Genomic DNA, 144,179 nt, shown 5'->3' with positions numbered 1-144,179 from the left:
CTATCCTCATACACACGTGCACACGCACACATACACACGGAATAATGATCCGGCCTGACAAGATGAGCTGCAAAAATGGAAAAGAGCAACGTTTTCTCAAATCCCCACACATGCTGAGACAGGAAGGACGCTGTAGTGGACACTGTTTCTCAGTGATGGATATGAGCTGGTGGGAAGAGACCTCCCTCTGGGCAACTAATGGCCAAACAGTTTGTTTGTTTGTGCCTTGATGCATTTATGTGTTACATCAAATAGTCTCTACACCCTAGTAATGGTGTTTCTGCACATACTCATTTGCAATGTGACAAGAAGTGGGTGTGGCTAAGATGAAGGTTTGTTGAGAAAAGGATGGGTTTCTATTAGCATTCCTATTTCACTTATGTTCTTCAAATTTATGTGTGTATTTTTCTCTATTCTTTAGTCAGTTTTGTATGGCTTTAATTTTTTTTTCATAATATTCAAATTAGTCTATTTAAGTCTAAGCCCCCAACACTCTCAGCCCTCAAATATCTCTCTCTCTCTCTCGCTCTCTCTCTCTTCTCTCTCTCTCTCTCTCTCTCTCTCTCTCTCTCTCTCTCTCTCTCTCTCTCTCTCTCTCACACACACACACATATCTCTCTCAGAAAATATTTCCCAGTAATACAAGCAAAAAGGCCTTCAGACCTATTTCAATAGTCCAGCCAACAGCTCCTCTAAGTGTTCTCTTTGTAATGGCTGTGATACAATCATTTTAAATGGTCTTCTTGATTTCCTGCTGTTCAAAAATTGCAAGCGAAAGAAAACTAGATGGGCCACTATCTCATACTACCCTGTGCTGCATGACTGAAAGGTTCAACCATCATGTCTAAGCTTATTTACTCTTTCTTTCAAAACCTATTTTAGCTGAGAGACAATTTTGCTACCTTTTCAGAAGCCATTTTGTGCTGTACTGAGTGTAATCAATGAGCCATACTATTACACATTATTTACAGCTTATTTGACATATCCTCATAGAGCAATAGAATTAGCTTGTTCAGAACACTCACTTTTTATTTTATAAAATTTGTTTTTAAATACATTTTACACAAACAAACAAGAGTATATAAACTGTGAGCCAGCAAAGTATGCTGTTAATGCCTGGGCTGGATGTTACCCAGTTCTTAATTCAATACTTATTATCTACTGGTCTAAGAAAAAAGATCTGAGCACAAGAAGTGTCAACGATCATTTGAAGCTTCACTTAATTTTACAAGGTAAATCTTAAAAGCACCATCCTCTTTATTTTATTGCATGAATTGAATTTGCTTATCAACTCTTTCTAAACTGCAGCCTAGAGGTATTTAGCTTAAATCTGGAGAGTGCTAATTCTATCAAAATTGATGCTTGCAACTAACAATAATGAATAGCACCAGCATTCATGAATATTATTAATAAAACATTGATAATTTGTTCATGGCTGTAAATAGAAAAAAACTGAAAAAAGTGATATGTTGTCATGCTTAACTAGTACGATTTTGCACTTATGTGTATGTACTAGTGCTAGTATTTTGCACATTTTGAATTAGTATTGAATATGATGTGATTAGTATTACATTTGAAAAATACATACTTCTCCTGTTAATTTCTTAAGATTTAGCTTTTGATGTTTATTATAAACCAACCAAGTAATCAGACCAAGAGAGAAAATAAAATATTTTAAAAATATCTTTAAAAAAGCGTAACCCTTTCTGATCTTATGTCTTTAGCCCTGTAGCACATACTGTAAGTGGATCTTTTTATTTTTGGGAGCTATAGAGGAAATCAGACAACCCAAAATACCACCTGACACAAACACAAGGATCATGGTAAAAAACACACCGACAGCTACCTGGGTTCAGGACCATCTCCACCCCCCAATAATTGGCTAAAATAATACCTCTAAATGTCCTTTATAATTAGTGTCAGTGCTCTTAAATATTATTTCATCATTATAAGTTATTATTACTGCCACAGGGATAAACAAATCCTCTGAATGCAGGCACAGAATGTGTCTTGCTCAACATGCTCTGAACTATTGTACCTATTTTTTGGCAACAGAAATACATTACAAATAGCAATGATCAAATAACCCAATCTAATAAGAAAAGCCTAAGACACACATGTTCAAATAATTTATAAATTCTTGTTCATCCTTAACCTAATCAGAATTATATTTAGTTATGAATAAATTGTAGGTTAAATGTGTATAAAATAGTTGTATTATTATTATTATTATTATTATAATTAGTATATAAGTCTATGCAGGAAACAGTAGCTATATGTCAGGGATCCACCTGTCATGATCCCCCCCCCCCCACGAGCTGTCACGCTGCCTCGTTCTGCCACTCCGAGCATTAAAGAGAGGTCTCTCTCGTTACAGATTCCCCTATATAAGCCTCCATTTCCATCTCACTCGTGTTGGACCTACTCAATGGCTACGGACACCGACCTTACTCAGGATTGCCAGCATTCCCCACTGGTTCCGTGGATTTCCTTCGTTCGATTCTATTCGCGATTCAGTTTGTATCTCTACATGACTTGCATGCAAGCGCGGCTGTGCCCCTCCGAGAACCCAGGGGAATTCCCGGCTTGCTTATCTGGCGAGATGACCGAGTGGGGGGGATTCCTACGGAGCGTCGGCAGGTATGTGGATGTGCAATCAACCCAATTTCCCACCGAGCCAAGATCGCCTTTTGCATTTCCAAGCATGGCTAAGCTTCCAAGATGGCCCCGCCGTGTTTGGCCTGCCACTTGCTACTCTCTTTTTTCCTGTTTATTTTTGCTACCGTCTCGTCGTTTATTGTGTATGATTGCACCCCGCTGCTGGAACTGCATTTTACAACTAATCACCTCTTAAACACCCAGTCACTTAGACCACCACCGCCACTGTTGACATCATTTCCTCCTTTTCTGAGACACCCTGTCTGTTTGCTACCAGGCAGAAGGCGCCACAGGAGGTGTGGTCGGAGAGGCGGGTTACATGTCAGGCTGAGGACTCATCTGGATTTTCTGTCTCCGAGGTGTAAAGATCGACTAGGATTTGGCAATGCTAGAAGATCGCGGGAATGCTACCGATGGCTTCGGCCGGTTGGCTCCAACACTGGCGTTCCAACACTGGCGTGTCCCCGCCGCGTTGAAACATCCACCCGGGGTTGTGTCCAGGAAAACCTCCATCCAATTCCTCGTGTGACATCGTCGCCTGTCAACTCGTCCACGCTCCGCCTGGCACTTTGTAACACCAGATCACTCAACAACAATACATTTGTCCTCAATGATGTCATCTCCTCTCACAATCTGGATCTGTTTATCCTCACCGAAACCTGGCTTCCCCAGGGTGACATCAGTGCCACTATACACAGACAGTCCCTGAAGTGCCGCCAGCTGTCCAATAGAGGGTATTCCAGCTTCAAGATACAAGTTTTTGTCCTCACTCTACCCTGCACCCATTGGTTAGGTCACACTTTCGACCTTATTATCTCTCATGGTATTATTGTGTCAGCTTGTGAGGTCAAGGATTTTCCCATCTCTGACCATTCTCTTATACGGTTTGACATTTGTGCTGTTTCGCCTGAACCAACGTCTACTGCCCCTCATCGTTGTTGCATTATTACCTCATCTACAGTTGATGATTTTGTTACTGCCTTCTCTGTTTTCACCTCTACTACTGAATTGACATCGCCTCTTTGTCCAGACCATTTCCTCACCTCCTTCCATACCATCTGCTCCCAGATTATGGACTCTGTTGCGCCCTACAAGGTGAAGTCGACCAATGGTCCATTGGACCCCTGGCTCAATGATACAACTTGGGCCCTTAGGCGCCGGTGTAGACAGGCTGAGCGAAGATGGAAGAAGGATAGGCTGCAGGTGTCACTGGAGATGTTTAGAGACAGTCTTGCCACCTACCAGAGTGCACTGAAGGAAGCTAAAGGACAGTACCTTTCTGCTCTCATCAACAGCAATAGCCACCGCCCTGGAATTTTATTCAGCACTATCAATTCTGTCATAAATCCGGTGTCTGTCATCTTGAATGACGTTTCTGAAAACAAATGCAATGCATTCAGACAAAATTTTTTGGACAAGGTTTTGTCTGTTAGGCAAACCATTACACAAGTCCCCACTGTTGCCATGTCTACTCGTGCGGCCCAATGTGTGCTAGAGAACTTTGATGCTGTTACTCTGGTGGACCTCAGGAAAGCTGTCCACGAGTGAAAGCCCACCACCTGCCCTCTAGACGCTGTTCCTGCCAGGATTTTGAAGGAGGCTGTTGACATCATAGGTCCCATTCTTGTCCCCTTCATAAACAGCTGCTTTAGCGTGGGTACTGTTCCTGCTGCTTTCAAACACGCTATTGTTAGACCGTTGCTCAAGAAACCCAACCTTGATCCCTGCATACTATCTAACTTCTGCCCTATATCTAACCTGTCATTTCGGTTTAAGTTGATGGAGAAGCTTGTTTTGGCCCAGCTTCAGTCTCACCTTCAACTGCACGGCATTGGTGATATATTTCAGTTCAGCACTGAATCAGCATTATTGAGGGTCCATAATGACATTCTTGGAGCCTTGGATGGTAAAAGCTCTGTGGTTTTGGTGTTACTGGACCTTACCGCTGCATTTGACACCGTGGATCATGCCATCCTCATCTCTCTTTTTCAACACGTTTTTGGTCTGCAGGGTGCAGTACTAAATTGGTTCTCATCAACTAACAGAACTTTTTTCAGTAATGCTGGATGATCATTCTTCCTCTGTTGCTCCTCTGTCATCTGGTGTGCCTCAAGGATCTATTCTTGGTCCTATTCTGTTCTCACTCTATATGCTCCCACTTGGTCAACTCATCTCCAATCATAATGTTAAATTTAATTTCTATGCTGACGACCTCCAGATCTATCTTCCTGTGATTCAGAGTAATCGTTCTGCATTGGACCCTCTCCATAGTTGCCTTCAGGATATTAAACAGTGGCTTTCCCAGAACTTCCTGCATCTAAATGAAAAAAAGACCGAGTACATCCTGTTTAGCTCGGACTTACCCAGCAGTTCTCTGAGTTTTGGTCCTCTTACACCTCAGTTTGCACCTACAGTGCGTAACCTGGGTGTTATTTTTGACCAAAGTATGCACTTCGTTAAGCAGATCAGTGCAGCAGTGAAGGCGAGCTTTTATCAGCTAAGGCTCTTCAGCAAGGTCAAATCATTCTTGTCCCAAGCTGACCTTGAAAAAGCTATACATGCCTTCATCAGCTCGAGGATTGACTATTGTAATGCCCTTTACACGGCTCCTAATGGTACAAAACGCGGCAGCACATCTTCTCACCAACACCTCCGAATGCTCCTACATCACCCCTGTCCTCCGCTCGCTTCATTGGCTTCCGGTGCAGTTTAGGGTGGAGTATAAGGTCCTGCTGTTTGTGTTCAAGGCAAACAATGATTTGGCCCCACCGTACCTCGCCGAATTATTAAAGTTCTACCAACCAGCCGGAACTCTCCGCTCCTCTGGACAAACCTCTCTGGTTGTTCCACAATGCAACTATAAAAAGTTTGAAGGCCGAACATTTGCTGTCCAGGGACCAACGCAGGAATGCAGTTCTAGCACACATACGATGCGTCACTGAGCTGAGTATTTTAAATCGCAGTTGAAAACTCATTTATTCAGACAAGCTTTTAACACGTAGCCCTGATTCAACTGCTATTTTATGTTCATTGTGTCTTATTTTTATTTTTATTTATTTATTAATTTTTTATTTATTTAAAATGTTTTACTTTTAATTAAAATTTTAATTTTTAATGTTTATTTTTTGCTTTACTGAAAAGCACCTTGTGCTCCTTTTGGTGGTTGTAATGCACTTTATAAATAAAGTTTGATTGATTGATTGATTGATTTCCCTCCTGTCTGGAGATGCTCTCTCTAGAGCCAGCAAACTGTGGAGTGCCAAGGGAGGCGATTTTGGTTCTTATGCGGATTTCATTAGACAACTCCTTGGGATGTTCGGAATGACAACGGCAGATCTCCACGTCTGCACCTTCAGTTCCCCTAAGCGCTCCGCTGCGTTCCAGAGATCCTCCGAACATGCCGCTCTTTTCCAGAGATTTTCCGAGCGCTCCACTCTGTTACGGAGGATTCGGCTCCAGTGTTCCGCTAAGGGCGCCTTTTCGCTCCAGTGTCCCGCCGAGGGTGCCGCTAAGGAGAGGACGATCCTCCAAGCATGCCTCTCCGTTCCAGAAATCGTCCGAGCACGCCGCTCCATTCCAGAGATCCTCCAAGCACGCCGCTCCGTTCCAGAGATCCTCTGAGCACGCTGCTCCATTCCAGGGTTCCGCCGAGGGTGCCGCTCCGCTCAAGTGTCCCGCCGGGGGTGCCGCTGAGGAGAGGACATTAAACTGCCACGAGGCTGCAAAAAAGAACGCGTACTGCCGCTGGGGTTTGACGTGAACAGGACGTTGTTGGCAAACCCCTCCGGATGGCCCGTTTTGCCCCAAGTATCCCAGAAGGCGATGTCTCACCTCCAAGTTCCCCACAAGGTGATGTCTTGCCTCCAAGTGCCTCTGACGGTGATGTATCACCTCCAAGCCTCTCCGACGGTGAGGTCTTGCCTCCAAACCTCTCCGAGGGCGACGTCTCATCTCCAAGCCTCTCCGAGGACGACGATGTAGACCTAGATCTCTCTAAAGGTGACATCACGCCTCCAGGTTCCTCTCAGGGCGACGTCACGCCTCTAAATACCTCTCCAGACAATGTCACACCTCTGAGTTCCTCTCAAGGCGACATCACGCCTCCAAGTGCCTCCGACGGTGACGTATCGCCTTCAAGTGCCTCCGACGGTGATGCATCGCCTCCAAGTCCCCCAGAAGACATTCCTCCCAGTGTGCTGTCGCACTTCAAGGTTTCTCTGTGGGCGACAACAAAAACAAGGATTTCTCCCAGAGTGCTATCATACCTCAAATCCACAGAGGACACCCTCATGCCCCAGAGTCCTACCACAGGCCTCACCACCTTCCTGAGTTCCCTCGTTGATGCCACGGCACTCTGGACCCCCACTGAGGGCGCCTCCTAAAGCCTGTCAAGGGCTCTGACCTTCGCCGAGGGTGTCGCTCGGCCTCTGACCTCAGCCGAGGACGTCGCTTTACCTCTAGACTCCGGCGTGGGCGTTGCTTGACCCCTGGACTCCACTGTGGGCGTTGCTCGGCCCCCGATTTTTCTTTGGAGAACGTCGCTCGGCCTCTGATCTAAACCGAGGACATCGCTCCACCCCTGATCTCCGCCGAGGCTTCTCTCCGCCTCCGATCTCCGCCCAGGGGGTCGTCCATCCTGTAAGCTCCACCATGGACGTCGCTCCACCCCTGATCTCTGCGGAGAGCATCGCTCTGCCTATGATTTCTGCCGAGGATGTTGCTCAGCCTCTGGTCTTCGCCAAGGGCATTGCTTCGTTCTGGACCTCCGTGGTGGAGGTTACTCCACTCCAGGCCTCTGCAGGGTACGTCGCTTCATTCCAGATCTCCATAGTGGGCGTCGCTCGGTTCCAGACCATCGCAGAGGGGGTTGCTCCGCCTCAGATCTCCGTAGGGGTCATCGCTCCACCTCGGGTCCTTCCCGACCTTCCCCGGTTTCTGGGCGGTGCATTCCAGGCCTCCTCCTTTGACCCTGGACGGTTGGAGGGGGCCTTTCTCGGAGTGCCCTGGCACACCTGGTATGGGTGCTTTTGGGGTGTCAGATGTCTCCCGTTAAAGATTTCCTTATATAAGCCTTCATTCCCATCTCACTTGTGTCAGACCTACTCAATGGCTATTAACACCGCCCTTACTCAGGACTGCCAGCATTTCCCGCTGGTTCCGTGGATTTTCTTCATTAAGAGAATTGCCTTAGTTCTGTGGATTACTCTCATCCCATGAATTCTATTTGCGATTCAGTTTGTATCTCTACATGACTTGTATGTATGTGTGTGTGTGTGTGTGTGTGTGTGTGTGTGTGTGTGTTCACAATAAACATAAATATAGTTACTCCCGCTTCCGTGTTCGTGGTCCGAACCCTGACACTATAAAGCAATAATGCATATACTGGGATGCATATACTTGCAAAGGACACCAGTCTTACTGGCATATAACTGATAAAATATATAATTAGCTTGATTCTAATTTAGCCTTTGTTTTTCTTGAATTTTTATTATTTACTTTGCAAATTAATATGCAATTGATGAAAAAAAAAATTCTGGACCTGCAATTTTTCTAGCATGCTGATATTTTTCTGTATTTCTTTTTTTTATCTGCACCAGAGAGTCACGCTTTGTGGTTGATAAGGGAGGAAATGCAGTGCCAGTCAAAACACAGACAGACATTTCGCATCAACAGCAGGCCAAGGTTGTAGGGAAAGTTCAGACAGAGTAATTGGTGTGTAACACTTAGAATTCAGCCACCCCCTGCAGAACACAGAGAGAGCAAGACAAAACAAAACCATAGCTGAATGTAATGAAACCAACATGCTGTGTGCATAGATCAGTGTAATGATTTTCCTCAATTGCCAAATGTCACCATACAAAAGAGTGATAGGCTCATTACAAATAGGATGAAATTATCATTCTGTGAATGCTGCTCAGACCTACTGCCAGTCATGTCTTTTAAACACAGTGAAAAGTGCAATTAGCTTCTGTCTGACTTTTGTCATATGTCACAGTGTTAAATGTGTAAACACAGGATATGCTGCATCTCTGCATTTTAGCTATGTAGCTCATAGAATGTTGTGTCAGTAAACAACGTTTATATTATGCTTCTAATATTATGTGTCAAGCCATGTCTCAGCACCAGCATTCAAAAACTTTTTGGACAAACATATGTTAGTACAAAAACTAAGTGTAAAAAGCAGCTAAACTTTATTTTCAGTACTCCATTACTTTATTAGTACTGTAAAAAATAACAGCTTTACACATTCTTTGCATCCAGACAGCGAGTGACTGGCCTTCTCTCAATCTCTTGATGGCCGCAAGGATGAATTCAACATGACCAGTGGACAACTGCGCCCGCAAAAGGGATGAATTCCATAATACGCCTAAATAGGTGGTACTCAGTGATGGAGAAAGCACACACTTTTTGGCATTTAGCCCGTAACCCCAGCTTCTTCAAGTGAGCAAGAACGACATCTCGATGCTGGACCACCAGCTGCTCCAATTGAGCCAATATCAACCAACCGTTGAGATCATTTAAAATTAAGCATACTCACACTTTATGAAGGTGCAGGGTCAAACAGCACCACGAGAATGACGTGGGAGAAATCGTTAAAACACCGCCGACTGCATTTACAGCGTCACTAAAGTGGCCAGTTGGCACCTGTCCCTGTCATAAAGGTCCAACCTGGTGAGCCATAGGTGTAGAGTAGACATGCTGGCAGCCATGGAACGGCCAATGGTTCTAGCAGACTCTTTAGTTGCCCTGAGAGCTAAATCTGTCACACTTGACTGCCCGAAGTGTCTCCCACTTCCAACTCCCTTAGCAGGTCTGCCTGACCTGCTGAGGCACAAGCCTTGCCCACCAACACTGAGGTTGTACAATGAGGCTTGGTGGGCAGTGCTGGGGTCTTTAGGGACAATGCAGCACCCGGAGAGAGATAGCCAGCCACCATCTCTTCATCTTGGGGCATCGCCCCATAACCGCACTCTTTCAGTCCGAACATATTAGAATATAGGAAGATCTTTGGACTGAAAAGGCAGGCCGAATAAGGCCAGCCAAGGACCTTGACACTCAGTCCCCTGTTAAACTTACTGGATGGGCGAGCTTTCTGCTGATCAGCCGGCCGTTCGATGCCGAGTTTGGCAACGGTTTGGGTCAATAGCTCCTCGAAGAGGACTGGCTAAGGGGGTATGTCTGAGGGCTTGTGGACATCCATCCCCTCCCTGCCCTCAGAGAAAGAGAGGCAGAGCTAGGTGCTCTCATCATAAAGGGAAGAAACCGCAGAATGGAGTGCTTCTGAACCTTGCGACCCAGCAGGTAAGGAAGGAGAAATGGCCAATCCCATATCCAAACCCTCTGCATGGTCCACCTGCGAGCCCCAGGTCCTCGAATGCCACTTTACCGCAGCAAAAGTGGGGATAGAACCATGAGGAGCAGGAGCTCCCTCCTCAATGAGTGCTCTGCTGTATTGAGCATTCGCATACACATGCGAGCGCAATCTGTGCATTTGGCTCCCTTGAAAACCGACCTAGCATGCTCCGCTCCCAAACCAGTGACATAAGAAAACGCCAAAAAGGCCGAAGGAGTGCTTTCTCTTACCAGTCGCTCTAATTTCTTTCTTTCTCCAGATATACACACACAGAGCACTTCCTGAACAAAAAGAAGCTAGCACCGGTTTCACTTCATGTGCTCTTATAGTTTTCCATTAGACTGATTACACATGTGATTTAAAGCGTGGACAACGCGGAAGTCTTCCCAAAGCATTGTTGATGCAGCTCGAGTTCCTGAAAGGTAACCACACTGGTGGATTCTCAAATGGGCTGTTCGTTTTTTGTTCACCCAGAAGGTTTAAAGTCCACATCCACTAGATAGCACGTCAGAGAGAAAACTATTTTTTAGCAATTTCATGCACAGCAATTTTTAAACCTAATTATGAGTGCTCTCTCTTTCAAAGCTTTCAGCCCCAATCATAATTATTGTAATGGGCTGTGCTCAATAGCTATGACCATATGCAACTCACTTTAATAGGAAAACCAACAATTAAAAGTAAAACACAGTGGTCAAGAATAGTGTATAAGTATTTAAATGTATATTATGTCTTATGCCAGGACTGTAAACAGAACAAAAAGCATATATTTAAATGTGGCTTGTCTATTTAATTTGTGAAATAAATGGATGAAACAAATGCACATTGTGAGCTTATTTCACATCTATGTAGAACTTTTGTGCCAAGACAAAATGTGGAAGAAAGCTATAGTCATATTACTTTGAAGAGGCATTTAGCGAAATGATAGGGCTCACTATCTGCGCTAGGCTACTGAGACAATGATCCATTCTCTAAAAATATTACCCAGACAGCAAATCTATTCAGTATTTAATGGTGAATAAATGTCAAGAAATGTCAGATAGTGGTCAGTTGTTTTGTCTGTCTTGTTTAATAATGGATACATTAATTATTATTATTATTATTTTTTGTGAAGAACTATTCCAGGATTTAGTTTTTGTATTGGCTTAAAAAAGACTAAAAATAAACTATAAACTGTCAGACAGTTTGAGAAAATATATACAAGTAAATAAATGAATAAAAATTTAATAAAATGAATACAATGGTACACATGACTAGGTCCTGTTTACATGCTGTTGACATTTGCTGTTGGTTGTTGATGAATATCTAGTTAAACTATATTACTGAATATCATAATATTGAAAAACATATTTAGCTCAAAGTTCTATTATTAAAGATTAATTTAGATAAACTTTCTTATTATAAAGGCTTAGTAATTGAAAATAACTTTTTATAAATGACTCAGAAAAACTGCAAAATTCAGGGTTAGTAAATAACACTGTGGGTGTAAAATTAATAGACATTAATAAACATATTTGTGTATTGTACAGTCATATTTGCATATTCATTACACTAAGTGTATTCACAATGCAAATGGAGGACACAAACATAAAATAGCAAGCATGTTTTGGGGAATTTAATTGCAAATTAATTTTGCAGTTGATTTTACACTGAGAAACCTTCAGTATATATTCAGAGTTTGTATTTTTGTCAGGCGTAAGAACGTACTGGAAACCAAGTGAATTCAACAAAGGCCTTTTAATGTAAAAGCAAAAGGGCAGAAAGCACAAAAAAAGAGCACCAAACTAGGGTAAACTGAACTAATAGAATAACTGTGGCAGATTGAGAACAGATAACACACAGAATCTTGTAAGTCAAGCAAAACCAAACGGAGTAGTTTGGGCAGTCCTGAATGTTTGTAAGCCTAAGCTGTAGAACGGACGATGAGCATGTGGATAAACGGGGTCTTTATAGTGTGGTGACTGATTTGGACCAGGTGTGGATGATTAGTATGTTGGTGAGCTACTTGGAGTGATTGGAGGGTTTGGCGAGGGTGTGGCTGGTGGATCACTGACAATTTTACAATAAATAATGTTGTATTTTATTATAAATTTATTACATTTATTTTATTAAATTTTTTTTTAGATTAAGGGCAACATATTGTACTGAAATATACAGTTCCTAAAATGTTCATTAGATAATTAAGCATTGTTAGCTTTTGAAAAAGGTTCTACTTGTACTGCTAAGAGAACGATAAATCATTAAGAATTCCCCATGAGGAAAAACTAAAGAACTCTTATGCTTCAGTAATCTAAATTCCTAACAAATAAATGTCCTTCAACCCATGACCATTAAAATTACTAGTCTGCAGAAGAATCTTTAAAATTGTACTGAGGCTTCTAAATTCTAAAGGTACTCAGAAGCTTAAGGAATTAAGGAAAACTAAAATATACTCACCAGTAATATTTATTATACACTCCTAATACATGCAGAACTTTTTGCAGAAATGATCACCTTTTTCCTCACACTTAAAACATATGTGAAGAATCCAACAACAAAGGGGATTTAAATTATCTTTATTAAGTTAATACTAGTAATTAACCAATAAACCCTCAAAGAACTAATAAAGCCAATAAAAGCATTTCTGGCCAATCCGTCCACCCCGTGTCTTTACATATCGGGCAATTAATTACAATTTATTAATTTAAAATATTTTACAACTTTGAGCAATGACTAACTGAATTCTTAATCCATCACTGAAGTAAATGCAACTAATGCAATGTACCTACTAAAAAATAGACTTGTAATAAGCAGTTAGTATTAACATTGAACACATTCTTTAAGGAAAATGGATGCTCTCCATTGTGTCACCTGTCACCTAGCTCTATCACCTATGACATCTTTGGTAACTTACTCATCTCAAATGGTTATACTGTCACACACAGTACATTGTGCAGTGAAATGCTTTATATGACTCTTTAGTGATAGATATGCTGTATATATTGAAAGGAATGTTGTTTGTGTGGGCATTTGTATTTATATGTGGATGTATAAATAATCTTAAGTTGTCCTGATTGAGGACCTGAATGGCCTGCAGTAAGAAGCTCTGCCACATTTTCTCTAGGTTGTTCTTCAGGGAATAGAGGTGCTTCCCTGACCACAATAGAAAGAAGAGTCCATTGTTAAGATAGCTTCAGTCTTTTATTATCTTCCTGGCCTTGGTCCAGCACCTTGCTGTAGGACTGTAGGTGAGTTTGGATGGTGTGCTCAGCTATTTTCACCACCCCCTAGAGAGCGAGCCTGCCTGCTTGGTGCTGTTCCCAATATAGGGTGTGATGCTTACTGTCAAAATGCTTTCAGTAGTGCAGGTGTTTACGTTCTTTTGCACCATAGTGAATGAAAACCCCTTAAGCATCTAAGGTGGTAAAAATGCTGGCAGGCCTTTCCCCCAGGGTATTAATTCTAGAGGACAGATCCTGCATGATGTGGACACCAAGGTACTGGAAATTGTCCACTCTCTCTACTGGGGCACTGTTAATCCTAAAAGGTTGGTAACTCCTGCAAAGAACTCCCAGAGGGTCTGTTAGATCAGTTTACAACAGAACAAAACACTGTAAATCCGTTAGGGTGTCAGTAAAAGTTTTAAGGACGTCTCTGGAATGTAATCTCAGCAAGACATTTAAGTGCATGTTGTAAAGTGCAAGAGGCTCTGAAAAGAGAGAGAATCCCAATGATGCCAAGTCATCTGTGTTTGGAAGGCTAAGAGAGTAAAATTCTGCTTTCTGGGATTAAGGGATAGTAATACTCTTTCCCCTGTCAATTACACTCTCTACATGATGTACTGTATATGATGGGAGATGGAGCATTCCTGCAAGTGTGATGCATAGGCTACAACATCATACTTTTAAGAATGTGCATATTATGTGCATGTAGAAGCAAAATGTAGGTATGCAACCTCAATGTCTTGTTTGTGGATGGTTAGAATCACTGTCATAGTTCACAGTAGGGGGTCAAATTACAAGCAGGTACCATCAAATACAAATGTTTATAATTATAAGTTAGAATACAATGTATTGATTAAACCTAAGAAACACAATACATGTAACTAAAACTAAAAAACATAAAAACACAAGGCTTAATAATGCATGCTAACACTGACAAGACTTTGCACGAGGGTATAAACTGACAAACTAATCAAGGTGTAACACAGAGCACTTGGACACAATCAAGAATTATTCCAATGACATGGCTGGGGAGGAGACCAGATTAGAATCAAAGCAAATGCAAATCCAGGCACAAGCACATTACATAAACCTAAAGCAAAAGAGACTTCTGCTTGCAGTGCTGGGAAACCAACTGCACACTGACAAGGGGAATTTATGAAAGTGCATGTGTAGTCATTTTTAACTGATGTTTAGAACACCTTGTTATAATTGCTCATATGCCATTATGCTCAGTGACAGGTGATACAGCTGTAAAACAAGTGGTCAATAAATGATGCAACGTTTAAATAACGCTTCAGGGAGTCTCAAATACATTTGACATTGATTTTTCCTGCCCCTATAATTAAATGGGCACCCTATAGCATACTGTTAGTGAGCATCCTCAGCCATACTTTTTCACATCCTATCAACGTTCATGATTTCTAATCATCATAACTTATCTCTTGTGTTTAATGACCAAAACAACAACCACGGGAACTCAAACCCTCTTGTATAGAGTTGGTAGCGAATCAAAGCCATGGACTGATTTTTCTAGTGTATTTTTAGCATATTCATTTGATTGTTTTGACTTTGCTTGTTGTCTCTGCATGCTGGACACTGCTTGCTTGCTTGCTTTCTCAACTCATATTGCACATATTGCACAGAATCCAATGTTTGTAAAGCTACTATGTTTATCTTGAGTACAAATACAGCCTTATGTGTGGTTATCTATCTACAAAGCTGGCCAGCGATACACAAAGAGACAAAGAAAAAAAATATCAATACCCAATTTCGATTATTTTCAGCATAAAAGGAACTAAATGTGCATCACCCATACACATTTACAATTTTCAACAGCTCATAAGAAATGACTGATGAATAATAACAAAAAAAAATGGAACAATGGAAAGAATTGGATGTGTCTCTATTGTGAAACCATGCACAATTACTACATTGTTTTTGTCTCTGTCTTTAATACAGAGTGGCAGGACAGTGGCAAACCACCCCATTAATGTCAAGATCTTAAAGGCAAGTGCCAGTTGGAACATGAATCTGTCTATCTCACACTTGTTTCTGGTCAACTGGGACATGTAAACTACTGTATATGTCTGTCATCACTATTAGGTATAAAAAATGAAAAGCATCTGTGAAATTCATGAATCCTGGCAAAAAATCCTGATAAAAGCTGCTTACAAAATGTAATGCTTCCAACATACCTTTTCTTCCAATTAGTTAATATTATACATGATCCAGAGACAAACTGAGATTGTTTCTTCGACAGCTTTATTAGTGTATAATCCGAAGAGAGCATGTGTGATTCTCTGCTACGTAAGTACATACAAAATAGGTTTGAGTTACTGACTTAAAATTCCTGAACTCAGTGTGAATACATATATGAATGCTGTCCTTGCCTAAATTACAGCCCATTAGTCTCATTACTTAGCATTAATCAATATAACGCACACAGTCGGAATTGACATGACTTCCTTGGGGAGACTTAGCTATTAAGTGAGTGTAGTTTGTGTGTTTAAACTCTGAACCTGCTGATTGCAAATCAGAACTGAACCACCCAGTCAGAACTCATGGTGATAAGGTGAACCTGTGTTACACAATCTGCTACTGCTGCACATTTTCCCAATTACATTTATGAGGACATTTGAAATGGAAAACTATTGGGTGGTTTTTTTTTTTTTTTTTACAGCTTAATTAAACCTTAAAAGTTAATCTACCTTAGATTTGTATTTTATTTACATAATCATTTTAATTTAACCAAGTTCACAGGGAGGGAAATCCATTAAGTCTTCATTCTGCTTGCAGAGATAAAGTTATTATTCAGGTTGAAGTCTTCCTGCCCTAATTATATCATCAGGTCTGCTATGAATATTTCTATGCAGATGTACGACCCAAACACTATTATGTGTGTTTAAGTCCAGTCCGAATGCTGATAAAATCAGCAATGCAAGAATATATTTACATATAAATAAAAAACAGAACCAATTAAACTGAGGTTATTGCCCTGGCTCTACATCATCGTCTATGGAAATTGGCAGGTAATAACACTGCCAGTTTAGTGACAGATATTCAAATGGTAATCAGAATAAATGCAGGAATTATTTATACTACAATCTTTTAGAGAATGTTACTCAAATAAAGCCATTAAAATCATTTGCAATCAAACCAACTATCAAGCTAGTCTTGACATAGTATACTTTAAAGCACACTGAATGAGTATATATATATATATATATATATATATATATATATATATATATATATATATATATATAAATATATATATAAAATTAGATTTCAAATCAATGTCTTCAATTGTTCTTGCTTCTAGCAGTCTGATACATGATTTGCTGACATTGAAATTTACACCGAGGCCAAAAAAAAAGTGCAGGCAGTTACTATCATCCATTAGGCCTAGCCATTTCACTTATTTTAAAACAAATCTCTTTATGCTCTTTGTTGCTTCTGGAACATATTGAACTGTTTCAAGACTGTGTAGCAAAACTCTGATAAGAGGCATTAAATACTAAAGCAGTGTGCCCAATCAGAGCAGACTGTGCTGCCATCCACAGGACAACAGGATAAAATCAGTCTCACAGAAGGGTTGTACAAAAGACTGTCAAACAGAACTGCTAAAAATGTGGTCTCACAACACAGGATTTATATAATTCTGACATACTGTAACATACATAATTTCCCACAACATCTTTCCCCCTTTTTTCTTCCCATATTTCACCTGCCAGTTCCCAACCACCAGCCAGCTTCTCACCATATCATACAACAACCAACTGGTAGGGGGTGAAGGCAAACACATGCTTTTCTCAAGACACATGCAGCCTTCCAGCAGAATCTTTTCTAACTGCTGTTCATGCTGCGGCATCACAGCACAACCTGTGATAATATTATATTTTAGAAGCAAATAACAACCTGATCAAAAAGTATCTAGAAAGCATTAGATGATGTTAATGATAATGGGAATGGTAACTAATTTGTATATGTGGTGATTCATTTGACCACATATACATCAAGTTACAAAGTAATGAGCATGAACAAGAAAGACTTTTAAAAGAAATTGAGAATAGAAATATCAAAATAGAACAGAAAGTCTTGGGATCATTGACGTTTATTAGTTGTAAATATTACCAGGAAGAAAGAACATAGATAAATAAAGAACAAAGAACGACAGTGGTGGGAAAAACAGTGGTGGTCAATGATTGGTCATTGGGAGCAATGGTGATCAATAATTGGTCATCAGGAAAAATGGTTCTAACTCATATTCATGAAGGTTATGACCTTGCCTGATGATCTGATCCCACTATAAACCATTAACAAAGGCAGATGTTATGTATCACAATGAAATCAGCAAAATCTAATCTCACATAAATGCCCAATCCTGTGTGCAATCAGGATAGCATGTGACATGTGACAACTTATCTATACAGGACTGCATCTTATTACGGTAGAAGCATAGTCACTCTCTGGAGCTTTGTACCAAACTCATGTTTCTCCCTATGAGAACATGCAGCCGTTAAAAAACAAACTGTTTTGGATCTGTGAAAAAGGTTTGCCTGGAAGGTTCAGTCTATTACCCAGCTTTAAGTATACATCATGAATGTGTTTAACAGTCTCCTCTCTCAGCTAAAGCAAGGGCAATGCTTGTGCCTGTCCTTAGGGGACTCTGAAAAGAAGAGGGCTAATCTCACAGGAAACCAAGCCTAGGAGTTTGATTGATTGTGGCTTCTTATTGTCCACAGCTGTTCACAGCCTGAGTGTGCTTGTAGGCTTTTGATTTCTAAAGCACATAAGCTGCTCTGTGATCACAGCTAGCTCTCACATAGCATACATTATTTGTGAACTCTTGAACTATTGTCTACTATGGATTTTTTTATATTAAATGTTTACTTTTGTACAAGTACTTTATTTTTATGAGAGAAGGCTGTAAAATTAAACCATGAGCTCAGTGAGGCAGGTCGGTTGTCATTAATGCAAATGATCAGATCACAATTTTCTAAATGTATTTATCTCTCACTCGAATCGCAACATGTTTTAACGAGTTTGACTCAACAGAAACTATCTTGCGAAATCTCTCAATCCTTGTCACGTATTCTAGGTATTAAAAGCTTAATGCCTGGTTCTAAAGTGTCCTCGATATTCAAGGTAATATTTTTCCCCTACATTTTTATTTTTCTTCCTGATTAAAATAAAATATTACAAACTATACTTTTTACACAATATACTATCTGTGTGTTCATTCATTCATTCATTCATTCATTCATTCATCCATTCATTCATTCATTCATCCATTCATTTATCTATTCATCTTCAATATAATCTTTAAGAATTTTATCATCCTCAGTTTGGCAATGGATACATGTTGTCATGCCCGGCAACACCAGACATGAGGTGGGAATTCATTTAAACAATTAAATTTAATTGAGTTTTAACGATTCTCAAAATGTTTTAATGGGATGACTGTTAAAGGTTAGACAACATTTAGTAATTGTATCGAATGAGGGACATTTCCATATATTATCATTAAGGCCTATTACCATTTACAAAATGTGGTTTTGTCCAGCATTATTTATTGAAACATTTCAGAGTGGGTTTGGTTGTATTGAACAGAGAGCTCTTAATCTGTATTCTGTTTCCTGTTATGAATATGACAGATAAAAATGTACACTGCTAACTTCTGACCTCCTTCATGACATGTTCTAGTCCCTTGTGTGCACATGTGTTGGTCATGCAGTGCTTAAATGAAGGAAATATGCAGCATAGAGTATTGCTGGTACATGTGAATTAGGTACAGCAGCATCTCTAGGGATTTTAAATATTATACTAAATTATGTTGAATATGGATCCGTGGATTATACTGGGAATACATGGTATGAGGTGGGGGAATGTGAGCCAGTCCATCACATGGCAAAATGTTAACACACATTTACACCTACATCACCAATCCACCTACTGGCATGTTTTTGGAAGGTGCGAAGTCATTGGAGAACTGGAGGAGGACTACCTAGAAATGAGAAAAAAAATATACAAAACTCTACACTGACAGTAACCCAAGCTTCAGATCAAACTAGGGACCATAAAACTGTGAGGCAGCAAAGCTATCTGCTGTATCACATGGTTTAACAATATTTCATATATTTACTGTACTGACAAAGTAGGCTTAAGAAAAGATTTCCAGTTAAAATGCTTTAAGCATTAATAATAAATATAATAAACAATGGTTTAAGCACAATCCCTTGTAGCTTGTAATGCTAAATATACATTTTCATGTTATTATTTAAATAACATATACCAGGGTCACTGTTTCAAAAACATTCTGAAGTGGTCAGTTCACATCAGAACACTCTTTATCTGCACTCTGTTTATTTCCTCACATCTTCAAATAAATTCTTTTGCAGTTTTTATTCATGCATTTGTGCTTTTTCATGTCTATTATGAAAGCTTTAGTACACTATCAGTCTCACTTATGTTGGAGAAAGTGCTTCTAAGTAGTATAAAGACATTTTTGACTGAGTGATCTTGTATATAAAGTTCAAACCTTTTTGCTGCTGACCCATGAACTAAAGACGATTTAGTGCGAAAATATTTAAAGTGCTTGAGTTAAAAGAGATCTTTGAAAATACTTAGCCATCTTCAGGTGTGCACAGCAATGCTGGTCTTTTGTGTTTTCCTTTCCTTGTATGTACACATACACAGGCAGGTGACAACATAAAGGAAAACTAATTTACCAAGATTTTGTCCACCACAAGCCACCAGAAACACTTAAATGCTCCTTGGCACAGATCCTAGAAGTCCCTGGAACAGTGCTGCAAGTATGTCATTACCATGAACACTATGATTTTAAAATATGTTTCCTATATTATTGTTTTGATAATGGTGGAGAGTGTTGTCTAACACATTGCTCTAGTGCAACCTCAAGCCCTGTGGATAAGGACATTATCAACTTGGAAGAGACCATTTACTTTAGGATAGAAATGTTTCCCACAGCACATGAGAAGCTGTAGACACTGAATGTTTATACTGAATTTACATATCTGTGTACACATTCTCAAAGATCTAGCACTGTAGATTAGCTAAAATATTAATTTGTATTTGTATTGATAATTGACTGTCCCAATATATTTGATTACATACAATACATCATCAACAAGCAGAAGTGCAGCAAAACTCCTTGTGATTGTGCCTGTGCCATTCTATGTTCTGTGGTTAACTACATTTTGGGACATATAAGTTTAACTCTTTCATTCATTACTCAAAAATATGGCAATTAAGAAAGGTAAGCAACCTGTTGCCAAGTTTCTGTAGAAATCACATTCATCCAAGCATGGACAGCACAGAACTGGCACCGATGCACAAGAAATTGCCATTATCTAATTAACTAGTGTAAACATTTTGTGTATGCATCTGCCATTTGTTTCTCCTCTTAGTTCACCTTTTTGTTCATATCCTGAGCACATCAACATTTTGCAGCACTTCAGCTCTGTCCTTGGATCAGTTCAGGCCTTACAGGGCTCCTTTGGTTAACTTTATGCTGCTGGGTTGATTCAGTTTTAATTGCTTTTTCTTTGTGATTTAGAGAGAGAAATTACTGCATTCTCTCCATAAATTAACCACGGTGAAAAACGAGCAAATGCACCAGAGTTCAATTGTTTAAAAGTAGTTGACAGCTTTCTTAATGACACTATGGTTTGCTGATCATTTATATAATGTCTACTGTAGGCCAAGTAGCATTTAGATGTAAACGGCCATTGTAATAATCCTTTATAGTTATGGATATTAAAAAACAATAACAAAGGTCCTGTGCTACATATTATACAAGTATTATAAACAAATATACAGTTCATGAGTAATTGCAGTCTGGTACAGATTACTAATATACATAAGTGTATTTTGCATTTAAAGTCTTCATTCTGACAGCATCCAAAGGCAAGTTATTCCTAAGCAGCAGGTCAACTGGAAAAATGTCAATGCACAATGGCTTCCTCCTACTGCCATTCATCAACGACCTCCCATTACCATAGGTGGAATTTGATGCATCTGTTAGTGTCACTACTACCTTCTTTCTTCCTCTTTATCAATTCTCCACTAGCCCTCTAAACTCCAGTTCTCCAGCCTGTGACATTTGTGTCATTTTGTGCAGCTGTTGCTAATAACCGAGGTCACACACCTCACTGAGAAAGTCTAGATACTGACATTTTCTCCCCTAGCTGTAATATCCAATCATTATGTTTCCAATAACACATAGGTCACCACCTACATTATTAAGCAGCCACTTGCCTTTTGTTTCAAACACAATGCTCACAGAATCTCATTTTCAATAAAGGGGAGGGTTGCTAAAAAGAAATTACCAAAGATGATATAATCAGGATAAAGAGATGAAGAAAGGGTAAAAAAAAAAAAAAAGAAAAGGAGCGGCTTAATCATTCACAAAGGATGAATAACAACCGAATGATTTGGAGTGGAAATGGCATGCAGTAGACACTATAACACATTCAATTAGTGCTGATTAAGGGAATTGAGTCAAAATGTAATGCTTCATCCAGTGACTATACCGATGTTGCAGTGTATATGGTATAAAAGTATATATGTTTGTGCAAAATTTACTAATATTTGTAGCTTAAGTAACTTTGTATTTTTTAAATAAGCTTCCTTGTTATGGGCTCAGCCAAAAGTTAACAAGAGATTAGAATAGCCAGACATGTATCCCTGGGGGTACATTTGATACCATACATTCTCCGACATACTGTGATTTACATCTATAACACTACATGTGTTGTTCACATGACACTAGAACTGCTAAACATGTATCAATCTACAATCTAAATCACATTGTTCCTCAATTGTTACAAATGATATGAGTATGGCCTCTTTTCATTTTCTTTCCCCTTTAAAAAAAGCATCTATGCCTTTTATAGTCAACCATCTGACCAGCAACTTTTTAAACAAAGCACTATAGTATTGCTTGACAGAACTGCATTACTTTTATATTTTATGGTGTTAAAAAGAGATTGAATTGTAAAAAGCCTCTCCTACATTATCTACTTCTGAGCAGACCCCTAGCCCAACAGAACATTACTTTACTGAATGACAAGCTGTCATTTGCAGGGTTGAAAATGGTTCACCTTGTACTAAAACTGAATTATAGTTTCCATGTGATTAATCAAATTATAGCCCAGTGAAGTGGACAGAGATGACAGACTGTTATGTAACCCACTCCTTTTTCTAAGTCTGATCTTTTTCACTTCCAGTGTGGTGCTGTGTGTGTGTGTGTGTGTGTGTGTGTGTGTGTGTGTGTGTGTGTGTGTGTGTGTGTGTGTGTGTGTGTGTGTGTGCGTGCAACAATCATCTTGACTCTCTATCTATCACAGTAGATTTAATTGTGTTTTAATTGCATGCTTCCATTTTCAGTAATTGGGTCTTTTGATTTGTTTATATGAGTTAATTAATATATTAATTAATTAATTATATTATTTATATATAAATGACAAGTATATATAGAATTTTTAAGAATATGAGAATCTCTCTCTTTTTCTCTCTCTCTCTCTGAGTCTCTGTCCTCCCTCCCCTGCACTGCTAAACCTGTCATTTTGGCCGAAATAGTTCATCTAAGTACTAGGTGAGGCTTGAGTGTTCCTGTAATGGAGAACATTATTATTGATTCTCAATTTGGCATCAAGGCCTGAGACTTTGAGCTGAGTGTACTGAGTTGAGTCCAAAGCCATACCTCTGTATTTAGTGACACACTTTAGATAAGAAATAAGCTTTGGAAATTTCTCATTAAACTTTCAAATATAAATATTAGGCAAAATGCCAGATGCCACTGTATTTTAATATTCTTTGTTATTATAAGTCTATCCTTATATTCAATACATGGTAACCCTTGTTAAGTCTGCCTTAAATATGTTCTTGTTTAAATAATTTTCCACTTCTAGGATTTTTCAAGACTAGATCCATTAGAAGAGTTTGATAAGTTCTAAACCATTCATCTGTGCTGTTGACACTGACAATCCCACTAAGGATTCTGATTCAGAAATGGTTCAGTGCCCGCATTACCATAAAGTAGTTTCACTGAGTAATATATTACCAAGGCACCCAAAGAGTGACATCAGATGTCTTGGTTCAGGGTGACAGGAGCTGTGGAAAGTCACATTCTCCACTGACAGTGAGAGTTATGAGGTCTGAGTTTAAAGTGGCAGCTTTAAAAGCAAATGGAATGCCATAACTTTCACTTAATGCTGTTGTTTAGAATCTAAAGCTGCTTGTTACATTATTTAATTTATGGACAAGTATATTTCTGTAATGGTGTATTTGGCAGATGTACAGAAATTAACTTTTTACAATTTCACATCCATTTTTGACAGAAGTCATATGACTTATATGCATGCACAGGTGGGAAGTAACGAAGTACAATTACTAAGTAGATTTTTCTGGTATTAGTACTTTACTTCACGATTTATTTTTCTGACAAATTTTTATTTACACATTACATTTTCACACAAATATCTGTACTTTCTACTTCTTACCGCTTTTAGTCAATCAACCTATTACCTGTCAATGCTGAGTTGCTTCAATCTATCACTGGTGTATCAATTCTTGGCTCTCACACACCACAGACGTAGGCTAGATTCTGAAGCTAACAGTCAGCACGGCAGAATGCAAGAATGGGGCTAATCTGGATGAGACAGAGGGAGTCAGTGATGTAAACATGACTGAGAACAGCAACATTTCTGATTACCTGACCATCATCATCTTTTCTCTGCTTGTGTTCTATATGGTTAATGGTCAAACTGGATACATTCATTAGGTAACAAAACTTTAAATTAGTTTTGTATTAATATATTAATTAGGGCTGTCAAAATGCACATAAATTTGAACAGAACAAATTGTTTTTAACACGAGATTAATGCAGTGAACAATAATGTTTGACTGTTATTTATTAAAAATATACAAAAATAAATATAAAAGTGGCAAAATTAAAAACTTCAGAGCAACACACATTTTTTTATGACATCCTTTCTTTACCCACATATAAAGAATAAAAATATACATAATATACAAAATAATAAAAATAACTTTTAATTACTAAACACTTGTTTTACTGATGCGGCAAGTCTCGAATCAGGACCAAGATTTGCCATTTTCAACCCTCTGGGGTCTACAAAGGTGCCGGCACAATTTGTGGCCTTTTTTCCCCCTCATAAATCGGAAACAAACTTAAATTACTCATTTTTTTTTTTTTTTTTTTTATCATACAGATAAGAGCAATACATTATTCAAATCTGTAAAAGGGTTGCTTTTATTTGTATACACTCATAATAACAACAAAATGCTGTGTTTGTGTAAAATAAAGAAAAAAGACAGAGTGTGCTTTCTGCTATCTTTGTCATCTCTCTTCACAGACACATAAATAAAACTGAAATCTTAGTGAATACTTGCCTTACAGACATAATAAATATTTAATTAGAAAGCTTAAAATGCCTACATTTAAATACATAAATTGTAAGGAATTGTTTTGTCCTCTGTCGTGTGGACAGGATTTGCCTTCTGTCGCGTGGGCAGGATTTGCCTTCTGTTGCGTGGACAGGATTTGCCCTCGAATTCAGCCTTTTCTCTTTATCTTTGCTTTCCTACATGCACGGGGAAGTCTCAATGAAACACACGAGTCAGCCTTTCAGAGAAAAGTTCCAAAGCTTTATTGTGTCACACATGAATATATACCACAGATAGAAGGAGACGGGAAGGTCTATATATGTGCGAAAAGAAAAATGGTTGACGATAATAACTCCATATCTGGTCATGTTATTTGTTAGGAGAAGCAACAAAATGCAGATTAGCGCATACCAAAAGGCAACAGTTTGGGTGTGTATAAAGAGAAGATAAATACAAGAAATGACTGTTCTGGGTCAACCTAATCTATGACAAGGTTATTATGACTGCTGATCAAATATATATCACACCAATTAAGTGTGATTTGATTTTAATGAAGTTTCGATTAATCGTGAGTTAATTAATGACAATCATGCGATTAATCGCAATTAAATATTTTAATTGATTGACAACTCTAATATTAACATGATGTGAGGTCCAGTTACCAGCGTGACACTAAGACAACTATTAGTAATAGCTTTTGGTCAGAGCCCATACTTCTTTACTTTAACTTAAGTAAAAAAGGATAGTCAGTACCAGAACTTTTACCAGAGTATTTTAAAACATAAATATCTGTACTTCTACTTAAATGAAGGATGTATGTACTTTTGCCACCTCTGTATGGATGGATACATTAACAGCTGCAAATAAACCTGACAAAAAAACAAAACAAAACATAGATTAGATCTATTTGTATGGAAAGAATTACAAAACAGTTCCTCCACCAATGCAGACAAATATTTTGAAAAGTGTAACATAGCTATTCTGCTGGTGCTGGAATGAATATGTTGGTATGTTTGTTGATTAAATTAGCTCTACTTTAATTAAAAAGCCCTTGACTATTATAAGACAGTAAAGGAATAAAAACTATCCTAGCAATGTCAACCAGTTCTGGGTCATTTCTACTTTAAACTAGTTGCTTAGGGTCCAGTAGTGAGAGTCACAGAGAATTGATCTTTACACTTATTGAGTGGAAGTGCCTGTGCAAAACAGTGAAAAAACTGAAACTAGTGGATGATTTAACATGTGTAAGGAACTGTAGGTCTTTAGGTCTAACACAACATCCTGATAAAAAAAAGGTAATGTAGAGAAGCCAATGGGGATATTCAGAAATGTGGGAACATAAGGTCCAAAAACTGGCTTACCTTGATGAATGAGAGCTCAATGCTAATGCTAAAGATATTATATCTAATGTTTTGAGATTGATACAACCTCAGTATCTCAGTGTCACCCAACACGGAGAGAGAAAATTAACTGAGAAGGGATAAGAACGAGGACAAGTGATATAACCCATCGTTATCACACGTCAGAAGTATGAGGTGCAAACACATGCAATGACACTTTGATAAGTGAAGCAGTCTGATTGACTGTGGCATTGCTGAGCATCATATGGCAAGGCCAGTGATGAAAGCTGTGACAGAAGCAGGAGATATGGACTATGCTGACAGAACACATAGGTGGAGACAGAAGATGAAGTGAAAGACACTTCAATAAAAAACCCAGAATCTTCAATCACTAGTATAGAGATCTTAGCAGCAATATAGGAAGTTTGTAGCATGAAAGATAACATTGTGGATAACAATGTGACATGGGGACAAGCTAAAGTTTCACACCAAATCTTTACAGTTGGAATGTTTGCACCTTCACTGCTACCTGTTAATCCTGAGCTTGGGTTAATGTTTTGTGCATCTTTTTTTGTGCATGTTCTCCACAAGTCTAAGTCTATTGCTTCTCTAAATTTCTTTTCACCTCCTAAAACATTAAAACAGCTGAATTTCTATTATTTATTTCCTGGTGTGAAAGTGTGTGATCATGGTGTTTCAAGAATCAAGAAGCTTTTATTGTCATTTCAACCATATATAGCTGACGCAGTGAAATGGAACAAGGTTCCTCCTGAACCCTGGTGCTACATACAACTACAACAATCACAGAAAACACAGGACTAGTGTCCTCACCACATAAATTGCATCGTGTGCAACCTGGTGCAGACAGTGCAGACAACACAAGACAGTGCAAGACACCACAAGACAAATACACAAAACACAAAATAGCGGCGCCAGTAAACCTGTTGTATGTTGCACACTGCGGTGTGTAAAAGACGTAAAGTTAACATTGTAAGTAACAAAAAATTTTAACAAAATGTTGTGCAAAAGAGCAATAGCAGTAATCCAAAAAAAAATGTGCCAAAAACGGCATGTAAACAGTTTATGGAAATGAAGTGATGTAATATGAGTGGTACCAAAGACACGGATGTGTGAAGTGAGTACAAGTGTGTGTTGAGTCCGGGTTGTACAGATTAGTCACACAGTTGTTAACTGCTGTATGACTATATTTAAGCATGAACAAATTCTATTAACAATTAAAAAAAAATTTTTTTGTCAGTTTGATACCAAATTTTACAGTCAAGAAATACTGAAAAGTTAACATTTTAATAAGTAAAATTACACCCTTAAACAGATATACACTACTTGTGGTCATCACCCCAATATGTGGACCTTAATTTCCTTCACTGGAACTAAAAGGTCTAAGAATGTTCCACCATGACAATGCCCCTGCATACATAGTTTTTAGTGAAACATGTTTGGGTTGCTTTGTTTAAATGATTACTACCATGCTTGTTTATGGAAGTGTGCAAAACTACAGTACTAGAGAAAAACCAAATCAATACACCTTTCTTGTACTCAAAATAGAGTTCAAGTTGAAATTTTAATGATTTTGTCACGATTGTCCAATGTTTTAGGGCATATAGATGCCTTTAAAAACCTTTTTAAAACTCTTTTTTGCACTAAAGTCTGTGAAATACCAAAAGCAGATTTTTTTTAAATGATTATATTCCTGGCACATTGTGTAAAGTATTTGTTCTGATGGGTTCTGAGCACCTATTTGGCATGCTTCTCTATTTATGTAACTTTTCATATTTAGAATAAATGAGCTGGAAAACCAGCTCTGTACATACTAGGCATATTTTTGCTCCACTCTCCACCTCCCTAGCATGACTTGTATAGATCTGCTCTGGGTGCCATCCTTACTCCATCTTTTGCTGCATCAGCATGTTTACTATACCTCTATATTTGAACATGCTAAACAGAAAAAGCTTTGGCAGCAACAGCAGGGTAGCAGATCTAGTCCACCAACCCCAAACATATCTATACTAGATTTCTTCTTCATATCAAGAGTTTTCGTGGCTTAATCATGGCTACATATAGTTAGTGCTAAACTTTTTTCTGTTGAATGGCTCAGATGCCACGATGAAGTTTTTCCTACTTCAATAATAAGAGACTGTGAGCGCCATCATTGAAACATTGCCGTTATACAATTTTAGAAATTTTTATCAAAGAGGAGACACTTGCAAAAATGCAACGTTGATCAACCACCAAATACAGACTGCACAACACACTGTGATCAGCAATAGCTAACAAGTGAACAATAGCTTCAGCTAACAATTATTTCACTTCACATTTCACATTGCACACTTTGCAACCAGGCACCCTTTGGAAAATTTCTCAAGGTTCATATGATGGAATCACTGGTATTTTCTAGCTTTCAAGATCAGTAGTACAAGCAGCCAGTGTGTGCTTGGGAAAGTGTTGGACACAATGATTTAACACAGAGGCAGAATGCACAGTATATCCTGACCTGTTTATTGAGTAAGCCTGATTACTATATGCACCTATTTAAGCTTATGTTATGCCAAAATACTTTGTTTCTCTAATACCCAACTATTATTTCTTTCTTTAGTTCCATCCACAGGGTTTTTTTTTTACTTTGTACTAATTACAAATTCACATTCTGCAAACCCAATTCAGCTCCCTTACCCTCAGTGATGGAAATGAAACATTGGTTCTTCATCCCATCTGTCTAGGTATAAACCATTGTTTCGAAAAAAGAGCTATTTGACGGTGGTGCAGGTGTGTCGTTGGTTCCTCACAGCTCATTGGTTCAATTTTGAGCTTGAGTTAATGTCCTTCTCTAATTTTTTTCATTCACTGTATTTTAATGGCTGCTGGCTGAAATTACCTTTAACACCTTAATACCTTTAAGATGAACAATACATATGGACTATAGGGGAAGCACAATATAAGTAACCTGACACATAACATAGCTGTTCTGTTTATATTGTAGTGTAAATATATTGCTTGTCTTTGCTTTCTGTATGGCCTTGCTGTCTCGTACAGGTAATATTGAAGATTGGCAACTCAGGAGGATTTGGCAATATAAGCTATTCATTTACCATGGAAAGCCATTTAGGAAATGAATTAAAAGTTTTTGGGCAGGAGGCCATTGTATGTAGCTCTGTCTTAAAGCAGAGGATGGGAAGCAGTCAGTCAACCAAGAAACAGCAGAGTTCACACAAGGACACACAGAGGGTCCAGCCACAGCGTAAGTCACAGCTGTCCTTGAATAATCTTAGACAATGGGTATAGTTTCTCACTATTTAGCAAGCATCCTACTATACAAAACACACCTGGTGTGACAATACTTTTCAATGTAACAAATAGTGCTAGGGTAATAAATATTGATATCAAAGGGGTTGAAATTTATTGATAATTAATGTTATTGCACACTCTTACTTGAGTACAGATTGTATACCTGTGAACCACACACAGATCAAGAAACATGATTCTGCACTTCTCTTTTGAGTCCCATCTTTTCTGTACAAGTCTGCCAGGAACAGAAAAATAAATAAATAAATAAATAAATAAATAAATAAATAAATAAATAAATAAATAAATAAATAAATAAATAAACACTTAATAAATTAGGCAAATTGTAGCAAAAAATGCTCTTGGTCATTATAATAGTAAATAAATGTTGTGTAAACAACTCACACAGCAGCAGTAAAGGTGCTACACTGTAAATCTAGTTCAGCTGTAAAATTCCACTTGTTAAAGCTGCAAACAGCATTGATGAAAAAAGAACATTGTTACAGTTCTTGACTGCAAGGTTTCTCAATGGTCCTCAAAGGGGTTGAATTTCTCAGTGAATTTTCCAGCACAGATGTTTTGCATATCAATTCCTTCTTTTTTTTCCACAAAGTTCATAAGATGTTTGGAACAATGTGGCAAAATGTCTTGGAGGATTTAAAAAAGATGACAGAATATCTACATTTTGGACACATTTACAAATGTTCAAAATTATCCTTAGACCCTTTTTCAATCAGTGTGCCAAATTTTCCAACATTTTATCAGTTGGTTCTATGGGCTACCAAAGTCACATTACATTTACATTTGTGGCATTTAGCAGACGCCCTTGTCCAGAGCGACATACAAAAGTGCTTTGAGTCTCTAGCAATGAAACTCAAAGTGCTAATTTAATGTTTTAGGAAGAGGGGGGTCTTCAACCATTGATAAAAGATAGCCAGGGATTTTGTGGTTTGGACATCTAGGGGAAGTTCATTCCACCACCTCGGTGCCAGAACAGAGAAGAGCCTTGAAGTATACTTACCTCTTATTCTGAGAGAAGGTGGTACCAGTCCAGCAGTGCTGGGCGATCTCAGACAGCGTGGTGCAGTGCAAGGTGTGATGAGGTCTCTTAGGAAATATGGTGCTGATCCATTTTTGTCCTTGTAGGCAAACATCAATGTTTTGAATCTGATACATGCAGCTACTGGAAGAAAGTTAAGGGAGCGCGGCAGTGGGATGGTGTGGGAAAACTTGGGCAGATTGAACACAAGTCGTGCAGCTGCATTTTGGATCATTTGCAGTGGACAAGTATTCAGAGAGACTGAACAAGCACCTGGGCAGCCTGTGTGGACAGAAATGTTCAAATCCTTCGGATGTTGTAGAGAAGAAATCAACAAGAACGAGCCATATTAGCAACATGTGAGGAGAAGGACAGTTATTTGTCTATATTTACCCCAAGGCTGCCAGCAGTGGCTGAAGGGGAAAGCAGAGAGTCATGAAGAGTTATTCAGAGATCTTGACCTGGAGATGAATCATCTGGGATGACCAGCAGTTCTGTTTTGCTGGGGTTGAGTTTTAATTTATGAGCACTCATCCATCAAGATATGTCCGTCAAGCATGCCGAGATCTGAGCGGAAGCTGTGGTGTCTAAGGGAGGGAAAGAAAAAATGCCAGCAGTGGGTGAAGAAAGAAAAGGTAGGCTAACAATGGAGTGAATCCTATGCATACTAATAATAATAATAATAATAATAATAATAATAATAATAATAATAATAATAATAATAATAATGCATCCCATAATAATAATAATAATAATAATAATAATAATAATAATAATAATAATAATATTAACAATAATAATAATAAATTGTTTGAATCTTGTTTCCATATTGTCAAAAACTATGACACAATTCGATCACCACATTAAATCTTAATATAATCACTAACTAAACATGGACACTGACAGGAGGACAGACTAGACTAGTGAACCTGTCCATTTCTTTTTTCCAGACCGGCCTGATTCATCCTGATGCCCTACCCTTTGATGGAGTTCGGTTCAATTAGAGACCAATCGGGGCACCTGAGGATGTTTCCACATGAACAGCCTAAGAATTCATAAGGTTAATATGCAGGGTTAAACTCAAGAACTATGAAGATGGTTTTGAACTGTAATTAATATATTTATATTAATATTAACAGTCTGCAACAGTGGCTTAAAGGTACAGTTGCCATTAACAGTTTTACATTCATGTGTCCACCAACGAACAGCTGACAACCTCAGCAATGATGAAACAATAATGAATGGACATTCGGTGCCACCCAGATAAGGATGGGTTCTCTTTTGAGTCTGGTTCTCTCAAGGGTTCTTCCTCATACCATCTTAGGGAGTTTTTCATTGTCACAGTAGTACTGGCTTGCTCATAAGGGATACATTTATATGGACTAATTTGTGATGCTAAAATGTATATTCTTAATCTTTTTATTTTCTCTAAAGCTGCTTTGGGACAATGTCTTTTGTTTAAAGTGCTATACAAGTCAAATTTGACTAGTCAATTTCTGTTGTTATTACATATTCTAGCAGCTGTTAATAATTATTTATCTTACTTGAAGTTAAAAAAGAAAACATGCAGTTACTGGAAATGAAAGATTCACAGGCAGCCTTGGTGTTTTTCTTTGTTATATAAAATCACATTTGAAAAAAGTCTAGTTGTAAGTCTAATTTGACTGGTCCATTGAATTAAATAGGATTTAAATTTATGTCAAGCACATTAAAATGTTTTTTTTTTATAGTAAAAACCATTAAAATCCAAGTTTAAAGCCTGGTAAATTAAACATAAGCATAAATAATGTAAACTCTAATTTAACTGTAAGTATATTAAAACTAGTACATGGCAATATTTATTAGTCTTTTACCCAAATTTAAAAAAATATCTAACCTTACCACTAAACTGTGCACGATGAACAAGACATATTTACTTAATGTTCTTATTATTGTAATAATCAAAAAATAAATGTGTGCTGCAAAAACAATAATGGATTTTTGTCTACAAATCTCTGTTTTATATATTTGTATGTTTATGTATACTTGGGTTAAAGTTTGGGTTTAAAAGGAAAAAAATATCTGCAGGGATCAGACTGGCACAACCTAAAATGATCTGTAGTGACATTTTTCTCTGTAAACCTCTAAGTCTCTTGTCAATGCAGTACCTACGCAAAAACAGTACTCCCTCATTCTGAGGCTTTATTAGCTAGAAAAACAGATCTTTCATTTTCTTATACAAATAGACTGCAGAAATAAAATCACATTATTCACAATTCCTTTGAAAATCATAAAAAACTGTAATGGTCTTTTGCATGGGTTTCATTTCCTTATGCAACACTTAATTTGAGCTAATTATATTCCTGTGACTCTGTAGAGCTCACTGAATGGATTTCTGAATGACCAGGGTACAAATTACATTGGATCTGTGCTATTTAAATGCTTTTACTTAGAGTTTGCCCTTGAGTGGAAGGAAAGACTTAATTTTAAGTAAAAAAAAATTTTGTTGAGACATATACATAAAAACAGTAAAAACAAACAGTAAATTTAATGTCAAGAGTTTAACAGTTTAATGTCAACAACTGTGGACTCCAGGACAGCTACTTTTTTTTATTTTTTTTTTATCAATTTGATCATACAGACAACATTGCAAGATAATAATTATAATTAGAGTTACTAATAGTAGCAGACTGAACCCACTAAAACCGTTAATAAAGTAATTTTAGTGACATCATCAGCAAACATGGTTATTGGTAAATAAACGTAATGAATGTATTATGAGTTAGTTAGCAAACACCAGCAGAATACCAGTGAGTGTGGCTCCTAAAATACTAAAATAAAAAATTGGACATATTGAGTTTTACCTGTTAATTGTCCATTGTTGATCTCTTATTTATAAAACTGTTGTATTTCATTCAGAATTGCTATGTTATACTGAATATCAGGGACAGTGCAGCAGTTCAGCCTGAAACATTTTTTTAAGGTCGAGGTCGAGCAGGCGATCCTGAGAGAGAGATAGCTCGCAAGCGTCTCTTCAACCCGCAGCATCGCTCCATACCCGCGTACTTTCCGCCTTGTGATGTGTGAATATAACATTGAAAGGGCCTGAAGGGGCTTCGCCCATGATCATGACACCTCAGTGTGCAGGTCTGGAAAGAACGGGAGATCCCGACATGGAGGTTGCGACCCGGTATCAGAGAGCGCTCGTAGAGCTTACTGGATGGAGGGCCTTTCTGCTCATGAGTCGGGCAAGTTATGCAGCCTGGCTACGGCACAGGTCACAACCCCAAAAAAAGTTTACTGCTTATTATCTTCATTGTTATTATTATTATTATTATTATTATTTATTTTATTTTATTTTATTATTATTATTATTATTATTATTATTTATTATTAGTATTATTATTTATTATTTTTTACAACGAGATAAGAGAGCACCCCCTTCGAGGAGTGCTCTCTGGGAGTGGAGCAATCGCATAGAAATGCGAGCAGAATGTGCGCAGCACAATGAGCGCGGCGCAATATGCGTAGATCATGCACAGAATGTGTAGAGAATCTGCACTGAAAGTGTGCAAAATGCGCGCAGTCAGATCCCTCTGAAACCCGACCTAGCTACCCCCCCCCCCAACTCCATAGCTCCTCGAGCCTACCCTAGCTCGCAAAGCAACCCCCCCCTAAGAAGAAGCGAGGCGGAGCTATATATACACTGGCAATCAAAATTACAGAACAATTTGAACAATTCTGAAATAATGTATATTATAACAATTCAGCGGCACTCTATTGAAGATGGATTCCGTGCACTCTGTGCTCCCAGACAAGCCACACAAAGATTGTGTGTATCCCACCGTGATATAGCAGGCACAGAGAGGAACACACAGTCGGTAGGTGTGCTAAGCTTTCATTTGGACAAACAATTGACAAACAATTGACAAAGAAAACACAAAGTGCTTCATGAACAAACAGAAGCTGGCACTAGCCTCACTCCATGCGCTTTTTTATAGCTTCCTGGTCGTGACGTCACCCCTCTCGTGACGCGACGCTTTCCATTTGACGGATTACACACATGATTCAGAGCATGGACAATGCGGAAGCGTTCCCAAAAAGTTTAAAGTTATTTAGAGCTAACCTCTAAATAAACCAGTTTGCATAGACCAGTATAACATGTTGACATGATAAGAAAGGCAGAGCTCTCCATTATGACCTTAATTCCCTATCCTATTATACACTCGTTGGATCTCTGAAAAATCTCCCAGCATTCCACTGAGGCCTCTGCCCTTGAATATAAATTGGTGACATCTATATTTAAAGCAGTTATATTATTAACGGCTCACTTTTCATGCTTCCATCTCGGACCATTTTCTCCATTCTCTTTTTGCTTCAGACCAGACTGAACAAAAGTCATGCTCTACTGATGGAGCTTTAAAACGGCATCCCTACTCCGGAAAAATAAACTGATATTCAGCCATACCTTAGTAGCTCCAGCTGACTTTAAAGGTAGCCACTGTAAAGCTTGGCCTCAATCTTCCACTCCTAAGAACGAATAGCGGGGCTGGATATTCCCATGGCATGCCTACGATAAATCTGTATCTTTAGTGGGAAGCTGTGATTTCCCACAAGACCCTTTGGCAATGCCATGTTGTGAATGATGTAAGTGAAATAATACATGCACAGAGTCATCCTATATAACACACACACACACACACACACACACACACACACACACATTGTAACTTCATACATCGGGTTCTCTGAGGATAAGTGCATCACCACCAGGTCATTCTTATCATTCAATAATGACGTGGTTTACTGGGAAAATCAAACAGCTTCGTCATGCCAAAGAGAATTCTTACAGAAGTGGAGATAAAATCTTGTATAACCTGGCCAGGAAGAAACTAACAAAATAGATCAGATTGGTTAAAAAACCTACTCTGAAAAGCTGAAAAAACAGTTTTTAGACAATGACCCAGTGTCAGTATGGATTGGTCTGAGGAACATCACTGAGTACAATACACCACACCCTTATTCTGTGGAGACTCAACAACTGGCTGAAAATCTGAATGTGTTTTATTGTAGTATTGAAAAGCCCAGTCTAACACCTGCCAGCCCCTTCCTGCCTCCCTCTCCATTCCACCTGTGCTTCAGATATATGTAGAGGATGTGAAATGAGTCTTCAGAATACAGACAAATAGAAAAGCTTCAGGCCCAGACAGTGTCCTGCCTGTCTAAAAGTCTGTGCCGACCAACTGGCCCCCATCTTTACTCAGATCTATAAGAGATCACTGGAACTGTGTGTAGTTCCCTGCTACTTCAAACACTCTACTATCATTCCAGTCCCCAGAAAACCCCAAATCACTGGTCTTAATGATTACAGACCTGTTGCTCTCACGTCTGTGATCATGGGGTCATTTGAACGACAGGTCCTGGCCTACCTGAAGGACATCGCTAGACCCTTGCTGGATCCTCTTCAATTTGCCCATGTCCACCTTAATCTGTCAGTGGATCACCAGCTTCATGACAGACAGGCAGCAGATAGTGAGGCTTGGCAAACTCCATCCAGGTCTATCACTATCAGCACTGGTGCTCCCCAGGATTGCGTTTTCTCACCACTGCTCTTCTGTTTGTACATAAAAGACTGCACCTCTAAAGAAATGAAGTTTGCGAATGACACTAAAGTCACCTGCCTCATTCAGGACAGAGAAGAGTCTGCATACAGACATGAGGGTAAAGAGCTGGCTGTCTGGTGCAATCACAACAACCTGGAGCTCAACATGCTCAAAACAGTGGAGATGATCGTGGACTTCAGGAGAAATCCCCCAGCACTTCCCCCACTCACCATCATAAACAGCACTGTAATTAGAGTGGAGTCATTCAAGTTTCTGGGTACCATCATCTCTCAGGAACTGAAGTGAGAAATTAATATTGACTTCATTGCTAAAAAGGCCCAGCAGAGGTTGTACCTCCTTCACTAATTGAGGAAATTCAACCTGCCACAAGAGCTGCTAAAACAGTTCTACCCATCCATCATTGAGTCTGTCCTGTGTACACCCATAACTGCATGGTTTGGTTCAGCTACCAAATCAGACATTAAGAGGCTACAGCAGACAGTCAGGACTGCAGAGAGGATTATTGGTGCCCCTCTGCCCAACCTCTAAGATCTTCACTTCTCCAGAGTGGAAAAAAGGGCTAAGAAAATCACTTTGGACCCCACACACCCAGCCCACTCTCTCTTTCTCTCTTCTGGTTGGCGCTACAGAGCACCGTCCACCAGAACCGCCAGGCACAAAAAAAAAATTTTCCCGCAGGCTATACTCAGCATGAACAATTAAAATATTTATAACTACACATTGGCCATCATAATTGACACACTTATACATATAATCCAAATGGTACATTTGTAATATGCACACTTGTAAATAACATATCTTTACATTAATTTAAACAATATTTCTACTTCTGTGTATAGTGCATTATTTAATTGTCTGTTTTACTTAGTTTTGTTATATTATGTCTGTACTTTCTCCTGTACTGGAAGCTCCTGTCACCAAGTCAAATTCCTTGTGGGTGTAAACATACTTGGTAATCAAGCTATTTTTGATTCTGATATGAGCACAATAAAAAACACATAAAAAAAGTTCACAGTGTTGAACATCAGGTAAAAATATAAACATGAAAAAAAGAAAAAGAAAAAACCTAAATGCTCTTTATAAATATTAAGCTAAAACACAGAACACTCAGAAAAACTGAAAGAACCAAATGTAAAATGTATCCTGCCAGCCATAAATTGTTATTTGGCAAACTAGTCTTCAATTGTATTTTATTTTATAGACCCATTCTCAGTTTACACAGCTGCTTGAGTTGAATTTCCATGACTCCCATTTCAATTATTAAAATTATCTGCATGTAATTTACAGCCAGACTTTGCCTCCAACTGTTTTTCAATAGTGTGTAGACCACTGCACTTAAGCCTTAAAAAAAAAAAAAGAAAGAAGAAAGCAAAAACTAAAATAGTATATTGTGTGCTTTTTTTTTCAATTACAATATGCTGTAACATAAAAGCAAGAGACAAATTGAAAACAGAAACATTCAAGTAAACATTTACTAGTATTTTTAGTGTTCAAGAATGATTTATTATTAACTTTATTATTGTGTGACCTATAAAATAGAATTTGATCCAGTATTCTATCACTTGCAACACACAACAGTAATCATATTTTTATATCATGCAACAAATGTGTTAATGTATGAAAATCAAAAAAAAAATTATTGTAATGAAAGTGTAATGCATACACAGCATGTAATCTATTTTATCATGCTTTTAATTTCCTATTGTTTGTTTTGTTTTCTTTATTTTATAAAATTCAAGTGTAAATCTAAATAGAACCTGGTTGAAAGGGCAAGCTGACCAAACACACTATGTTCTATTCTTAAACCAATGTGATTCAAATAAAAATCCATCATTCCACTGTTTGTGGTTATAATGTGTAGTACAAATGATCATTCAGAATTGCAATGTAAATAATGGCTTACATTGCCTTCAGTAGTTAATATGTAGGTCTGAAGTTATGGCTGAGGTTTGAATACTGAGTATATGCACTTTCATTATTTAATTATCTCGGTGCACGGGTAATCCAACTCTGAAAACAAACCACAAGCAACACATTAATGATTTTCTAGCAAAACACTTTACATCCAGTGAGCAAATGAGGTCTGGGAAAATGACAGTAACACAATGTGTCATAACGGTTAATGATGTAGCATTACCTGTGTATTTATCAGCCCTGATTTGTTCTTTGACACTTTATCTTTGACTGGAGTCTAAATTTCAATTAGTTGCCTATTCCCAAAGATGGATTCACCTTTGTGGACTAATAAGGTTTATTGAAAGAGAGCATCACAACCTCTGCTTTGTGGTGTTTCTCATGCATCTGTGTTTCACACACCCACACATGCACATGCTTACTCATATGTTAACTCTGCATACATAGTCTGCAGCTTTATTCTGTGCCTGGAAAGGGCAAAAGGTTAATCACGTCAGCTGATTTGTTCAGAAAATTCAGAATGTTATGAAGGTCACTGCATGCTACAGGGAAAAGGTTTTAAATCAGGCAGACTGATAGAAATTCCCAAAAGGGCTTTCCATGAGCTAACTCAGCATCTATGGCAGCAGTGAGAAGAATATCATATATAATATTAATGCAGACATTTATTCAATATTAAACATAAACCATAACCTGAAGGAATGCAAGTCAGATTGCCTTTTACAGGGTTACGACATGCATATTTTATTAGTACAGCTCTTATTAATATATAATTGGTGATTCAAAGAGATCTCTCTCTATCAAACTCTTTCAATCTCTTTCAATCTCTCTCTCTTTCCCTATGTGTGTGTGTGTGTGTGTGTGTGTGTGTGTGTGTGTGTGTGTGTGTGTGTGTGTGTGTGTGTGTGTGTGTGTGTGTGTGTGTGTGTGTGTGTCTAACTGTATGTGTTAGCACTGAGGTATTTGAAGTTGATTGTAATTTGTTGTGTACTTGTATACACATTTCACTGTGATTCCAGAATGGTAGATTCTTCAGGCTGACTATTCGTATATGAAATATAGATGAGGTCTGTGCACAAACAACCAGGCTCAAATCACAGTCACACAGGTGCAGCAGAACATCCACAGGATAAATATCTTTCAGACAGTAAGATCTGGTGTTACATACTACATACAATATCTGTAGGCACAAAAGCATATCAAAAAAGTAATGGCATGACTGGAAAGACTCAATATGCCTCCAAGATATAAAACAAATGTTCATATGCAATACCTTTTGATAATTTATGCACCAGATTTTTTTTATTAATGTGTACATTATTATTATTATGATTATTAAAATTTTTATTATAAAAAAAATTATAATAAAAGCTCTGTCAACAGCCAAGGTGCAGCCCTCTAATTACAGGGTCAAATCTATTTACAGTGCAACTGAGCTTCACAAAAGCCTTCAAAAACCAACCCTGTTTCGAATGAGATTTTCTTTTGTTAGAAGAAGGGTATAATAAATAATATAACAAAATTACCATTTTAGTCTTGATACCAATTAGTTGGTAATTTCTCTCAGAATTCTCTCTCATCAGCTCAGGCAAATCATTGATAATTACTCTTGTAAAAATTTTTGTTACATTTTCGATTGAATAACAGAAGGTTTTAGTTTTAATTATTATAGTTAAGATAATATACGGTTAATGTGTGTATATATATATATATATATATATATATATATATATATATATATATATATATATTTCAGTTATTATTATAGTTATTATATATTATAGTTATGTTATTAACACTATACAGAGAGTGTAATCAGTAACCATCAGAGGTCACTAGTTATTTGAATGGAGCCTACTTTTGTGCAATTAAAGTATAGAATGAAGTTAAAAGAAATAAACCAGTTCCTGATTTTTCTTTCAGAGGCAGTTAGAGAACATAACAAAGCAAACAGCATTATAAAGTCCATGGAAATGTAAAAACATTATTATGAATATCCCAAACAGCAAAAATTAAACCATTGATAGACTATGGGGCAGCCATGACTATCCACCAAACTCAAAGACCATGTAAGAAGTTTATTTCTCAGAGAAGCAGCCAGGCAGACAATGAAAATTCCGAAGGAGCTGGAGAAGTTATAGTTCAGATGGGAGAATCTGGTTACAGACCACTATAAGGCACTGTACAAAGCTAAGTCTTATAAGTGAGAATAGTCATTGCTGAAAAAATAAATAAATAAAAATCCTGCTTGGATTTTGCTAAAAGACATTTTGCAAACTTATCAAATGTGGAATAAGGCTCTTTGGTCTGAAGAAAATGAAATGCAATTTGCTGTTAAAGTTTTATATTTAATGGAATCCTAATAACGTTTCTCACAGTGAAGTCTGGTCATAGTAACATTAAGTTCTGCACATGTCTTTGGGAAACTGGTTCAGGTTTAATTTGAATGAAGTTGCCAGGAAAAAAAAGTGTGAAGAATCGGGATTCAAATGTGCAAAACCGATATTCCACATATTCATATTCCACACAGTTTTGCAGCTGTAATTGCAGCCAAAGGTGATGTGACCAAGTAATTTACTGTTTAATTGACCTTTGTGGCACAGTAGAAAATAATAATAAATTGCACCATGAAATGTTATATGGATCATGAAAACCAAATTAAAACAATACAAATTGTATCCATTCAAAGAGGCATTATGTTAATTGGCTATGTAGTAATGTTATAATGTTTTCATGTGTGTAGCCTCACCTTAAATTAATTTTTTGTTAAACCTAAAGCCCTTATAGCTGCAAATGTCAGATTTAATATATCACCAAATTTTCCTAGTCCACAATTTCTTTTTTCACTTTTATGAAGAATGATTACCACTTGTGAATTAGCATTTTTAAGTAATAACTGATTTAAGGCTATTAGTATGCAATTACTATTCAACCATTTGAACGTCCATAGGTTGTTTGTAAGAACCTTCACTGAAGTAAGCTTCTTGTCTAATTTTGGACTATAAGCCTAATTATTAAATTTTTTACTACCCCAAACTAACTTGTTTTGCTATGTTAACAGCATTTGAAACCAGTGTGAACAGGTCATGCTCCTAAACTGACAATCTCAGTGTGAAGCTGAATGTTAAAAGCTGATCTTAATAGTATGAAATGTGATGCAAAATATAATTTTTCTTTGTCACAAAATAATCACAGGTGTATGTGATTCAGTAATGTTATGGAACAATAATATTAACCCTGTGGGCTTGATGTTACCCTCAAGCAAAAAACACCTTTTTAGTAATTTCATGGGTTCTTTACATAAACAATTTTTTTAAGAAGCAGGAAAAAAAAACAGAAGAAAAAAGAAGCAGAAAGAGTAAGCTGGTGTGTGACACTTGCAATGTGTGTCATGTGTATACAAGTGACTAAGAAATATTTTGACAATATCTATCACCTTGACCACGTTGAACCTGTAGGAGCATGGTTAAGGTTTCTTTTATGAAAGACAAGAAGTCAACCTGAAGTCAAACTGACGAGGCTGCAGTGTGGGTGGTAAAACACAATTATAATCACTCTGTTGCTATGTAAAGACTGTTAGACCACCTTTACCTTCTATCATTTGGGTCTTGGGCCAGTCTGAGCACAGAACCGATAATAAAATAATATTTTATGTGGCATAGTGTCAGGTGTAACACTGTTTGCAACTTATTAGACATGTCTACAGTGAGTGAATATTGCTTCTAATTAACAGCAACACACACACACACACACACACACACACACACACACACACACACACACACACACACACACACACACACACACACACACACACTTGATTTCCAAAATTGATTCAATGATTCAATTCAATATTTGTTCTTATCAGGGTCTAAATATCTATTGTGTCATCCAACTTTTAGAAACTAACAAAATAACCTCAGTGTGTTTCCAAACCAACATTAAATCTCTAACTTGGTGAAGTATCTTTATAAATCTATTTACAAACTCAAACAGCGACAATTTCAGCAAATGAGTCAAAAAAGTCTGTGCCCTAGAGATAATTTAACCTTGAATCCATTGATGTCCATATGGCTGAGTCAAGGATTTTTGCCCAAGGTCATATCCAATTTTGTAAATTACTCAATTAACCTTGTAGTGTTTCATGAAGGCAAGTCTCCAGTGAGAAGTTTGTTGTGCCAGGCATTCGGCCTATTTAGAATGTACGAAGGCCATCTGATCTTCTGATCAAATATTCATTCAGTTCCTTGTCATTCAGAACTTGTGGTGACCCTGTGAGATCTCAACTGGGAGGTTTGACTGGAGTTATTTGCTGTAAATACTGTATCATATATCAGTACAGGAGATTCTCACCATCACTGGTTATTTACACAACCACAGTAACATATAATTAGTGTTAATTCTATCACACTAAGGGTTCTTCAGTTTGTCCTGAAACAGTAGAGGAAGCTAAGAGCTCTCAACTGTCCAAGAATACTTGTGGAACTCTATTTCTCTAATAGATACATATAATCCGATATGTCCAAACAGATCAAAATGATTATTTTGATATGGACCACATTTCTTTGCAAATGCAAAAACCCCATTAATCCCATCAATGTCTGTGCTAATTAACACTGTAATCAAGCAAACACTATACTGCAATCTACATTTCATTAATGAAGCTTATAATTTGCTGTTAGTAAGGCTAAGAGCTTTGTAAAAGCATTGGGGAAAGACAGGGTTGTGCCGTGTTTACGGATGGGATAATAGCAAACAGCTGCCTCGCTATATTCTCTCCCTATTCAGTCAGGAAGATCAATCCATTTTAGATCACCCAATTCTCTCCACAAATTCATGAAAAGATGTTTTCCTCCTGTTCAATGAGTTGTTGATTTAGTACCCCCAGAAACACTCGAAAAACACTGAGAAAAAACTCTGCAGTACAAATGCCAGCACTGTCATCATGGTGTGTGAATTCTAGCAGTTATTTAAATCATTTCCTTTTCTTTATTCTACTAAATCATCTAACAAATTGTGTTGGTTCTACTTCCCATAAATATATATTTAAAAAAATAGTAGCCTAAAGTAAACCACCAGAACCCAGAATAGGCAGTTATAAAGAATAAATGATAATCAAATGTATTGGGCAGACATTCACATTTATGTTAATGAAAAAGTTTTTCCTTTGTCCCATGATTATCATATATCATCACTTGTAAATGTGTGGGCAAGCTTTGTTAAAAAAAATATGATTGCACCTTTTATTAATGCTGTATTTTTTTGTTGTGTGTTTAGGGCATATAATTTGTTTATTCTGAAAAATGTTTTGTCCATTCCTGCCCATTCATGCAGTTATCCAATCTGCCAATCATGTGACAGCAGCTCAGAATCTTGCTGATACAGGTCAACACTATTAGTTAATGTTCACATCAAAAAATCACAAAGGGGGAAATTTAAAACCAGTGACTTGGACTGCAGCATGGTTGTTGGTTAGACTTTTTCAGAAACTGCAGATCTCCAGGGATTTACACACACAACAGTCTCAAAAGCTCAAAGCTATTTTTATATAGTGTTTTATTATGAATTACTATGACAGGCTTAAGGACATCAAAAGTATTTAAATCTTCAGACTCAATAATCATTTCAAACAACAAAATCTTTATTTTAATTAGTTCTTCTTAACTGATGAAATTTATTTTTTGCTGATCCTGTTTGCAGGGAAGTATGGCTGTGTAGTACCGGTCTCACATCCTTTCATAAAACAATAGAAATTGGAAATCGGGACCAGTGGCAGCTAAAACTCTAAGCATGTACAAGGCTTAATTATCATTTTTATCTTTGAGATTCATTTAGTGAGAACACATTCATACCCAAAGATAATTTGCATTATTGTTTTTGGAGCAGATATTTCCTTCTAACTTTTTTCTTTGTTAATCAGGTTTTTGACATTAGGACCAGAACAATTTCAGATGTCACTAAAATTCTTTTCAAATGCATGTCTTTACTTCATAGATTTGAGGTTTAGCACTTCATGACACATTCAGAAAGCTGCTTTGGCAGAACTCTATAAGACTCTATGGCTATCGGATCATTAACAAACAAAGCATTTCTTTTTCATGCATTACCCGTTCTCACCTTTTATTTTATTCGAATACGGCTTGAAGATTTTCACCCCTTTCTATATTGTCTATTTTGTGGCAGTTATGAATCTTTCATAGCCAGAGAATAAAGTTCCCCAGATGCCCCATAATCCTTCATCATTAATGCTATGTGCACGATCTGAGATTCTATAAAGTGCATATGGAGTTTCATTGCATCTACATGTGGTACACTCTTTGGTTCCCTAAATGAAAAGGTTTTTTTTCTGAAGCACTTCTGCTATATTTATTTGATTAAATTTGAAAATAATACAAATATATTCTAACAAAACCATGCAAATAGTAAAACATAAAAATTAAACATTATAAATCATTATAAGTCATTATAAATCACTAATGAACTAGGTTTTAACATTTATTTGCTCTTGGTTCTGCTTTCTTCAGAACGCTCATTAAGATATAAAATTACCATAGCAGTAGTTTATTGAAAGGCAAATGCCAGACTAGGTTTATTAATCCTAGACAATGAACTAAGTATTCATACATCAACATTACTACAAAAAAATAATCAGAGATGTGAGGTGCACATAAATAGTCTTGTATAGGCTTAAATATCAGACATAAGGCACTAAAAAGAGTACAGATTAAACATAGATAACCAGTTTTAAATGAATTTACCAAATATTTTATTCAAAATCATTGTCTTGCCAGTCTCTGCCCTCTATGCATCCTTTGTATGTGAAAGGGGTATAATTAAATAAAATCTTAACTTGAAAGTAGGTATGCATTCCATCCATATAATGATTTTTACTATTAAATGTGCTTTTATGTCAAAAGATAATTTAATTGTTTTTCTCTCTCAGTATGGTTTTTTTTTTTTTTGCAAAGTTAGATGTTTCCTTCAGTTCATTCCCCTGCACATCTGGCCTCAAGGCATTCTTTTATCTTTCCATCTGTTCTTTTTTCCCTCAAAAATGTCTCATTTGCAAGTTCTCTGACATCATGCCACATGGCTCATTTTTTTGTTTCTGTTACCCTTCCTTTTACAATAGATGAATCTTCTCTGTAAGATGGACCGTTCTTTTTTGTAACTTATTACAAATTGAATAAGCCATCACACATCAAATATTAGTTTCAAACATTAAGTTTTGTTTACAATGTCATATCCAAAAATTTTTTTATCATTTTACGGTGCACAAACCAAAATATTTCAAAATTGCCAATTCCCAAATATCCCACAGAAGTACCATTGTCAGCACCTGTACAATAGCTAAAATCTCAACCTTTTCATAGAATTTGTTTTTTCATTACCACCTTAAGCATTCCTGGCTGTAAACTCATATTAGAGTGCATAAGAGAGGTTCTGCTGCATTAAATGGGACTTTAATGTAGCTGTACAGTGAATAATGTGTACTGTGATGCTTTAGTCTGTACAGTAACTCTCACCATTACCTCACAGCTCTGCAATCACCTTTTTACTGAGACTCTTTAATTTCTCTTAATTAATATATGTATCATGAATCTCAACTTGATCTTGTTGTCAAGTTCACACTTTATCCCAGGCTTATACCATTTCAAGATCAACAGAAGACGTAATTTATTTTGTAAATATTCTATGGTTACCAGTGGCTCCACCCAATCCAGCTTGTTCCATGCCCCCAAATACAAACACATGGAGTTGTTAATCACTGACTATTAAACCCTCACCACATGCAGTTTCTTATACTGAGCTTGTCTTTTTCCTTCCTTGCCTAGCTCTCTGCTCTCTGATTTATTGTTTATAGTATTGCTGTCACTTGTTTCATTGCCTCTTGTTTGTTGTTTTTCTGATATATTTTTCAGTTATATCAAACTTTTTGCATTAGCATTTTGTGTCTTCTGGATGTTGCAGGAGGAAAAGCAACACAATAAACAGGAGTGTTTAGCCTGAAACAAATCCAAACCTCAAACATCACCAATAACTTTAACATCTTCAACAACTCACACCTAATTTTTCATCTAGCCACCCTGCACTGCATCCCACAAATCTTCAGCCTGCCTCAGGGGAGATGGATCAGAGCCTTCACATCATGTACAGGGTATTTGCTATGCCAGAACATTTTGGCAACAAACAACAGAAGTTAGAGATTTTTCTGTACAATGCCTATTATATTATATATCAATCTTAAGTCTTGTAGTTTTTGGTTTTGTTGCTTACCAGGAAAAGCAGAACATGGGCAAATGCCAATAGAAAATGAATAGATATGAAAGAATGGCTCTGAGTTTGCATCCATGCTTTGTTAAGTGTTTGATCATGATATAAACGGTACAAAGATGAACGAATCTCTTCTTTTCTTGGCAACAATAGATTGTGTGATTTTGATTAATACTGTGAATAGTGCAACATGTGCTGTAGGGATGCTGAATTATCTTGGTGTGATAATCGCACAATGACCCTTTGGGAGTTTAAGCGTATGGTATCCAAGTGTTATTTTTATCCACTGAAAAAAAAAGGTGAATGTTAAACTGTAAGGATGTGTAGGTATTAAAGGCATGCAAGTGAGGAGCAGAAGGTTAGTCATAAGATATGCTTAGATCCTGGTAAATTCAGCTTTAGTCCAACCTTTAGCTAAATTTTACTAGCGTTTGGAAGTATTTTATACTCTGTACCATAGAATAACCACATATTAGGAAAAAAAGGAAAAAAAGATGCCTCATCCGTGTTGTTTTTTCTCTCAGCGTTATCTTTCATTAAGTACTAATGCCAGCCTACTATATATAAACATGATGGCCAATAGCAAATAGTTTTACTACAAGCTTGTAGTTTTAGTTTTTTTCTCATATTTATATGCTTTAATTTCAGCGGGTTTAAAAATAATGAATGTTTAAGCAGTGACCTGGACATTAAATAATCAATTAGCCTCCTCTTTGCTTGCAATAGAATAATATATCAAATTTTATACAGGTCTTTCAGATATTTTGTTGTATAAGTTTGTCCTTTTTTCTTATCTTTGCACATATGTAACCTTTTATAATTTGCCGGAGTTTTTAATTTTTACAAATGAGTTCATCAGAGGGTAGGACGTTTTGGAGACAAGGTGAGGGAGGCGAGATTGAGATGGTTTGGACATTGGACTTTTACTCTAAAAATATTAAAATATTTTACTTTTACTCAAGTGCATGCTGTGTGTACTTTGTACATCACTGGGCATATCACTGGTTCATATTGTCTTCTTCTTTTTCTTCTTTTGGCTTCTCCCATTAGAAGTCGCTACAATGGATCACTCCAAACGAAAACCTTAACATCCTCAGCTCTGCTACCTTCAGCTAAACCTCTGTCTTTTAGTCAGTGCCACTGTCTCTAAACCATACAACATTGCAGGTCTCACCACATGTCCTATACACTTTCCCTTTCACTCTTGCAGATACTCTTCTATCACAAATCACTCCTGCCACTCTTCTCCACCCACTCCACCCTGCCTGCACTCTTTTCTTTACTTCTCTAACACACTCTCCATTACTTTGCACCGTTGACCCCAGGTACCTGAACTCCTCCACCTTCTCCACCTCTTCTCCCTGCAACTGCACCACTCCACTGCCCTCCCTCTCATTCACACACATGTACTCTGTCTTACTCCTACTGACTTTCATTCCCCTTCTCTCCAGCGCATATCTCCGCCTCTCCAGGCTCATCTCAACTTGCTCCCTACTCTCACCACAAATAACAATATTATCCACAAACATCATAGTCCATGGAGACTCCTATCTGACCTCGTCCATCAACCTGTCCATCACCACTGCAAACAGGAAAGGGCTCAGGCTGATCCTTGATGCAATTCCTACTGCACACTTTACTGCTGTCACACTGTCCTCATACATGTCCTGCACCACCTGAAACAATCGTCGTGACGTCAGCCGACCTTACCGGTGCCATCTTAATCTTCGCTTAATCACCCCCACATACTTCTCTGACACACCTGACTTCTGTAAGAAAAAATGATGAGGACAACGAAGATCGTAATGAAGAAGTTTATAACAGCGTAGCAGTGACAAAATACACGAAGCACTTTGGATTCCTCGGAGTCAGAAAGAACCCAGAGAAAACTCTGCCCAGATATTTTATATTGTTCTTCCCTTTGAAGTATAGACCGGAGTTATCCTTTAAATGTAAATTAGATATAGGACATGTGTGAGGAAACAAAAGGCTGGGGAAGACCATTCTCGGGGGCAGAGGTCAGCAGGTGGTAATCACCAGCATTCGCACCTTTGCTGGTGCCGGCCCCTCAGCAGGTCAGGAAGGGGTATTGTGTGAATGATAATCATGGTCTCAGATACCTTTTGGTTAGAGATAGTCCTTGGGGCTTGCTGCTTCTCCCAGACTGATTAAATTATGTCTATGATTCTGATTGATACAACTGAAATTCTACATAACTACTTTTGTGAAATGTAAGCCGTTTTGCGGATGAGCTTATTTTGATATAGCGTAGGGTGGAATCTGGGTTGAGGCAGTCTGTAATTCTTACAGTCCCCCCTTTGATGCTTTTGGCCCTGAAGCATCACATCCACTCCCTTTACACAGATTACACCTCCTGTCTTAGGCAGGTGCCCAGTGGCGGTGAAGCCCTGCCTTAGGTTGTCCTCCTTCGGCCCTCAGAGAATCTTACCCGTCATTGGAACATTCACCTCATGCACACCGGTTATCGCTTCATCCCATTCGGCATGCTTACAACGCAGGTTTCTACTAAAATTTTTGTTATATGTCAAATCTTATCCATCATTGGGTCATCAATTTAGGCACACCTGTTTCATCCAATTGATCAAACGTATTAGACATATCTCTATAAAATATTTAGCTATATGTAAAATTTAATCTGGGTTTGGAATAGAGGCCTTTAGGAACCATCATAACCAATAGAGGCATCCTACATTGAATATTGAATCATACGCAATCTGACATCTTAACATAAAACAAATACAATAGAACATAATACACTGTCAAAAATAGGAAAATTACATAGACAAACTTTAAAGTCTTTCATAAACAATGGGAATGTCCTTTAGTGATATCAGAAAATTGGCTGAAATCTGACATCTTAACATGGAACACATACAACATAATATTTGGCCAATAATAAGGAATATAACATTCATACATACATACATGCATACATACAGTGATCTTAAAAGTTACATCCCAAATTAAACCGGAATAGGAAAAATACAATTCTGGGATATTTTTTTATCAAACTAATTGCTCTTCTGGTTCGAATGATGTCTGTTGATATGGTCTCGTCTTCACCGAACCAGCAGGAAGTGCTGGTTGTAGCTCTGCATATTCTTGCATCATTCTCGTCACTGGAAAGGACAATGCTACCATCCGTTCAGCCATCTTTGTTTGGTGATTCTGAAAAACTCAGGGAAACAGAAAGAATTGCCCCCCTCCCCTTTTCACACATAAAAGTTCTCAGTGTATCTGGAGTTTCCTCTGAAAACACTGGGCACATTAACAATAAATAAACATCGAATGGGATGACAGCCCATTACCAAAGCATCACTTAAGTTTAAGGTGTAGCACCTCTAAATGCTTTGGGGAGAGGCATTACATGTTAAAATTCAGCAGTTAACTCTACTCTTTACTGTGGTATTGATGGTGTTACTTATGGTAGAAATAACCCAAACAATTCCACCTTGAGAGATTGGTTCAACATAGTTAACACACATACATTGAATAATCTAATGACTAAATAATTGTTCTATTAGCTCAGCGGTTTCTATGGACATACAATCATAGACCTTTCCTCTTATCTTAGCTTGTCAGCAGTCACTTTAAAACATGGCTAATAGGACAAAACCTAGCTAGATCATTATCAAATTGTAGTTTAAATCTCAAACATAAGATTACTGATTATGGTTAACATTTACAGCTCTGAAAGGACTAAATGCTACAATTCAACCCCAAATCCAGTCTTATGCAACAATTTTTAACTACTTTGGTGTAAATGTATTACAGTGCATTAACAACTACAGCATAACAATTAATCTAAATAAATACACAACAGTAGAAACTTTAGCTACATTAGGCTTAATGCACTTGAGCAAATTAACAACTGTTCAACACCAGCTAAATTAGTCTACATCTATGTTTGTTACATGTGTAACTTATAGCATATGTTTCCATAAGAACAACTGCAAGGACTGTCATTTTAACAATATAAGCTTAATTTCGAAGTTACTTTAAACTAAATACTACTTGGACATCACAGAAATCTTTGTCGGGACCGAAATGCATAAAATGCAGTAAGTCGTTAAACCAAGGCAACATTAGCAAACAGAGTTTTTACTCTTAGGGGACAGCTAACCATTTTACAACAGACCCCATAGCCTTATTGAATACTGCTGTCAGTTCACATAAAGTTTCTTTTAGATGCACAGTTACCTGATCTGGGTTATCAGAATGCATATTTCTGCATCGAAGGAAATAGGGTGGTGGACGTCCCTTTCCTAAAGACCAGCATTTGTGGACTACGTGGCCAATCTTGTGGCAAAAGGAACACAATTTACTTTGCTTATGATGCAGCTTCAATTGCTCACATTCTTCCGTGGTCTTAAAATCTGGATTCTCAACACCTAGTGCCGATACAGGATGAGACGTCTTTGAACTAGAAAACTGTATCATCTTAGTAATAATGTCATTGTATTCAGATAAATGTGTCACATGCATTGCTATAGCAGAGTGGGTGAGGGGATCACATTTCTTAATCAAGGCAGATTTGAATCTGACATCATTCTGAGTAATATCAGGATTGCCACTGAAAGTTTTAAAGGCATCAAATAATCGCTCAGAAAATGCCACTGGGTGCTCCCCTTCTCGCATGTGCATGTCAGCTATTTTATCCCAGTTAACTGACATCAGCCCTAACACTTCAAGCAGTGCCTGTTTCCTCTCAAACTTATTTGCATTTCTGTCCTTTACTTTCTGAGTTAAGGCTCCAGACAAGGTGTCAGGCAAACAAAGGGTTAACAAAATGCATGTGTCACCATCCGTACATTTGTAAATGTCGGCATATCGTTCCAGATTTTTCAGAAAATCTAAGGGATCCTGTTTTACAGGATCAAATTTCCCAATATTCTTAATCACAGTTTCTAGTTCATTTGGGCTAAACCCTCTGACCAGAGTCGAGACCATTGGCTCCTCCCCTCCTTCATTAGCTCTTACAGTCGTAGTTACATGAATTGGTGCTACTGGAAATCTAACTGTATAGTCAGAGCTTTCACTATTGACATCTACCAACCTTTTACTGGGATTTTCCTCAATTCTGCCATTCTTTATCAATAACTGACAGGCAGCATTAGATTCCTCCAAATCATTAAACAAGGATTCAACAGATGATTTGAGCATACTGTTGTTAGTTTTCAGAAATGCGATCTCTTTCTGCATTCTGTCCTTTTCTTCTTTCCATATTGTTTCACTGACTTGGTAATTTTTTGTATAAACGTCTCCGATACTGACTCTAGAATGAAGCTGCTTATTTTTAGCCTCAAGCTCATCTAGCTTCCTCCTGGTTACCTTATAGGAGGCAAAAAATCCCTGAAGGGCATTTGCAATTTTTCCTTGTTTGTTCCTAGGCATCTTAGGATAAGTTTCAAACTTAGAAACAGCCCATTCATAGGGCTTATCAACAACCTTCTCTATTCCATCAAACATCCCTTGTGAGCCGTGTTTAGCGATGTACTTAATAATCAGCTCTTCCATTTCCAAAATACTCCAAAGTTACAACTACCTGTTATGTAGATACTTTAAGATACCGTTTGTCTATTTATTTACAGCAACAATAGTTGTAGTACACAATGAGTCAACTTCAATAATATACCACAAACAGTTATAGATGCAACGCTGTCAAAATACAAAACAAAACCACACTATGTGTTTAAAACAGTGTCACAGTCCGTCGGACAGACTTATTATATACGCGTTTTTTTTTTTTTTTTTACCAACCGTACATTACCTAGTTGCCTATAAATAGCCGTGAGTTCATGTACCGATTGAACTTTTACAATAATACAACAAACTGTTCAAAATATTCCGTTGTCACAAGACCGCGTTATATCCTAAACCAGTACGTAGCCACAGTACTTCGGGCTTAAAACATGAGTTTAAAACAGTGTCACAGTGCGTCGGACAACCACAGTACTTCGGGTTACTGTTAAACTTTATAGAGCCGCTGTGCGTCGCGCTCTTTACACTATTACCAGTTTCACTTACGTCAGAAACTGTAATAGTACTCTCACAGAAAGTTTCAATTACTTTAGAAACTTATAAACTTAAGCACTTTGCTTCAGTTACTTTAGAAACAATAAAATTCCAATACAACTCTGCCGCCACACTACGTCGGGCTGATTCAGTTCCGTTAGAATCTTACACAGAAATGTACAGAATTGGCTTAAGAACTCCTCCTGCTTATACTGAATAAACTAAATATTTTTCTTGCCCTTAAAATCTTTCTTTTCTAGATTTTTTAAAACAAGGGGTTCCCTGAAATAAAATAAAAGCATAGAAGAAAGAAACCGTTTCCTTACCTTTCCCCGCTTTTTATTTATTTATTTTTTATTTTTTTTCGGAAATCCCTCGCTGGGTGGCTCGCCAATGTAAGAAAAAATGATGAGAACAACGAAGATCGTAATGAAGAAGTTTATAACAGCGTAGCAGTGACAAAATACACGAAGCACTTTGGATTCCTCGGAGTCAGAAAGAACCCAGAGAAAACTCTGCCCAGATATTTTATATTGTTCTTCCCTTTGAAGTTTAGACCGGAGTTATCCTTTAAATGTAAATTAGATATAGGACATGTGTGAGGAAACAAAAGGCTGGGGAAGACCATTCTCGGGGGCGGAGGTCAGCAGGTGGTAATCACCAGTATTCGCACCTTTGCTGGTGCCGGCCCCTCAGGAGGTCAGGAAGGGGTATTGTGTGAATGATAATCATGGTCTCAGATACCTTTTGGTTAGAGATAGTCCTTGGGGCTTGCTGCTTCTCCCAGACTGATTAAATTATGTCTATGATTCTGATTGATACAACTGAAATTCTACATAACTACTTTTGTGAAATGTAAGCCGTTTTGCGGATGAGCTTATTTTGATATAGCGTAGGGTGGAATCTGGGTTGAGGCAGTCTGTAATTCTTACACTTCCTTATACAATAACACACCTCCTCTCTTGGCTCCCTGTCGTACAATTTCTTCAAATCCACAAACACACAATGCAACTCCTTCTGACCTTCTCTATACTTCCACATTCTTAAAGCAAATAATGCGTCTGTGGTGCTCTTCCTCGGCATAAAACCATACTGTTGCTCACAGATGGTCACCTCTTCTCTCAGCCTGGTTTCCACTACTCTTTCCCATAACTTCATAGTGTGACTGTGAGTGCAACTTAACTCCCCTGTAGTTACTGCAGGTCTGCACAGCTCCCTTATTGTTAAAGATTGGTACAGCACACTCATTCTCCATTCTTCAGGAGCAAATTTATCCAGCAAGTTTGACAAACCCTTTCTGCAGCCTGCTTCACAACCTCCACGTCAGGGTCTGCCATTCTTTCCGTACCTGCACACTGAGGTGTCCAGGTCCTGGGTGAAGCCATTTTCGGCCCACTTCTTTAGCACCAAGGCAGTGTTTTACTCCAACCTCACATTGCTGAAAGAACGTGGTTATGGTTCTATGCCCCGGGTTCAGCAGACCATGTATTTTCATGTATTTCTCCTCTGGGGTGGAATCATCCCTCAAGACCCCGACAATGCCACCAAGCCACTGCATAGCACGTTGGCACTGGTGGGCAAGGCTTACACCTCAGCCGGTCAAGCTGCTGCATGCCTGCACACCACAGCAGTGCTGCAGGTGTATCAGGCTGACCTGTTGCCGGAGTTGGATGTGGGAGACATCTCGAGTGGCCAGGAGGTACAGGAGCTCCACCATATGGTGGATTTAGCTCTCAGGGCCACTAATGAGACCGCTATGGCCATTGGCCAGTCTATGGCCGCCCTAGCCTCCACAGAGAGGCATTTATGGCTTAGATCCGTACAGCCATACTGCTGCGTAAGGCTAAGAAACAGTCAGCAGCATTCCAGCGGATTCTCCCACGTTGCTCTTATGGGGCTGCTCGGTGGGCTGTCGAGCAGCTGACTGTCATTTTCAATAAGAGGGTTTCAGCCAGAAAGTCCTGACATAGGACATTCCATGGGACCCTGCTGGGAAAGGCCATACGGCACCTCATTATACGTCTGTTAACCCTGCCACACACAGTGCTTCAAGGCATGGCCAGCTGCAGAGAACACACTCCTCAATTTCCGCTTGGAGTCGTAGCAGACTTGGAGAATTTGCATTCTCCTTTGAGGCTCCTGGAACTGCACCAGGGTGTAGCCCTGGCTCCAGGCGTACCAAAGGTCAGTCTTAAGAAAATTATATCCTTAAGGGACTACCTGGGAGCCTGGGAAGAGACTACACAATTCAATTCTAGTCTCGTCTGCCCAGGTTTGACTAGGTCTGTCCCACCCTGGTGGGACCCGAGCAGGCTCTGGTCATGGAACAAGAAGTAGACATTTTCCTGAGAAAGGAGGCCATCAGATACAAAGACTGGTTTGTCATGATAGATCTAAAAGATGCATACTTTCATAAATCCATACTCCCTTCTTACAGGAAGTTCCTGAGGCTCGCTTTCAGGGCCGAAGTGTACCAATATCAGGTCCTTCTGTTGGTCTTGTCCTCTCACCCCACACTTTCACGAAGTGTGTGGATGTGGCTCTGGTTCCCCTGAGACTTAATATTGAAGATTGGTTGATATTAGCTTGTTTAGAGCATCCCCTCCGAGGAGCACAAGCTAACGCCGGCTTCACTCAATGTGCTTTTTATAGCTTCCTAGTTGTAACGTCACCCCGCCGGTGATGCCGCGCTTTCCATTGGATGGATTTCACATTTGATTTAGAGCGGAGACAACACGGAAAGCGTTGTTGATGCAGTGTCTCCTTCTCTCAGGGAAACAGGGTTACATACGTCAAAGTAAATGTCTCCTAAAATGGAAATACTTGAGTATAGTACAGATAAACTACTTAAGTACAGTAACTAATTACATTTACTTCGTTACTGTCCACCACTGGATATGCCTTTCCTCTGCCTTGTGTCCTAAGGATTAACTCTGTGAACGCATACACACACACACAAATATTACATACATTACTATTTGGCCACCTATACAGAACAAATTATTTTATAATGGTGTTTTTGAGATGGGTAAAAATTGGTGTCTCATAAATTGAGGGTCCCCAGATCAATCCTAACCACTAGTTACCCTCAGTTTCTATGTATGTTCTCCCACTGTTTGTGTGGGATTTTTCCAGGGTTCACCAATTTTCCCCTACCTCCCAAAAACTCAATTGGGTAAATTAAATTGAATGTGGGAATGAAAGTGTGTAAGTGTGTGTGTCTTTTTGTGTGTGTGTGTGTGTGTGTGTGTGTGTGTGTGTGTGTGTGTGTGTGTGTGTGTGTGTGTGTGTGTGTGTGTGCATGACGCTTGGTAAAATTAGTAACTCTTGATGTCACCCAAATGAGGATGGGTTCCCCTATTGAGTCAGGTTCCTCTCAAGGTTTCTTCCTCATAACATCTAAGGGAGTTTTTCCTTGCCACAGTCGCCATGGCTGCTCATCAGGGATAAATGCACACCATTCACCTTGACTGTTGATTTTTGTAAAGCTGCTTTGAGACAATGTCTGTTGTGAAAAGCGCTATACAAATAAACTTGACTTGACTTGACTTGACTTGGTAAAAGACTTCCACCTTGCTCGTTTTCTTGTACTTAAAGTGCAGGTTAAAGAAGTTATCTAAGATGAGTAAATTTGCATCAGACAGAGTTGCTGTCTAGTGTGGATTCTCTTGAACTTAATATATCTATTATCTCTCACATGTGGCTCATCACAGGTTGGCAAGTGTCCTTTACAGAAACCCAGTGGTTTTAAAAGGTTTGGTGAGAGTTCAAAGTTAATTTTAACAATAAAGAAGCACTTCTCTCAATTGGCATTCAGGCTAATGCCCATTTCTTTTTCTCTTATTGACCGCATTTTATGTCTAGGTTAAAAGAGGTGTGAGGTGTGAGATGTGTAGAGCAGCCGATGCTAATTTTAAAATGGGTCAGTTATGCTCCCTAGTTTTATCCAAAAATACTTCTCATGTTTCTTAGGAAACACTAAAAGTACACTGAAAAAAAGTTACTTGCTATAAGCTGTTGTGTTTTTTTTTTTTTTTTTTGATCCAAGGTCTAATTTTTTTATAGAATCTTAATTAATAAAAAGTTTTTTTTGTAAAAACCAAATTTTATTTTGAACATAGAATACATATAAAATGTTTAAACTGTAGAAATGTACGATTTTATAAGGTACATAAAAATAAGGTCATTTTGAACTTTTTAATTTGGCTGCAATTAAGCTGCAACAAGGTCCAGGTTTACCACTGTTTAGCATTGACTCTTCTTTTAATAACGGTTCATATACAGCTGGGAAGTTAGGAGCCCAATTGCTGATATTTTGCAGTATAATGTTATCCCATTTGTGTCTTATACAGGATTATAGCTGCTCAAAATTCCTGAGTTTTCTTTGTCTTATTTTTCATTTTACAATGCAACAAATGTTTTCAGTTGAACGGTCTGGATTGCCGGCAGTTCACGTCAACATTCATAGTGCATCTATTACAACAGCTTTGTACTATAAGAGTCTGTCATTTAAAACTCTCTTGCTGTAATATGGTGCCTTTCCTTATGTACAAGGCACTAATGTACCCCATACCATCAGAAATGTGGCTGGTACCTCTCCTCTTTCAATTCATTTGACCACAGGACCATTTTGTCTTAGTCTATTTTAAATGTTCTATGACCCAAAGAGAATGGTGGCATTTTATATACACATATGGATTCTTCTTTCCACAATAGAGCTATAACCTGTATTTGTGCATAAAACAGCAAACTGTGTTCACAAATAATTTTTTTCTGATCACATGTAGTGTTTTCCATTGCAGAAATATCCATGTTTATAATGCAGTGCTGCCTGAGGGCCCAAAGTGCGTTCAATATTAATTTTCACCATTGTTCCATGTGCACAGTGATTTCTACAGACTCTCTGAATCTTTTAATAATGTTATGCACACTAGATGAAATTTTTAACATCTCTGCAATCTTATGTTAAGGAAAATTATTCTAATATTGTTCCACAATTTTTTACATGCAGATTGTTGAACCTTTGCCCACTTTTACACCTGAGAGACCCTGCCTCTTTAAGGTACACTTTTTATACCAAATCATGTTACTGACCTCTTGAACATCAACCCAATTAGCTTAAAAATGTTTCTTCAACTGTTTCTTTATAGGATTTATTTTATTTTTTTTATGAATTATTTCTTAAATATAAATCTACTGGGTGAAAGGAAACTATGCAAAGCCTTGCATTGTGATTTCTCCCTCTCTGTGGTATACATACTTTGAAAGTTACAAGCTAAAATTCTAGAGACATCTTGACAGTTAGCAGTAACAATGGTACACATGCCATCAGTCTGAATCATAATTTGCAGGCATGTACTTTAAAGTTCAATGTACTCCACAGGCCAAGAACTAAATTGCCAAGACCAACTAAATTGTCTATGGTTTATATGAAATCCAGTCTCCCTTAGCCACATGTTTCAGCTGTGTCTGAAAGTTCTCAGTGTGGGGCAAAATTATGAACCTCAACCCCTGACTGTATTACTTGGAGCTGTCCTAGGGGAGGTGCTGGTGAAATGGTGATATGGGCAGGCTTTATTGCGTTCTCCAAAGTGTTAGCTCTCTCTCTCTCTCTCTCTCTCTCTCTCTCTCTCTCTCTCTATATATATATATATATATATATATATATATATATATATATATATATATATATATATATATATATATATATATATATATATATATATATATATACAGTGAGGAAAATAAGTATTTGAACACCCTGCTATTTTGCAAGTTCTCCCACTTAGAAATCATGGAGGGGTCTGAAATTGTCATCGTAGGTGCATGTCCACTGTGAGAGACATAATCTAAAAAAAATTAATCCAGAAAGCACAATGTATGATTTTTAAACTATTTATTTGTATGATACAGCTGCAAATAAGTATTTGTACACCTGTCTATTAGCAAGAATTCTGACCCTCAACGACCTGTTAGTCTGCCTTTAAAATGTCCACCTCCAGTACATATATTATCCTAAATTAGATGCACCTGTTTGAGGTCGTTAGCTGCATAAAGACACCTGTCCACCCCATACAATCAGTAAGAATCCAACTACTAACATGGCCAAGACCAAAGAGCTGTACAAAGATACTAGAGACAAAATTGTACACCTTCACAAGGCTGGAAAGGGCTACAGGGAAATTGCCAAACAGCTTGGTGAAAAAAGGTCCACTGTTGGAGCAATCATTAGAAAATGGAAGAAGCTAAACATGACTGTCAATCTCCCTTGGACTGGGGCTCCATGCAAGATCTCACCTCGTGGGGTCTCAATGATCCTAAGGAAGGTGAGAAATCAGCCCAGAACTACACGGGAGGAGCTGGTCAATGACCTGAAAAGAGCTGGGACCACCATTTCCAAGGTTACTGTTGGTAATACACTAAGACGTCATGGTTTGAAATCATGCATGGCACGGAAGGTTCCCCTGCTTAAACCAGCACATGTCAGGCACGTCTTAAGTTTGCCATTGACCATTTGGATGATCCAGAGGAGTCATGGGAGAAAGTCATGTGGTCAGATAAGACCAAAATAGAACTTTTGGGTCATAATTCCACTAAACGTGTTTGGAAGAAGAAGATTGATGAGTACTATCCCAAGAACACCATCCCTACTGTGAAGCATGGGGGTGGTAGCATCATGCTTTGGGAGTGTTTTTCTGCACATGGGACAGGGCGACTGCACTGTATTAAGGAGAGGATGACCGGGGCCATGTATTGCGAGATTTTGGAAAACAACCTCCTTCCCTCAGTTAGAGCATTGAAGATGGGTCGAGGCTGGGTCTTCCAACATGACAATGACCCAAAGCACACAGCCAGGATAACCAAGGAGTGGCTCTGTAAGAAGCATATCAAGGTTCTGGCGTGGCCTAGCCAGTCTCCAGAACTAAACCCAATAGAGAATCTTTGGAGGGAGCTCAGACTCCATGTTTCTCAGCGACAGGCCAGAAACCTGACTGATCTAGAGAAGATCTGTGTGGAGGAGTGGGCCAAAATCCCTCCTGCAGTGTGTGCAAACCTGGTGAAAAACTACAGGAAACGTTTGACCTCTGTAATTGCAAACAAAGGCTACTGTACCAAATATTAACACTGACTTTCTCAGGTGTTCAAATACTTATTTGCAGCTGTATCATACAAGTAAATAGTTATAAAATCATACATTGTGTTTTCTGGATTTTTTTTTTTTAGATTATGTCTCTCACAGTGGACATGCACATACGATGACAATTTCAGACCCCTCCATGATTTCTAAGTGGGAGAACTTGCAAAATAGCAGGGTGTTCAAATACTTATTTTCTTTACTGTATATATATATATATATATATATATATATATATATATATATATATATATATATATATATATATATATATATATCTAAAAAAATCCCTAAAAAAAAACATAACTTCACAGCCCCCTATTTGTACCCTATGTACTGTATACCTATACTTCACTCTATAAATCTAAAATTGTAATCTATTATCACACTTTTGTCAAATCTTTTGCACTTTGCCTGAAGCTAGCCGACACAGTACTCCTAATTTCTGCTTCTTTTTTTTAAATATAGCGTTCTGTGCTCTCATTCACCCCATAAAAGGTGGCCAACAGCAGCAAAACTCTTGCCACTGCAAAGCATATCCGTAAAGACATGGTTCTTGAAGAGTCATTGTTCTTCCTCCTCTGCCACTTGGTTTCGTTACCAAAAGCTGTTGATGGTGCACGTTTTGGGGCCATTTTACTCTCCAGTACAAATACTGTATAAATTAATTACGATAATACAGTAAAGTTTCAATAAACAACACGTTATATACAGGCTTACTATATATATATATATATATATATATATATATATATATATATATATATATATATATATATATATATATATATATATATATATATATATATATATATTTATATTTATTTATTTATTTTATTTTATTTTATTTTATTTTTTATTAGATTAATAGATTACCCTTTAGTAAAGTGCTTGTTTCCACTTCTGTTTGGGTAATAAGAGGGTAATTGATTAATGATGTCGATAAACAAACATATTAAATGGTATAATGCAAATTTTGACATTTAAATTAACTAGCAGGTATATAAAATTAACCTTCATGCTTTCATTTTAATTAAATTAAATTATGACAATTTTTATCTGTGATACTGAGATTAACCTGCTGTTTACTGCTATCTACACTCAAAACTTTTAAGAAAAATGACAACCATTATTTTTTTGGGCATTTAATAGATTAATAAAGATATATCAAATCTTTTGCAAAGATACAGATTTTCTCCTGTTCCTAAGATACTCAATTCAATAGCTGAGGACTCATTAAATGACAAAACCTTTGTATAGAATTCTACATTTCATGTATTACATATAACCAAAACATGAATAAAAAATGTTTTCAGTTGCAGGATAATAAGGACAACATTCTAGTTATTTTTTTATTAGCCTTATATTGCTACAGAAGTAATTGTGAATGAGTTTTTACTATGGAAACAGTTATATAATAGAACAGGAACAACCTATCATATGTAATCCAGGCAAAACTATTGCAATAATTAACCTTATTTAATCATCAAACCTAATATATATTGCATAATGATAGTTTAATATCACAGTTAACCTGGCATTTATATAATAAAAACCTTTTAATAAATTCTATATGATTATTATTTAATAATAAATAACCCCATCACTTGTAATGATCTATCATAATGTAATGTATCATACAGTTTAATTTGCATTTAGATTTTAATTGCTGTACTTTAAACCAAACCACAGATTTGTGTTAGACCATTTAGAATTATTTTGTATTTTTCTACTGACTTTTAGGCAATTTTGTATCAAAACAACCACACAAGCATTTCTCAAGAAACATATGAAGTAAAATAAATCTTTAAATTAACAAATTTCATTTCTGTAATCCATAACAGAAGTAATTTTCTCTTTTCTATTCCATAATCATGTATAACTTGTGCATGAGTGTGCAGAATGCTCTGCCTTTCTTGTATTGGCTCTTTACTCATTTTCACAGGTGCAGTAGCCGATAACCAGTGATGTGTGATAAAAGTGAGTGGTTGAAAGTCAGGCATCCTTTCTGTACAAGCAAATGCTTTTGTTCCTCTAAAGAGTTTGAATTTGTTGTAATTCAGTAGAGCAGACAGGCAATTTAATAGCATAAAGTACTTATTTCATTATGCCCTTCCACCCAGGCCAGTGCACTACATGTAGCACTGACATTTGTAAAGGTCAAAAACCTTTTTATCAGTGGGTGTGCATAAAAAAAACTTTCACATCTGTTGCTCACAGCCGAGTGGAGAAAATCTCAATGGAGGTTAAATGCTATGAAAGTATTGAGTGTGATGAAAACGTGGAATTTTAAACTACTTCAAATTATTTTATGTTTGCTGCAGAATTTTTAGAAGTGTTGGTCAGTTCATAAAGATGGTCCTTTAAAACATGAAATCACATTCATATTTTAAAATGTTCATATTCTCGTAGCTATAAGAAAGAAGAATTAAGTGTTGAATCCATCTGTGCATTCTTATTCTGTTTTAGAACAGAAAACTTTGTCATAGGACAAAATCACAAAACCCTCAGGAACTTTTTTGTTAATTAGTCATGCTTCGTGGCTCCAGCGTACGAAGGCACTTTTTTACTCTCCCAAAACCTGAAGCTTTTTCTATTCAACTTTCAGCAACAAATTATCAGAACTTTCACTAGTGTGGAGCTTTCAGACTGTAGCCATCCTCCATCTATTTGCTGTCCTCTCTGGGGAGAATGGCTGACGCTGAATTTAAACAGCCAAGAGGCAGCTGGTCACATAGCCAAACTCGTGTGAATAATTCACAGAGTTGACAGACTCAGAAAGGGATTGACGTACTAATACAATCAGCCAACACATTTCACATTTTACATGAAAACCCTGTAATTAATTGGGGAGTTGGAGCTGAGACACTGCTGCGCCAGTCCAGAAATGGTCTCCTGCAAAGTTAGAGTGATAAAGCCATAGTGTGGGGTTTAATTGAGCATCCAGCATCCTCTACCTGCCTGAGAAACAAAAGCGCTGCCATCATCGGAATGAGAGCTTTTTATGTGTTTCTGCTCAGTTGAAGGACTTTTCAGAATTCACTTAAAAAGCTCTCAGTACTAGTCAAAATAACAAGATGTTTAAGGCTGTGAAAGGAAGAGGTCAAGTGATTGTTTTCAGGTTTAGAATGAGGCGCTCAATACAACCTAAAATTGATGAAACACAAACAACGATTTTATCACTTCGCTCACCCAAGAAGAAAACTAATTCGGAAAGAAGATGATCTTTACTGTTGCAGTCCAGGTTTTTTAATCACCACCAAGTAGAGTAACTCACGTAAGTAAGCAAACCCCTCATAGTTCAGCACAGTTCTATTTTATTATATGTTCTCAAGGGACAATACTATAGAAATAAAACTTGGATATATTTTAGAGTAGTCAGTGTGCAGGTTGTATAGCAGTACAGATTTACTGTCCTCTAAAAATATCTCAACCGTTATTGTCTAAATACCTGCCAACAAAAGTAAGTACACCCTAAGTGAACATGTCCAAAGTGTCAATATTTTGTGTGAGCACCATTGTTATCTAGCACTGCCTTAATCCTCCTGCACATGGAATTCACAAGAACTGCACATGTTGTTGCTGGGATCCTCTTCCACTCCTTCATAATGACTTCACTGAGATGCTGGATTTTAGTCACATGGTGCTACTCTGCCTTCTGCTTGAGGATACCCCACAGGTGCTAAATAGGGTTCAGGTCTGGAGAAATACTTGGCCACACCATCACATACACCTTCAGCATCCTCAATGAGGCAGTTGTAATCTTGGTGTTGTGATTAAGGTTATTATAATGTTGGAAAACTGCTCTTCAACACGGTTTCTAATGCATCATGCTTTGCTTCAGAAAGTTTTGTTTTTTTTATACATGTAGAAAAAAAATTATTACTTAATTAATTAACTCAATCATACAATTACAGTCAGTTTTCTTTATAACATCTTGAAAATGTAAGAGTAAAAGCATCTTTCCTGTCCTATACATTTTCAGCCCTTTCTTGAGATAAAGTAAGGGCTACCTATAAAGTGGAGCCACTATCAGTGTGGCTCATATAGGAAACTGGTAACCGTTAAATAAAAATAGCCAGGATGCCACTAAAATGTACTGTATATGCAATTTTTCTGTCACCCATTAGTGTTCAGTCGATATAATATATGGCAACTGATGACACACAAAGGAGAATAATCTTGAATCTTGAAACAGTCACACAACATCAAAATAAGTTAAAATAAATGTTTAATATGTAAAATAATTCATCAACATCAGCACATGGAAACAAAATATTGTCCCTTAGTTATGAATAAGAATGATAATACTGATTATAAATACTAAACTTTTTTTTATAAAAGTAACTTTTCCAATGTAAATACTGACATAGCTTTTGAAATTAAGCCCCTTAAGACCATAATTCTGAATATGATCCAATATTATAACTGCATTTTATTAATATAAGCAATTTACAATTGCCTAGCTACTTATGTTCAATGTGTCAGGCATAAATTACTTTGAAAATAATATACCTTTCTGTATTCCAGGTGAAATCTGATATTTATTTCACTTTGCTCCTCACTTAGAGCAGTGTGGAAAGGCTTTAATTAACACAACTATAAATATTCAGGCCAGTACCCTCAACATTCAGCCCAGACCTACACATTTCAAGCAGGTCGTATAAGTGAGTACAGATAAAGCTACACATGAATAACACATACACATTGCGTTCTTTTTAAATAAAAGACACTTAATGTAGGTCACAGAGGTAAATACCGAGGTGCACATATATTGCTGTATTTTGACATATACCTGAATATATATATACTTTTCATGAAAGGCCACTTATAATCCTGATCTCCTCCTAGGTCTGAGCAGTGGATCATTAGTTCCAAGTAAGCTAAAGTGCAAAAGCTTGCAACTCACCAAGACGATTAGGGACTTATCCAATTCTGACCTACTACTGACTCAGCACTGTGGGCAGAGGGATGAAAAATAGAGGAACCAGAAATGATATAATAAGAAAAGCAGTTATATGAGTTTAATTTGAACATTACTGGTGGATACAAGGAGTGGATGTTTGGAGAAATTTAACGTCATCTTGACCTCTGAATGCAACTCAATATCTTTTTGTACTGTTATAGTTATACTCATCATGGGCACTGGTTGCTGACCTGTTTTAAAAATTACCTAGACCAAGGTGACCCTGAACTATATTACACGTGTCGGCTTGTCTCTATGGAGCCCTTATTTTTTCCCTCACTGTTTGCAGCTTGCAGGTTATTCCACAAGCTGAAAATATTTCAGCACAAAATATGAGCATATTATTTATGGGCAGTTAATCTTGAAGCATCTGAATAATCAATTATTATAAACGATCTGCATAATTGAGAAAGCTGTAATTGTGCTCCAGTTGCATATTTTCTGTTCCTGGGGACTAAGGAAGGGAGATGCTTGGAAACCATACATGGTAACCTTGGAAACATCTGTTTAGGCAAGGTGGTATTTTTGAGACTCTTATTATAACATAGTATTTCTAAAAGATGATCATTCATAGTTAACAGTTGTACATTGTAACAAATGATTTGCATACTGACCAAAAAATAAATACCATTTCTAATGGCTTTGGAGTTAATATGTGCAATCCCTGCTTCAAATACTTAAAGAAAAACTTAAAGCATCACTTACGTATATACAATATTTAAATTAGTTGAAATAAAATACAATTATTAATACTGACAGTGCATAATAGGTAGTGTAACTCTATCTGACCCCTAAACAAGGCCATTAAACCTTTCTGCTCCATGGGCTCTGTATCATAGCTGAGCCTGCGAAAGATATGCGAAAAAGAATTTCACTGTGCTGTAATTTATAAGTGAAAAGTAAAACCTTTATCTCTTTATTATGTATACATTTACATTATTAAAACTAGTATTTTGTGTGTGGGAATCTCATCCAAAAACAATTCAAATAAAAAACATCAATGGCGGGCCGTGCATTTGGTACCTGGGCCTTTAGTGAGGACTTACCCGACTTAATCCACCTCTTAATACTACCACTATCGCGTCACAATTATAGAAACGATCAATACTATACAAAAACGCAATATAACAACGTGTGGCATTACAGAGAGAGGCAATTCACATATTTTGTCCCTCTGACCAACCAATCAGAGAACGGAAAAATGTTGACGCTATTCTGGGCAAGCTAGCTGGCCCTGTGAGCTGAATTTGAAATTTGATTGGTTAAAAAAACAGACCCATTGCTAATATTCTACATTCTACATTCTACATTGCTAAGGCCAGCAGTACAGATTTTGAAGGCCCTGGGCAGATTAGATGGACATGACAGCACGTGTTAGGCGGCAGAGATGGAGGCAGAAGCTGAAGCACCAGCAAACAGAGCTTTAATGAAATATTAAGCAGTGAAACACACAAATACCCTCGGCGTGTAGGGAAATCTGGGGCGCGCTTAGGGAGCACGTTTGGTAAAGTCCCAAGCTGACGAGAGCGAGTCCGTGAAGGAATGTCCAGGGAGCGTGACTTGGAAAGCTAAGACGAAATGTAGCGAGCGATAGAGCCTACATAACGTCCAGTAGCAACAATAACGTACGCCGGAGAGGAGTGAGTGAGGTGTTTATGTGCGCATGAAATGAGTGACAGGTGTGCGCAATCAGTATGATGCTGAGGAGCGCCGTGCGGGCGGGGCGGGGCGCGCACGGGAGGAGAAGCAGAGTGCTCCCTGACAGCACATAGAGGCTGAAATCAGATTGGACAAAAAAAAATCTAACATCCACATACTATACATGTACTGAAAGCAGTGCAGCCAAGAGAAATGCTACAAAATGAAAAGTTGGGAAATAAATTAATACAATTTCATGTAACAAACATTAGAATTTAGGTTGTAAATGTAGGTCAGTGCTTCTGATAGTGTTTAGGTGACAGGCTTTGCTGGCCCTGACCGCCCACCACTGAAAAACATACAGTATCTGCTCCATGATCCAAGAACTGTAGCTTTTAATGACCCCTTCAGGCATGCATAATATAAGATTCCAACAAAACCTGAAGACTGTTACTCCAAGCAGTGAAAAGATATAAAGAAAACAGCAGTGTTTACTGTTAATAAACTAGAATCAATTACTCAAATCAATATCAATTTTGAACCAAATTAATACTCTGCATCTGTTTGCCTTTCACTTAAAGCATTGTGATTATATGTAAATGGTAATAACTGAGTCTTAATTAGTTAAAGCACCTTAAGTGACATTCAATCGATGATGCATAAAGTATACTGATGAAATTCCACTTCCTTTATTTTGTAAAGTACAAATGTAAATGGTCTGTCTTACCACTGAAAGTAGGTATTAAGTTAGGATTCACAGGGTAAAAGTGTCCAGTTATTGTTGATGTGTTTTCCTGCCAAGAAAACAGATATTGCCATAAACAATATACTTATCTAGGGATTATATAGTTAAGATTTAATTAATGCTCTAAACAGAATAATAGCATGAGGTATTAGGAAGAATAATATTACAATTCTGACAATAGACATCAGTGCCTATTGTAAGAATTACAGACTCCACCCCACGCTATATCAAATTCAGCTGATCCTCAAAACGGCTTAAATTTGATAAAAAAAAGTAGTTATGTAGTTTGATGAAGAATTTCAGTTGTATCAATCTAATCATAGTCTTAACTGAATCAGTCTGGGAGAGACAGTAAGCCGTCAAGGACCATCTTTAACCAAAAGTTGTCCGACACCATGATTATCATTTAAACAATACCCTATCCTGACCTGCTGGGTGGCCGGCACCAGCAAAGGTGTAAATCATCATCATTTTCCGTCTCGATCACCCAGCCAGTTGTTCCTTCATGCATGTCCTACATCTAATTTACATTTAAAGGATAACTCCGGCCTATGGGAAGAACAATATAAAATATCTGGGCAGAGTTTGCTCTGTGTTCTTTCTGACTCCGATGAACTGAAGTGCTTTATGTATTTTGTCACTGCTACACTGTTATAAACTTCTTTATTAAGATTTTCGTTGTCCTCATCATTTTTTCTTAAACTATCCACAGATTTTCTATCTGATTTAAGTCAGGGCTCTGACTTAGCCAGTCAGGGACATTCACCTTCCTCTCCTTAAGCCATTGCATTGTTTTTTTGGCAGTATGTTTAGATTCATTGTCATGTTGAAAGATGAATGACCTGCCCATCTTCAGCTTTCTAGCAGAGGGATGCAGGTTTTCCTTAAGAATGTTCTTGGGGCATAATTTTTTTTTCAATCCTAAAAAAAATCACCCAGTCCCTGCTTAAGAGAAACACCCCCCAGAAGATAATGCTGCCACCACCATGCTTTACAGTAGTTATAGGTATGTATATTGGGTGGTGTTGCTTTTTGCTTGGAGATCTGTCCAAAAACATCAGTTTAGGTCTCTTCAAATTATAGACCATTTTGCTAGATAAAATCTAGAATAAAATCTTTCAAGTATATTTTGCTTTTTTGAGAAAAGGCCTCTTTTGTGCCACCATACCACACAGGCCATCTTTGTGTAAAGTGTTATGCTTTTTTGAGCAATATCTCGGTCATCCAGTTCAGATGGACAGCCTGAACTAGGCAATATGTTGGTTGTACCATACGCTTTCCACTTTTTATTGATGCTCTGAACAATTCCCAGAAGGATAGCTAAAGCCTTCCAAATCTTTTTGTAGCCTACTCCTAATTTGTGTCTTTCTGGCTTTATCCCAAAGGCATTTTGAAAGCACATTCCCGACCATGGTGATTTTTTTGCAGTACTATGCATAACAGTGGAATCTTTTATTTGTAACAAATCAAAACCACTGCAATTAATGTCAGGTGGGGAAATTAGCCTTCTTTTTTGATCAGAAATGTCCTATATTTTAATTTCTTTTAAAATGTCGGACTTTATAGCCAAAGGTTGTGATTTCAGATCCCAGTCACACCAAGCCACCACTCCTGGGCACCTGAGCAAGGCCCTTAACACTGTAGCTGTTCAGTTGTGTGAATGAGATAAATTGTAAGATGTTCTTGATAAGGGCGTCTGGCAAATTTTATAAATATAAAAAGCAAGGAATTTATGTTTAAAAAACTATAAAAAAAATATTGTTGATGTTGACTTAATGTGTAACATAGTAAGTCAAATTTGCACTGCATAATCTCTATCCTATAAATAAAAAAGATTAAACTGTAATATTTTTCACATATCATCAGATAATTTTTTTCTTCAAAATATTTTAACCCAATATTTTGTGTTTGTTAAAACAGGCACTGTTGACATGTTTCCCAGTTTTGTTTTCTTTTTCAATCTCAAGTCACTGATACCAAGCAACCATGAGCACCCCAGCACCTATTTGAGGGTGAGCTGATATAGGTAATTGAACCTGAACTGTTTTAGAGAAATCCTGATTTAGCCTAATAAAACATACCCTACTACACTATCCTATTAAGAACTAGTCCCATGCATTCAGTTCATTAACATTATTATTATTATTTGTTTTTATTATTTAAGAATCACCTAGTCGTAATGAGTTTTTACATTAGTCTTTATGTCTGTTACATGTGATATGTAATGCCAAGCCACTATTTTTTTTATTAGTTTATTACTCATATTATCTGTAGCAGAAGTAGAATTGTCAGCATTGTCAGTATGTTCTGTGAGTTCTGGCTCAAGTAGTTCCTTAACATCAGCTACATCACACAGTTCATAATTAAAATGCTTCTTTAATTCTGCTCATGCATTTATTTGTTTAATTTGTACGTGTCTGTAATATATTCTCATGGATTTAGTTTTAATTTTCAAATGTTGTCTTGCAAACTGTTTATCAATGCCCGGCAGTTTACTAAAGCCGATAACAAAGCAAAAATTTGCCACTTGCAACTCCTGCACCGTTAGTCTCAGCCTGATATCCTATGAACTTTTCTAACAAGCTTTCTGTTCATCCCATATTGTATATGTCAGTCTGATACACACAGAGCAAAGCTTCAAGTGCATTTTTAGGTTTTATGATAAAACACTGTTTGTAAAAAAATAAAAAATAATCCTGAAAAACATCCATAAACAGGCTTGTAAAACAGGCAAGGGTCAACATAACAAAATAAATGAATAAATAAATAAATATCAATGTCAGAACAAAGGGTCTAGGCAAAAGCAAGAATACAAATGATCTGTCCAAAAATACACAGCATAGACTTCACTTGTCAAAAAAAAAAAAAAAAAAAGATTTCAGAACGTCTCAAGCTATTGTTCTTTTTTCAGTGGTTCAAGAGGAAGTAGTGCGTGCAATCGAGGAGTAGGGTAAGAATTCATTGGAGGGTGTCATCTGGTGGTCTGGAAGAGGAAAGTCCAGAAGAAATGTTTGGTTTTACTGTACCCCTCTGTGCTCTGGATTGGATTGAACTGAAGTTGATAAAGTCTAAGATTAGACTGCTCAGAGATAGCTTGAACTGAACAAAATAAATAAATAAATAAATAAATAAAACTCAAAGGATTTTGACTTTTATAACAATTTAATGTAATCTCTTGAGTGGCATACTACATCGTCATTATCATTTGCTACACCTCTAAAATGGTTGCATGCAATGATGCATACATTCTTTCAAATTTAGAATATATACACTACATATAAATTTTTGACAATATTGAGTGGGGCAGTTTGACCAACAGCTAAAGATGTTCTGCACTAACATAGGATAACATGGTTATTAAACAAATTATATGATTATCCGCTGGATAAGTCCATGGGAGTGTTGGATAATGACTGCCTTTTAGATTGTATCCCCTAGGGATATTACATATTATCCATATGTTTTTTTTATGTATGTTCAGACACTCTTACATAGTGGGCTACTTTATGTCTAGCAGTCAATAAATAAAGTTGAAATGCCCAACTTGCTCATACTGCCGACAGTCATCTCTCGGTCGAGCTGCTTCATATATCATCTGTTTTCTTTTTAAAGCTGACTGCAGACTTTAAGAACCCTACAGTGTTATCATGATGTCTTAACAGCCTCTGACAGAGAACAGCACAGTGCAGAAGTAAGCTGACAACAGGACAGATGTTACATGTAAGGCAACATACTGTGTTAGGAACAAGATGCAGCCATCCAACTCTCTCACGAAGATGAGCACTGTAGTCAAATTTGCTGGCAACCAATAATGTGCATCTGTTCTTGTGTTTATACCTCCCCCTCTCTCTAGTATCCTCTCTCTCTCTCTCTCTCTGTCTGTATGACTCTTTCTCTCTTTCTGTTTGCCTGCCTTCTTCCCCAGGGTAGAACATTGTGCTCTATGCAAAGTGAGACTGACAGATGCTCAAGTTCACCTTATATTCACTTTAATTGAATTAGAAGCCAAAGCACATAGACATGCACGTTTCAGGCGTCAAAAGAAAATTAGAAACTTTTAAATTTTACTTACCAAGTCATCCAGATAGGTTTGCATGATGAATTTTAGAAGAAGGGAATATTTGACATGGATGACTTCTTGAATTCTTCTGGATGCCACTGTGAAGGAAAAAAAAATCTGAAAGACTAAAAAACGATGATTTAATAATGGACACACAACAGAAGAGTTGAATTATGTTACAATGAATTGCATTGGACTGTAACGAAGTAAACATAATTCGTTACTGTACTTAAGTAGTTTTTTTCTGCGTATCTGTACTTTACTGAAGTATTTCCATTTGTGGAGACTTTAACTTTATTTTTAACTACACTGAGCAAAATCAGTCATTTTATTTATGAGTAAATGAAAATATAACTGGACAAGCCACCAATCAGGGTAGAGCGCACGCTCTGTTTTGAGTTTGTTTTATTGCCGCTTGACAGTGGCGGATTTAGGCAACATAGGCAAACGCCAAGAGTGGCACCTTTCTGGGGGGAGGCACCAGGCATCCACACAAAAATAAATTGGTGCTTTTTATTCATAAAATTTTAACAGCCCATTTGCACGGTCGCACAGTGACTCTATCTTATGCAGTTGTTGAAAAGGTTTTGGACTCAGGATAATTAATTGGATATCAATCAGTGTTTGACTCATTAATAACATTCTATTAATAGATTGGTGTACTAATAGTAACATTAGAGTACTTGGATTCTTAAGTACATTTTAAGGCAAATTCTTTTGTACTTTTACTCAAGTGAAAGTTTAAATGAAGCACTTTCACTGTAGTAATATATTACCTACTGTATCTATATTTTACTTAAGTGCATGCTTTGTGTACTTTGTTCACCATTGCTCATAAGTTATCATAAGCAAATTTTACCAAAACACCTTGGAAATCTTCAAAAGAAATTTCATTGTTCCATTTTATCTATCTTGTAGTAGAGATATACACCAATGGAAAACAGATTTTAGTTCACAATGGCCTGTAGGTTTCAGAAATAAAGTAGAAAAATGACTAAATTCGATCGAAGTTTTCTCTGGCAACCATATACATGTTAGCCACCTAACTCCTTGTAACTTAATTCTAGGCCCTTAAGGAACACATCATCTTAAGTCAAATATGTAATCATTTATACATCTATGTAAACATGTAAACATCCCTACTTGTGTCTTACAGTGATGACAAAATAAGCTCTGATGTAAAAGTTTCAGGTATGAATACTGCAGAAACCCCTTCCCCATCATATATCTTGATGTTCGATGCACAATTTGGAACACTACAATGATTTTTGAGAGGATGGGTGATTGATGGGGTGATTTAAGGCAGAATGGGGTTGTTGCTCACTAGATAATGGCTTATTCAGGGAATTGAGATAAGTAACTCACTCCTGCAAAATAAAAATAATCACTTGCTTTAAAAGTCAATTATTGCGCTGGAGCAACTGGAATATTCAAAGCATCAAAACAACTTAAAAGATGGGGAGGGGGTTACTGGTACACAGTGACATCCAACTATACCTATTTGAGCCACACTATACAGACAGACTGCAGCAGTGTGAAGAACAACAGGGGGCAAGCAGAAAGCAATTACAGTAATCTCGTAGCTGAAGTAACCTAAGTATCTACCATAATGTTAGCCAGCAGTTTTATCTTTGTGTAAACAACCTTACTAGCCATCATACTAGTTGTTACATTGATGAAGACAAAGATTTGCTAGCAGGTTCTCATTATCAGTCTCTCCTTTCTAAGATCAGTCCTTTTTGCTCTGGGCATGGAGATTCTTAGCTATCGTTTTTTATTAAATACAGACAGAATAATTTCTTTAGTATCTTCTTTAGTGGAGAACCCATAACTCTGGTTTCAAAGCCCTTTTTTGTCCCCAGTTTGAAGTGCTGGCTGCACACAAAGATGTTTGCTTAACATGGTTAAAGAAAGACTTTAGTAGCAAATAAGTTTGGTTATAATCGGAGTGAAGTATTTATCAAGAATTTTCTTTTGAAATTTGTCTGACATTAGATACAATTATTTTATTATTTATTCTAATATGTAATATTGTGACTTACCACTAAACCACAGAGAATGCTATTTGGCTATAATAGCACTTTGAAATTGTGTAAATGTAGATTCTTATGGATTGTTGTCCTGTCAGAAGTTAAATTATGCTAATCAGTGGTCTAACCTGCAATGAGACACACTGTAAATGTCTTGATGCTTATGACTTTTGTTATTTGGGTCTGCTTGTGACCTTTCTTTTAGCAATGATAAATTGTTCACATTGTTACCCCAAAAGCCAATTGTATAAATTATTTTGTGAGCTGAGTAAAATAAAGTGTGTGTCCATAACAGGGCAACTGATCAGTAAGGACTTATAACTGATGCAGAGCAACATTGGTTTGTTAAATCAATTTATATCACATAGCAGTTAAATTCTTAAATCTGATTGATCACAAAGTGTGCAAAAATTTCATATAACAGCTCTCGAGTAGTTCTGGCTGTAACATAAATGATAGGTTAATATTAGTTTGCTCGTTGTGAAAAATGTTTGTTTCTATAGTGACAACACATACAGGATTGTGTATTGTGTATGGAAAATGTGCATTATTTGAAGCTGCAATTTGTGTGTGTGTGTGTGTGTGTGTGTGTGTGTGTGTGTGTGTGTGTGTGTGTGTGTGTGTGTGTGTGTGTGTGTGTGTGTGAGAGAGAGAGAGAGAGAGAGAGAGAGAGAGAGAGAGAGAGAGAGAGAGAGAGAGACAGAACCTTGTGAAGGAGAAAGTTTATTGTAGCTATAATAATATATATAATTATATAATTAAAATGTGCAATGTGTCATTCATTAATAAAATACAATGTTAAATTGCTGGCAAATTGTTGTGGTATAAGTGAGATAGTGGAATAGCACTTTCCATACTGCTATAATTAAACTGCTATTACATACTTGTGATTGTACACACAAAACAACATTTTAGAAAGCTAAATCTGGTTTCCACTTCAAAATCAATATTGCTTTTTTGTTTTGTTTTGTTTTATTTTGTTTCGAGAGTATTACAATGCCGCTGTGGTTGGTTTTCTGCACCATGTCTCACTCACTGCTCCAGAATGATTAATCAGTGGGAATTTGTTTTATGTTTCCAAAACTCCAATAATATTGTATTGCAAACTGGTTATTGTAGAGTTTACTACTTTGATGTATTTTAATTGGTAAAACAAAATCTTAAATCTACTAAAATGCACACAGTAACCAATACAATCTCCTGCATTACAATACAACATTGCATAACATATAAAATATTACATTCTATTTTTCTGCTAGAAATATTTTTTAAACAGTTTGAAAATCTGTGAGGCAGGGTGAATTTATAAAATGGCATTGGAATATTTCAGTTTAGTGGAAGGACTGAAAATTAAATAAAAGGTGGACCTTTTGCAACCCTTTTGCCTCTCCTTTTCTGTATCTATATTTGGCTTTTTATTTTTCTTATTTCATCATTGTTTCCTCATGCTTTTACCCCATATTTGCAAAGCTTTTTTATGTTTATCAGTAATTCTATGCAGTGCGTTTTAATCCCTAGTTTGCTTTGTATAGTTTTCTGGCTTTACCACTGTTGAGCTGTCTGTATTCATGCTGGCTTTTTGGGCTGTCAATGTGAAAAAAAAAAAAAAACATGTAAAGAAAAGGTTTGCAGCATTGTGCTGTAAAAATGCAGCACTGTGTTAAAATGTAATAGGCTGCTGGTGATTGTGATGACGTAGAGAATAGGAGAATGAAGCAGATACTCAGTGGCTTAGCCCTGTAAAATAAATAAGGTGAAGAAACAATAAACATTCTTATATATAAGCCTTTATTAAGAATTTATTTGTGCTGTGCTCAAAACACAGAGTTATTGTTTAGTCTCTCAAAATCTTTACTGAGCTTCTCAACAAGATATGTCTAAGGCTCCTTTAAAGCAAATTCACAGGCTGATTTTTGCTCCCAATCTGTCCTTGCCCGCTATAAACATTAACAATTATTCTGATAAAGAACACTTAAAAAACATTTAAGCAGATGAAGTGTGCTTGCCTGAGTCCTCTAGGTTATATTTAGTGAGACAATACCTCCATAGTGCAAAAATTATTCTAAATACCCTCTACAAACTATATAAATTGCAAAAGAAAGGCCCTCAAGGCCAATCAACTATGTCAAGCACCACTGACAGCACATATGGCATCTACAAAAATACCTTAATGTCTTTGGTAAGACTTTTTCTGACAACACAAGTTTAGTGTGTGCTGAGTCTGTAACTCTAAATGAGATGTTATTTCATGCTTTTGACTTTGGATGTGCATCAGGGCAATTTCTGAAGCACATAAGTCAGCCCTGTCTCTGCAAAAGAAGACAACAAAGGCTTTCTGTAAGGGCTCCTAGACTAAGGCAATAGAAAAATAACTGTGGCCCTCAACATAGTGCTACTCAAATGATTAGGGCACAAAGGCCAAAAATGTTACTAATGCTATGCTGTGCATGTGGTCTATACACAATACTTTGAATGCTTTTTTAAATTATGTTTGATATGAATTAGTTCAGTTCTAAACCAACAAAGGCCAAGGCAATGTTGACATCAGTTTTAAGGGACATTGCAAGGGTTTTTAAATTGAAAAACACTTGTATTGAATGAAAACGGTCATCTCTGCCCTGTGTTCAACATTTTTGGATCTGTATTTTCACATTTCACAACATAGAAATGGCCTTGTTTTCATCAAATGCAGCAAGTTGCCCCACAGGCAACAGAGCTACTACTTTACTTTTACTGTTGGAATTTATCTTTTTCACTCTGTGCAATCACACCAGACGACACTTTTCTGATTCTATAATTTCATCCACAATGCTTTAATTTCAGTGTAGCTGTTGATTGCTTTTATAGATTTCTATAGACCCTCAAGAATTCAACTCGCCGGGTTCTAACAGAATTATGAATATTAAGATGTCTACTCTAGGCCTTTCCCTGGAGGCCAGTCTTCTTAAAGTCATCATAAAAAGTAATCTTGAAAAATTTGTTAAAAAAACAAACAATTTACTTATATGTTCACATAAAATAATACATATGTATGTCTATCTATCTATCTATCTATCTATCTATCTATCTATCTATCTATCTATCTATACACGGATATATACATATATATATATATATATATATATATATATATATATATATATATATATATATATATATATATATATATATATATATATGTGTGTATGTAGATAGATAGATAGATAGATAGATAGATAGATAGATAGATAGATAGATAGATAGATAGATAGATAGATAGATAGATAGATAGATAGATAGATAGATAGATAGATAGATAGATAGATAGATTGATTTTCCATAAAATTCAAAATTGAGCTCAGGTGCCTCCTGGTTCCACTGATCATCCTTGAGATGTTTCTACAACTTTAACTGTGGTAAATTCAGTTGATTGGACATGATTTAGAAAGCCACACACCTGTCTATATAAGGTCCCACAGTTAACAGTTCATGTCAGAGCACAAACCAAGCCATGAAGTCCAAGGAATTGTCTGTAAACATCTGAGAAGGGTTTGTATCGAGGCACAGATCTGGAAAAGGGTACAGAAAAACTTCTGCAGCATTAAAGGTCCAAATTATCACAGTGGCCGCCATCATCCGACATAGGGCGGGCTGCCTGGCCAAACTGAGCTGAAGAATGGCCTTAGCCAGGGAGGTGACCAAGAACCCAATAGTTACTCCGAAAGAGCTTCAGCATTTTTCTGTGGAGAGAGGAGAACCTTCCAGAAGATCAACCATCTCTGCAGCACTCTACCAATCATGCCTGTATGGTAGAGTGGGCAGACAGAAGCCACTCCTCAGTAAGAAGGACGTGACAGCCAATCTGGAGATTGCCGAAAAGCACCTGAAGAACTTTTAGACCAAGAAAAACAAAGATCGAACCCTTTGGCCTGAATGCCAGGTGGCATGTCTGTAGGTAACCTGGCACCGCTCATCACCTTTCCAATACTATCCCTACAGTGAAGCATGGTGGTGGAAATTAATACATTTTGGAATACTGCAACGTAACAAAATGCGGGGAAAAAAGTACATCGCTGTGAACACTTTCCAGATGCACTGTATATTTTCAATAAAATAAATCAAATTAATATTTGCTCTGATTTACCTATGGCTTTTAATATTTACACTTACAGCCTTTGTGCACTTGCACAAAGTCAGATAATTTGAAGTATCAGAGTCAGGTATATGATTAACCAGTTATACCAAGTAGGTGCTAATGATCTTCGATTTTATATGTAGGTTGAAACACAGTCATTAAGTAAAACAGAAACAGCTATGTAGAAGTTGAGGTCATACACATTGGCAAGACTGAGCACAGCAACAACACACAAAATAGTAATATTGCATTAGCAAGGTCACTCCCAGGCAAATATTTAAAAGCAGACAGGGGTTTCAAGATTGATACAATTTGGAGTGATACCATAATGAGTGTCTGCAGGCATAATGGAGCATGGTGGAGGTTCAGGGCAAGTCGTGTATTTGGATTGCATTTCTGCAAATGTATTTGGACATTTGGTCAGGATTTTTGGTCAGGATTCCATTCTGAGGAATTCCATCAGGGAGGCATTGGATTGGCCCCAAATATATTCTGCAAAAGGACAGCGACCCCAAACAAATGTCATTGAGAACTATCTTCACCCTAGAGGAGAACAAAGATTGTCTTGGATGTGGTTGTTTGGCCCAAAGTTTGAGTTTGGATATATATGTGGTTATTTCTCCAAGATGTTTGGAACAACCTACCTCTGAAGTTCTTTCAAAAAATGTGTGCAGGTGTATCTAGATTCATTTATGCTGTTTGGAAATGTGGATTTCCCATCTGTTCAGATATTTTCCTTTTTGTTAATTAAATAAAAATAAACTCTTTACATATTTTCACACCTACCTGATACTTTTGCACAGTACTGTAGGCCTTTGCTCAGGACAAAAACAATGGATGCTTTAAGAAGGGAAGAAATTACATAAATTAACTCTTGTCAAGCTACACCTGTGAACTAAAAACCTCATGAAGCTGACTGAGAGACTGCCAAGAGTGTGCAAATTTGTCATTAATGCAAAAGGTGGCTACTTTAAATAATCCAAAACATTCCAGTTTATTATGAACACATATGCATAGGTAACTTGTGTTGTTATGTGTAGCTTGCTGTTGCACATGGCATCTCTCCTATGTCTTCAGTATATATATATATATATATATATATATATATATATATATATATATATATATATATATATATATATATATATATATATACACAGTAAAACCCCGTTGTACGAGCAACCTATTGTACGAGCAAACGGAGATACGAGCAAACTCGCTCGCAAGATTTTACCCTATTTCACGAGCAAATTTCGAAGGCACGAGCAAACCTACGCTACCGGTGCCTTGTTTTCTGCGGAGGGTCGCATCAGTCGCTTAGTTAATGACTTATCACTCGGTCGCTCTCGTTGTTCAGTGCAGCAAAAACTTAACTTTTTTTAGTTTTATATTTTTATTTAACTAGAAATCTTGAAACATGTCCCAAGAAAATCAGTGATGGTGCTGTGAAAACGAAAGTAAATAGAATTACCATGGAAACCGAGGAGGTTACGAGCGTGGTGCGCGTCTCACACTCGCAATCAACCACTACCACATGAGTAAGTGTTAAATTATGTTTACATTACGGTAATTTGCGGTGTATTTGTTTGTTAAAATAAGCTACAAATACTTTATAAGTGCAGAAATAAGTGATCGAATGAGGTCTCGGAACGGATTAAATCCCTTTTACATTCATTCCTATGGGGAAAATTAGTTCGAACGTGCGAGCAAATGGACCCTCGAGCAATTTCCAAGAACGAATTCTGCTCGTACAACGGAATTTTACTGAATATATTTATTAATTTTTTAATTTTTTTATCTTTATCTATGATTTACAGTCATGGTAGTGTTGCACCACTGGTTTATCTGTGGTGATTTAGGAAATCTTTTGGACAGTTCTCCATTCAGCCAGGGAAAAACTTTTCTTAGCTGCCCATTTGAGGGAGAAATCATCGGCTCTGAGCCTTACGACCGGTGTGGCATTTGGGTTAGCAGTCCAACTAATTACTGTGTGATGCCTTGATCAGGTTTAATTTCTTTATTATAATTGTACTGATTAGTTTATAATGACTTATTTTTCTTTTTCTAGAGACAGTCAGCTGCTTTTTTTTTTTTTTTTTCCTTTTGTACTTGCTTAACTGCTTCAGACACATTTGCTTTGTTGCTTCAGGCGTGATCATTTTGCTGTTTTGGCTGTGGCCTTTTAACCATTTTGGCAGTGGGTGTTTTGCTGCTTTGAATGTAATTGCATTCACCACTCCTGTTTCCTACTGGCTACATCCATTGGTGACTGCATTCTTGGCACTAGACCTGCAGCTTTACTTATCCTTCTATGCCAGCCTGCTGGGCTGGATTTGGGTACGTTTCTGTCCTTTTTTTTTTTTTTTTTTGTTGGCTCATCATAATGTTGCTAATATATTAAATGTGTGCAAATTTCCCCTTTTCTTTCAGATATGGAAAAAATAATTGTTTGTGAGTCTTTCAAGGAAAACAGTCAATTGTAGTTTTGGTTTGTGTTTGTGTTTTTTTTATTTTTGTTGTTGTTGTTGATGTTGTATTTCTCCTGCTCTTATTTTCCTGTGCTCTACCTAGCCAGTATTTGCACTGACATAGAGGGATCCAGTCTGCAATGCACAAGGTCTACAACAACTTGGTTTCAAGCAATGCCACTGATTGCTGGAGTATTGCTGGTTGCTGTTAATTATCTGGCTGATTTATACTAGCATTGCATTTCATGGCAAACAAGAGTTTAAATGGTTTTATATGATTTTTCTTTTTGCTTCAGAGCAATTTAAGCGATTTTGCTTTAAGCGATTGTGTATTATTGATTCACATCTATGTTTGTTTTCTTTCATTCAGTTGAAAGGCTTATGAATGTGGAGCCACAAGGCTATTGGTTATGTAATGGTTCTAGCCTTTCCAGGTCAATCAAATTAATTGTCTAAGTGAGATTTTCTTTGGGTGGCATAGTAACCAGTGAGATTTTTATTCATCTTTGTTCTGGCCAGTGGTACATTTCTTCGAACTGTACTTCTCCCAGTGGAAAGTAACTTTGTTCCAGACTCACCTAGGCAGCTCAGATAGGGACACAGGTAGATCAATACCTACTCTGTAAAGGTGACCTCTTCCTACAGACCAAACTCTCCAGAGATATGTGCTGTGCAAGTAAGTTAAGTGTATGCTCTATCTAACAGCTAATGATTTGAGAGTCATGGAGCTGCACTGCTGTTACAATCTGTCTCTCTGTTTGGTGGTTTATTTGTGTTCTCGCTCACACACGCCAGTGTCCATGTGAGTGGCACCAGGTATTCAGCTTAGCTATCAATCACAAGACTGCACAGAGACCTGAACATCTGTCAACTCAGATCTCAAAATGCTTTCATTAATGACCACAAGCAACGATAAGCACTGAATTCAAAAGAAGCATGGCTAAAGATAAACGTTCATTCACACTAAGACAATGAGACTGCTGAGACTGTTTACAAGATAGCTTGCAGTGTATCCATAAATTTTTATATTCTCTCCCTGTCTCTCTTTCTCGTTCTTGTTCTCTCTAGCTATCTATTTATCTACATATAAAAAGATATCACTGGTTAAGGTTGTGGCAAAGGGTAGGGTAAGGCAGTAATCACATTTTCTGATTCAAAACATCAGTGTTGCTCATTACAATTCGTATGAATTTTTCATGAGAGTGAGTTGCAAGGCGCATTTACTCATTTAATGACAAGGGAGGATATCTAACTACATCTAGTTCCCTTGTGACTTTTTAAAATAGAAATGTGTTAGTACATACCCCACCTAATCTGTTATATCAACAGGATAACATCTATAAGATAAATAACACTGTCTGTTCTTTTTTTTTTTTTGCAGTATTCTTTCATCCAGTAACTGATTCACATTTTTTTCCTGCATATTTCCTACAACATGGGGCATCATCAGCCAGCAACAGCAGAGACTGCCTTCTCATGCGTTTGCTGTGCTGCTGCATGTACAGAATGAACTCAAGTTACCCCTTGTACCCAGCGGCTTTTAGCTGATAGCCTGCTTAGTCTATCGTAGTGTTGTGAATTAAAAAAACATGAACGATGTAAGTTTGTTTTATTAAATCCAATAAAGAATGCATCCGATGCCATTTTGTTCCAATAATGTAAAGCCCGCCAGGTTTTAGACATTTACCTGAGAGTTGTACAGTGAAAAATAATTCATTATTAACCAGAATTCATCATTCGTTTTTTTCACTCTACATGTGACAGTTTTAAATAAATTAACCAATTAAAGAAGTAGTTGACCCAAGAATAAAAATATGCTTTCAGATGTAACATATTGACTACTGTTTTTGTTTTATTATTATTATTATTATTATTATTATTATTATTATTATTATTATTATTATTACAGAATGACCACAGCATGACTAAGTGAGAAAACTCCAAAAAAACTATATTTAAGCTCTGACTAGAGCTATGAGCAATTTCTGAGAGTGTCAGACTGATGTAGATGTTCATTAGTCATGCACTAAAAGCTGCATTACTGATGAGTTTATTAACAACGGCGCTTGTTTTAATCAAACTCTTTTTCTCGACCATTTTCGATAGCGTTCAGGCTCAGAAGATTTCACATATTGGGTTTCTTAAGGTTTTTTCATTGCCTAAAATGTACTGATTGTACGAATTATATAAATATGCATCTTAGCTAGAAGAAGCTGTCTTATAATCCCTGGATAGGTCACTGAACTATGACAGCCTTTAATTGTTTTAATTATTCCGCTTTACCTCTTTTGCACTCTGTAGGGTTGGTGTAATTTCTGTAAACCATATATAGGGTCTTATGGGAGTAAAATAGCTGCATCTGCTGGGTATAAAATTTTATAAACATTACTAATAGTGCTTTATTAAAATCAAAGCAACTGAGCATTCCAGTGATGTAAAAAAACAGAAATCTCAAATTAATGCATGCACTTTTGGTTCAGCATAATACAGTGAAGCTCCACCATAAACATAAATCAGGAACCCAGCTGACATAAAAAACTTTTGTACTTCAGACCTGCTAAACAGATTGGTCAGTCATCACATGGACTAGCAACACACATGCATGCATGCTGATGAATTCTCTGAAAGGCAGCATTTTCCACTTTGAAAGCATGAGATTGGTTTTCAACTACAGTCTGTGCTATTATTCTGTATCCAAATAAGACTGAAAACACTATCTCCATAACTCTAGATAGCATTAGAGAAATACATTGTATCCTTTTCTTTTCAATGGTATTTTTAAGAACATCAATATTCGCACAGGAGAAAAGGAGATGAGGAGAACAAGGACAAATAATAGAAAAAATAGAATAGATAGGGAGAGTTTTTTTTTTTTTATATGACGAACAAGGGTTTTAAAGAAAAGTTCGCTGAAATGTGACTTGTGTGGTGCAACATGAACCCAAAGCACAGCAACTCAGAGCTTTTATGCGTGATCCATTTAGGGCTAAATATAGGACTATATGCCAGGAAGCACATTTGCATTTAGTGTACCATTTCAACCAAAATGAGTCTCTTAGACATGTAGAAGATAAGGGAATGATCAGTAGAGGATAAATCATCAGGAAAACATTGTGTTCATTTTTTTTTATAAAACCAGAATCTGACTCATTTCATTTACAGGAGTTACTACTTCTGATGCATTACCTTTTATAGTGTATGATTTAATTATTTATTTCGATTGGGCACACAAACTCAGTGAACACTTTATTTTGTTTGTTTCATATCTTGGTGGAAATAAAAAACAATCATACCACTAGCTATTCACTATTCACTACAAAAGGAACAACATTTGTTGTGCATTTCTGGTAGCCAACATGCTGCAATGTCTGAGCTAGATTACAGGAAAATGTTGTACAAGCCTTGTTTGCTTTTGTTCACCATTTTGTGTTCTCTATGTGAGCTTTTATAGTGTTTGTAGGCATCACATAATTTAGTAATTTACACTGGGTATTTATCAATATAAGTACATGAAAAGAAAATTTGAATTACTTATTCACTTAAGAAATTAGTATTTCTTATGCATAGTTTTACATAAAGAACATACAGCACTTGCCCACTGAGGCAGGTGCTGTAAAAATAAACACCTTGTCTTGCATAGGACCAAATTGGTTGCTTAGTTATTATTCACTAAGACTTTGTTTTCTCCTCCATCCTTGAATACTAATGAATACTACTGCTAACACGTTAGCAGTCTTCAGTAATTGAAAAATGCATTTTTTTATACTTGCCAAGAAAAATCAATTTTCAATATTTTGTCTAATTTACTTGCCTTCTTGATATTTATGCTGGTTTTTGTAATTCTTGAAATTCTTGATATTTCTTGAACAGTGAAGGCAGACAAGATCGTGTTACTTAAGCCAAAAATAAACTAGTGAGGACCCACACCACATGCGAGCAATACATTTACTTAAATTGTAATATAATGTCTTATACAACCTGCTGTTCGGTTTTGATGGTGTCATGTTGATCTATTATGTTCAGAAGATATGTAATTGTAAACAAGGCTTTACTGGCGATGTATGGTTAAGGAAAGATTCTGCCTGCTGTGGAGAAAAAAGTGAATTGGAGAAAGAAAAAACAATAGAACATATAAAGCTTTCAGCTTTCCTTGAAGTTCTCAGCTTTGGTGTGGTTCGGAGTGTGGTTCACAGTACACTGTGTTACACAATTTGTGGTAAAACGGTATGTGAACAACTGACCGTAACACTAAAAAATAAAAGATTTACATGTAAATAAGAAAAAATTCACACGTACATAAGCATTCACAACCTTTGCTCAATACTTTGTTGAAGCACTTTTGGCACCAATTACAGCCTCAAGTCTTTTTAAATATGATGTTATGAGCTTGGCACACCTATTTTTATTTATTTTTTTTTCATTCTTCTTTGCAGAACCTCTCAAGATTCATAAGGTTGGATAGAGAGCATTAGTGCACAGCAATTTTCAGATCTCTCCAGGGATTTCCAATTGGGTTCAAGTCTGGGCTCTGGCTGGGCCACTAAAGGACATTCACAGAGCGCTCTGGAGTAGGTTTTCTCTGTACATTGCTGCATCTTTTCCTTGATCGTGACTAGTCTCCCACTTCCTGCCACTGAAAAACATCCCCACAGCATGATGCCGCCACCACCATGCTTCACTGTAGGAATGTTATTGGCCAGGCAATGAGTGGTGCCTTGTTTCCTCCAGACATGATGGTTAGCATCCTGGCCAAATCTTTGTTTCCCATAGTCTGAAAGTCCTTAAGACACATTTTTGGTAATCTCCAGGAGGGCTGACATGTGCCTTTTACTAAAGAGTGGCTTTCGTCTGGCCACTCTACCATACAGGCATGACTCTGGAGTGCTGCAGAGATGGTTGTTCTTCTGGAAGGTTCTCCTCTCCAAAAAGAAACGCTGGAGCTCAGTCAGAGTGACCATCAGGTTCTTGGTCACCTCCCTGATTAAGGCCCTTTGTAGATGATGGAGGCCACTGAAGAGATTTTTCAGTACCCTTCCCCAGATCTGTGCCTTAATACAATTCTGTTTAGTAGGTCTACAGACAATTCTCTGACATGCATTGTTAACTGTGGGACCTTATATAGACAAGTGTGTGTCTTTCAAATCATGTCCAATTAGCTGAATTTACCACAGGTAGACTCCAATAAAATTGTAGAAACATCTGAAGTATGATCAGTGGAAACAGGATGACCCTGAGCTTGATTTTGTGTGTCCTTGCTGTGAATACTTATGTACATTAGATTTCTTTCTTTTTTTTTTTTTTTTTTTTTTTTTTTTTTTTTTTTTTATAAATTTGCAAAGATTTCAAACAAACATCTTTCATGTTGTAATTAAGGTGTATTATAATAATAAAAATATATAATAATGAATTAATTTAATCCATTTTGGAATAAGGCTGTAACATCAGCACTGTGAATACTTTTCAGATGCACTGTAGTGTAGTAAGGTGCACAATAACCATAAACAAAACTCACATGTGTAAAAACTGCCCAATTGAACAACATAATTAAAGATCAAGAATTGGGGATAAAGATAAAAAAGAATAGGATGATCACTACATGAGGGAAATACATCATTTTCTTTCATCAGCATATTTGTGCTAGTTTTGATTTGAAGATGCACCATAATGCCATATGAATGCCAATGAATTCTGAATTGATCATAACAGAGGTGGTTATTGCCACAGGCGCTTGGGTACACATGATGTTTTTAATTTCTAATTCCATATGTACTGTAGATATTAACTCAGTTAGCCTGCAGGATTTACTACACAGTTCATATTACCTTAAATATCACACCATATCAATTTAGCTTTTTTAAACATCACAAGAAAGGTTAAAATGATATGACGGATATTGGCACACAGAAGATGCAGTAACTGAAGAAACTAGGATAAAAATCTAATCAATGGGGAAAATGGATTAATCTGCCAAACTACCAGAGATTCATAGCCACTTTGTGTCATTTTTTTCATCAATCCATGCCATCTTCATATTGTATCTTTGTATAACGGTGAACTATTAGCTCATTATGCATGCTGTCTGTGGCTTGCCAATATGCCCTCTTTGTACTTACATTAAGCAAATTATTTATTATTACAAGCCTCCTCTGTCACATTTTCTGTGACTTCATCTATTCCTTGGATGTTTATGCAGTTCAACTGAGTGTCTCCAATTAGCTAATGAGAAAAAATGACGTCTTTCATCAATGGAAACACAATTATCAACTAAATATGCTGTGCCAGTAATTTTGATAAACACTGTCAAATCAGTAGGTGCATATGATAATTAGGAGGTGCATAAACGTGATTATGTTCATAAATTTAAATCACTTTTAGTTTCTGTGTGTGATACTCAAATGTTCTGATTGTTTGTTTTTGTTTTTGGTAATGTGTTGACTTTGCTGGTAAGGATGCAGTCTGTCACATTCTGAACTAGCTGTAGTTCACATAGTTAATATAGATTGTGATTATAGGTCATTTATCTTAGTTAAATCTAGATGTCTTGAAAGAGTACATGTTTTCACTGTTTGGTAAAGTTAGTATATACTATATGTTATTTTGACTATGTTTTTAAAACAATTAGGGTTTTCATAGGAGGCAGAAGACTACCAAACAGGAAGCTCATTACCTCTTACTAGTGGTAACATATTTTTGGAACACAAAAGCAAATGCAAATTGTGAGCTAGCTACATTTCTTTAAGATCACTAGTAAAGGAGGCAAGTGGTAAAAATGGCAACAGAACATTAATTAGATGGATATGGCTCCATTTACGAGGATGTTATTAGGCCCTTTGATTGGCTGCATGAGCAAAATGTGTGGCAGATAAGCAAAATAATGACTAATCTTTTAAGGGGAAAAAAACATACCAGAATATATTATTTGAAAATGTCGTATTTCCCGACATGTGTTTTTATGTGTTCATTTGGCATCAAACATCTTAATAATGATCATAATTTCACCACTGTATACAAGATGACTGGATAAGTGAATTTCCCTGTCTCTAGCTTTTGCCCAAACAGTTCACTGCAGCAAACATGAACAAGCAAATGCTAGTACAGGAGGTCTCAGGAGAGCATTTGTTTAATTCTTGCCAGTTTTCTGACCAGTGATTTGTTGTTAAGATCATTAAAAGCTTAATATTTGTCACTTTGAGCTTGGCCCATTTTTTGGCCCAGGAGTGTACATGTTAGTGTTATAAATAGCCAGCTGGATGACAGGGTTAAAGTAAATTTTGTTTTAGTCTCTGCCTTTAGATTTTGTGTTAATATATTAGTGTTACTTCCCGTGGGCTCACCACCTGCAGGAGGGACCGTAAGGGACGGTGCTCTGTGAGGATTGGGCAGCAGTCGAAGGCGGGGGCCTGCTTAGACTGCTGCCCCCGCGACCCGAATTACGGATAAGCAGGAGAAAATGAATGAATGAATGAATATTAGTGTTAGTGTTACCCATGAGAGAATGTGAAAATGCAGCAAAAAATCAGGAGTCACAATCTGCCCTGATGTTAAGTATCCATAATGATGTTCATATTCTAATAGCAGTGCTACTCTGACTTTTATGTAAATACAAAAATGTTATCTTAGATTTGTAATAGCTTTATTAATATGGGCTTAAAAAAACACTGATGAAATGTAAAATGCATCAGAATATATGGTTCCATATTTATATTGATGCCTAAGAGTAAAACACAAGTTTTCGGTATGAACTGACCTTTAGTAGGAACAAATTCTCACTTTTCTTCTTTTTTTGATTGTTGTATTTAGTTATCAGTTGGATAAAATAAAATATATTTATGTTGAAGTAGGGGGATATAAATAGTGAATATTGAAGTGAGAAATGACTCAGGGTTTTATAATGCAGACCATAAAGTCAGGTAAATATCATTCTATCCATGCTAATGCTAGTTTCACTTTAAATTCTCCAATGGTGTTGCAATATAGTCAGCTGGGACTCAAGTATCATTAGCAAACTAAAACTAAAAAGCTTTAGTACATTCTTCAGTTTTGTGTAGCTGTGCTGCTGAATGTGGATGAACTGCATATCAACAGCATAGAAGAGAAAGCTAACATTTTGCAAACAGAATGTCCAAAAGACAAAAGCTAAGAATAGCTATTCATTAAATAAACAACTTTTTAAATAATTGGTGTAAACACACAAACATGCACACACATGCACAAACACATATACACAACCTACATAATTTAAGCAATTAGCAAATGTTTCACCACCAAGGATTTGGTTGTCAGGAGGCCAGCAGTAATGAACATAAATCAGATTGGATCAAATACTTTTCAGCTGTTTACCCCAATTCAGTTTGCTTATTACTCTGGACAAAGAGTTTATTAATCAATTCAGCAGGATTCAATTACTCCTGAGTGATGAGATATTTTGGTTTGGCTTCACTAGATCTATGCCTAACTTTTGGCACCTGTACACCAACATATATATATATATATATATAGTCCATGTGCTCAAAACTGCATTTTCAGGTTATATATATATATATATATATATATATATATATATATATATATATATATATATATATATATATATATATATATATATATATATATATATATATATATATATATACCTTCCCATGGGCTCACCACCTGCAGGAGGGACCGTAAGGGACGGTGCTGTGAGGATTGGGCAGCAGTCGAAGGCGCGGTATGCCTGCTTCGACTGCTGCCCCCGCGACCCGAATTACGGATAAGCGGGAGAAAATGAATGAATAAATGAATATATATATATATATATATATATATATATATATATATATATATATATATATATAAGTTAGGCATAGATCTATTGAAGTCAAACCAAAATCCTTAAAAGAATATGAAAAAAAGTTAACTTTAATTTTATATATGAGCTTTAAATTACCACAGTTTTATTGATTGTTGTAATGATAATCATCTTTAATAATATAGCACATGTATAGCACAATTTACTCATCATTTAGCACATAACAAATGTAGTTCAAACTGCATTACAAAATGGCACAAATTAAACATTGAATAAATAGACTGAATGTCAAAAGATTATAGAATTTTATCAAATAAATGCTCACATAAAATATTAAATATATATACTTTAAAATAATATTGAAAATATTACTTAAACTCACACCTTAATGGGTATCCTTAAATTATTATTATTATTATTATTATTATTATTATTATTATTATTATTATTATTATTTAAATATTACTATAATAAAAAATTTATTCATTTTCAGAAACATCAGATACCATATTATATGTGATAGTAACACCTCCATAGTGTGCATGTGCAAGGATAACATTTTATTCAACTGGAGTACAAAGTACTACAACACTACAACCCATTATATACTTGATAATGTGGTTTCAGTAATATTTCTGTAAAACTGGGTAAAATCAAACCTTCTATTCATCATTCATAATCCTTGGAGTGAGAGATGAACCCTCTGTAAGTTAACAATAATGATAACGTGGGCACTTCAGATATTACAGTTTTTAAGGTTAATGCTGCATTTCAGGCTTTTTTTTCATAGTTTGGATGGAAAAAGGTTTCTGTGGAGTGTCACCACACAACATGACATTAACATTTCTATGATCAACTGTAGCCTTAGTATAATAAGCTTATCTGCTATCAGAGTTTTTGAAATCTTGATCTTGTCATATAAAATAAAAAAGTGTCAATCATTTTCTAGTCAGTTGCACCCAGTTTTAACCAGACTTGCTAGAAAACAAACTTCAATTCATGTTACATTCCCTGCTGACCAACACTGTCCATCTGTTGTTGTTGTATTTTTATTATTAAACACTGAAGAGCCCCAAAAGCCAAGATTATATATAAGCCCTTGTTAAAACATGTCCCATTTCATTACAGGAATACTGTTATTAATCTGATTAATGTGTATTCATAGCACATCAGAGCCTTCACACACTGAGACCCACATAAAAGCAATAACAAATATTAAAAGGTCCCTAATTATTCTATTCCACAGTGTCTAAACATGACAGGGACATGTTTGTTGGCAAATAAATAATACAAAACAAGAAATAAAATAATGAAAACTTCAAGCATGCAAGATAAAACAAACAAACAAACAATAATCCCCCTGAGATATAAATGTTTTTATTATTATTTTCTGATATTGGGATAAAAGTTATTTACCTTTATGTTTCCAACATAATTTCCCTATAAGCTCTCAGGCTTGACCATGGTCTTGTGTAATAGTATGCAGTTATGTTTTTAATGTTTATAATTTTCCAATGTGTGGGCTCGAGAATAGACCCCCATCAATGTTTCTCAAACCCTAAACAGTCAGGGGGTGAAAGTACTGCTATTTTTCCACATGAATAAATGATTGCCCTAATTACACATTTAACTGCACTAGAAATGTCAAAATACAAAGTGAAAAATAAAATGAAATTGTTTGAATAATTATTCATTTTAGTTGGGTTCGTTTTAATGCCGAGTATGCGAGCAGGAATGGAATGTGGGCTGAGGTGCCCTGAGCTGTGTCCTCCAAGCTTTTGAAGTAAATGAATGTGAGTATCCACACCAGCGAGCTGTCTACCGCGATTACCTGAACAATCTCCATCTCACTGTTCTGCACTCGTTCTGTACACCCAAAGGTTATTCCATTTTAAGCCATATATAAAGAATGTCTGACTAAAATCTGTCTTTCTTTGTTATCTTAATGACTGCAGGCGGATGGAGGTGGCTGAATGGAGGTGGAGGTAAAAAAAAAACAGGAGCCTATTTGACACTGTTGATAATGTCTGCAATCGCACATATTTGTTACTCCTAATACTCATGGATTGTTAAAAAAAAAAAACTTTTTTGCACTGCTAACAAAAAAACAAAATTAAAATAACATTTTCCCTTTTCTTTTTTAAATGGATGTACATTTCTTTGTTGTTTATCATGAGGATTTTCATTAAATAATCTGTTTGATAAAAGATTTTGGGGGGACTAGTAAACACGCTCAGTAAAGCATAAATTAATTGTAAGTACACAACCACTTACAATTGTTTGTTTATCTGATTCAAAAACAAAAAAAAAAAACATACTGTGCAAAACTAAACAATCTGTATGTGCAGTAGGTATCTAATGCAGTAAAGACCAATAAGAGCTTGAACTCGAGAATGACAAAACAACCTGAAGCACTTTACACGGCTATTTCTGCTAATGATGTAACACAACACTGCTGTCAATCTACATATAACTTGAAATCTCCCACATTAAAAGCAGAAAGGAATAATAGCATTCAATACAATTTAATGGCCTTGATGTCACTTTTAATTTGGGCTCTGATTGTCTGAAGTGGTCTTTCCGTTGCACTGATTAGTAATAACACACTGTTCACCTCTCAACCTTCTGCCAGAGACCACACCACCTCTCTTCTTACATGGTCTAATTGCAGCTTCCCTTATGTGGACTGGGTAACTCAATCTAATGCGGCACTCCCGTTTACAACCTGTCTGGATTAAATGTCTGTCAAACTGCTGCAGTTATAACAAACCATGTTTTGTGCCCTCAGATGTACTAGTGTTACCCTAAATAAGCGTTCCATCTAACTTCAAGTGATTTAGAAGGGGTTGTGTAGCCTACGGCAACTATTTGGCCACATGAAGTGCAGTATATTTCAGGAGTAAACAAGACAGAAGTGGATCTCTTGCATTGTACAGAAAATGCACTCCCAGGCTTGCTACTACACACTATGTCATTCTGTTTGCTCAAATAAAAGAAGATTATAGCTATTTAATCATCCTTACTAATGCAAATTTACAGGAAATAAAAGCTTTGAATAAGTTGTCACTGTAATTGAAAGATGGTCATCGTCATTTGTTAGCATTTGGGTTCTGTGAGGACTAATAAATGCTAATGCAATGTTGTCAAGGAGACTTTATGGGTTTTAGATCACAATTTATCATGGGTGAAGTAGGAAACATAAAAGACTTTACACTGTCATGTCATCACTCTTTATAAACATTAATGTTGCTTATAAGATTGTTTGAAATCTAAAATGAATATAGAGCTAATTATTTAGGAGATAAATATCTATTTAAATATTGATCTAAAAATAACAATATAAATATGGGTTAAATATGGGTTTCTGGTTAGTGGTTATTTAACATGCATGGTTTGAGGACAGCAACAGCAGACTCCCGGTGCATGTTGCAGAACATCCAGGCGATCACGAACTACAAGACAACTTCACCTGCTTGTGACCTTGACGCCTCCCAGCGACCAGGTGCTCTGACTAACCACAGCTGAAGTGAGAAAAACTTTATGCAGAGTTAACCCACGGAAGTCTGCTGGACCAGACAACATTACTGGCAGAGTGCTCAGGAAATGTGCAGAACAGCTAGCAGATTTCTTCACCAACATATTCAACATCTCTCTGAGCAGCGCAGTTATTCCTACGTGCCTCAAGACGACGACCATGGTCCCTGTGCTGAAAAGATCTACAGTCTCCTGCCTCAATGACTATCGTCCCGTCGCACTCACACCCATCACGAAGAAAGTGCTTCAAGAGGCTGGTCATGAGGTACATCAAGACCCAGCTTTCACCCTCACTGTACCCCATGTAGTTTGCGTATTGTCCAAACCGCTCCACAAATAATCTCCACAACCCTTCATCTGGCCCTCAACCCACCTGGACAATAAGGACTCATATGTACGAATGCTGTTCATAGACTTCAGTTCAGCATTCAACACTATCATCCATCAGCACCTGATTGAGAAGCTGAGCCTACTGGATCCTGGACTTTCTGACTGGGAGACCTCAGTCAGTCCGAATCGGGAACAGCATTCTCAGAGGAGATCGGCAAGAGCACTAAATTCCTTGGTGTTCATCTGGCAGAGAACTTTACTTGGTCACTCAACACCAGCTCCATCACCAAGAAAGCCCAGAAAAGCCAAGAAAGTTGTATCACTGCCTGGTTTGGGAACTGCACCATCTCAGATCGCAAGACCCTACAGAGGATAGTGAGGACAGCTGAGAAGATCATCTGAGCCTCTCTACAGCCCATCACAGACATTTACACCACATGCTGCATTCGCAAAGCCAACAGCATTGTGGACAACCCCACACACCCCTCACACCCCTTACACACACTTTTACTCTTCTACCATCGGGAAAGGGTTTCCGAAGCATTCGGGCCTTAAATCCAGACTGTGCAACAGTTTTTTCCCCCAAGCCATTAAGGTCCTTAACAACACAGACATGAACTGAACTCACACACACACACTCACTCAACTGTGTCTACTGAACTGCTACAAACTGAACTCAAACACGCACTCATTTCATGCATCCATGTCTTCAGCACCACCCATATTATATTATTTATTAGTACACAACTGTTTACATGCTGTTTTTGAACATCCATTGACTGCTGCTATTGATGTTTTGCAAAACCTATGTTTACATTTTGTGTTTTTTTATTTTTACACCCCAGTATCTATTTCTGTCTTGCACACTGCACTGTATAATACACAGTAGGTATACTGGCGGTGCTATTTTGTGTTTTGTGTATTGTCCTACAATGTTTTGTGTTGTCTTTTGTACTGTCTAGTCTTGCACTGTTTGCACCAGGTTGCACACGATGCACTTTACAGTCGAACCCACTTATCTTGACCTCGGTTAACCCTATTCGACGTTTTAAAGTGGAACCGCCAAATTCTCTATTTGTCTTAGCATTTTCTCATCGGTTATGTCTTATGATTCTTTTATGTCGCCAAACCCTAATACCTCGAGCACAAAAGAGGGTCAAATTTTCCACTTAACATCGGTTATCTCGATCCCCATGACCAATCGGCAGCTTTTGAAAATGTTAGTTATCAATGCTATCACCATCTCACTACCGTATTCTCGCGTATATAAGACGCGTCTTATACAAAGTTCTACGTACCCCTCACCCAGGGTGCGTCTTATATTAGTGGGCGTCTTATCTAAGTATTTTTTAACACGAACGAACGGTAACGTGAGTGATATTGAAGGACGAATATTTCGGTCGATATTCACGTTTCACGATTTTCAATCATAGTTGTAAAAACAATTGGGTAAGTGTTTAGTAATTACCACAATGATCATACTTGGTTCACTGCGCATGTGCTGAGTTCACGTAGCACGTGATCACGATCCGTATGGTCGTTCAATCCAATGACAGTTTATTTACTCTTGTTGATGTGTCTGAGCTGTGAGCTGTGTGTCAGAGTGAAATGACTCTCGAATTTAATGTTGACACTGGTTAGCTTTTTGTAAAAACTAACTACACCCTGCACTTTTTTGCGATTTTGTGAGCGATCTTTGTGTTTGCAATGTTGGAGAATATAATAAAGGTTTGTTTTGAGAATCGACGGTGGTTTGTATTGTATACTGGTAAATCTCTGCATATGGTGCACATATGCCTTTTGTTGTTAGTAAACATGTATGTACATTTTTATAGCATGCTGATCGCTTTATCAAACAAATCGCGGCAATGCTGTTGTGTAAAAAACCTCCAAAAACACGTGCATGTACATTCTCATTTATTAACGCACATCATGTACATAAAGAAATTTTAAGCACATGTTAATATATTGCCGCCATATTGGTTTTCGTTTATCTCGATCATTGGTTATCTCGACGCTTTTTGGCAAGCCCCTAGGCCAGCGACATAACCGGGTTCAACTGTATGTGGCGAGGACACTTACTAGTCCTTAGCTTGTCGTTTTAGCCTTTAGCTTGAGGTTTTAGCCTTAGCTCTGTGTTTTTCTGTTATGTAGCTTTTTGTTGTTTATGTATTACCAGGGTTCTGGAGGAACGTTGCCTCATTTGACTGTGTACTGCGTCAGCTATATATGGTTGAAATGACAATAAAAGCTTCTTGACTTGACTTGAGTGTGCATAACTTAATGGGCACTGATCAGGCATAACCACAGTTATGAATCAGTTATGACCACATGCCTAATATTGTGTTGGTCTCCCATTGGCTGCCAAAACAGTCGTGACCCACCATCAAACTCGCTCAAATCCTTAACCTTGCCTATTTTTCCTGTTTTTAACACATTAACTTTGAGGACAAAATGTTCACTTGTTGCCTTATATATCCCATCCACTAACATAATAAAGAGATTATCAGTGTTATTCACTCACCTGCTATAATGTTATAATGTCATAATGTTATGACTGGTCAGAGTAGGTTGGAATGTGAATTGTCTATTTCATTTGGAAGCACACAATCTGTAAGTGCATGCATGCTGTTGTCAGACCTGTGCCTGATGGCAGTTGACCGGCCAAATTAATGTTGGTTTCTGGTCTCCATGAGTTAGAAACTCAATTTCTAGACATGCCGTCTTCTACCTACACTTAAGCAAAGCCTACTAGAGTGCAGATAATTCAATTTAGTCAAACATGGCGTAATAGTGTTAAAGAGCTGAAGTGCTTTCATATAATACACCATGTAGCCTATTTGTTACCTCAGTATAGTGTAAACAACAAAAACAACAACATGTAAGATGTAATGTATTTTTCCCCCTCCGGGCTTTCCGTAGCTAGGCAAGGGTCATGCGCACTGTCATACTAGAGTGTTACAGGTTTTTGGACTTATCCCTCTCTTGTGTGATAAATTTAAGAAGTTTGAATGTCCTCATTTATTTATTTAACTAAGAGACTAGGCAAACCATGCATAAATTATCGGTCACAATAATAATAATAATTTATGCAGAAATTAATATAAGAGCAGTTGCATTAAAGATATATAGTTTATCCAGTGTTAGCTCACTTAAACGTTCCTAAAATTGAAACTACTGAAAAATGTGATACTATTTGCTTGTTCACTGAGCCTCTTCTTGGATAATCAATAAGCGTCTTAAAGGTTTATTATATATAAATATTTAAAAACAAAACTGAATTATTTAGATTATCCTCGAATGCTCCAAAAGGTCAAAAGTGCAGAGAACAACGTGTACTGAGAGCACTGAGAGCACAGAGCAGCTTCATTATTAAAACAAAACTATGATCTCACACTGCCCCCAGCTGGATACCATTTCATATGTCGTTTTCTGCGGATTTTTTGACTCTATCAATGATTAATTTCTGTACTTTTTCTGTACTTTTTTTTATTTTTTATTACAACATCCAAATAAAACCAGTGTTTTGGAAAACTGCCATATGAAAAACACTGAAATATTAACTGTTTTTTGCCTTGACTCATTGATAATTATATAAGATTTATGAATAGAGTTTGTTGTCTTAAATACTATCTATGAAGCTTTTTTTTTTTTTGGTAGCACTGACTAATTCACATATGCACCTTGCAAATAATGCATCCTTAATGACCATTACTTTTTTTATTTATTTTTTTGCTATTTCCAGTTTAATCTAAAACTTGGCACCAGCAGTGGTTAAAGTAAAATTAAACAGCTCCAAACAATACAGATCTGTCCTGTCCATAATTAAATATCCAGATGGCATAATACACCGGCCAAAGGTAAACATAGACACTGTTGTCATTAGTCCAAAATACTGTTGACAATGCACTGAGCAAAGAAATGCAACATCCAGAGACTATACCCCAGCCTTAAGTAAATGGGTTTTGGAAAAACCTTTAGAATTATAAAACACGCCAGACTACCTGTTTTATGTCATTAAACATAAAACATCCATAGGTACATTAATGCAGGGTTTGCCATGCTTAAAGTGTTATTTGCTTAAACAGAAACATGAGGATCATGTTGACACAGATATGTCATAGCAACAGAAGCCCCTCCACTGAATATACAACCAACAACATATCCAGCAAATGATTGGAAAAGAACATTTAGAAGTTCCTTTTTAATTCAGAACATTGTATCAAGATTCTGAGTGCAGGCATTAGCATACATTTACAGACACAATCAAGTGGCAAGGTATTGCATACAGGACTATTTTCAAGGAGAGAAGTAGAAAACAAACAAAAAAAGCTAAGATTATGTGAGACCTCCAGACCCAGACATATAATAAACCATCCAGACACAGTAATAGCAGGAGAGAATAAAAGTAGGACAAAATATCAGCAGTGATAGAGGTGACAATTCAAAATAAACAATAAAAGCAGCTGGAGAAAGAGCATGGATCAAAAACAAAACTTGACAATAGTTAAAGGTTAACATCAATGCTATCTAATTCAAGACAGAAGAACCCAGTGTTGTGACCCCTAGACCAAAAAAGTCACAGTCTGATAGACTACAATTTCAGAACACTGCACCAGGGTTACAGAATGGTTTACAGTAGAAAAGGGCTCTACTTCTTTCATAGTCACCATCTTTATTCTGCCTAGACCTCTTGATCTGTACACACTGTACACTTGCACTTTAGATGGTAGTTTCAAGTTAATTTACCATAAACAATATTTCATGGGCAGTTACAAGCTTTTCTAGCTTTCATAGCTACAGTAGCTATTTAAACAGCTAACTAGCTAGCTAGCTGGCTGGCTGGATGGATGGATGGACAGACGGACGGACGGACGGACGGACGGACATAGATAGATAGATAGATAGATAGATAGATAGATAGATAGATAGATAGATAGATAGATAGATAGATAGATAGATAGATAGATAGATAGATAGATAGATAGATAGATAGATAGATAGATAGATACCGTATTTTTCGGACTATAAGCTGCTACTGTTTTCCTACGTTTTGAACCCAACGCTTAAACAACAAAGCGGCTAATTTATAAATTTTTCCTGGGTTTTTCCCAGTTTCACAAACTTCAAGCCAAAAAACTGCACGACGATGCCAAAAGATAAACTCTCGAGAAAAATAGTTGTGAAAGGAAGGAGGAAGACAGTGAACAATGACTTTCTTGGTCGGCTACTGTTTAGATACAAGCTGTTGTAGCACGTTGAGTCTGGGTGAAGGGAGAGTTTACTAACTCCAGTTGCAACAGAAATCATATAAGCACAGACAGGTTTTCTAAACTCGTGCTTTTTTTTTATTTTTCTTGGCAACAGCGTTACGGGTTAGTCAAAGAAACTTAGAAATGAGCATTAGAAAATAATAAGGACATATTCCTCGTCTTGAACACATGCAGTAATACCGGAAAAATGCTGTGCCAGGCTATTCCCAAAATACCGCTATGCTCCTAAAGCAAGCGCAACATATTTCACCCGTTACACCGTGTGTAATGTGTCTTTTATTAAAGCATGTGTAAAGTACATTAGTGTAGACACCTGCGGCTTATAGACAGGTGCGGTTTATTTATGTTAAAAATTTAAATATTTGTAAAATTCAGCGGCTTATATATGGGTGCGCTTTATAGTCTATATATAAATTACGGTAGATAGATAGATAGATAGATAGATAGATAGATAGATAGATAGATAGATAGATAGATAGATAGATAGATAGATAGATAGATAGATAGATAGATAGATAGATAGATAGATAGATAGATAGATAGATAGATAGATAGATAGATAGATAGATATGCGGGTGGGTGTCTGTATTTACCATTTCAACTGCCTTTCATGTAAGAAAGTGACGTCTTTGCTCCATGGGCTTTTTCGGTTAGCTAAAGTGCACAGTCAAAACATTGGTGGGAGACGCATTATACACAGCAATATTTTGACGGTTTATTTATCCTTGCGATTAAAAATGTCAAAATTTAAACTAGGACCATGTTGCTCATGCTCTATATGACCAGGAACAAACTTGCTGTTGGAAATTAAAGTTTTTTTCTGAAAAAACAAAACACAACGACTTGGATTGCAGCAGTGAAGACAGAAGGCTGACACTAAATTAAAACTTGAGGATATTTACTGTTATCTAAAAAAGAACAACACATGAATTAGAATTTAATATGAATTACATTTTAAAAAAAAGACACGTTAGCCAGCACTTTATTGCGCCTTCTTGTTTATTCGTGACCACACAAAGGGCTCAGATGAAGAACAAACACATTGTTCCACCGAAACTTTGATGTGTCGATCGGTTTCTCACCACTTCCGTTCGAACACCAACAAGTAGTTTGGGAGATCACAAAACTTGGTTTATTGAACATCTGGAGATGAAGCTCATCCATCAACCAAAGCGGATTAAACAATGCATCTCATCTCTCACTAGACTCTCACAGCTCCCGCACATATTCTTCTTTCTCCCGATTCCAAATCACTGTTCTCACAGTATTATCTCCAGATCTTATTTAAAGTTGTAGTGCATCATTGATAACCTTAGATTTTACTCCCTAAAATTTAATAGAATTCAGTTAGCAATTTGATCAACCCAGTCGTTTGGGTTGCACAAGCCAGTGCACTCTCAGTGCTGATCCCAAGATCGGATTAATGGGGAAGGTTGCACTAGGAAGGGCATCCAGCATAAAACGTGCTAAATTTCATGTGTTAAATCAAAAATGTCATCAGTGCTTATGCTCCACAAGTGGGTTGTGAGATGGAGAAAAAGAAAAAATTATATAGTTAGTTAGATGAAGTGGTAGATGGTGTACCTAGGAATGAACGATTGGTGATTGGGGCAGACTTTAATGGGCATGTAGGTAAAGGGAACAGTGGTAATGAGGAGGTGATGGATAGGTATTGTCTTAAGGAGAGGAATGTGGAAAGGCAGATGGTGGTGGATTTTGCTAAAAGGATGAAAATGGCAGTGGTGTATATGTATTTTAAGATGAGAAAGGAGCATAGGGTGATGTATAAGAGGGGAGGAAGAAGCACACAGGTGGACTATGTTCTATGCAGGAGATGCAACCTGAAGGAGATTGGAGACTGTAAGTTGTTGGCAGGGGACAGTGTAGCTAGAGAGCAGATGGTGGTCTGTAGGATGGTTTTGGAGGTGAAGAAAAAGATGAGGATTGTGAGGACTGAAAAAGATGGTAGAAACTGAACGAGAAAGACTGTAGTGTGAGATTCAGGGAAGAGGTCAGACAGGGTCTCGGAAGTGCTGAAGAGGTGCTGGATGATTGGGCAACTACTGCAGGAGTGATAAGGGAGAAAGCTAGAAGGGTACTTGGTGTGACATCTGGAAATAGAAAGGAAGACAAAGAGACGTGGTGGTGGAATGAGGAAGTGCAGGAAAGCATAAGGAGAAAGAGGTTGGCGAAACAGAGTTGGAATTGGCAAAGAGATGAGAAAAGTAGGCAGGAGTACAAGGACATGTGGCAAAGGAAAAGGTATATGAGGAGCTGTATAAGAAGTTGAACGCTAAGGAAGGAGAAAAGGATTTGTACTGATTAGCCAGGCAGAGGGACCGAGCTGGGAAGGGTGTGCTGCAAGTCAGAGCAATAAAGTATGCAGATGGAAATGAGAAGATGGAGGGAGTATTTAGAGAGCTGATGAATGAGGAAAATTAGGGAGAGAGAGAAGGTTGGATGATGTTGAGACGGTGAAGCAGGAAGTGGATAGGATTAGTAGGGTGGAAGTGAAAGCAGAGATTAAGAGGATGAAGAGTGGAAAATCTGACATACCAGTGGTGTGAGGAGATGTTAAGGAGAGATGGCAGTATTTCAAGATTTTGGAAGGTGAGAGGATGTTTGTGTGTTTGTGGATTTAGAGAAAGCGTACAACAGAGTGCCGAGAGAGGAGTTGGGTTTTTTTTTATGAGGAAGTCATGTTTGTCTGAGAAGTATGTGAAGGTGGTGCAGGACATGTATGATGACGGTGTGACTGCAGTGAAGTGTGCAGTAGGAATGACAAACTGGTTCAAGGTGGAGGTTGGACTGCATCAAGGATTGGCTCTGAACCTTTTCCTGTTTGCAGTGGTGATGAACAGGTTGACGGACGAGTTCATACTTATCCATACTAGGTACCGTGAAGTATGATATTGTGATTTGTGGTGAGAGTAGGGAGAAATTTAAGAAGAGCCTGGAGAGGTGGAGGTACGCGCTGGAGAGAAGGAAATGAAAGTCAGTAGGAGAAAGACAGAGTACATGTGTGTAAATATGACGGAGGGCAGTGGAGTGGTGCCAGTTGCAAGGAGAAGAGGTGGTGAGGGTGGATGAGTTTAGGTACCTGGGGCCAACAGTGCAAATTATTCCAGAGTGTTAGAGAAGTGAAGAAAAGAGTTCAGGCAGGGTGGAGTGGGTGGAGAAGAGTGGCAGGAGTGATTTGTGATAGAAGGAAATCTGCAAGAGTGAAAAGAAAAGTTTATAGGACTGTGGTGAGACCTGCTATGTTGTATGGTTTAGAGACAGTGGCATTGACTAAAAGACAGGTGGTGGAGCTGGAGGTAGCAGACCTAAAGATGTTGAGATTTTTATTGGGAATGACGAGGATTAATAAACAAGTTTATTATAGGGACATCACCCCTCTTTTAATCAGTCTACACTGGCTCCCAATTAAATCTCACATTGATTATAAAATACTACTAATGGCGTATAAAGCACTTAACAGGCAACACAGTATCTGAGTGAACTTCTGTACCAATATAATCGTCTATGCCTACTTAGATCAAAAGGTGCAGGCTATTTGTTGGTACCTCAAATAATAAAGACTAAAGCAGGGGGGCAGGTCTTTTTCTTATAAAGCCTCACAGTTATGAAACAGCCTTCCAACCAGTGTTCGGGACTCAGACACAGTCTCAGTGTTTAAGTCAAGGCTGAAAACTTATTTATTTAGTTAAGTATTTTATCAGTAGATTTTTCTTAGGTAAAGGAGCAGATCTGGAGGGATCATGGATATAGAGTGTTTGTTAAACTGGGATATTTGTATGCTGTCATCCCCTCACTCTCACACGTTCACTCAGGTTTGTTGACGGTGTTTTGGTGGGTCGTCTCTTATACCAGAGCGCCCTCATGTCTGTGTTTCCTTCTGGTTCTTCCTTTTATGCTGCCATAGCGAGTCATAACGAGTCCCAACTGCACAGTTACCTTAACTTACTTTCATACAACAATAAGGACACATAATAATACATATCATTGTCTTCCAGTCACCCCTCCTCTCTCTCTCTCTCTCTCTCTCTCTCTCTCTCTCTCTCTCTCTCTCTCTTTCTCTTGGTCGAGTTAAACATGCTCCTGAGGTTCCAGTGACCACTGTTCCTGCCCCTCTTTCCTCCGCTGATCTTCCAACTTCCTCCAGGCCTGCCTCTGGATAGTGTCCTTTTCGTTTGGATGCCACTCTGTGCAGCTGGGTACGGTTTCTTATCAATGCCTTGGGTGGTTCCATGAAATTCCTGAGTAAGAACGGGAGCTCTGAGGATGGATTTGGACTGTAGTTAATGTCAAAAGTCTGCTACACTGACTCAGGACTACAGTTTGCTATTGATCACCATCACTGTACCACGCAACATCGTATATCTGCAACAAATGGACATTTGGTGCAACCCAGATGAGGATGGGTTCCCTCTTGAGTCTGGTTCCTCTCAAGGTTTCTTCCTTATGCCATCTCGGAGAGTTTTTCCTTGCCACAGATGCCACTACAGAGTAGTATGGAGACGGATGATCTGCTCTGCCGACCCCTAATGGGAGCAGCCGAAAGAAGAAGAGGTCACTGTTTAATGATTTAATATTAAGTAATTAGTTTTAATTAATTAATTACACCATGCATACCGCAAAAACAAATACAATGGAAATAAAATAGAAGTTTAAAAAGTTTTTATACTTTATGTGTACAAATGATCCACGATCCGACACTGGTAGGTGGCCCAGTGGTTGGATGGATTAATAGTAAATCGGTGAACGGTCACTGGGTGGCGCTGCATGTGTGTGTGGGAGGTGAGCGGAGAGCACGTGCTTGTGGGATATTGGAGGATTTACCCGCCGCACAATGTCATGGCGACCATCACCGAGACACTTTACTGTGCTTTCGTAACACGGGAGAAATCCGGAAATCAGAGCTAAAGGTGAGGACGTTTATTCCAGGTTTACACGCGTTGTTCGCTCCCTTTACGCCGCTGTAGAAAGTGCATTGTGTGCAGAGCGGCGGTTTCAGCGCAGCTCAGGAAGAATTGCGCGGATATCGAGGGCGCTAACGAGGTCTTAGCTGGCCTGCTAGGAGGCCGGTGAGGAACCCTGCCCCTATTGTTAGCGCCGCATGCATTCACTGAGAGAGGAGAGGATTCCTGCATCCTTAGCTGGCTTTATCATTTATACTCCAAAATCGCGGTATATAACCACCAGCTTTTCAGTGCGTCGCGTCAGACTGACTTTGTTCAAAAGACAGTTTCCTACACACGTTTGTTCGCCTGTTAGCTCTTTACCGAGCCACTGCGCTAGCGGTGCTCCCGGGCCTAGCCAGATGTTCGTGCTTTACGAAACGACAAAATATTGCAAATCTGGTCGAAGCTGATGTGCACAAATAACCAATTTACAGTTCAACCATATTTTCTTTACCACAGTATTTGAATGGTCTACGATTCTGTACCGCTCTATGGATAAAGTCGGTTAGCTAATGCGAGCGGAACACAAGCTAGCACGCGTTGTTCATGCTGCAGCAGGTCGCCCCAGTTCCACACCGTCCACAAACACGACCCCCAGCCTTAAACGAGTGTGTTTAGCTTTAGGCGCGGTAAGCGGGTTTTTTAATCCTATTATTTAGAGTTTAAAGCTATTTAGGTGATCGCTGGCATCCATTCTAGAAAAGTATGTGCGCTAGATGAGGTTTCCGTTAGCATGCCGCCTACACCATCACGGCTAAGGCACCTGCTCCAGACCGCAGAGGTACACAGCGGCTACCAGCAGTTTACGATATATATTTATTTTCCGTGGTTATGTTTTAGTCAGCGGTCAGTTATTGTGTATAGAGTAGGTATTTATTCCCAAATTTTATTTATATCATTTGCAACTCTTCTGAGGTTCGTGTCTGTCTCGTTTTCTGACTGAAAGTTTTGGCGCTATTTAGCCGCCGCTAATACAGTAGCCACAGCACTGCTATACAATCACTCGATTTACACTAAACTGGTTTACTTCATATTTGTTTGTCTATGATTAATGTCTAGATTATTTTAGATGATCCTATTCCACGTTTAAAACTGGATTTATTGTGTGTGTGTGTGTGTTACTCAACAGCTCAAAGTGTATTGTTAGCTACTCTGTTGTATAGGAGAAATGCGTCTCGTGGCTGTCGTGTGTTATAGCTAATTATTTACTATTAAAGGTTTGAAGAAAATGAATATTTAGATTGCAAGACAGATGCTGGGGGGGGGGGGGTTACAACTACACATTCTGTGCGCCTCTATAGTTCCTGTTAAAAGTTTGGAAACACCTAGTCTTCTCTCTTTTGAGGGAAATACACATGTTCTTTTGTTACAATCAAACCTGTGTGAAGATTTCTGTGACCAAACAAATATATAAATGTGCAATTGTTAAACTTTTTTATTTTCAGTGAAAAGTCCTCCCTTAACATAAACAGCTTTACAAACTCTTGGCATCCCGACTGTTAGTTTCTCTAAACATTCAGCTGAAATACTTATGTCTCAATTTAATCTGCATTTTTACAGTTATTGGCTCAGTAGCTCCTAGTTTTATAACCACAAGTGACTGTAAAAGACTGTAGAAAGGACATTACTCATAATTTTACACTCCAGTGCTCATGTTAGTTCTCTCACTCCAGTGTTCTGTATCGTTTAAAGATTTATAATTACATTCTTGATGTCACACAAATGAGGATGGGTTCCCCTTTTGAGTCAGGTTCCTCTCAAGGTTTCTTCCTCATAACATCTAAGGGAGTTTTTCCTTGCCACAGTCTTTAGGCTGCTCATTAAAGATAAATGCACACCAGTCACCTTAACTCTTACAATTCTGTAAAGCTGCTTTGAGACAATGTCTGTTGTGAAAAGCGCTATAGAAATAAACTTGACTTGACTTGACTTAACCATGCCTTTTGTAAAATTTGGCAAAGTTGTTCTTCGCTAGTTGGATGTTTCTTTCTGATCTTGTTCATCCCAGAGCAGTTCAATCAAATTGAGGTGCACTGATTGGGTAGATAATTAGGTGACAGATACTCCAGCTGACTGATTGCTCTGTAAATAATGCTTACAGAGCTCAAATGTATGCTTTAGGTCATTGTCTTGTTGTGTGGTGTAGTCCAGACAGACATGGCATTGAAGTATGGATCAGTGGTTGTTCAAGTATTCCTTACAACCTTCCCTGCTCCAAAACAACCACACACTATCAAGCTTCTATTTCCATGTTTGTGGGTGCGAGGCAGTATGCTAATATCCTTTCTCCTGTACTTTCTTGCATGAGGTATTCTCTTAGAGCCACACTTTTTCCCTGATTGTCCTCACTGATAAGTGGTTTTCTTAAGACTAGACAGCTTGTTCTCTTAATGTTGTGCATGAGAAAATGAACTTCCTTTTTTGCTATGAACATTCAAGTGAACTTTCCTTACTAGCGTCTATAATTAAAATAAAACAATGATTGTTCACAACAATCCTTACAGGTTTTTACTGATGCATTGGATGGTTCTTAACCCAGTTACTTAAATAGTTTCAGTAAACTTCTTAGTTGTTTATTTTGTTCGATGCCAAAACGTAACACCTTTTTTATGATCAAAAGAGGTCATCCATCAAGTTTAAGAAATAAGAAACTCATAATGATGTTGCACATTTCAATGGGTTGTAGTAAGATGTAATGTTGTAAAACACTCAAGACAACTACGTTCACGTTCTCACTTTATTGCAGTGACACATTATTAGCCTTAGATTACGTAGATTGTCTGCCAAACAAGTTTCTGTCAATTAGTAGCCATAAACATCTCATAACATCATCAGCATTTATGTCATGCATATTCATACCCCCTCAGCATTCACTGACTAAAGGGTCAAATTGTTTTTGATTAAATATAGGTTAAAAAGAAACCGTTATGTTTTCAGTTTAGCTTGAAATGGGGGAAAAATGTGCTTGATGATTTCAATGAATTAATTGAACATGTAATATACATTGTATTTGCGGTATTCAGGATTATTGTTAATTGTATTAATTAATTGTATTGTATCTAACAGTTATCTTTTTCAACAGAGTAAACAGTGAGAGCAACATTTTTCAGATCCACTTCATAAGAAACCCCTTTTTGAAACTGACCTCAACAGAGGACAGCTGCAGGGGTGCAGAAATGGAATGTGATGTGAACACCGGTGTTGGTAAATTTTATTTCATATTTTCTCTGTTTTGTGGTTTGAAAAGTCCTAAAAATGTCCTGTGGTTTACTTTTAAGATCTCTTTGGTAAGCAAGTCAATTGGAAGCCTTTTTGTATATTTCAGTGCCTTTGGTGGTCAAAAATGAATGGGATATGTTACTGTTGCATTGAAATGACATCAGTGGTTTAGTTTCAGGATGAGTAAAATTTATTGGTGAATGCAAATGTGACTTTTTTCCTTTTCTTTTTGTTTATCCCTTCAATCACAGAGAGTGTTGATCCAACTGAGATTATTCAGTGTGAAGATAAAGCTCTCAGGGATGGCAGTGAAACACCACGAAAGAAAAACAAGAAGCACAAAAAGCACAAAAGTAAGAAGAAGCGTAAGAAGAAGAAGGACGAAAAAGATAGCAGCTCTGAATCTGGAGTGGAATCAGACCAGGAGTCTCAAACAAAATCAGGGTAAGAAAGTTTGCTTAATGTACGTTTAAAATAAACATATATTTGCTATTAGACCTTAAAATTAATTGATATTCTACTGCAGTGTGAAAAAAGAAGATACCTCCAATTTTGAGTCTGGTAATCATGATGAAGATAAAGAATCGGCAAAAAATTCAGTTGCGGGTAAGTATTTGTTTTTGCTGAACTATTGTTAGTGTCAAAATTCCCATTCTGATTATTTTTTTTTACTCCTTTACAAATGCATGACATTTTCCTTATGTATTATTAATTTTGTTGTTTATTTATTTTTGGACAGAACCACATGATGATGAATACAAAGCTAGAAAATCAAAGCGTCATACAGGGAAAAAGAAGAAGAAAAAGAAACGAAAGGAAGAAGAAAAGCAACAGAGACATTCTTCTCGTTCACACTCAGCGAGTACGTCTGAATCAGAGTCTGAATCGGAATCTGAGTCAAAGCATTCACAAGCATTGGACCCCCTTGGCTTGGACAAGAAGTCACCAGCAACTTCAATGAAGCCTTCAAATGATAGCTGCAAAGATAAGATCTTGCTATCAGATGACAAAAAGACAGAAGTCACTAGCAAACCTGAACATAGCAAAGAGGAAAGCATAAAACCAGTGTGGCGGGAAGATGAGCCTCTACTGGATGCATGTGTTAATGTAGAACAGCTAGATGAAAATAAAACAGAAATTGCGAACATTGAAAAGAATGGAAGTTTTAGCAAAGCTCAGGAGCTTCCTGATATAATTCCCAAGCAGGAGAACGTCCACAAAGAGCAACTAATGCAGAAGAAAATAGCCAAGGAACCACATGAGAATCAGAGAGGAAGGGGAGATAAGGAGTCAAGAGTAAGGTCTCGATCACATTCTGATGATAAATCAAGCCACAGTCGTTCAAGGACTCCAAAGAAATCTTCTGGTTTATCAGCACGCAGGAAAGATAAATCGCAATCATTGGAACGGTCTGTTTCTAGTTCACGAAGGAACAGTAGCACCCAAAAAAGGCTTTCACGGTCACCATCAGAAAGTCGCAGGTCTCGGTCAAGATCTGTTCGAGGACGAAAGCGCAAATCAAAGTCGTTGTCGCAAAAGCGAAGACATCGGTCTGACTCCAGGTCCAACACCAGAACTAAAAGATCCCGGACGAAGTCCCCACGACGCAGCCGGCGAACAAGATCTCGATCTGCTGTAAAGCTACGCCGCTCACGGTCAAGGTCGAAACGATCGATTTCTCGCCGAAAGAACCGTTCAAGGTCACGCTCAAGATCTGTTCGGAGAGGCAGGCGCTCGCCGTCGCGCTCTCGAAGGAAGACGCCACCCTCCCGTACACGAAAGTCTAGATCCAGGTCGATCAGGAGAAGGAGACGAACCCGTTCAAGGTCCGTTGTGGTCCTCAGACGATCTAGATCCCGAATGAGGAGAAACAGACGATCAAGATCAAGGTCCAGAAACCCAAGAAGAAGAAGCAGGTCTTGCTCTCCTCTGCGATCTAGGCGCTCCAAATCTAAATCCCCTGTTCGACAAAGGAGGTCAAAATCTCCACGTAGAGCTAGGTCAGAGTCAAGATCTCCAAAGCGCAGAAAGCAGTCAAAATCACGTTCTCGCCATTCAAAGACCCCTTCACCTAAATTTATTAGAGGAGCAAAATTAAGTAAGAGTAAGCGATCGAGATCACTGTCCCAAAAAGATACCTCCAGGTCTAGATCTAATTCGATTGGAAGACTTTCATCAGATAGAAGTCAGTCTCCAGCTAAGAGCAGGTCAAGCTCTTTGTCTCCAGTCAAAGACCATGACTTGTCAGATAAAAGTGATCATAAGGAGATATCGGACTCCAAAATAGAAGAAACTACCAGTGGCGTAGACCAAACTGCTCCTATAGAAAGGTGGAAGCCACTGACACACACAAGTCCATCTCCAAAAAGCTCCTCAAATGAAAACCTGGAACAAACAGAACTTGAATCAAAAAATAAAAACTCCAGTGAAGAGTCTAAGAGCACCTTAGATGGCACCGGGAGGCAAAATGCATCTAGATCAAGGTCCTCTTCATCAGAGCCATTAGCTCAGGATGGGAGTTCTGGGTCAGATGATAACGAGCAGTCTGATAACTCACAATCACGAACACCAAGTCCAGCCCTAAAAAAATCAGGGTTAAAGCTTAGCAGGGTGTCTAAGTCACCTGTTAGAAGAAAGCGTTCTAGGTCTGCTTCCTCAACCCACAAGTCACGGTCCAAATCAAAGTCTGTTAGCGGTAGAGAAAAGTCTAAATCTCCTACAAGGAAACGAAGATCAAGATCCTCCTCACAAAGCCCAAGAAAGAGATCAACATCTAGGTCCCCTGCCCGGCGAAGGAAATCGCGTTCAAGATCAGTCACGCACCGAGGGAAATCAAGGTCTAAATCTCGTCCCAGGGCCAAGCGCTCAAAATCTAAATCTCCCAAAAGAAAACGTTCAAAGTCTAGATCGCCAGTACGAAAACGGTGGTCTAAATCACGCTCCCCTGCTCGGAGGAAGAGGTCAAAAAGTCAAGAGAAAAGCAAACGTTCAAAATCCCGTTCCCCTACCAGGAAGAGGAGGTCACGCTCTCGCTCACGGGCACGTCACTCACGATCTAAAAGATCTCGCTCAGCATCTCGTCGGAGGAGACCCGTTTTTAGAGGTCATTCTTTTGACAGGCGAGATCGATGGAAGCGTGAGCCAAGCCATTCTCCAATCCTCATCCTCCGTAAAAGAAGGTCCACATCAAGAACACGTCGTAGCGCAAGCAAGACACCACCACGCCTCACTGAGCTAGGTAAGTGCACACACCGAGATGTAGTTATATGCAGCTGAATATGAATAGGCATGTTTGCAGCTTGTTAATGTTATCCTCCTTCTTCACAGACAAGGATCAGCTATTGGAGATTGCCAAGGCTAATGCTGCAGCAATGTGTGCTAAAGCAGGGATGCCCATCCCAGAGAGCCTTAGGCCCAAGGCTATCCTCCAGTTGCCTTTGCCAACTCCTGCTCCAGCACCTCTGTCTTTGCCGCTGCCCTTGCCAGTTCCCAACTTGCCCATGAATATCCCAATGGGAATACCTGGTATGCCTCCAATACCAAACATGCCTATGAATGCTGCTATGGCCAGTATGACAGCAGCCACTATGACTGCGGCATTGTCTAACATGGGAGCCTTGGCAGCCATGCCCCCTATGCCTCCACTGCCCACCATCACCAACAAGCCTCCCCCAGCTCCTACTCCTAATCTGGCAAACATTGAAGAAGTAAAGAGAAAAGTGGCACAGCAGGCTAACAGCATTAGTATTAAGGAGCTCACAGAGGTGAGAAAAAAATTCCTTACTGTACTTGTTTACAACAGATTTCCTGGGTTTTTTTTTTTATTTTATTTTATTAATTTCTTTTTTTTCCCCCCAAATGTATTTAGGCAAAGAATAAAACACTATAGGACGTGGTGATATAGGAAAATAATCTACATCACAGTGGTGATTCTGGCCAACATTAATTAGTTGTTAGTGTTTTCTTATTACATCAAGCCTCAGTGTTTTATTCTTCTACTCAGTAATTAATAAATAAATGATGCTTTGGTAATTTAGTAATAATTTACACAGTTACTGGTCAGCAGCACAATACATTAAATTATGCAGGTATAGTACAAGCAGTTCAGTTGGTCTTCAGTTAAGTTTGGTGTGACTTTGGCCATGGCATGGATGTTGGCACATGCAGGGCTAGTTTGAATATTTCATAATCTGATGATCTTCGGGGAATTTTACACAAGTCTTTAGAGTTTACAAAGAATGATGTCAAAAGAATAAAACATTGTCCGTTCTATTGGCAGAGTTTATAAGAGAGGTCAGATGTTATTACTTTCTGCTCTAACCATCACTGTAGCTTTTTCTTTATTCTTATGTTTGATGTGAATATAAACTGAAGCTCCTGTCTTATATCTGCATGCTTTTATGCATTGATCTGCTGCCACATGAGTGACTGGTTAGGTCAGTGCATGAATGTAGTGTCCACCTAGTCTAGTTGTCAATGAGGGTATTGTAGTTTCATCAAAGGAATCTTGTACTTCAGCAGTTTAACTGGTGTCTCTTCTGTTTTTTAGAAATGTAAGCAGATTGCAGAAAGCAAGGAGGAGATGGGGCTCTAACAAAGCCTAATGGTAAGGTGATAAACAAGGTGTTTTTTATAAAAAAAAATTTTATAGATATGACTAGTTTGGTACTAATTGTTATAGTTGTATATATCTTTCCTTTTAAAAAATGCTTGTTTTTCTTATTTACAAATTAATTGAGAACTGACTGAACATGTTTTATCAGCTGGATTATACCAGATTTCATTTGAATTATTTTATAAAATCCAAAGTACAGTGGGGCAAAAAAGTATTTAGTCAGCCACCAATTGTGCAAGTTCTCCCACTTAAAAAGATGAGAGGCCTGTAATTTTCATCATAGGTACACTTCTACTATGAGAGACAAAATGAGAGAGAAAAATACAGAAAATTTTTATATATATATTGTATATATTATATACTTTGTTATATACTCTTTGTTGGCAATGACGGCGATCAAATGTTTTCTGTAAGTCTCCACAAGGTTTTTACACACTGTTGCTGGTAGTTTGGCCCATTCCTCCATGCAGTTCTCCTCTAGAGCAGTGATGTTTTGGGGCTGGATTTTCAACTCCCTCCAAAGATTTTCTATAGGGTTGAGATATGGAGACTGGCTAGGCCACTCCATGACCTTGAAATGCTTCTTATGAAGCCACTTCTTTGTTTCCCAGGCAGTGTGTTTGAGATCAATGTCATGCTGGAAGACCCAGCCACGTTTCATCTCCAATGCCCTTGCTGATGGTTTTCACTCAAAATCTCATGATACATGGCCCCGTTCATCCTTTCCTTTACACGGATCAATAACAAAATAAATAAAAACGGATTAGTCGTCCTGGTCCCTTTGCAGAAAAACAAGTATATTTTAATGACCCAATTGTAATGTGAAAGTCTTTTACTTGCCTGAACTTGCTCTGACACTTTTTTTCTTTTTTTTTTTTCTTTTTTTTTTGCAGGAGCAGCAAATGACTGATTTTTGATTAATGGTAATATCCCTTGATGGTAACCTGGTAAAGCTGAATAAGAAAATTAAATAAAGACCACTGGATTTTAAATTGTAAATCTAAGAAAGAGTACTGATTCCCACGGATGGTTCAACGATCAAATAATCTGATGCCACTGTATGTGGGAGAGTTAATCTCGTCACAGAACCTAATCTGTTGGATGAGATCATTTTGTGTGTCTTCAGGAAGATTAAGGGCCTTATTGTATATCAAAGCAAACACACTGCTTGGTCAGATTCACAGTTAAGTATTGTTTGAATTTCAATGTGGTTTTTCTTGACTGTTGAAAGAATCAAATATCTTCAGGTGGCACCTGTGTGGATTTATTTGACCAACAGTATGAATTTTAGACCACCAAGCTCCATGACTCACATCATATGTAAATCTCATATAAAATGTAAATCTCATTTATAAAGTACTTTTGTGACCAGGATTCCATTATTTGTTCTTAACTATTTTGTGAAGTTTTTTTTTTATTATTATTATTATTATTATTATTATTAAGAAACTAAAATTTGAGGATAAATTGTCACTAAATGCTATGCTTCATAGATGATATTTTACTTGCACAGGTTTTCAGTTGTATGTGATCTGGGAATTAAAAAAGTCACACTGTACTGTATTTTAGAGCCTGACAAGTGTACAGTGCCATTTTATCTCATCATTTGAATTGGATGGAAATGTATATGGCCAGTAGAGGTTTGTGACGGGGTGCATTGTTTATTGCTGTTCATCATTTATAAATTGTCAGATTAAAAACAAGAGTGCATAATATGTACTTGGATGGACTGCTCTTGCTGAGAGACTTATACTTTATACTATTTGTTCAGTGATTTGTCTAGGTGTTCATTTTGGTGCATTTAGCTAATTCTTTTTTTTTTTTGTTTTGTTTGTTTGTTTCAGTATTTTGAGGAGAGAAATCATTCCCAATTATCTGAAGGTTACACATTAGGAAATATTTCAGCTTAATGTCCTTTTTTTTTTTTTAACCCAATAAGTAAAATTACTAGTTATAAGTATATATAGACAAAATACACAAACTTAATAAAGACTGATTTTAAACTAGAAGGTATGAAGCACTTGAAACATTGCTTCTCATGATAGAATTGCACAGTATATGCAGCTCCATGCTTTTTACCAGTCCCCTAAATACTGACACACTATCACAGTTGTGACTTGACCCAGGGAGTACAGCTGGGTTTCTGGTTTTGATAAAAAAAAAAAAAAAAAAAAGAAAAGCTTGACAATAAATGTAAAATAGTTAAATTATGCCGTTTAAATAGAAGGTTTTTTTTAAAGCCCAATTCATAGGCCACTGTAATAGGAATGTAATACACTTTTATTTAAAGTAATGTCTCAGAGGAGTGGTACTCAACCTATACGAGGCAGTGTGTATTCTCGTACCTTTTGTGTAAGTACTATGTTCCTTTCATAGTGTATCCACAATTTTGATTACACAGTATGGTTTGGATTTTGCTCTGCTGTAAGACAAGCCTGCTTTGTACATAATGCACCATATGATTAGTAAAATAAATGCCCATGACCACTGATTTTCTTTCTTTTTTTTTTATGCTTGGCATCATATTTAACTGCTTATTCTAACCATGAATAAAAATGGTGACACATTGCAGATATATGGAACATTACAGCACTTCAGAATGTGAAGTGTGTAGTAAGGCTTCTCTGGTCTTTTGGATACATAGTGTACATATACACAATACTATACATATAATAGTACATATAAAAAATCATGTTATAGCTTACACTATTCTTTGTAAACCTTAGCGACTGTGTCAACAGTTTATGAAATATTTAAACCAGTCTATCTGGTACTAACAACCATTTCATGGTTAAAGACACAAAGGTGATATTTTGCCCTATTCTGATGTTTAATGTGAACATTAAACTAAGATCTTGACCTGCATCTGCATGATTTTATGCAGTGTTATCGCCCCATGATTGACTGACTAGATTAATGCATGAATAAACACGTATAAGGATGTTCCTTTATAGTAACCACTGATTAAATAAGCCTGTTATTGGATGTCACCGAAGTCAACTTTTGGGGTGCAAAATGTTAAAACACTATTTAAAATAGAATTATAAATGACTCAGTTGACAGAGACTATAGTGGCAAACGGAAGTGGTATAACCTCTTTGCAGGTTTAACGTTTCACATAAGACCAGTGAAGTGAACCGAGTGTACAAGGAGAGAAAAGTGAGTCATCTGGAAGACTGATGATGTGGTGAACTTAAATCTTACAAATATGCATGTTTTATTTTGGGTTAATTCACCTATAAATTTCAGACTGCATTCTTGACATTAAAACAGTACAATAGCAGGAATCCCAGAACTCATTATTTAAAAGTGTTGCCTTAGTCTGTCGTGTCCCCTAAACACAACCCAATATACCAAGAATAATTAATGGAAACTGACTGTCAATGGAATTAAATTGTATCAGGACCTGGAATAATAAACAATGCAGAGCATTAATTGTGAGGCAGGTTACAGATGCAGTTTGATAAGATCATTTTCTTAATCTAGGGTCTCTGTTTTGATCCTAACTTGGTCTTAGTGTCTGTGTGCAGTTTAATTTAACCTTTCAGACACATGCCAGTAGCCTGGATGGCTTTACTAAATTCTACCCTGCAGGATGGAGCTTGTATCTAATGTTCATTTATATTTATGGACCAAGCTATTAAACCATATTATACACACTAGCAAACTGATTACAGCAGCTGTAGCCCTTGCAGGTTTAAACATTTAAGATTGGGAATTTTTAGACATACCTTATCACCTTATTAAATAAAAATCATAGTGAGCAGAGAGTTCAGTAAACTCATCAGAGAATAAAGAAAGGATGTCATGAATAAGTGTGTTGCATTGATTTAAATTTTGCCTATTATATATTTAGTTATACTTTTAATAAAAATTGTCAAACAGAAATGCACACTGCATCAATCACACGTTAATAAAATTGGTGCCGCCTAATTTAATTTGCGTTAACGCGTTAACTTTGACAGCCCCAATAAATAAATGTATTGAACACATGTTGAAACTTCAGATTTATATATGCTTGGCATTTTGGTTGACTGTTTATTTGAGTTATATGAGAATTTATTGGATGAAGTAGACAAAATACTTTTGATACACTTTTTTTATTTTTTACATTGACTTTCTAGAAATATTGACAATTATTCAGAAGAAATTAATCAGAAAGCATTACTTTACCCAGATAGTACCAGAGAAGACTATTTAAATTTGAACATATGAATTCAAAATGCTTGACAAGTAACTTTACTTTTAATGCAATGCCTCTGTGTGTGTGTGTGTGTGTGTGTGTGTGTGTGTGTGTGTGTGTGTGTGTGTGTGTGTGTGTGTGTGTGTGTGGGTGTCAAAGTGTAGTCCATACAAATAATAAAACACTTATTTTTTAAACATGCTTTTATTGTATTAAAGTCTGGGTTACACAGATTCTGCATGTTGCATTACTATATTACTGTGCTCCTTACATATGTTTCCCACATGTGCTTCACCTATTTGTCCCAAACATCCCTAATGGAGCAAGCTTGTCATTCAATTTAATTCAACTGAGTTAAATTCATTTTTATTTGTATAGCGCTTTTAACAATAAACATTGTCTGAAAGCAGCTTTACACAGATAATGTGGTGATTAAAAGTGAATATGTTCTTTATAAGTGTAAGTTTGTCCCTGTTGAGCAAGCCAGTGGCGACTGTGGCAAGGAAAAACTCCCCAAAATGGCATAAGAAAGAAACCTTGAGAGGAACCATGCAGACTCAAGAGGGAACCCATCCTCATCTGGGTTGCACCGAATGCCCATTTAAACAGATATACAATGTTGCGGGGTACAGTGATAATGATCAGAAGCGAAAAGTAGTCCTGAGACAATGTAGCAGTCTGTTGACATTAACTACAGTCCAATCCATCCTCAAAGCTCCCGTTCTTACTCCGGAATTTCATGGAACCACCCAAGGCGTTGAAGAGAAACCGTCCCAAGCTGCACAGAGTGGCCTCCAATCAAAGAGAACACTATCCAGAGGCAGTAATGACATTCACACGGCGAGCAGCTCTCATCTCTCGATTGTCAAAGAGGATAACTCTTGACAACACATGAAAGGTCTAAAAATACTCCGGGGTGACTCAAATGCCAAAAGCTGGCTGTAGCCTTAATACAGGATCTGTACACCAAAGCAAGAACCAACAGCCCTATGTAAGCTTCCAGGTGTGTTTTGTAGATTGATGCCCAGCTGTTGCCAAACACCCTTTTCTCTTCAGTGTTTTTCATCTCAAACAGGACCTTCTAACCAGATGGTGGTATGAACAACTCAAATGCTGTCTTGATAACTTGAAAAGTGACACAGCATATCTAGTAGGCCCCAGGGTCATTCTGATGATGTTCTCAGTCAGTGCTCTGCCTTGTTTGTCAGAAGGGATTGATGACCATGAAATGTTACTTTTTTGAAGATTTCTCTTTGAGCATCTATGCCATATGGGCTGTCCTCTTCATCAGATGTGTCTTCTTGTTGATCAGGATCGTACTTCCCATCATCCTCATCCTCAGAAACCATCCTTCACTTTGTCACTTTGCTCTGTCTTTAATATTACATTAATGGCCAAAGATATGGTCAATAACCTCACATACACTGAATCTATGAGCTGTTTATGATGTAAAATTCCATACATAGTATGGAAGCTCGTTTCTGCTACATTAATTATTATTATTATTATTATTATTATTATTATTATTATTATTATTATTAGCCTAAATAGGCTTTTTTTATGTGGAGGAAATGGGCTTCTATAGGAATTGGAATTAGCCCAATTCGGAAAAATATTTATAAAAAATAAAGTTTTTCCACTAATCCACTATCGTTTTCTGTATGATCATATTTAAACCCAGGACAAAGTGTCTGATGCGGGTGTTAATGCACACTGTGATCTCGATAGATTATCAGACACAGACATGATCATAACCTTGATATTTGTTGTAGACGAGGCGTTTCCGCTTCGCAAAAACTTCCTAGTCATACCAAGCAGATGGTAATGTCTTCGTCTTTATATCTGTATACATTTTATGATATCAAAAACGAGGGGAACTAATCAGGCCTGAGTTTTTAGGAAACAATAATCCAGTTTGATCATCCATCCAAACAAAAGTTTTATAATGTGACAATGTGAGCTGTAACAGGTTTTCTCTCAAATGCACAGAAAACAAGCTAACATCCGGACGACCGTATAAAAGTCTATACTGCATAAAGGTTTGCAAATGATTCTCTTTACAGCACAATATATCGATATCCCGAAAAAAAAAACGACCTGACTCAGCTCCTACTGATAAAAAAATATTACATATTGCTATGTATAAAATATTGTATATATATATGAAAGAATGTCCGTGGCTTTGATTTTGAAATCGGATGTGCCGGTAGTTACCTGAAAAACACAATACCAACACACAGTGAATTATGAGCAGATTTTATGGTGTAATTCCATATTTTGTTGATCTGTAAACGATTATTTTGTACAAAACAGTGCTTATACATTCAACCAAATTTTTTTTTACCGATATCGGTTTCCAATTGTCCGAAATGTGCTAAAACACCAGCTGGCTAACACCAGGCCGGGGAGGCTGCTAAACGCGAACACGCTGACATTAGCTCGCTGTACGGGGAGTTTGGAGACGTGCAGCAGGCGGACATGGCGGAGGAAGAGGAGCTGCTCAATGTGCACTTCACGGCTCTTCCTGATTCTCTAATCGCCTATAAAGTGGATGAAGATGTTCTCCGACACGCACATCTCCGAGTGAGTAAATGACTTCCTGGCACCTTTAGTCTGTTGTGAAGGCAGAAGAACCTGGAATGACACTTTCTGGAGATTTTACACACACACACACAGACACACACAATTCGCTAGGCTCGTTGTTAATTTGTGTTAGGTTGACTTGACAGGGCAACTAACAATTGCTTTGGTTCATAAAAAAATATATTTTTTTAAATTCAAGTGGGGTTTGTATTGTCATTTCTCTATATACAGCTTGGGAAATAAATAGATCTCTGCCATTTACTCCTAAACCAGCATGTCTCTGAATATGAGTATGACAAGCATTCCATGACAGTGTTTGATTAATTTCTACCCTAAGCACACCTCATTCTGCTTAATGATGTACTGATTTGGTGATCACTTGAATCCAATTCTATTTAATAGGGAAAGTCTAAATATATATATATTAAAAAAAAAAGCACTGCTGTAATCAACACCCTCTTCTTGCAATGTGACCAATTGGATGGTAAAAAATAAGTGCTAGAAATCTTTCAAAGGTAATTGGAAATGTAGAAATGACCATTGAACATGCCAAAAACAGTTGAAAAGAGGTTTTGAGTGAAGGGGGGAGGCTCAATCTTAGCGTTTTTCTGGTTTAAGGATTCGGTGAGCGTGAAGTTGCTTTTATCCTTAATATTTCAAAGACAGCAGTTCAAACAAGTGAGATCAAGCACTAGATACTATGGACAACAAAGCTACGGAAAACCGGTCGGTAACAAGCGAGATGACCACCAACATATTCAAATGTCAATCAAGAACCGTAGACTGACCTCAAATGACCTTCAACAACAGTGGCAAACTGAGACTGGGGTGAAGTGCACAGCGAAAACGGTTCGAAACATGCTTCTACACGCAGGGCTGAAGTCATACACAGCCAGAAAAAAGCCCTTCATCAGTGAAAAGCAAAGAAGAGCCAGCCTGAAGTTTTCAAAAGACCACAGGAATTGGACTGTAGAGGAAGGTCATCTTTTCTGATGAATCCAATTTTCAGCTTTGTCGACACTCTGTGGTTTTCTGGTTAGACGGAGACCTGGAGGGGCCTACAACCCTCAGTGTCTTGCACCAACTGTAAAATATGGAGGAGGGTCAGTGATAATGTGGGGGTGCTTCAGCAAGGCTGAAATTGGACAGATTTGTCTTTATGAAGGATGCATGAATCCAGCCATTGTTCTAGAAGAACATTTGCTGCTTTCTGCTAAGACAGTGTTCCTCAACTCGGAGGATTGGATTTTCCAACAGGACAATGCACCATGCCGAAAGGCCAGAGCAATCAGAGTCTGGATAGAGGATCACCAGATCAAGACCCTGTCATGGCCAGCCCAATCTCCAGATTTAAACCCCATTGAAAACCTTTGGAATGTCATCAAGAGGAAAGAGTGCCAGCAAAGGTGAAAAACTGGTGGAGAGCATGACAAAACGCATGAAAGCTGTAATTGCAAATCGGTGATGCAATACATATACACACTTCCATACAAGCACACCAGTATGGGAGGAGTACAAGGGTTTAGATAAGATCTGCTACCTTTTATGTTTAATTTTTCATCTGTTTTCATTTTATTATTTGGTTTTCACCATGAATGAATGTTAAACAGAGGAGCCCAATTGTTTACCTATGAACTTGATTAAGGGCTGAAAGTAAATGCTGGTTTATATCAAACTGTATTATATACAGTGCAATGGTTCCGCTTATTTATTTATTTATAATATTTTGAAATAAAGAAATAAATGGCAAACATTACAGTGCAACCTCGATAGTCACGGGGGTTTCTATGACCTCTTTGCGAGTAACAAAAATGGAGAGTCAAAAAAACCTTGTAAGGTTTTGACTCCTATTGATTGTTGCTTTTTCAAGGGGAATTGTACATGTTCTGTGCGGTAAACTCAACAAAAATTGTGAATTTCTTGTCATAAATGTTTTATTTACTACTTTAAATTAATAATACAATAATAAAATAGTTTTTTTTAAATGCTATTTATGGAATTTATTAGTACAAACTCTGTTTTGAAATGTTACTCCGCACATTCGAGCCACTCGCGGCTTCTCGCAAACCATCAGATTTCTTGCGAGTTACTCTTCTAGTCCAGTTCCAAATGAAAAATCGTGAACTATTGAGCTCGCGAGTGTCGAGGTTCCACTGTATTCTGTAATCGGCTTAAATTATGCAGTTCTTTTTCCCATGTTTTCTTTTACAATGAAACTTAAAATCAGAACAGTATAAACGTCAAAACAATCACATTGACAGTGCAGTAGAGTTTAATGTCTAATACAGATATTCAGGCTATAAACCATACAGAACCATATGCCTGTGACCACTAATTAGAGACTGTTTTTTTTCCCCTAAATTAATAGATATTCACTTTTTGTTTCAGTTTACATTTATTTTGCAGAATACAAATTAAACACAATGTTATATTAGACATTAGATTTTAAATGATTGTCTGTATCATGTGTTATGGCTTTCTTTGTCCTCTTGTCATATATGGCATGGCTGCTCAAATCACAAGTCACTACGAGCCAGCTTTGACCCACGGGCCCTTGTTTGGGCATCTCGGTTTTATACTGTGAAGAATATTGTGTTGCTTATTTGCAACACAACACATTATTCTTTTTTGATGTATATGTATTTGCGTGTTACACACAAAATAATTCTGTAAATTGTATCTGGTAATTGTACTTTGCCTTGTTTTCAATAAAACCCATTTGACAAATAGACGAGTGCAGGGTAATTAATACAAAGATCACAGGCTGTAAAGTAATTTGTAAGAATAAGTATTATAGCTCAATACTGGATTCAAATGAGAAAAAAAACAAGGTCCACCAAGTTATTTTGGGCAGATGCTTTCATGAGTGCTAGGGTTTTAAACTTCTAATCATAGGTATAAAGTTAAAAGTTGTCGTTATGTCAGAAGCCGTGTACCAGCTCGACTGTGCTGACTTTGCATTAGCTAAGACATGCTCAAAGAGTCACAAGTAAAAGAGTGATCTCACAGACTCATTTCTATGTTTATTAAAGCTTCTTGGTCATTTGGATGTCAAACCCTGCTGCAAGAAGAAGGAAGGTTTTTTGTAAACACAGACTTGAATAGTTTTTCCAGAATACAAAATAAAAGATTTAATGTTGAAAGAATGTATCTTTTTTGGTCAGAAACTATTAACACGTATACAAACCGCTACGTTATAATCCAGAACACAGGCAAAATGGTAGTGAGGGATGTAATTAAAGAACAAGAAAGTGTGCAAAAAAGCAACAAGACCACATGGGTATCAGTGATTGGTTGTTGTCGAAAAACAAATCTTTGATTAGTTGTTTGGAACAATAGTGTTTAAGTGATTCATTATTGCGAGCAATGATAATCTTATAACCAGCGTCTACGATGAGAGAGAGAAAGCTACGTTGAGTTCAGGGAAGTTACTAATGTCAACTCAAAATTGTTAGAATCACAACAATGTCATTAAAAGGGACTATATAGTATCCAAATCTAGCGAAGCAAAGTGATTATTTTGGCAACACGGTTCTTCACTATTGTGTACAAGATAAATGTTATGGTGTATGTCTATGCGACATTGTTGCGGTGTTCTATAGAATAGTGGTTCTAAAACCCTGTTACAGGAAAGAATCTCTTTAACTGTAAAAAAGGAAATCTAAATCATTTCCATCAATACAGATGTATTTTACAAATTACACCTATACTCTTGAGATATATATATATATATATATATATATATATATATATATATATATATATATATATATATATATATATATATATTTTTTTTTTTTTTTTTTTTGAAGCCTCTATCAAATGGTTGATTGTGTTTATTTCTACAAAATAAAATTGTCAAAGGTTTGTGTCCAGGTTATAAAATGAGATACTCAAATGCTCTGACATGGCAGTCATGTTTGTTTCCAGGTGGGAGAACATAAACAGTTAGGGGGAAACCGAAAGTATTTGTGTGGAATGGAAATTTAATATAGTATTCAAATTTCTTATACCATTGATGTGATTAGATGTGCAACTCTGCTAAAGGCTGCCATAATGTTTTTATCTTTACATCATACAGTATATAAAAGCTCTGTTGTAATGTCTTTATCAGCAGTGACTGTGTCTAAAGAAAAACACTGTGAAATGTCGTATATAGTCTTTTGTATTTTCACATGCAGCCATTTGCATTATTACTAAATGTGTACCTTTCTACATATTTTAAAAGGGAGGTCTTAACTTTCCTGAGCCTGTTTAGTATATAACAGTGCTCAATGATATGATTATTTTATTCGTAAATATTTATTCAACTTTCATATTTTGTGGTTATAATTATTAATAATTATCCTAATATATTAAATCTGAAGACTGCTAATGACATTAAATTCTGTCTTTTCTGATTAATCCGTATGGATTGTGTTTTTAATTAAGGATTAAATGCAAGGAATAGTTTCATATTGTGTTATAGGAAGTCACTGATTTTAATATCAGGGCATCTCAAGATAAAAAAAAAATAAAATATGGAAATTTACTCTGTTGTAAGAGTCAGTCTCCAGCTGGCTTTGGTCAGCTGATAGTCGTGTGATGGAAGATTCCGCTGGGTTTAGTGTCTCTGGAAAGTCTGGAAATGCACAATCAGATCCTAAAAGCTCATAAACAGTTCAGTCAGTGGAAAGTGCAAGTTGTTCCTGTTCTGAATCAGGAAAGTCCTATGAAGGACATTGGGACTCAGACCAGAGTGATCATAGCAAAGCTTGACACAAGCTTTGTGTACCAGTTCAACCAGTTAACATTGCTTTCACTGTGGGAAATGTATACAAGTTGACGAGGCTAATGTGGCTTAGCTTTTTTTACAATACTAGTCTTTACCAAAGGTCTTATTACTGCTGAGTTAAAGCTGTCATTATTTGTTGCCTGAGAACAATAAGGTTTTTCTGTTGGATATCAATGTCTAATAATATAGATCCGAGTGGCAGATAAATTACAGTTTCTTTTATGATGGTTGGTGCTCGATCTGTCAGCTGGTCAAAAAAACTTACTGCCTCCATCTAGAGAAATGTCTACATCTGTTAAAGCTGTTGAGGCGGTTGTGAATGAGAAGTTTCAGTTCCCTGGGTCATTTGTTAAATGCCATTCTTGTTGGAAGTTTCATAGCCTTGTCTCACAGTACCTTCATTCTTTCCCTTTGTTTTATGTTGGTTTCATATTTGCACCTTTCCACTGCACAAGTGGTCTGGAATTATTTACTCTAATAATGGTCTTGTTCAGCAAACACACACCCACACACACTAATGGGTGTTTAGATATAGTCACACTAATCTCAGCGACTGTAAAACACTGGTTTGACTATTTCACCTGAGAGACTTTTGGGCTGGAGAAAAGAAAGAGCTGTATTTGTTTGGCTTGCCAGGCACGGAGAGAAAGACGTCATGTAGTATAAAAATAAGTCTGACGTCTTTGTGCTGAATGCCACTAAAATGATGGACTGACTGAGCCGCAATAAAGGGACAAATCCGCTGGCTCTGGAGTCAGAGAGAGAGGCTGGGGGAAGCAAATGGATAGAGCAAAAAAAAAAAAAAAAAACCAGCATGAGCGAGATGAAGGGAATTAACACCCATGGAAAGTATGCTGCAGGGAGCTCTTCATAACACAGCTGCCTCATTGCGCAGCTCAGCTGATTTAGATTTTCCATCCCGCTCATGTTCTGGTGGGGGAGAGGATGGTAGTTATGTGTTATAGATTATACATGCCCAAAAGCAATGTGTCAGAAAGGAGCAGGCTGAGGTCGGTAAAACCGAGTTTAGGCTCTAGTCGGCAGTGACACACATTTTCCAGCCCTTGTGCTCGTGGTTAGAGTGGAGATGAGTCAGCAGAGACAACAAGGAAGGAGGACTGTAGTTTCACTCCCTCCCTTCCTGAAAGGGCTGGGCCTGTCACTGTGCTGCTGAGTCTCTTACATAAAGAGCAGAAAACACGCATGTGTGCAGTCTTGCTGAGCCTCAAAGACGTTTCATTAGTTGTGCAGAAACACGATCTCTACCAGAAGACTTATTTGGACAACACAGCTTTTTTTTTTTGTGTGTGTGCTCGATTAACATATCAGCAATTATCACAGATTTTTATCTCTCTTTCTGCTGGTTGTGACTGCTGCTAATTTGTTTTGCCTGTGACTTATTTCTGTCATCGAACACTTCGTATCAACCACAGCCTTGACTTCAACAAACGGCGAAAAGAGGAAGATCGAAGAGAAAGAACATTTCCCCCTAACAAGAAACTTGAAGACTAGGATTTATTTCTGATCCAGATCTCATTCCGCTCTCACGCTGGGGAAGGCAAAACGGACCCCTTTCCGATTCCTCACTTCTCAAGTCCGTTGCAGGATTCGGCGAGCATCCATCATGCACCTTAAAACCATGAAGTGCAACCCCTTCTGCCTTATCGCATCCCTAGAGGATCTGGATATGTTTAACAGACCTGAGGCCAGGGTACTCTTTTTAAAAAGTTTTAATGTTTTTAGCATGAGATCTCTTTTTCTGGGAATGTAACTGTGATGTAGTAAGAGTAGAATGTTTTTGTTTAGAACTTTAGTATAAACATTTTAGATAAATGATTATGGATGCTACATTGTGCTTCAACCTGACCTTTTAACCTCACAACAATGAAATAACGTAAGATTTGCCAGAATTACTTACTAGGCTGTATAAATGTACGTGGAAACATCTGAGAAACCATACAGCTGTTAAACTGTAACAGCACCCCGTTCTGCTATGACGATACATGACAGGGTCTAGTAAAGCAATAAGAATAAAAAAATTGAGTTCAACATTTCAGTAGTCAGATTTCGGAATCGTCAGGATTGTTGACTTCTGAGTTCTAAGGGACATAAAAACATGCACAATGCTAATATGTAATATAGTGCTGCTCTGCTTTTTCAGGATACTTTTGTCCAGTCACTTTTGAGTTAATCAGTTAGTCATGCCAGACAAAAGAGCAAGAAAAGATTGGAAAAATGGAAAATAATGGAAAATAATGGAAATGAGCAGGGGTGGAATGACGAAAGAGGAGCGATTCAGAGTCTGACGCGAGTGATGACATAGTGCTCAAACATGCACACGGTTGGTAAATTACTGTGGTTTAGGCAGTTGGCTCATAATGCAATCTTGGCACTGTTTTGCATGGTGGTCTGATCGAGTTTTCCACCATCATTTGTCTGAGCTCCTGCATCGCTCAGTGATTCTCCCGTGTTACCCTGGAAACCAGGCTCATGTGGCGTGTTTCTAAAGCAGCCAGTCATTTACAGGGCCTGTAATCTGTAGCAATAGCTTATATTTTTGTGCATCACTGAGGATTATTATAGACATATTCAGAAACGTCAATCTGTCACAGCCTGATAAAAAACTGCCAGGTGCAGGTTGGACTCATTCAGCTGTATCTCTGTACAAAATGTGTTTTCTGGTGTGTGTGAATTTATTCTGGTGTTCGCTTCCTCCCTCAGGCTAGTTTCGAAGAGCTCTTCCGTGCCTTTGATGCCGAAGTTACCTTTCAGTTCTTCAAGAGCTTCAGGCGAGTGAGAATTAACTTCAGCAATGCTCTGGCAGCCGCAGAGGCAAGAGCAAGACTTCACAAGAGCGACTTCAACGGCTCAGAGATCCGACTTTATTTTGCCCAGGTATGTTTATGTTGTTTGGATTTTTTTTTTCTAAATGGCAACATTTTCTTGAATCTTTCAGTGGGTTTAATAATTGCCGTGATTTTCATTTTTCCATCTTTAGTCGGTACATATAGGAAGTGCACGACTGGAGCCTCCCAAACCAGACAAACAGTTCCTTCTCTCTCCACCTCCATCTCCTCCGGTGGGATGGGAACAAGCTCAGGATCCCACACCTGTCATCAACTATGACCTTCTCTGTGCCATCGCCAGGCTTGGCCCAGGTATCTACATACATAAACTCGATATAACTGCTTTGTTTCATTCCTTTACAAAAAGATGTTTGAATGTTTTCTTTCTTTATGAATACCTCTAGGGGAAAAATACGAGCTACATTCGGGAACCCCAACTACCCCCAGTGTGGTGGTGCACGTGTGCGAGAGTGATCAAGACAGCTCTGGTGCGGAGGACGATATGGACAGCTTCAGACGGCCACGACCCAAAATCATCCAGACCCGGCGTCCAGATTACAGCTCCTCCGTCACCCAGTGAGCACGAGGAGTATATTCTTGTGCTGTAAAGTTTGTTTTTCTGTTCCGGACTGTCAGGCGTGCAGGTGGTCTGTCCCCTTAAAGGAAGCGTTCAGTCAGAGCTCCCCCCTCCAGAGAATGACACATTACATCTGCACTGTCTTTCAAGGGGAAAGCGAGTTTATTGCATGCGTTTGTTGATAAAGTGGCTCATTTCTCCACATTTAAAGGTCAAGAGGGTTTCACAGAGGGTTTCCATTGATGTCTATGGCTACCAAGAACAAAAGCCTCCTGTTGTGGCTTTATTTATTTCCTTTAATTTTGCGAAGCATGTTTTAGGGCAGTGCACGCTGCATTTTTATGACTGTTGTCGTGGTTTTTGTTTTTGTTTGATCAATAGCCTCGATCCTACACATGATGTTTTCTTTAATACTGACATCAGTGGAAACGTGAGGCATTAATACAAAGCTTTTGTATAAACGTTTGTTAATCTTATGTTGATTTTGAACATTTGTGGTAATAGGGTTTTTTTTTTTTTACTCCATATGTTGGAATGACAAAGTGAAAAATACAGATTTAATTTAGGAAGTCTCAAAAACGTTATTAAGCATTAACCACTCGTTTACCGCTAAATTGACAAAACGTTTTTGGTCAGTAGGAATGAAATGTTTATCGGTTATCCTGACATGCTATCTTGATGATGATATTTGTATGGAAATACCATGTCATGGCTGAAATTTGCATTAATTTCCTTCGACCATAACACTGTAATACAATCCGTTTTAATAAGGGACAATATTTCTGCCCTTTATAAGGATTTGCACAGGTAACATTTGGTACATGGTAAAAGTCATTGTAGTAATGTCTGCTTGGTACAGCCTGTTCATGTTGTTCACTGTGTATGTACGTTTACCTCATTGTAACGTCTTAACTGTCTGACTGTTTAAAAATCTGAAAGAATCTGCTCAGTTTTCACAAAGATGTTGACTCAGTACTGGATGTATGTATTGTGATTTGTACCTTAACAACCAAAATAATAAATCATAACTTTTGACTTGTACAGTTATCCTTGAAGTGCTTATTTAAAAAAAAATAACAATATATACGTGTGTGTGTGTGTGTGTGTGTGTGTGTGTGTGTGTGTGTATATATATATATATATATGTGTGTGTATATGTATGTGTGTGTGTGTATGTATATATATATATATATATGTATGTGTGTGTGTGTGTGTGTGTGTGTGTGTGTGTGTGTATATATATATATATATATATATATATATATATATATATATATATATATATATATATATATATATATATATATATATATATATATATATATACACATACATACATACATACAGTACAGACCAAAAGTTTGGACACACCTTCTCATTCAAAGAGTTTTCTTTATTTTCATAACTATGAAAATTGTAGATTCACACTGAAGGCATTAAAACTATGAATTAACACATGTGGAATTATATATGGAATTATATACATATAAAAAAAAGTGAGAAACAACTGAAAAATGTCATATTGTAGGTTCTTCAAAGTAGCCACCTTTTGCTTTGATTACTGCTTTGCACACTCTTGGAATTCTCTTGATGAGCTTCAAGAGGTAGTCACCTGAAATGGTCTTCCAACAGTCTTGAAGGAGTTCCCCGAGAGATGCTTGGCACTTGTTGGCCCTTTTGCCTTCACTCTGCGGTCCAGCTCCCCCCTAAACCATCTCAATTGGGTTCAGGTCCGGTGACTGTGGAGGCCAGGTCATCTGGCGCAGCACCCCATCACTCTCCTTCTTGGTCAAATAGCCCTTGATGCCTTCAGTGTGACTCTACAATTTTCATAGTCATGAAAATAAAGAAAACTCTTTGAATGAGAAGGTGTGTCCAAACTTTTGGTCTGTACTGTATATATACAGTGAGGAAAATCAGTATTTGAACACCCTGCTATTTTGCAAGTTCTCCCACTTAGAAATCATAGAGGGGTCTGAAATTGTCATCGTAGGTGCATGTCCACTGTGAGAGACATAATCTAAAAAAAAAAAAATCCAGAAATCACAATGTATGATTTTCTAACTATTTATTTGTATGATACAGCTGCAAATAAGTATTTGAACACCTGAGAAAGTCAGTGTTAATATTTGGTACAGTAGCCTTTGTTTGCAATTACAAACAAAGGTCAAACGTTTCCTGTAGTTTTTCACCAGGTCTGCACACACTGCAGGAGGGATTTTGGCCCACTCCTCCACACAGATCTTCTCTAGATCAGTCAGGTTTCTGGCCTGTCGCTGAGAAACATGGAGTCTGAGCTCCCTCCAAAGATTCTCTATTGGGTTTAGGTCTGGAGACTGGCTAGGCCACGCCAGAACCTTGATATGCTTCTTACAGAGCCACTCCTTGGTTATCCTGGCTGTGTGCTTCGGGTCATTGTCATGTAGGAAGACCCAGCCTCGACCCATCTTCAATGCTCTAACTGAGGAAAGAAGGTTGTTCCCCAAAATCTCGCAATACATGGCCCCGGTCATCCTCTCCTTAATACAGTGCAGTCACCCTGTCCCATGTGCAGAATAACACCCCCAAAGCATGATGCTACCATCCCCATGCTTCACAGTAGGGATGGTGTTCTTGGGATGGTACTCATCATTCTTCTTCCTCCAAACACGTTTGGTGAAATTATGACCCAAAAGTTCTATTTTGGTCTCATCTGACCACATGACTTTCTCCCATGACTCCTCTGGATCATCCAAATGGTCATTGGCAAACTTAAGATGTGCCTGGACATGTGCTGGTTTAAGCAGGGGAACCTTCCGTGCCATGCATGATTTCAAACCATGACGTCTTAGTGTATTACCAACAGTAACCTTGGAAACGGTGGTCCCAGCTCTTTTTAGGTCATTGACCAGCTCCTCCCGTGTAGTTCTGGGCTGATTTATCACCTACCTTAGGATCATTGAGACCCCACGAGGTGAGATCTTGCATGGAGCCCCCGTCCGAGGGAGATTGACAGTCATGTTTAGCTTCTTCCATTTTCTAATGATTGCTCCAACAGTGGACCTTTTTTCACCAAGCTGCTTGGCAATTTCCCCGTAGCCCTTTCCAGCCTTGTGGAGGTGTACGATTTTGTCTCTAGTGTCTTTGGACAGCTCTTTGGTCTTGGCCATGTTAGTAGTTGGATTCTTACTGATTGTATGGGGTGGACAGGTGTCTTTATGCAGCTAACAACCTCAAACAGGTGCATCTAATTTAGGATAATAAATGTAGTGGAGGTGGACATTTTAAAGGCAGACTAACAGGTCTTTGAGGGTCAGAATTCTAGCTGATAGACAGGTGTTCAAATACTTATTTGCAGCTGTATCATACAAATAAATAGTTTAAAAATCATACATTGTAATTTCTGGATTTTTTTTTTTTTTTTAGATTATGTCTCTTACAGTGGACATGCACCTACGATGACAATTTCAGACCCCTCCATGATTTCTAAGTGGGAGAACTTGCAAAATACCAGGGTGTTCAAATACTTATTTTCCTCACTGTATATATATATATATATATATATATATATATATATATGTCACAAGTATAGGAATTTGTCCTTGCAAACAAAAAATGATTATTATTTAATGTGATTCTTTTTATTTTGTGAATAAATGAGCCCACATGTACTGCTATGTATTGACGTATTTAGAGGTCTTTTCAAGGTGAACTGTGGATTACTCTACAAATAGAAGCCATGAGGCTCAAAAAACCTTGCATGTCATCACCAATGCCTACTTCAATGTGCAGCTTTGTTCCCTGTGCTGTAGAGATATTAATTTGCAAGGTCAAACAGATGTCTGTACACTCAACATTCGGTCTCATGTCACTAAATAAGACCTGCCTACAGACAGGACCTTTGATTTCTTATTGCCTTATAATTACTTTTTTTTTCTTCATTAAAAAAGACAAAAAGATTTATTAATATTAAATGTATTACTTAAATAAATAAATTGCAATACATTCTTGTTTATTTTTTTTTACACATTTTATTTTTAAAGGTCATTTATATAATTTCATCTGAGTGTGTAGTGAAAAGAGGACACTGCCCTCCACTGCCCTTCACTCTTGTTAAACTCATTAAACATGCTGATGAAGTGTGTGCGTGTGCGTGTGAGTGTGAGAGAGACCGTTTCATATATGTGGGTGGATCCATAGTCTCCAAGAGTCTCCTCGTGCCTGTAATTTATAAGACCCAGAGAGGTTACTATACACCACAGCTTGCGCTTCATTCAATCTTTTTATAAATCAGCTCACTGGAGATTTAAAGGTATGTTGTTTTTAGTAGTTTTCCTATTGAATTTTTTTAATCATAGTATTTAAATCTGTAAAGTTTTTTCATTTGATGAAAAAACTTCTCCTGACATTGAACTGTAATGAACTAAGAACCCAAGAAGAAATATTAACATATATATATATATATATATATATATATATATATATATATATATATATATATATATATATATATATATATATTTTTTTTACTAGGAACGGAAAATATGCTAGCAGAAAATCGTTCAGATGTGCAAGCTCTCCTGCTCTCCTTTCTACAGCACTATCTTAATAAAACCTGGAACTTTCCAGCAGCAGCTCCCACTCCTGTGGCTCACCAGCCTTTAGGTGCAGTGCCAGTTAAGGTGCAGAGCCAAGGATTCGTCTACATTTTAATAATGGTTGGTCTTTTTAGCTTTTTCACCTTTGGCATCATGTTCAGTTACATCCGCTCAAAAAAGCTGGAGAACTCACAGGATCCATATCACCAATATATAGCCAGAGACTGGGAGAGTGCATTGGTTCCATCTGCAGCCATAATGAAGTCTCTGAAAAACGAGTCCTTTGTTATTGGTAACCCTGCAGCCGTGGAGCAGCTGCCATGAGAAAGACGGAATAAACTGGGGCAAAGATTGAACATGGATAACTGATGATGACTGTTTGCTTTTAGATTGATTGCAAGGTCAAATGATTTCTCAAAAAGCGCAATATTTACTATATGACAATTTGTATCTGAAATAAATTGCTTACTTAGAAAAAATATAACTGTATTGTTTTACATAAGATTTGCATTTGCTTGCTCTATTACTCTATTTCTATATATACTAATAATAAATGACAAATCATTGTGCAAAGGCTTGTGTAGTCTTGTCAATTTGGTGCTAGTATACAACAGCGCTTTTAAATATAATATTATACAGAATGAGTTTTATTTAAGCAGACTCTGCATCCACATAATAAGTGCTTGTCTAGAATTCTGCTGAGAGGCGACCGCATTCTCCTTTTCTTCCAGGAGCTTCCTCTCTTTCTCTAATGCCTTCTCCTCTCTATGTTGTTCATCAGCTTTCAGTACTTTCTCAATCTCTCTGTTTATATTAAAATGAACCATCTGCCAACTCATCAGAGGCACAATCAAGTTAAAATCGTCCACTTTTTTGTTGAGCTTGGCCAGTTCCTCAGAGAAATTAGCACAGTGTTCTTTCCACTGAATCTGCTCGGAGTGTTTCATTGGGCATCCTAATCGAGCCCGGACTTCCTGTAGCTTCTTGCGCATCTTCTCAACTGTGTCTCTAATCTCCTTCTTGGCCACTATCCACTCAGGTTGGTAGCCGTTATCAATGAGGATGCGGTTGAGGTTGTGGGTCATGGGATCAGCATAGGGGTTGTGCTCAAACTTGCTTAGTGGTTTGCCGGCACCACTTAGGTTGCGGAAGTCACCACGGGCCATCGACTCCTGAATAAGATCCTCAACCAGCCTCTCCACAGCCTGTGTTATCAGGATCTTCTTGCTACGCAAACGTGCATCTTTCAAAACCATGGCTCCTTCTTCTGCTGCTGTTTTCTCCATGACTTTGTAGCGATACTCCAGCACTTGATCTGTGGCTTTGTCCACCCGAAACTGCCGATACTGTCGTTCACGTTGACTGGGTGTTCCAGAGCCTACACCTTCGTAGCTGAGGTAGTGTCTGTGCTGTGGTGTATGACCTTTAACCTTCTCCTCCTCATCCTCTTCCTGTGTGCTCTGAGATATAGAGTTTTGCTGTGCCAGGTGGGTGAGTACAATTCTGTAAGCTTCCTTAATTTGAGAGAATAAAGCAGCATCAGCAGTGGGGGCTCCAGAGTCTGGGTGGTACAGTTTAGCCATGCGCAAGTAGGCTTCTTTGACCACTACATTGCTGCTGACTTTATCCTCAGGCAGCTGCAGCAGGCGCAGACTTTCTCTTAAGCCACGGCCAGGTCGTGGCCTAGAACTCAGCAGTCGAAGAGTGATGGTGTTGTATACAAACAGGAGTCTGTGATGGTCTCCAGGGTACAATCGTAGCAATGCAAAGCAGCTCATTGTGCTAAAATGGAGAGCACATGCAAACAAATAATTAGACATATATATGAAAATAGCCTGACACATACTTACATTTATGGAACTTGTCGGGTGCTCTTTTTTTTTTAGAGCAGCTTACAATTATCTTATTTATTTAATAAGGGCTCAAGAGCAACAGCTTGGCAGTGCTGGGATCTGAACTCATGAACTTCACCTTAATATGTAAGTTAGCATTTCCAACTGCTGAGTCAAAAGATTGTATCTATCATGGAAAACTCAAAGTCTGTAATGTGTTAGGGTGTCTTGTTTCTCCCCCTGGGAAATGTTCTACAGGGAAATGTTCTATTTTAAACAGTAAGAAAACCTAATCGCTTTAGTTAGTTCTGGTTCCAACAACTATCTTAAAAAACCCTGGACCCTTCAAAAACCTTATTTTGTGTATAAAGTGCAAATATCACATTAAGCATCACACACAGAGGAAAAGGTGTTCACACTTCTATACTAATTTGTAAGACAGAAAATGGCAAAATCATCCCAAATGATCTATCTTTCTTTCTTTGCATTAAAACTAATTGGATAGTTAAACTCTGTGGCATGCACTATTAAATATATATTAATTTGTAAGATCCTACCAAAAGCAATTTATAATCTAGATCTTGTGTAAATCATTTTATAATCAGTAAAGTATGGTATTTTAACCAGATGAAACTTCTATTATAACCTAGTCAGAAACATTTGCATTTACCAACACCTAAATGACTGTGCCATGTGATAGAGTATACCTAATCCCTAATAGATGCAACTACTTGTAAGATTTGTGTACTTGAAGAACTGTAAAAGGCCAAGCGCAGCAGGATTGTGAGCACCCTGTAAGAACTCTATGCTTTCTTTTTCTTCTTATTTGATATACAAGTCTGCAGAAGTCACACACATTAGTGCCACATGTTAGCAAAATGACTTGAGGTTAAGAAGCATTCCATGAGTTCATTGGAAACATGGGAGAGCTGCTGAAAAAGAGGAAGTGGCCCAATTCCTCACTAACAATGAGACATCTGGTGACTTCCTCATTCACTAAAAGCGTTTTTCCATCTTGTTTGCTGCTTGCCCACACTGTTTCTGTCAGGGAGCACATGTACATGGAGGTGATGGAATAATAAACTACAGACAGACTACATTATGTCAGCCAAGTGTAGGAAGCTTTTTTAGGTAGCGCAAAATGGCATCAAACTGACATCAACCTCCTCCCTGAATCTTAGTCACGGACAGTCTTTAGTTTATGATGCGAGTGAGCTCGTATATTTGAATGGCTGGCGATGGTTAATGACGTCACTCTGTGCGACAGTTCTGTTTTTTTTTTTTTTTTCCCCCATTCAAGATCAAGATTCAAGTTAGTTTACTATTAACATTAAGTGTCCATGATGCAAAAAAAAAAAATAATATTTACACCTTGTTCGTTAAAAATTGTATATAGTTAGACGGTACCCTGGTTCAGATGGGGCACCTGGTTCCTGATTAGAGACAACCTACTAAAAGACAAGTCGTTGGTTAAGCTATAGGATTACGACAGAAAAGAGATGATGTGCCATACCTCCGTTTATTCTACAAATGTATATAAAAAAATCCTTATATTTTTAATTGAAATCGGATCGTAACGTCCTTCTGCCGAGAACGCGGTGGTTTGTTGTCATCCGATAAGAGGAATTGCTTCCTGGGATTTGTAGTTAAAGGGGTTATAGTCATGAAATATGTCTGCAGTGAAGGGATGTAACCGCAAGATGGCGTCAAAACGCCACGCACTGCACTTCTCTATGTGCCCGCAGTAAACTGCTGTGGTAATTTCCCCCTTTATCATTTTAACCTCAAATAAATGATCATGTGCGGATAGTAATTTAGGAGTTAATTTGCAACGGATTCAGTGGTAATATTTCAACCATTTACTAACACCGACCAATTCGATTAGCCATAAAACTGATAAATCTTGCAGCAGCCTATTTTATTTCCTATAAAATAGCTGAGCATAGTTAAGCTGTAGGCAATGTAGTCATATACTCTACATGATGGCTGTAATTATATTATATATAATTTACGTTATATGTAATAACATATGGAGGTAATTGAAGATTATTTAAACATTACTGAGCACACTGCAGACATTTAAAATGCGCCAAGGGTTCCAATAACAAGGACAGGGATGCCAGTATTAATACTGAACCCCCTGACAGGAAACTCTAAGCTTCCTGCTTAGACAACTTTTTTATGCGCATACACAATTTCCTGCTGTTTTCCAGGGTTCAACTGGATTTTCTGTCTTCCCAGAGCCCTTAGATTTAACTCCTTACCTTCTCTGCTTTTTGGTACTGTTAAACAGCGATATTCAGAAATGTTCAGGATTGTTTGTATTCAGTAAATTAAACATATTTGAAATACAATATTAAGAACACAGCTGAATGGGTCCCTGTCAATAGATTTTTATTACAGGTCAGTAAAAAACACAATACTTATAAAGACAAGTGCACTCACACACACACACACACACACACACACACACACACACACACACACACACACACACACACACACACACACACTGGAGTTAATGCACACAGTTTAGTGAAATGGTGTCAATACAACAGGCAAAAAAGAGTAGTGTTTGCCCATAATCAGGTCATCAGTGACCCAGTGAGTCCTAAATATATACAGTATATATTTTTTTACTTTGAAATAACCAGTTTAATAATATGGAAACCTACAGAATTCAGTCACAAATTTTTTTGCTGGTTTTTTTGTAATGTAAGGGTTTATGTAGCACATTTGTAGCACAAATTTACATTGACACATTTGTAGATTATTTGTCTGTTCTCACATGCCCATGCAGTCTAATGTAGGCTGTGTGTGTGGATCAGAGTTCATTTGGCTGCCCTAAAAAGACCATGGGACTATTTTACGATCTAAAAAAGATCGATTCAATGAGATCAATCTGCTGGAGTGCTTTTCCATCAGTTCTGCCTATGTTACATGGGTTCGGCTACAAGAGAAAGTTTCACAGACTGCGACACGGACCTCTCAAGCTCCCAGAGGCACAAAGAAACATAAGAACAGGGACAAAGCCACTGTAAAATGACGGCCTTTACAGAGGAAGACCTGGACCATTATTTGCTGAATCAGGTCATACAAATAATAACATGTGGATGTGCATTGATTTATAAAATTGAATTATGTACTCTATAATGGTTTGCAATTAGTTTTTGTTTTATTCTTTGTAGCAAATAAATTGATATTCATGTTTTTTTTTACTATGTAATTATGTAATATATAATGTATATATAATTATATATAATATATAATTATGTAACATAAACTTTGTGGCATAGTGATGACAATAATGCCTTCTCTGCAGGTGGATCTCAGGCACCGGCAGGTCTCTAAATCTGTAGAGGAGGTGCAAAAAATAATCAAAGTCCTAACAGCTGAGATCAGCTTAAAGGATACCCGCTTCAATTCCACCGCTAACACAGGAGTTCAAAATAACACCTTCAAAGTATTTTTTTCTTAAATGTAATGATTATTCACTATAATTAATAAGTCAAAAAATATATAGTAGCTTGTTTTTGTTACCTCTAGGATCAGCCTGCTCTAGCATCAAAATGGGCTGCATTACTCCAGGGAAGGGGTATTTTTAATTCTTCTATTCAGGTAAAACCATTAAATTAAACGCTATTAATCATTAACACTACATACTTACGACTTACACTATCATTTGCTGTCAATTCATTCAAACTTTACATGTTATGTTTTAAAATGAGTATAATAAATATAAGTCTCTTTGTCTTTGAGTAAAATCACAAGCTGGTTTAACCTTGATACTGGTGTGTACCCGCAGGTGCTGACTCCCACTCTGTTCCTGATCTCTGTGCCAGTACGAGGTCTTACAGGTTATAAGGAGAGACGGGCACATCAGTGGCGATATTACACACTGAGTGGTTCACAGCTTCTTTCGCCAGTCCGAGAACCAGAGAAGCTGCACCAGTGGCTAGAACTGGAAAGCTTTACAAATCCTATTCAGGAGTGGCATGATGAACTTGTGGCCATTGAAGGTGATCTTGTGCCTTCTAAAGTAGTCAATGTCTTCAAGGAACAGGTAGAGGCAGCTATTAAGACCTGTGGGTTGGCAGGTGAGTTTATATCCTGCTATTTTTTATGTTTTCAAACAAAATGGATTGTGGAAGCAGGCAAACTTACAATATATACAAATTATAACACATATAGTAGCTTTGCTAAGGTTTGCATCATTGTTTTGATATGTAGATCCTCTGTTGTTTTAATTATTGTGTATGTATGTATCTATCTATCTGTCTGTCTGTCTGTCTGTCTGTCTGTCTGTCTGTCTGTCTGTCTGTCTGTCGGTCTGTCGGTCTGTCTGTCTGTCTGTCTGTCGGTCGGTCGGTCGGTCGGTCGGTCGGTCGGTCGGTCTGTCTGTCTGTCGGTCGGTCTGTCTGTCTGTCTGTCTGTCTGTCTGTCTGTCTGTCTGTCTGTCTGTCTGTGTGCGTGCGTGCGTGTGTGTGCAGTGCTGCATTCAGTGATGTCTTATGAGCTAAAATGCTTTTTTCTGAATAGATATGGTTCACAGTCTGTGCTAATTTTAGACTTTCATGAATAAAATCTATAGTAGAGACGCCATTTGAGGTCCTTGTACAATTAGCACTGCTGCCTACGCTTGCCTCAGGCACACACACACACACACACACACACACACACACACACACACACACACACACACACACACACACACAGAGAGAGAGAGAGAGAGAGAGAGAGAGAGAGAGAGAGAGAGAGAGAGAGAAATTGTGTGTGTGTGTGTTTGTGTGTGTGTGTGTGTGTGTGTGTGTGTGTGTGTAACAAACACATTCAGATATTCACTATTGTGCTACACAAGTCCAGCATCAACACTTCACATCACTTCATGACCTTTCCATACAGCGTTGCCACGCAATCCTGTAACTTTCATGTTGATTGTATTTGCTTGTGCTTTTATGAACTCTGTTCTGTACTGTGGTAGACAAATTGAGCATGCAAGAGTCCTTGGGCTCAGTGGTGCGTGTGGCAGTGGAGACATCACAAGTACAGATAGAAGTGGAGTTGGTGCCCACAGTAGAGGTGATGAACTGCTGGCCTAAGAGAGCCCACTGGCCCCGTCTCTTACAGAGGTGGCCTTCTACAGAGTGCACTCGCTGTATCAAGGTGAGGAGTTGGAAGGGGGATGTTATACATTAAGAAAATTATTTCCTATGTAGTATGTCACTGGTTTCGATAGTTTCATGTAGGGTTTCAGTCATCCAGGTCTTGAAGGTCATCGAAGAATACAGTAAAAACAACTGTATGATAATACTAGAATCAGTGGTGGACAAAGTACACAAACCATGCAAATGAGTAGTAGTAAAAAGTAGAGATACAGCAAGGAAAAAATATTACTCCAGTAAAAGTAAAAGTGCTTACTTTAAACTTTCACTTGAGTAAAAGTACAATAATCCAAAGTACGTATGTATCCAAAGTACTATGATTTATTATGGCTATAATGATTCTATTATAATTTTTTTTACTATAACTTTGAGTAATTAACTCTGTTTATGTAAAACGACTTTAATGTTACTTTCAGCACACCGACCTATGAATAGAATGAAATTAATAATTTAAACACTGATGCCTTAAAATGTTTTGTTGAACTGACAATGAATTGTATGTTCGTGCTAATTAAATAACACCAAGCGCCAATCAAAACAAGTTTAAAAGGGAGTGTGCGAACTTTCCTGATTGGTGGTTTGCTGTGTGTTTGACCAGTTAAGTTTTTATCCATTATAAATAAAAAGGAACGATTAATTTCACAAAATGTGGTTGAGACAAAGTCAAATATTCTTACTTTGAAGTAAAAGTCTCCCCAAATGGAAATACTTCAGTAAAGTACAGATACATGAAAAGGCTACTTAAGTACAAATTACATTTGCTTTGTGACTGCCCACCACTTACTAGAATGAATTTCACTATTAGTACTGGTATTAGTACTGGTAAGACTATGGTATTGAAATACATGATATAGCTAAAAAAAATATGTAGACACTGGATCAAAAAGGACAATAATTCAAAAACGAATGACGTGATTCTAATATACAAACACCAAGGACAACTCAGAGTGAATAACCTGTCTCGAGAAAAACTTGACAAGCACTTTTAGCATAACAGTCAGCTAATATTTGTTGGATAATATTACAAACTGAAATAACCCCACAACTGAGGTTACAGCTATAAATCCCATAATACTGGCTTTCTAATATAATGTCACAGCTATAAAGGTTACAGCTATAAATCCCATAATACTGGCTTTCTAATATAATGTCACAGTATTTGCAAAACTAATACTCAGATGGCATGTGAAATATTTCCCCAAATTAACACTAGATGTATTTATACTTCCTAACAAATAGACCTTTCCGGGAAAAAAAAATCTTGGGTCAACAGAGCTAATTAGTGAACAACTAAAATATCTTGGATGTTCAGCAGGAAAAAAGAGAAATCAGCATAAGCTGTCTCTACCTCTAAAAAACTCTAATGTACTCTCTAATAGTGTTTCAGCTCTACTGAATTCTATTTGTTTATTTGCTTATTTTTTATTTGCCTTTTCTTATGAGGATGCCACAAAGAATAATAGTGTTTTACATTTGAGGGGATCCTCCATTTTCACACACAATCACTGTCACTAATAAGAACTGGATTGACTTTTGTGCCCATGGTTTTGACAGGATGATGTATGACATATTTGTGATTATGTGCTACTGTATGTGTGTTGGGAAATCTGACACTAAATCTTACTTGACAGCTCTAAATTTACTATAACAACTTTATGCTTTCCATTTTGAATAACATAATTTAACATTATACAGTAACATGTAATGGTGGCATTGTTATGTTCTTTTACATTGTCTTTTTGTTCCTTGCAGTCTTTTGGTTTCAACCTCATGGCTACTTCTAATTACCACTGGCTGCTGTCGTTCTCACGGGCTGAGCAGGTGCTGCTGGCTGGTATAGATGAGGATGGTGGCTGTCGAAGGAAGTGTTACAGGGTGGTGCGACAGCTGAAGGAGGATGTATGGTGCCCAGGGAGCAAACCTGTCATCACTACCCACCATTTACAAGTATCAAATTATGTGAATTATTGCTCTGTCCATCTCAGCTGTGTGCAACCTACCCTTTTAATTGGCACTCTGACTGCATGAAAAATAGTATTGAAAATGTACTGAAAACCCCCGCTGAGACAGTACCAGTGTAATCCACTAGAGGTTCCCCTAGCTCTAAATAACATCCTCATGACTCTGAACTTAGTTATATGATTTACTTTAATTACTTAATTTAAAGAAATATTTTTGATGTTTTCTGTCTTATGTTATATATAAGTAATATATGCTATAGTATTAATATACGTATGTATAGTAGATTTTCAATTCTGTATACCTGCAGTATAAACATGTTTGTGTTCCCCATTTCTTTCTGATTCTGCTTTAGACTCTACTTTTCTGGACATGTGAGAAGTATCCGAGCACAAGGGATTGGTGCAATTTACAAGAGTGTGTGCTGCGCCTGGTGCAGAAGCTGCATAAATGTGTGTCTCAGCGTTACCTAAGGCACTACTTTGTGTCCACCTACAATTTGCTGAAGTACACCAACACAAACGAGCTAGATGATATGGCAAAAAAACTCTCAGAGTTCCTTAACAATCCAAGCACCTATATTCATTAGTAGTTTTTTGTACTTCTTGCACCACTGAGTGTTGTGTATTGTGTATTTAATAGCTTGCAACATAATAGAAATACATAGTTAACCAGTGGTGACTAGATTTAAGATGTGTACATGATACTGTAGTAGAGAGAGGACAGAGGAAACTCAACAAAATTACATTTTGTAGACATTAGATGTAAATGACTGTTGAATAAAGAAGACTAAAGTTATGTTAAGTTAATGTAGATTTATTATTGTTCCAGTTACTTAACAATTACAAAAATTAATAGAATTTGAAATAATTACAACAATGATGCAGTGAGTGTTTGGGCAAGACACATGTTAATGTTAGCATAGTATTCCAAAAATTGTTTTTTAAACATGCAGTATTAATAAGGGAAAAGATAATATGGACAACACAGTCAATTATTAATCCACCATATTGATATAAAGTCAAGTCAAGTAGGCTTTTATTATCAGTCCTCTATATAGCTTGTATACACTAAATATACAATTAATAAAATGTTTATAATTTCCTGGAATCAAAAACACAATTGACTTGAAATTGATTGATTTTACATAAATCTAAACTGATCATTAACAAGGTAGTAGAACAAAAATGCAAACTCTTAACATTCAGGTGACAGTTACACTAATATCATTTGGCTGATGCCCCTATTCAGGGCAACATACAATGATCTCATTTATACAATGAAGCAGGTGAAGTTTAAGGGCTTTTCTCACGAGCCAATGAGTGGGAGCTTAGTGTTGCTGGAATTCCTTATCCAACAGCTAACAATGTAATTTCTCCAGGACCGTGGCACAACACATAACAATATGCAATACCATATAAAGTGTTAATAACCTTGCAGCAAACAGCGTAAGATGGTTGCAAGACAATAAATACATCAAACAGAACCATTAATACACAGGCCAACAGATACATAAAACATGACCTGTTAACTGTAAACTATTAAAAAGTGTAACAGCAGTAAGTATATCTATAGTACCAATAAATATAGCATTTTAGCTTTGTAAAGTGTGATGTGCGCTTGTATCGAGACACAGCAGATTGTTGAATAATTTGACTGCCTCTGGGTAGAAACTGTTGCAGAGCCTGCTGTGGTGACACGGACGCACCTGTACCTTCTGGCAGGAGGGTAAAGTGTATATGGTATGTGTGAAAGGGGTCGTCTACAATGCTGGTGGTTTTATGGATGCAGTGGATGTTGTGCAAGGTTTCAATAATGGGTAGAGAGACCCTGATGATCTTTTCAGCAGTTTTCACAATTCGCTCTAGGGTTTTGTGATCAGAGACTGGGCAGTTCCTGTACCACATGGTAAGACAGCTGGTTAGAAAGCTCTTTAATGTTCCTTTGTAGAATGGGTGGGAGTAGATTGGCTATTTTCAGCCTCCACAGGAAATGTAGGCACTGGTAGGATTTCTTAGCAAGGCAGGTGGTTTTAAGATTTTCTGTTGCAGATCATCTTTTTTTATTAATCATCTGGGGTGTTCCAATCAACAAGTCCAGAATCTAATTGCAGATAAGGGTGATCTGACCCAGCAGGCTCATCATTCTTTTTAGTTATTCTTGTATGATTGGGTTAAATGCTGAACTGAAGTCTATAAGCAGCATCATAGTTGTCCTTTTGTACCACTGATTCAGAGAAAGGTGGGTGGTAGCAGATATGGCCTCCTCTGTTTAGCAATCTTCCCTTCCGGCATTTTGTTCTGTGCTTTGAACATCTATAGAGAATTTTCACTGGGTCTGGGAGTAAGGCATTACCATCACAGACAAGTGGTATAACTTTGTACTTCGAATGCCTTGCCACATACTTTTTGTGTCCTTGGTGTTTGTGAAGTGACAGTGGATTCTTTCCACATAGTTGTGTTTCACCTCTCTGATAGCCCATGAGAGACTGGCTATTGACAACAAAATATACAATGTTTTATCATAAATGCCATCCCATCTTCCTCCTGACATTTATTCCTATATAATTCACTAATTCTTCTTCTAAATTCTTGCACTATATGTTTGTTCTTATGGTCAGTGGTTTAAAGGTCACAGCACACGTATGAGTTCACTTTAAATTAAATAAGAATTCTGTATTAACCTTGATTAACTTTATTAAATTCAGTAGTTAGATCAGAAGCAACAGTGTTAGGGGTTTGGCAGCTATTAATTACAAAGAAGATGATGCAGAGTTTGCATGCAAATGGTTTGTTAAGAAAGAAAGAAAGAAAGAAAGAAAGAAAGAAAGAAAGAAAGAAAGAAAGAAAGAAAGAAAGAAAGAAAGAAAGAAAGAAAGAAAGAAAGAAAGAAAGAAAGAAAGAAAGAAAGAAAGAAAGAAAGAAAGAAAGAAAGAAATGGTGCTGCAGGTCACAACAGAGATAATCATCCACCACACCTTAACCTTCACTCTACACATTAAAGACAATTGTCCCTGTTTTACTTACTAACCTGATTCAATAAAATCCAGTATAGTGTGAAATAAGAGTGAATTTGAGTAAAAATATTAAATATTATAAAATCTAATTATATTATTAGCAAGTTCTGTATAATTAATGGCATTTGTTTAGCAGCATCTGGCTGCTACCTAGCCACTAAATACTATGGTAGGAGTACTTAGTTTTTCACACATGGTTTTTCCATTTTGGCTTTATTTTCTTTATGTCAGGAGCCAGGCTGGAGATAGCTCACTGATTGTATCAACATCAAGGCTAAATAAAATACTAGGAGGTAACAATTTTATAGCATGCAAAATAGATGCAAATCAGGCTAAAATTATTTACAGTGATTGTTAGAACTATATGAGACTGCATCTGACAAGCAGAATGATGATAATGTAGTTTTTATAAATGCTGTTATTTAGAAAGAATTGCAGATATAAGCCACACAGCTCAGAAGAGCTTAACAGACTGAAATCAAAAAAAGTATTTCGGGCCTCCAACTGCTACTGCTAATGATGGCTCCATGTACGACTGTTCTATATGCAGATCAAGCTTGTGATTGAATAATAAGGCTGGATTTCTTCTAGAACCCTAGTACTATAGGGCTACAAGCTGTTTTCACATCCTGGTGCTTTATAAAAAAAAATATAAATAGGAGTGAGTGATGGGTTTAGACCTAGTGTTCATGGAAACACATTCTTCTAAAGCTGCAGAAATATAATGATTATGTTAGTAGAAAGTCTCAGAGGAGACAGAGAAGGTGCATTTTAGGCAGAGAAGAAGAGGAGATCAATAGATTCCAGGTTTTGAAAGGAGTCTTTTTTATGTTTTGGGGAAAATAGAATTCAATAAGCTTATGGTCATAAATACCAGCCTTATACCTAGGACATTAAAACTTAAAAGTTTTGATATAGAGTTGTAGATAGTATTCAATGTTTTCATGAAGATGTTTTAAGATCATTAAAACACTTGCACGTGCCTCTGGGGGCAAAGGCTGTAAATTGTTATGTGAATAAAACATTGGGCGGGCGTACCTTATGAACCTATCAGTAAGTATATTTACATAGAAGCTGAGTTGCTTAAGATGCTGGGCTCGTTAAAATTGAAATGGAATGGTCATTATAACATGTTCTCCATTCTCTTCTTCAGCTAACTATCATTAAATCACCTAACCAGCTTTTGCCAAGGTTGATCCACTACACCTTTTAAACTGCTCAGCTGTGTGAGCTTAAAATACGTGATGTTCTACTAAAGCAAGGATGGAAGGAGCTAATTTTTGTTCTTAATTAGAGGCTGGCAGCTGTAGAGGTGAGCACACAGAGGAGTACAATTAGATGAAGTGTGACAATAATTACAGCAAGAGAAAGTGCACCACATATGAGTGAGTTGCCATTGCCAGACGGTATCATGAAAATGAGCACCTTGTCATGATGCAGAATTGTACAGTGTAATTTTCAAGTAAAAAAAAAAAATTGAGTTGAAATGAGAACATTTGGATTAAAGTTGCAGGAAGAACACAAGCTTTGCTTAATTCATATTTACATTTATTCTGGAAGAACCTACAGTATTGTTCAAAATAATAGCAGTACAATGTGACTAACCAGAATAATCCAGATTTTTAGTATATTTTTTATTGCTACGTGGCAAACAAGTTACCAGTAGGTACAGTAGATTCTCAGAAAACAAACAAGACCCAGCATTCATGATATGCATGCTTGTAAGGCTGTGCAATTGGGCAATTAGTTGAAAGGGGTGTGTTCAAAAAAATTGCAGTGTGGCATTCAATCACTGAGGTCATCAATTTTGTGAAAAAACAGGTGTGAATCAGGTGGCCCCTATTTAAGGATGAAGCCAGCACAGCGTACTTTGATTAAAAAGTTGATTGGAGAGCGGAAAACCTATAAAGAGGTGCAAAAAATTATAGGCTGTTCAGCTAAAATGATCTCCAATGCCTTCAAATGGAGAGCAAAACCAGAGAGACGTGGAAGAAAACGGAGGACAAACATCAAAATGGATCGAAGAATAACCAGAATGGCAAAGGCTCAGCCAATGATCAGCTCCAGGATGATCAAAGACAGTCTGGAGTTACCTGTAAGTACTGTGACAGTTAGAAGACGTCTGTGTGAAGCTAGACGTCTTTCAAGAATCCCCCGCAAAGCCCTCTGTTAAAAAAAAGGCATGTGCAGAAGAGGTTACAATTTGCCAAAGAACACATCAACTGGCCTAAAGAGAAATGGGACATTTTGTGGACTGATGAGAGTAAAATTGTTCTTTTTGGGTCCAAGGGCCACAGACAGTTTGTGAGACGACCCCCAAACTCTGAATTCAAGCCACAGTACACAGTAAAGCATGGTGGTGCAAGCATCATGATATGGGCATGTTTCTCCTACTATGGTGTTGGGCCCATTTATTGCATACCAGGGATCATGAATCAGTTTGCATATGTCAAAATACTTGAAGAGGTCAAGCCACCTTATGCTGAAGAGGACATGCCCTTGAAATGGTTGTTTCAACAAGACAATGACCCCAAACACACTAGTAAACGAGCAAAGTGTTGGTTCCAAACCAACAAAATTAATGTTATGGAGTGGCCAGCCCAATCCCCGGACCTTAATCCAATCGGGAACTTGTGG

The 144,179-nt window shown here is 37.5% G+C and overlaps 4 protein-coding genes and 2 long non-coding RNA genes across 13 annotated transcripts; 3 read left to right on the top strand and 3 right to left on the bottom strand.

Annotated features, from left to right (window-relative positions):
- Positions 1-63,134: 63,134 nt before the first annotated feature.
- Positions 63,135-65,531, bottom strand: LOC310723480. Its single transcript, XR_014532698.1, has 2 exons — positions 65,299-65,531; positions 63,135-65,091 (listed from the first exon to the last, which is right to left on the bottom strand). It is a non-coding gene; the product is annotated as an uncharacterized lncRNA (long non-coding RNA).
- A 36,477-nt stretch (positions 65,532-102,008) lies between these two features.
- sona (SON DNA and RNA binding protein a) lies at positions 102,009-112,524 on the top strand. 5 transcript variants are annotated; one of them, XM_083536551.1, is made up of 8 exons: positions 102,009-102,163; positions 105,282-105,403; positions 105,670-105,862; positions 105,945-106,024; positions 106,158-108,656; positions 108,746-109,182; positions 109,968-110,024; positions 110,927-112,524. In XM_083536551.1, the coding sequence occupies exons 2-7, from the start codon at positions 105,376-105,378 to the stop codon at positions 110,010-110,012; spliced, it is 3,282 nt and encodes a 1,093-aa protein (XP_083392677.1). In that variant the 5' UTR covers positions 102,009-102,163; positions 105,282-105,375; the 3' UTR covers positions 110,013-110,024; positions 110,927-112,524. The 5 variants fall into 5 exon arrangements, with proteins under 5 accessions (XP_083392677.1, XP_083392681.1, XP_083392679.1 ...); XM_083536555.1 differs by having other exon boundaries at positions 109,968-110,041; XM_083536553.1 differs by having other exon boundaries at positions 102,160-102,828.
- LOC310723483 lies at positions 110,828-119,552 on the bottom strand. Its single transcript, XR_014532700.1, has 2 exons — positions 119,412-119,552; positions 110,828-110,911 (listed from the first exon to the last, which is right to left on the bottom strand). It is a non-coding gene; the product is annotated as an uncharacterized lncRNA (long non-coding RNA).
- On the top strand, positions 115,993-126,037 carry rcan1a (regulator of calcineurin 1a). Of its 2 annotated transcripts, none has more exons than XM_083536577.1 (4): positions 115,993-116,799; positions 124,295-124,468; positions 124,572-124,731; positions 124,824-126,037. In XM_083536577.1, exons 1-4 carry the CDS (start codon positions 116,695-116,697, stop codon positions 124,997-124,999), a joined length of 615 nt encoding a protein of 204 aa, XP_083392703.1. In that variant the 5' UTR covers positions 115,993-116,694; the 3' UTR covers positions 125,000-126,037. The 2 variants fall into 2 exon arrangements, with proteins under 2 accessions (XP_083392703.1, XP_083392704.1); XM_083536578.1 differs by lacking the exon at positions 115,993-116,799 and adding an exon at positions 121,338-123,284.
- A 3,638-nt stretch (positions 126,038-129,675) lies between these two features.
- dnajc28 (DnaJ (Hsp40) homolog, subfamily C, member 28) lies at positions 129,676-133,062 on the bottom strand. Of its 3 annotated transcripts, none has more exons than XM_083537903.1 (2): positions 132,919-133,062; positions 129,676-131,355 (listed from the first exon to the last, which is right to left on the bottom strand). In XM_083537903.1, exon 2 carries the CDS (start codon positions 131,349-131,351, stop codon positions 130,221-130,223), a length of 1,131 nt encoding a protein of 376 aa, XP_083394029.1. In that variant the 5' UTR covers positions 131,352-131,355; positions 132,919-133,062; the 3' UTR covers positions 129,676-130,220. The 3 variants fall into 3 exon arrangements, with proteins under 3 accessions (XP_083394029.1, XP_083394031.1, XP_083394030.1); XM_083537905.1 differs by lacking the exon at positions 132,919-133,062 and adding an exon at positions 132,813-132,902 and having other exon boundaries at positions 129,833-131,355; XM_083537904.1 differs by lacking the exon at positions 132,919-133,062 and adding an exon at positions 132,777-132,894 and having other exon boundaries at positions 129,833-131,355.
- Positions 133,063-134,230: 1,168 nt separating this feature from the next.
- On the top strand, positions 134,231-139,330 carry mab21l3 (mab-21-like 3). Its single transcript, XM_083537902.1, has 7 exons — positions 134,231-134,495; positions 134,728-134,868; positions 134,952-135,023; positions 135,211-135,502; positions 136,387-136,568; positions 138,320-138,514; positions 138,882-139,330. Exons 1-7 carry the CDS (start codon positions 134,448-134,450, stop codon positions 139,113-139,115), a joined length of 1,164 nt encoding a protein of 387 aa, XP_083394028.1. The 5' UTR covers positions 134,231-134,447; the 3' UTR covers positions 139,116-139,330.
- Positions 139,331-144,179: the final 4,849 nt, after the last annotated feature.

This window comes from Silurus aristotelis (genome assembly GCF_946808225.1).
Source record: "Silurus aristotelis genome assembly, chromosome: 3".
Taxonomy (NCBI): Eukaryota; Metazoa; Chordata; class Actinopteri; order Siluriformes; family Siluridae; genus Silurus; species Silurus aristotelis.
This window is presented reverse-complemented; position numbering and strand designations above follow the sequence as displayed.

Excerpts from the sequence above, each read along its gene's own strand:
- sona (XM_083536551.1), top strand. The coding sequence starts at position 105,376 with ATGGAATGTGATGTGAACACCGGTGTTG. Across the intron at positions 106,025-106,157 it reads GGCAAAAAATTCAGTTGCGG|AACCACATGATGATGAATAC; the intron begins GTAAGTATTTGT and ends ATTTTTGGACAG. Across the intron at positions 108,657-108,745 it reads ACCACGCCTCACTGAGCTAG|ACAAGGATCAGCTATTGGAG; the intron begins GTAAGTGCACAC and ends CCTTCTTCACAG.
- rcan1a (XM_083536577.1), top strand. The coding sequence starts at position 116,695 with ATGGCGGAGGAAGAGGAGCTGCTCAATGTGCACTTCACGGCTCTTCCT. Across the intron at positions 116,800-124,294 it reads TCCGACACGCACATCTCCGA|GCTAGTTTCGAAGAGCTCTT; the intron begins GTGAGTAAATGA and ends TTCCTCCCTCAG. Across the intron at positions 124,732-124,823 it reads CATCGCCAGGCTTGGCCCAG|GGGAAAAATACGAGCTACAT; the intron begins GTATCTACATAC and ends GAATACCTCTAG.
- dnajc28 (XM_083537903.1), bottom strand. The coding sequence starts at position 131,351 with ATGAGCTGCTTTGCATTGCTACGATTGTACCCTGGAGACCATCACAGA.
- mab21l3 (XM_083537902.1), top strand. The coding sequence starts at position 134,448 with ATGACGGCCTTTACAGAGGAAGACCTGGACCATTATTTGCTGAATCAG. Across the intron at positions 134,496-134,727 it reads ACCATTATTTGCTGAATCAG|GTGGATCTCAGGCACCGGCA; the intron begins GTCATACAAATA and ends CCTTCTCTGCAG. Across the intron at positions 135,503-136,386 it reads TAAGACCTGTGGGTTGGCAG|ACAAATTGAGCATGCAAGAG; the intron begins GTGAGTTTATAT and ends GTACTGTGGTAG.